The following is a 105,769-nucleotide window of genomic DNA, read 5'->3' on the forward strand; positions in this document are numbered from 1 at the left end:
CTTTCCTCAAAACTCGAGAAAAAGTCTCCTGCGCTGAAATGAATACAGAATGCCAGTTTTTGCAATGAATTCTGTTGATGCTTTTTTTTATGAGCCAGAAAAAGGCAGCCGCAAATTTGAATTTCACGTTCTTGGCAACAGGAATGTAGTAACATTGCCGATTTGAAAGCTCTCATTTATTTCACTTTTCCTAACTGATGATCACAGCTGAGACTTTTAAAGAAATGATGGAAACAAACTTTCCATCCTTTTGCATACCCCCCTTATAGGGACGGCAAAGAGGCAAAGCGGGGCCCCCTTTCCTGTCAATCACATACTTCCCTGTGTCTTTTCCAGCATGACTATAAATATAGATTCTGGTGGAAAGGAACATAGCAAGCTGCCTTATTCTGACTCAGGTCATTGGAGCATCTATGTGATGGCCTGGGAATTGGATTCAGAGGCTGAACCTGAGGAATCCCAGCCTGCACAGGAGTCCCCACCTCCAGGACTAGCTGAGCCGGGGCTGGGGCTTGAACCTGAAGGGCCCTCACCTGTGCCGGATCCTCAGGAGCAGACACCAGCTGAATCTGCTCTGGCTCTAGAGGTGATGGAGGACCCATTGCCTGTAGGTGCTCCACTCTCAGCCCCGTCAGGGGAAGGTGAGGTTGCCTCTGGGTCCAGTAACCCTCCAGCCTCTCCTGAGCTGCAGAGGCTCAGGGCAGAGAGGCGGAGGGAACTAACTTCTTTCAGGAGGAGTGCTTGCCTTAAGGCCAGGAGATGTGAGTCACCTGTGGACCGGGGCCGCCCTATGCCTCAGAGAAGATAAAGGCCATCCAGCCCAGTCCCAGGTTGCGGGAGCAACATCGTTGGTAACCTGTTCCTGCCGGCACCCTGACCTGCTCTCTTGCCAGAGTTCCTGACCACACCCAACTCCCGCTTGGGACCTCGCTTCGCCCCTGTCGGGCAGCCTCCATACCTTCGACCTAGGACCGGACTCAGACCACGCCACACGGTAAACACCCCCCCCCCCCGGGACCAGCACAATCTAGCTGAATACTGCCCACACTGACTTGCAGAGGCTCTCCAGGTTTTCAGACAGGAGACCTGACCTGGAAATGCCAGGGACTGAACTTGGAACCTTTGGCAAGCAAGGCAGATGCTCTCCCACTTAGCTACAGCCTTTCTGCCACAAGGCTGGATGCCTGGATCTGATCTCCATGACATGAAAGCTGCTCGCATTTTCAAGATGCAGAGCAAAAGCAGATACAGTGGTACCTTGGTTCTCAAACTTAATCCGTTGCAGAAGTCCGTTCCGAAACCAAAGTGTTCCAAAACCAAGGCGCGCTTTCCCATAGAAAGCAATGCAAAACGAATTAATCCGTTCCAGACTTTTAAAAACAACCCCTAAAACAGCAATTTAACATGTATTTTACTATTTCACAAGACCATTGATCCATAAAATGAAAGCAATAATCAATGTACTGGACTATAAAATGAAGAAGACAGTATTGTAGATGATAAAAATTAAAATTATTATTATTTTCTTACCTGCGCTGATGATAGTCATTGTTTGGACGGGGGGGGGGGGGGCTTTTATTCATTTCCACAGTCACACAATCAATCAATCAGTCAATCAGTAGCTGAACTGGGTTCCACACAGTCACAAAAACAAATTAACCCCAAAAGCCTCAGAAACAAAAACACAAGATAAATAGCAAAAACATAAGCGCCAAACTTAATCCGTTCTGGAAGTCCATTTGACGTCTGAAATGTTCGAGAACCGAGGCGCAGCTTCTGATTGGTGCAGGCGCCCCGGACATAGCTGTCAACATTTCCCTTTTTTACAGGGAAATTCCCTTATTTCGAATAGGCTTCCTCGCAAGAAAAGGGAAAAGTTGACAGCTATGGCCCTGGAAACAATAGCCAACAGCTGCATCGGACGTTCAGCTTCTGAAAAACGTTCGAAAACACTTACTTCTGGGTTTTCGGTGTTTGGGAACCAAGGCGTTTGAGAACCAAGGTGCCACTGTACCGGCACTTCGACGGCTGTGGGACAGCTGCCAGGTTCAAGACCTGCAAACATTTTCATGCGACAACAAAGGGACAGTGTCCCAGTGTCCCCCTGTAAGCAATGCATCTTAGCACACGATCCCTTGCTAATAGGAATACATTGTTAGGAGTAGGAGCCAAGTTCAAGCCTGCAGATGTATCCTTCTTCTTCATTCCTTTACCATTTAGAGGAAATTATGAAACATTAGCGCTGGGATTCTATTCTAAAGTCAAAGATGAACCCTTTACTGCTATTGGGGGGGAGAGAGAGGGATTTTATCAGCAGGGTCTGCTTTAATCAAGGCATCAGCTGCAGTCTGTGTGGAGTGTGGAGTCCAGACCTCCGGGGCATCCTCATTATAAGCTAAAACGAGTTGTTTTGGCTCCATCTTGCCACCTTCCTTGAAAAATGAAATCTCAGAATAACAAAGCCTGGTTCTTTTTGATTGAACGAAGAAACACAGGTTGCTGGAAGAGGAGGAGAAGCAGGGACGGGGGCAGAGGGATTTATTTTCAGCTCTTGAAATGTGGATTCGAATACGGTTAACCTCTATCGTTTTGATGTACATTCGCCTAGGAACAAGGCGGGAACAAACTCGGCGTGTTTATTTATTTATTAAATCTCTACCCCACTCTTCTTCCCCAAAGGAGCCCCGGCTGGGAAACACGTCAGTGAGGAAGCAGCGCAATTAAAACAAAAATAAAAAGCAAATTGGAAAATACTAAAACTTCTAAAAACATTTTTTTTAAGACACACAAAGCAATCCGTTTCACCTTCTTTCGCTGCCTGCAATGCTGAAATGAGAGGAAACAAGAAGCTGCTCTCCAGCGGCAGCAGCAACAACAACAAAGTTCTTTTAATGCAATAGTCGTGAGGAAACCATCTAGGCATTCGGATGCCAATGGACTCAAAGGTCTGCTAAAGGAGGGTGCAGAGATTATTGAGAAACTGAGTGAGTTATTTGCAACACAATGGAAGGTGGAAGGCAAATTTCTGGGCCTGAACTAACATTTGGAGGAAGGGATACATCACCAAAGACTGCTCAGTTCCTTTTCTTGCAGTGGCTCAGCAAGCCGTCTTGCACATTGTGGAGTTTTGAGGAGATACAGAGATCTTTCATGGGTGCTGTAATGGGTATGAGTTACTCGTGCGTAAACTGCCGCCTCTCTAGGCTTAATTGCCTTGGTTAAACCATTCTGACTGTGCAGCCCATCTCCGCGTGGCTGTCTCAGTCACTGGCAGAATCTGTCTGTGGGCGTTTCTTAAACCTTTTCCAGCATAGAAGCTGTCTGACTCCCAGTCGTCTCCTCCTCTCACTGCGTGGGAGTCTTCTGCGCAGGGAGGGTGTGGGTAGTGGAGGGCCTGTGCTCTCCTCACTGATCTCCAGAGAAGAATCCTGGAGCTCTCCCTCCGCTTCCCCCATTTGCCCCCCTTTATCCCTGGTGTTGCAAGGATGTCTGAATGATTCAGCAAGCCTTTCAAAGTGTTGGCTCTATCATTTGAGGGATGGGGGGCAGTGGGTGCTGAAATTTGGTGCTCCACTTAAGGCAGCGAAATTATTTGGTTCAGCACCACATAAAACAAGATGCTGTGCAAAACTCGATGCTCTGACCTGGTGGGGCTCCCTTGACGTTCTCTTGTCCTTTTGTACATTTTATTCTTACAACCACACCTTCCTTCCCCCGCTTTCAAGGAGGCTACACCTGAGCAGCGAGGGTACAAAATGACACATCTGTATGAACATCTGTAAATTTAGCCTCTCCTTCTCCTCTTCATCATCTTAATCTCTTCCTCCTCTCTGCTTTGGCTCTGACCATCTCAATTCAACCTGAGATGCTTTAGCCTTCTTCCTTTCTCATACGAAAGAGCTCCCTGCAGAAGCAGAAGGCTAATTGCACTGAACTACATCCCCACAAACCAAAATATTGCAGTAAAATGTGCCCTCTGCCATTCTGATTCTTGCACTGAGCACTGAAGCAGCTCCGCACGGGTGACATCGGAGAGGCGCAATTATACTTACTGAAATTAATTTTCTGTCAGGGATAGGGAAATCCTGACTCAGTAATCCTCACCTGCTGTGATTCAAAGGTGCATTCTGAATATTGACAACATTTCCACTTATTGTGGATGGTTTATTTATTTACACACACACACACACACACACACACACACACACACAAAGATCCATCCTCACATTGTAAATAAGAATGAACAACAGAGCTAACATCATAAAAATAACAACCCGAAGGAGCTAACATCAAAGCATTATTTTTTAAAAATATGTAGATCTGTGTTTAATGTTTTAATTTGCTGCAAGCCACCCAGTCAGTCAGATAGGCAGCATATCATCGTCATCATTAGCTGGATCAACCAGAACTCTATGGTAAGGCCAGTCATATCCTATGTCCAAAGGGCATGAAAGCTAGAACCACCACTGATATTGACTGTAGCCTTAGGAATGTGTGTTTGAGCTTCCATTTCCCTCTTCCCTGCTCTTCCTTTTTCCTCAGATGCCATGTCTTTTCAGTTGATGAGCCTAAGAGCAGGGACCATCTTATTGGAGCGCCTTCTTTGGCCAATGGGTGGAGCATAAAAGCTGTAAATCGACAAATCCTTGTGACGTTGTGGCATCAGGTCCAATTAGGCTTGCGAAAAATGATGAAGGAGCATGCCCTAAGACTTCGTACATGCTTGGTACATGCAGTTTACTCCTCTGTTTGTGCATCACCCGCTTTAACTCAGCCAGAAGAGAAACGGCAAGATGATGAACTGCCAGGCCATTTCTCCTAGCGCCATTCAAGATGGCAACACTTTGCAAAGTGTAGCTCGGAAACGGATCTGAATTATTAAGGAGAACACTGCTAAATCTACCTTTGAAAGGGGGGGGAGAGCAAAATATAAGGAATATTTCAGTACGTATATTAGTGGGATAAATCACAGCTAACAATACAGCAAGAGCTGCAGGCTACCAGTAAACTGAAATCCATATGATATTTGAAGCAAATGACCTGGAACCCAGCTCAGTATGAGGAATTATATTATTTACCACGTTGCACTGAAGCAGGGAGGTCTGCATTCTGCTGTGGGGCCTGCGCTGCTCACCCCAAAACATGCCTTTGAGGAATCTCCGGTTCAGATAATTTGGGTCATGATATGCAATAAGAGTCTCACATACGGTTCCCGTTGAGCCTTTGGTGAAATGACAATTACGAGTGTTCAGAATGCAGGGAACGGCATTGTACCAAGTTAGTCTATTTTGTCTCCCCAGACCAAGGCTTTTTCAATCTGAGGGCCGCATTCCGTACTACGCAACCACCTGGGGGCCTCATGGCAGTGGTGGGCGTGGCCAGAGGCAAAAGTGGGTGGGGCGATTAATGCAAATGTTACCTTTATACAGTAGGCTGGTTTCTATTCACTTTCACACCCCTGTCTAAGCTCCAGCCAGGGAAACAAGAGTCATTATGAGCATTCAAGAACATGCTCCAGCCAGGCTCCTTTGCTTCAATTATTGTGTACAAAAATGTGTATGCAAGGGTAAAGGGACCCCTGACCATTAAGTCCAGTCGCTGACGACTTTGGGGTTGCAGTGCTCATCTCGCTTTATTGGCCAAGGGAGCTGGCATACAGCTTCCAGGTCATGTGGCCAGCATGACTAATCCGCTTCTGGCAAACCAGAGCAGCGCACGGAAACGCCGTTTACCTTCCCGTTGGAGCGGTACCTATTTATCTACTTGCACTTTGATGTGCTTTCAAACTGCTAGAAGAAGAAGAAGAGTTTGGATTTGATATCCCGCCTTTCTCTCCCTTTAAGGAGTCTCAAAGCGGCTAACATTCTCCTTTCCCTTCCTCCCCCACAACAAACACTCTGTGAGGTGAGTGGGGCTGAGAGACTTCAGAGAAGTGTGACTGGCCCAAGGTCACCCAGCAGCTGCATGTGGAGGAGCGGAGACGCGAACCCGGTTCCCCAGATTACGAGACTACTGCTCTTAACCACTACACCACACTGGCTGCTAGGTTGGCAGGAGCAGGGACCGAGCAATGGGAGCTCACCCCGTCGCAGGGATTCGAACTGCCGACCTTCTCATCGGCAAGCCCTAGGCTCTGTGGTTTAACCCACAGTGCCACCCATATCCCTTGTATGCAAGGGTAAAGTATGTCTAAAAATGCCTACCCCATTATGCTCACTTACCTGGGAGCAAGCCTCAAAGATTTCAGTGGGACTTACTTCTTAGTAGATATTTGTATTTGCAATTTTTAATGCAAAAAATAGAGCTTGTTTTTGCTTCATGTTGATTTCCGTACACATGCTCCGGAGGTCTTTGAGCCCAGAGATCAAAAGGCTGCTCCTTGCACTGAGAAGAAAACGTTCAGTCGATAGATTTGAAAGAAACAGAAACAGGGGTGTGTGCATCGAGCTGTCAGGTGGCGCGCACACAAACACATATGGAATCCCAGATCCATTTCCCGAGATCCCTCAGATCTGAGAGGAACGGGAAAATGTAGGTCATCCCCATCAACCAGTTATTAGGTTATTGTCTTTGATCATGAGGAAAAAGCTGATAAGAATAGCTGTCAGATATCGTTTTATCGCCCTGGCGAAGCCTGCAGATCCGCCACGGCAATCTGCAAGCATTAGAACTCAGGCGCTGCCTTCCATTGATTCCATATTAGACCCACTTCCCTGGGAGTAAGCCCCACTGAACCTTACTTCGGAGCAGGTGCATGTAGGATTGCATCATTGCATTTCTACTTAGCTTAATCAGGCCAAAGGCCTATCTAAGGCAACACGGTGACCAAGTACAGTGGTACCTCACGTTACATACACTTCAGGTTACATACGCTTCAGGTTACAGATTCTGCTAACCCATAAATAGTGCTTCAGGTTAAGAACTTTGTTTCAGGATGAGAACAGAAATCGTGCTCCGGGGGCACAGCAGCAGCAGCCCCATTAGCTAAAGTGGTGCTTCAGTTGAAGAACAGTTTCAGGTTAAGTACGGACCTCCGGAACGAATTAAGTACTTAACCCGAGGTACCACTGTACAACAATGCAATATCAATATAAACTCTTTATATAATCGATACGGAACATTGAGCAATATGAAAAACCAAATAAACAGAATCTCATAAATCTCTGAAAGTCACAACATGTGCACTCTTGATGGATTCTCTTGAAAACATAGAACCAAATCAACATAAGTCCTATAAGTCTCTGAAAGTCTTTGTAGACTGTGCAAATCTCTGAAAGAAGCAATGGGTCAGATTCTTATCTGATGAAAACAAGCCGTAAAGCTTTGTTTTATGACGTCCAATGCTGCCGAAGTGGTCCGCAAACAGACGTAGTGAACAGTGATTCCGGATATACCCACTGTTTCATAGAATTCTTCTTCAGCACAACAGAAGGATACAGAAACTTTATGACCACTACTCCAAAGTTATTGTTGTTATACAATTCCATTCACCATATAGATGGGTTTATGAAGCATTTCTGTATTCTTTTCATCAGAGTTTATATTGACATTGCATTGTTGTACTTGGTCATCGTGTTGCCTTGGATATTACTGATAATTGTTTGCAACACAGGGGTTTAATTGTTTGGTTACAAAGTCCCATCTAGTCTAGCATCCTGTTCTCACTATGCCCAATGTGATGCCTGGGGGAAACCCGTAACCAGGACTCAAGAACCCTCTCCCCTCCTCTGGTTTCAGCAGTGGGAAGGAAATAGATCTGACCCACATGTGGGTAATTAACAAAAAGAATCAGCTGAGCGCCTGGATTAAAAACACAGGGCTTTGCACACACTCCTGCAGGAGAGAGCCCCCAGCAGCTTAAAAACACTCGAGTTAATCAGCAGCATAGTGTGGTATATAGGCTGTTAAATCCTTTTGATTTAGTCTGCCTTCAATGCTTGCCCCCTCTCTCCATCCTTCTAGCAATGAGCGGACCGCACACTCTTAAGTAAGCTTAAAAGCTTTACTCACTAAATCCAAAGGTCAGATTCATGCATTGCTCCATGCATCAGCATGGAGAACACAGGTAGATTACTCTTGGGTGCAAAATACACAATATACTTTCCAACATGTGGCCTGAACTTGCAGCAAGTTCAGACACATCCATCCTCATGGATTACATAGCAAGAAGAGAGTGAGAGAAAGGAAGAGAAGCTGCTTCACTTCTTCCGTTACCAAGGTAAAGGGGCGTGGCTTACCTGAGTCTAGGAACAGACCTCTCTGGTCTTAACCCCTTCATGCACTAACTAGCACTTCTACATGGTTATGTTTGGCTGCAATTTCCCACACCAGCAACTGGTATTCAGAAGCATCACTGCTTCCAACCTTGGAGGTAGGACATAGCCATTCTCTGTTCATCTCATCTGACCTTTCAGCAAGTAGGAAACCTGGAGGATCTCCTCATCTGGGTGATCTTAGAGAAAGGGGCAGCTTCATATGGGCAGAGTTGGTCCCTGTGGTATTCCCAAACTGTCTAGGACTTTACAGAACCTTGAATTGTGCTTTGAGATACATAGAAAACCATTTGAAAGTGTTTCAAGGCTGGCATGATTTGAGCTATATAATCCAGAGGGTGACAGTGCAATGCCTGTGAAATGTTTAAACAAATAACCTTTCAAAAAAAATCCACAATAAATTAGAGGTGCTTTGCTCTTCCTGTTCAGTTCCTTTTTGCACAGGCTCGGCCTCTCCTACATTGATGCCATAAATCCACGCCTCCCCCCTCAAGCCATTTTGCGATGTCACTTCCTGCAGCCGCCATTTTGTGATGGCACCCGCGGCACTTTCTCAACGAAAGGTTGGCAATCCGTGATGTGGTCCATGTGTGTCAGCAGCTGAGCTCCTGTGTTCTGGACACCCATCATCCCTAACCACTGGTCATACTGACCATAGCTGATGGAAGATCCCACAATATGTGGAGGGCCACATACTACCTACCCCGTGCTACATGGACAAAACAAGGTGGACCACCACAGGTTCCCCACAAGTTGGCAGCTTCTCTTATAATATTGAAAATACCAGAGGAAAGTAGTTATGTGTCGATCCTATTGTACGCTTACATGGGCCGAGACAGATGGACCTCGTATATCACTCTGAAGAAAGGGTTTATTTCCAGCAGTAAATATGATGTTTGCAAAATGGGAAGAGGCTATTTCAGAGCTGTTACAAGACCACTGAATAATTGAATTATTACTCACGGGTGGCCAATGGAATTTGTTACCTGTAAGCTCCCACTGCCCTGAATCAAAGTAATTACACTCACAGTTTCACAAAGGTGAAATAATGGCACGGAGCTGTTCATGATGAAAAAGGCAATTGCAACAAAAAGGGGGTTTGGTAGAATAATGGCACCGATGCAGAGGCTTTCTTGCCTCCTTCCTGGTTACTTTATTATATGGCTTAAATAGCTCATTCCATTTTGCTTCACTGGAGTGACAAATAAGAGCCCTGGGAAGTCCGTCTCTGGAGAAATGAGCGTGCCACGCTTAATGGAAAATAATGCACAGGTCGTTGTTTATATGCTCAAGCAAAGCCGCATAACAAAGGGCTGGCGGATATGACTATGGCTTTCTCCAAAAGGGGAAGTCTTAATTGTTCTTTAATAATCCTAAAGAGGATCTCTCCTTGGGTGTGCCTTGTCTGTATATTGTAATGGCTTCTTCTGAGAAAGATGGATGCAGAAATGAGAGGATTTGCAGTAGGCTTGTGGCTCAGTTATAGAGCATGTGCTCTGTCTGCAGAAGGCCCTGGGTTCAATCCCTGTCATTCTGGCGTTCTGCCTTAAACCACAGAGAGCTGCTGCCAGTCAGTGCTGCCAGTACTAAGATAAATGGAGCAGTGTTCTGCCTTAGCGTAAGGCAGCTCCCTATATTACGACAACTCTTACGATATGGTGAGCAAATTTGGCGTGTTGCTTCCTGAGATCAAGGAGCAAGTTTGGGTCTCTATTTGGATTGATGCCTTTAAATAATATAATAATAATAGTAATAGTAATAGTAATATTATTATTATTATTATTATTATATTTATATACCCCTCTGCATAAAAATATTGGGGCAGTTTACAACAGTTATATATAAAGCCATCAAATAAAATTTAAAAAAGCATTTATGTGCTTTCATTTTGTATTTCTAAGTTGTAAAACAACCTGTGATTGTCGGATGAAGGACGTGGTAAACATTAAAAAGTTTTCAAAATTGATTAAAGATGGCAGACAACCTTTCAAAACCATACTGATTTTAGCCATCGATTTAAAAACTCAACTGATTCGTTTTTTCCTGTTTTGGGGGGGAGTTCCCGAGCAATACTGCCTAGCATATTACACAGGAAGCAGTATTAAACATTCTGCCCCTAAAGAACCTTGTATTTGAAGATGCTAATTGAAAGATGTCATACCCTCCAAGTTTCCCGATTTTCCAGGGACAGTCCCGGAATTACAGAAGCCGTCCCGGTTTCTGATTTGATCCCAGAATGTCCCACTTGTCCTTTTAGGATGTCCCTGTTTTCATTGGAGAAATGTTGCTGGGGATGCAATAGGATGTCCCTATTTTCACCCGTGAAGTATTGGAGAGGATGGAATAGGATGTCCCTATTTTTATTGGGAAAATGTTGGAGGATATGAGACACATGCAGGAAATTCTGATGATGTTTCTGATGTCTAGCCGGACAGGACCTTAGATGAAGACTTGCAGAAGGGCTGTATGAAATCAACAGTGCAGTTCGGAAAGTTTAAGCTCAAGATTTAAAGGTCTTGTGCTCCACCTCTTTGGGTAGCCCTGTGAATAAAGCCTTGGTCACACTTGTTCCATGCCCAGAAAGCACGGATCCAAGTGGTTTTTCCCTTGCCTCACTCCTTTCCCAGGGAAAAACCTATTCTTTAGCTCGAAATCAGAGCAAACATCAATCCAGAGAAAACCCAAATTGCTGTTTCCTCCGATTGAGTGCTAAAGAATAGTTTTCCCTGGGAGGAAACAGCAGGACAAGAGAAATTATGGCTAAGCCCTTATTGCACTTCTTTCAAAATATAGTAGGCCAACCATTTGGGGCCACTTCAGCTCATTCTGCTGAATTGGGGCCCTAGACGTCTGCCCCCAAAGTCCTTCCCCGAAGGCACCACTGCCCAAAGCAATCGCTCTTCACGCTTTGCATAAAACCATTGTCTCTTATCAGCATTCACATCCCTCTCTAAAAAACGAATTCACGAACGATGAACTGCTCTTCGTCATCCAGACGTGTACGAAATCAGAAATTTCATCGGGGCTTAAATTGCGCCCAAATATATTAAATAAATGAGAACCGCATAGGAAGGGAGCTGTAATGAAGAACACATTCTTAAGGGGGGAAATGTTAAAAAAAACCTTCTATTGTTATGATGATAACTCTGTTTCCCAGACAGCCGGGATACACATTATTATTATTATTTTGCAAATTGCTATCCTGGATCTAATTTATGATGAGATAGGTTTTGCCAGGAAGGATGTAAGAAGCAAACTTTCTTTTGTGCTAACATTAATCCCTTCATTATATTGCACTGTTTTCTTGCTTGTTCCCTGGGGAACTGCTATATATATATATATATATATATTTGTTTTCGTAGATTTTCACGGGTACAGGAATGCAGGTTTTGGTGTCCTCGGGTGTCTTCCCGTGTAAAAGTTGGGGTGTCTAGGCGACGTTTCGACGAGGTCCAGTAACAAGAAGCCGAAAGCACCAGCCTGAAGATGACGAGTGAGACCTCGTCGAAACGTCGCCTAGACACCCCAACTTTTACACGGGAAGACACCCGAGGACACCAAAACCTGCATATATATATATATATATATGCGCAAACAAGAAAAGAATAAATCTCTTTGATTTGGAATCCTCTGGTAATTGCAAAGGGCAAGTGCTGTCTGTTACACTTGCAGCCTGGCACTGTTACCTGTACATTTTAATGAGGCTGTGGATGACCTAGAGGGGGAAAACTGCCCTTCAGAATTTTTGGAGGCTCGGTTTTAAAAAAGTAAGTCAGGCAGAGATGCGTTAAGGATGGCACTGCGTGGCTTGCAGGCAAAAGAGTCGCCCTGTGTTCTAAATCTGGTTCTGTTCTCCGAGCGCCAGTCCTTATGCGGTCAAATGGGCAACAACTGTGCAGAAGAGGAAACTGCGGGCGCCCAACAACCCTGATATTTGCAGAAGTGCCTAAATAAATCATTAGTGGGAAAAATAATTAAGTGGGGGGGCAAATTAATGAGGACCCAAGTGTGCTGAGTGTCCACAGGATACTGACTGACTGTTCAGGGAAATGGAGCAATAGGAGGGGGGGGAGTGGAGAGGCTGCAATCGTAAACGGCAGCTCTTCACACTGCTACACTTTGCTTGCAGAGCTCACTTGTATCTCCTCCACATGCACACGTCCATCTAAAGCAGGCACCCGCAAACTCGGCCCTCCAGATGTTTGGGACTACAATTCCCATCATCCCTGACCACTGGTCCTGTTAGCTAGGGATCATGGGAGTTGTAGTCCCAAAACATCTGGAGGGCCGAGTTTGGGGGTGCAAAAGCACAGCTGGGTGCATAGCACAGAGAGACAGTGTCAGATTTACGTATAAGCTAAATAAGCTATAGCTTAGGGCCCCACTCTCTTGGGGGGCCCCAAAAAATTTAAAGGGGAAAAAACCCTGGATGTACATTTCCAAAATATAAGATAAAAAGCAAATTAAATAAAACCTACATACAGCAACAGGGTTTTGTGTTGTGTAGGCTCCTATGATGTAAGTAATGGGTCCCACCTGCTAGCCTGCTCCCTAAAATATCACTGGTTTGCTCATTTCTATATATAGGGTGCCTACATTCTGCGTGGACTGGTTGCATGGCAACATGTGCAAATGGCTGTAGATACCTAGGTAAAGGTAAAGGGACCCCTGACCATTAGGTCCAGTCGTGGCTGACTCTGAGGTTGCGGTGCTCATCTTGCTTTATTGGCCGAGGGAGCCGGCGTACAGCTTCCGGGTCATGTGGCCAGCATGACTAAGCCGCTTCTGGCGAACCAGAGCAGCGCACAGAAACGCCGCTTTGCTTCCCACTGAAGCAGTACCTATTTATCTACTTGCACTGTGCTTTCGAACTGCTAGGTTGGCAGGAGCAGGGACCAAGCAACAGGAGCTCACCCCGTCGCGGGGATTCAAACCGCCGACCTTCTGATCGGCAAATCCTAGGCTCTGTGGTTTAACCCACAGCGCCACCCAAGTCCCTTTTAGATACCTATTAGATCCACAAATATATAGCATATACTCAACACAAAAAACAGCAGCGATTTGTTGTTGACAAAGGACAGCTGGACATCTAAAGGGCCCCATTACCTTCAGTAGCTTAGGACCTCATCAAACCTAAATCCGGCCCTGCATTGAGAGACAGAGCAGTGTAGTGGTTGAAGTGGTAGACTAAGGGCCTAGGAGATCAGGGTTCGAATCCCCAGCTAGTCATTTGCCTCGAGGTCTGGAGGTCCCCCCAACCCCACCCTAAGGTAGTATCTAGAAACCTATTAAAAATGGAGGTTTTATAATTTTAACATGGCAGCTTCATCTTTCCTCATGAGTTGAACGGTTTCTTTGTGGTTGGTGTCAGCTTTGTCTGGTTTGGGATTTTAGTGTGAAACTTTACCATGTAGCTGACATGTTTGGAATCTGCTTCATGCTCATTTTTTGTGTACCACCTGAGAATTTGCACCAGGAGCAGACGAAGCAGCTATAAGTAATAACTAAGTGGCAAAAACAAATCGTAGAGTACACTTCCTTCCTTTCAGATGGAGGGGAACCTGGAACACAGTTCTCTCTCTCCGTCTCTCTCTCTCTCTCTCTCTCTCTCTATATATATATATATATATTCTCCATGATTTCAATTAACTGGAGCTGTCTCTCCAAAATCCCTTAGCAAATTCGACACACTCAGAACCGAAAAAGACCCCCAGAGTGAATTCATAATTCACGTGTCAGAGAGACGTGGCTCATCCAGGAGGATAGTGAGAATTCCTCAGCTAATGAAATTTTATATGAGGTCTTCTTTCAGTTTAACTAATATGCCAGTTTATGCTGCTGGAAATGGCCACAGGGATTCAGGGATATAGGTGGCAACTCAGTCTAATGACAGTAAGGAAATTGATTTTCTTTTTAATGCCACATGGAAATAAAGAATTTCAAGGATGTCGTTCACTATGGGAAGAACTCCCACATTCATGACTCAAACAGGTGACAACATACATTCCCTTTAATCACTGGACAAGTCTAAATTTTTTGAAAAAAGTCTCTTTTGGTCATTTGTTGGGTGCAGTGGGTGGACCACAATAAAACATTCTCGGAAGATTTGGCTGGGGTGGGGGAAAACGTCTCTGGAATTTTTGAGACGGGGTTGCGACTTCCTCTCTCAAGTAGGAATTTACTATTTCCTTGGTGAGATGGGGCAGTTCTTCCTTGCAGGCATTAACCAGCGAGGCAAGGCAAAAGTTTAAGCCGGGCATAGGCAAACTCAGCCCTCCAGATGTTTTGGGACTACAACTCCCATCATCCCTGACCATTGGTCCTGTTAGCTAGGGATGATGGGAGTTGTAGTCCCCAAACATCTGGAGGGCTGAGTTTGCCTATGCCTGGTTTAAGCAGTGTCTAAGATGAGGGACGTGGGTGGTGCTGTGGGTTAAAACACAGAGCCTAGGACTTGCTGATCAGAAGGTCGGCGGTTCAAATCCCCACGACGGGGTGAGCTCCCGTTGCTTTGTCCCTGCTCCTGCCAACCTAGCAGTTCGAAAGCACGTCCAAGTGCAAGTAGATAAATAGGTACCGCTCCAGCGGGAAGGTAAACGGTGTTTCCGTGCACTGCTCTGGTTCGCCAGAGGCGGCTTAGTCATGCTGGCCACATGACCCAGAAGCTGTACACCGGCTCCCTCGGCCAATAAAGTGAGATGAGCACCGCAACTCCAGAGTCAGTCACAACTGGACCTAATGGTCAGTGGTCCCTTTACCTTTACCTTTAAGATGGCAGAGACAACAGAAAACACATCACTTTAACTAATCTCAATTTATAGGGTGCTAGGGAGGAGAAGGCACAGGCTAAGGTAGAGGGCAGCGAACATGATGCCCTCAGTTGGTGCAATTTGGTGATACGGGTGAAATTGCACTAACTTCTTGGTCAGCGTCTGGAGTTGCCCATCTCTCATGTCTGAATTCTGTTCAGGGTCAGCACGCCAGCTGGGTTGTTAGAAACAGCTCAAGGTTAAAGGCTTCTGGTATTACTCATCCACCCTCCCTTCCTCTAAGGAATATGTGTATGTATATTAGCAGTTATAAAGCCAAGGCTGCAGTTCAGCTGTGAATTCAGGAAGCCCGAACTTAGCATCACTCTTGCATTACTGAGCTGTGCTGTAGGCACAACTGTGGATAGGATTGAGCTGGATCTCTCTGTGTTATTGAATCTCTGCCCCTAAGACCAGAGAGCTGTACTTAGTAGAATAGTTTGTGATGCATCAGCATCTTTTAAGTTCAGACAGTGTGTTGGACTTGTCAGGTGCTTTGAGGCAATAAACACTTTACGTTGAACTGTGGGGGCAAGGAGTTTTCTTAATCGTCAACCCTGGAAAAGCTACCAACTGCAGGGGAAGAAGCCCCTGATGTTCAGCTGGACTACTTTGCCAGAGCTGTGCATACTTTGCTGCTCACACTGGTCCAGGTGTGACAACATATTGCTAAAGGTAAAGGGACCCTTGACCATTAGGTCCAGTCGTGGCCGACTCTGGGGTTGCGGCACTCATCTCGCTTTATTGGCGGAGGGAGCCGGCGTACAGCTTCCGGGCCATGTGGCCAGCATGACTAAGCCGCTTCTGGAGAACCAGAGCAGCACACGGAAATGCCGTTTACCTTCCCGACGGAGCGGTACCTATTTATCTACTTGCACTTTGAGGTGCTTTCGAACTGCTAGGTTGGCAGGAGCAGGAACCAAGCAACAGGAGCTCACCCCGTCGCGGGGATTCGAACTGTCAATCTTCTGATCAGCAAGTCTTAGGCTCTGTGGTTTAACCCACAGCGCCACTCACATCCCTTAACATATTGCTACCACCCTCCAAATTAGCCCCAGGCAGGGTAGCCAATGATCGATGGAAATTGTAGTCCAGTGACATCTGAGAGCATCACATTCACTTCCCTTACCTTAAGGCCACTTAAGACTTAGTTATTGGTTTTATTTTATTTTATTTTATTTTATTATTTTATTTTATTTTATTTTATTTTATTTTATTTTATTTTATTTTATTTTATTTTATTGCATTGCATTGCATTGCATTGCATTGCATTGCATTGCATTGCATTGCATTGCATTGCATTGCATTGCATTTCTATCCAGTGGCATAGCGTGGGTTGCCAGTGCCCAGGGCCATGTGAAGCGGTGGGTGGGAGGAAGGGAAACAGCCAGAGTATGCATGTGCATTCAACAGCCTAACAGCATCCGCATCACCCAGGAGTTGGCAGCCACAGACATTTAAAAAAAGAAGAGGTGTTCCATTGTCTGGAGACGTCACTTCCTGGTTCACATGCAGAAGCCCTTTTCAATGAAACCCAGCGACAGAAGCACACAGCCGTATTGAGGCAGCACCAGGTGTTGAAATTTTGCACCCCTAACAATTTTGCACCTGGGACAACTGCCCCTGTGCCCCCCACATTACACCACTGTTTCTATCCTTCCTTTTTCTCCAAGTTAGCAAACATGGTTCTCCCCATCCTCATTTGATCCCCCAAACAACCCTGTTAGGTAGGTTAGGCTGAGAGGTAGTAACTGGCCTAAAGTCACCCAAAGAGCTTTATGGCTAAGTAGGGATTTGAACCCCGATCTCCCAGGTCCTAGTTCGACACTCAACACTAGCTTTCTCTTTATTTCATTCATATTTCACCTTTATTCTAATATACTCGAGCTGGTCTACATGGTTCCCCTACCCCAATCTTATCCTCACCACAACATAGATCATAGCTGTCAACTTTTCCCTTTTCTTGCAAAGAATCCTATTCGGAATAAGTGGATTTCCCTTTAAAAAAGGGGAAACGTTGACAGCTATGACATAGATACACAGTGGCTGGCTCAAAGTCACTCACTGAGCTTCATGGCAAGCCGGGAATTGAACTCTGGTCTCCCAGGTCCTAGCCTGACACTCTAACCATTGCGCTAGACTGCCTTACACTACTGCTAGCTCACTCTGCAGGCATTAATGCAGGGCTGAGAAGTTGCAGCCCTCGAGAGGTTGTTAGACTCCAACTCCCATCAGCACCAGCCAACGTGGTCTGGGATGATGGGAGTCCAACAACACACAGGAGGGTCACAGGTCACCTATCCCTGCTTTAAAGAGAGACGCAGACGGGCTTGAAAATAAGGGGGGTGGGATCAGAGTCAATACAGTGGTACCCCGGGTTACATGCGCTTCAGGTTACAGACTCCGCTAACCCAGAAATAGTACCTTGGGTTAAGAACTTTGCTTCAGGATGAGAACAGAAATCACACAGTGGCAGCGCAGCAGCAGTGGGAGGCCCCCATTAGCTAAAGTGGTGCTTCAGGTTAAGAACAGTTTCAGGTTAAGAACGGACCTCCAGAACGAATTAAGTACGTAACCAGAGGTACCAAGCAAATTGAAACCAGAAAACCTGAAGGATAGACACCCAGGACTATGTCCCCTTTAAGCTCACTGATAAGGAACCAAAGATTTGCAGAGTGGTAGCATCCAAGAAAAGGAAAGAAAAGGAGAGATTGCTTCAGGTGCAAAAAGCAATTTGCAGCTTGACATCTGCATTCTGTTTCTTTTCTGTTTTCCTTTTAAAGGGCCTGACAGCAGAGAAAAACCGAGGAGAAGACAAGCATTGTGCTTTATTTAGATATGTACCGCACAGGCTGTTTCGAATGCATAAGCCAATTATATGGGAACACCTGGAGTGGGTTGTATGAAGAGATGCTTAGGTAAATATCCAGCCAGGATATATATTGCACAAGGCAATGGAGATTCTATAAAGCGAGGATCATGGGAGGTTGGCCCTGAGCCATCGCTTGCCATTTCGGCGTGCCGACATTCCCTATCCCTAACAATGCCACTGAAGCACAAAGGCGGTGTCCCCCCTCTCCTTTCGCTGACAATTTAATAAATGCCAGTGTGAGAAGCAAAGGCAGCGCTGATCCAGACAGGACGGTCTCTGTGCTGCAGCGATAAACACAAGAATGGTGGAGTTTGTCAGGGCCTCAGACAGTCGGGCAACTTGAAAAAGATAAAGGAATGATTTTTGCAAACAAAAGGAGAGTTTTTAACATGGCAAATACGTAGGAGAACAATTTCCTGATCCACACCCTCCAACATCTCTCCGATGAAAATAGGGACATCATCATCATCATCATATTTTTTATTGTTTATACCCCACCCATCTGACTGGGTTGCCCCAGCCACTCTGGGCAGCTTCCAACATATACAAAAACATAATAAAACATCAAACATTAACAAACTTCCCAATACAGGGCTGCCTTCAGATGTCTTCTAAAGGTTGTATAGTTACTCATCTCCTTGACATCTGATGGAAGGGCGTTCCACAGGGCGGGTGCCACCACTGAGAAGGCCCTCTATTGAGGCATCAGGCATAAGCCTGCATTTTATTAATGTTTGATCAGGACTTGTATATTAGAGAGAGCCTAAAAGATTTTCAAATGTTTCAATGCCAGGCAGAGAAAACCTTGGCCATTCTCCTAAGACAAGGGGCCCCCTTTTTGATTGATAGCAGAAAACAATTCTCAAAGTCATAAAAGCTGAAATTACAGACTAAAAGCAGGACATTGACCCTACATGTTACAGAAGATAACAAAGGCAGAGATAAATATAATTAGGAATGGGCAAATAGTAAAATGATACCATGGGCCTCTCTTAAAACCTTGAGCTGTATTTTCTAAGGCCAGAGGTAAATGGGAGAAAAAACATCTAGCTGGGAAGTCTTTTTAAAGCTGTTTCTTCCTTAAACAGATAATGGGAAAAGCAGCTTGCTGAAGGGGGGGGATGTGAACTGAAGAGCCTTCTTTTGAAACTGTTTTAAACTGAGTCCTTTTCTTTCTTTCTCTCTCTACTTTAAAAAGGCCTTATTCCTTTTAAGAGGCTATCTGTGTTGTGTATTAAATATGTTGGCTTAAATGTAATTATGCAAAGGATTTAACAAATGCTAGAAGAGTTGTATTTATCTTGAAATTAAGTCAGCCACCAGTCCAGCCTCTTGCCAGACAAGAAGACGCCATCAAATGCTGTCCTGATATATTAGCTGCCAGACATTTGTTTAGAAACCTTCAAATGAAGGATATCTTTCAATGTTGATGTGAAACTCAAGATCCTTGACATATGTTTAAGATAAAAATTTAAGATTAACCATTTGTTTTAGAAGGCAATAGGGCAGGGAGGGCAAGAGGTGAGCTGGTAATTAAGATTCCTTGTTGAGACACATGTAAGATATATTACTACTTATTTGTCATTTATAGATGTAACAATATATAGCTGTTTGTGTTCCTTATAAGGACAGAAGGATATGGGTGTATCTTTTTGTGATTGGTTATAGCACTCAGCCAATAGGAAATCCAACCAGGCTGATTGGACAGAGGCAGCCCAAGGAGGAGCAAAGGGGGCTGGATTAAGGGAATATAAGTGCTGGCCATAATGGCAGGAGGCCAGGCCAGAGCTTGGTAACCATATACCACTGTGCCTCTCATTTATTTGTCTGACAAATAAATAATTATTTTAAATTCTCTATTGCTGCGTTGAATATTTCATTCCAGCTAAGCGTTAACCACAAGCAGGGTGCTACATTTTATGGTGCCCTGTGACTCGGATAAGTGGTCTGCTGGAACGCAGCCCCTTCGCTCTACTGAGCAGGGTACAAGAGAGAGGATCTCTAAACTGCTTACCCAAGCGCGCACTGGTAAATTTTTCCAGGGGGAACGCAGAAGTCTCGTCTGTCTGATACCCTGCTCACTGGCGGCGACGGACCGGGGGGAAACGGAACCAACCAGGGGTAAGTGCACAAAGGGATTTTTGGCCCTCCAATTAATTGGGAGGAAGAGAAGTCTTGATCAAACTTCTGCGTCTCAGTAAGTGGGAACTGAGTACGCTAGGTGGTTGGGTATATCAGATGGTGGTCTGGTGGGGGAAAAGGGGAAGTTGGGAGGTAGTGTGTGGTGAAGTATCCAGCGCATTGTATGTGTGAGAAAGTACAGAGCAATCTGTAGCTGACCTGAGTGTGGAGTGGGTAGTACTTCGGTTCCCAGTGAGGCGACTCCATCTGGGCAAGAAACCCCACGAAGCGTGTGTGTGAGTGACTGAGTGGATACTTCACAGGGCCATACAATGGGAGTTGGGGGTTCAAAAGGGGAAAATACACCTCTTGAATGTATGTTAAATAATTTTAAGAAAGCCTTCTCAGGGGCGTATGGAGTCAAAATGACGCCAGAGCGCCTGAGAACGTTATGTGAATTAGAGTGGCCAAAGCAAAATACTGGATGGCCATCTCAGGGAACTTTTGATATAAATTTAGTAAGCAAACTTTGGTCTAACATCGCCAAAGAAATTGGAGGGTGCCCAGAACAATTTTCATATATAGATTCCTGGCTGAGCACATTAAATAAAAATCCTCCATGGATAAGGGAATGCAAAGTCCAACGATGCAAATTATTGGCTGTAAAAGCCGAAGCCAGGAAAGGAATCTTGCCAAATAAACTCAAACCCATTTTTGAGGGACCAGAGGAAGAGCTGCTTCCACCTCCACCCTATGCTCCACATCGAAGGGAGCCTAATCCAAACACTCCACCAGTTGTAACCCCAAGGCAAGAAAGTGGAATGAATAATGGGGCTGGAGTCACAGAACTTGATTCCTTGATAGATTATGATAAATATCTTCAGGAGGCATTGGAGGCCTATAATAAAGCCCAAGCAGAAGTGGTTATTCCATCTGTGAGTCCCAGTAGAACTCCATCTACAGTCTCTTTTAGTGAAACAACTGATTGCCTACCCCAAACTCCTGTACATCCAAGTCCTAGAGAATTATTACAGAAGTTACAGGGAGACCTTAATCGGTCAGCAAGCAATACAGCCAGGCGTATAAAGCTGCTAAAAGAACGCCTTGGGACAAATACCATCCCCTATGATTTGAGGCCCCTAGAGCAAAGCGAAGAGAAAGATCACGTAGTAGCCCCTCTCAGAAGAGTATTTGATGCACTTGAGGAGCCTGTGCTGGTTAACGGGCTACCTGGACCAAGGCCACCTCGAACTTCGACCCTGCAATATATTCCATTCACGACTACAGATCTGATGAATTGGAAAACACACACCCCATCTTTCGCAGAAAAACCTCAGGCTATGATGGACTTGGTGACTTCAATAATAAATACTCATAGTCCTACTTGGACAGATTGCCGCCAGCTCCTGAATACTCTGTTCACCACTGAGGAAAGGAGAGACATAATTGAAAAGGCACAGATATATTTGCGTGAGCAGGCCAGAGTGGGAAATATTTTTAATATTGACCGTCATCTCCAAGACAACTTTCCCTTGGAAGATCCTAATTGGGATCCAAACAATGTAATTCACCTGGCCAGACTTACCACCTACCGCCAGACGCTTGTGCAAGGTATCCGCAGGGCATGCCAGAAGCCCACTAATATGTCTAAAGTCTCAGAAGTAGAACAGAAACCAAATGAGAGTCCAGGAGACTTTTTAGAGAGGCTGCAAGAAGCCTATCGTATATGGACTCCTTTTGACCCTGAAGCCCCTGAAAACAGCAGAATGATTACTGCTACATTTGTGGCCCAGTGCGCTTCTGACATTCGTAAGAAAATTCAGAAATCAGAAGGATGGGAAGGGATGCTGATGAGCCAAATTATGGCCATTGCACGCCGAGTTTATCGGAATAGGGATGAGGCTGAGAAACAAGAGAAGAAGAAGTGGCAGAAGGAAAAGATGGTAATGCTAGCCACAGCAGTAAAGCAAGACTACCGCCCCTTAAATGGAGGAAGAGGGCGGGGAAGGAATCCACCACTGGGAAGGAATCAATGTGCAAATTGCAAGAAGGAGGGTCATTGGAAGCGGGAGTGTCCTGAACCCCTGAGGTTGGAAGAAGTACGCCCAGGCCCAGGCCCAGGCCCAGGCCCAGGCTCCGGCCCAAGAAACCAGGGACGGGGACGGGGAATGATCCGAAATGGAAGATATCAGAGACCTGGACAAGGACGGAGTAGGGACAATGTCATTGGACTGGCAGAGGAGGATTTTACCCAAGACTAGGAAAGACCGGACTCCATAAAGTTAGGCTTCCAGGAGCCCACGGTCACGATCCAATTAGGAAGCCATTTAATAGACTTTATGATTGATACTGGGGCTGAATACTCAGTACTCCCAGAACTATTGCAGAAAAAGGCATCCAAAAGTGTAGTCATTAAAAGTGCCACTGGTCAGTCAGCTAAGAGGTCTTTCCTCCAACCTTTGGAATGCCAGATTGGGGGACATCGTTTAACCCATCAGTTTTTGTATATACCTGAGTGTCCAATACCTCTCTTAGGTAGAGATATGCTGTCCAAATTGCAGGCCCAAATCACCTTCACTCCTCGAGGTCCAGAAATGAAACTGCCATCAAAGGCAGCAGGAATAATTTCCCTCTCAGTACCTAAGGAACAATCATGGCGCCTAATGTCAGCCCTGCAAGTCCAACCTACATTGGATACAGAGTTAAACAAGCTCCTCCGAACTCTACAGGTGCCACCAGGAGTATGGGCCGAAAATAGCCCACCAGGAATGGCCAAGAATATAGCTCCAATTGTAGTAACCTTAAAACCTATGGCTACCCCTGTATCTGTAAAGCAATATCCTTTACCCCGGCGAGCAGCAGAGGGCATCCAGAAACATTTGGACCGCCTATTAAAATATGGTCTGCTTAAGCCCTGCCAATCAGAATGGAACACACCCCTTTTGCCTGTTCGAAAACCTGGGACAGATGAATACAGGCCAGTGCAGGACTTGAGGCTCGTAAACCAGGCTATCGAGACCTTGCACCCAAATGTACCAAACCCATACACCCTGCTGAGTTTGATCCCACCAGAAGCAACATTTTTTACTGTATTGGACTTGAAAGATGCATTCTTCTGTTGCCGGCTGGCACCACAGAGCCAACCTATATTTGCCTTCCAGTGGGAAGACCCTTTAACAGGAACAAAAGGCCAGCTAACTTGGACGAGATTGCCCCAGGGATTCAAAAATTCCCCAACTTTATTTGGCACTGCCTTGGCGAAGGATCTAACAAGTTACCCCTCAATACCTGGAAGAAAGGTGGTTCTGCAATATGTAGATGACCTTATACTAGCAGCAAAGGATTTTGATACCTGTAAAGAAGGTACAGAGGAACTGCTCCACTTGCTCTGGCAAGCTGGCTACCGAGTTTCCCAGAAAAAGGCACAGTTATGTTTAGAAAAGGTCAAATATTTGGGCTTTGACATCTCACACCAACAACGAGCATTGAGGCCAGAGAGGAAAGAAGCTATTTGCCTTATCAAGGAACCTACCACAAGGAAACAACTCAGAGGATTCCTGGGAACAGCAGGGTTTTGTAGACTATGGATACCTGATTTCAGCAGTCTGGCCAAACCCTTACATGAAAGCACTCGAGGTGCAGAAAAGGACCCATTTGTATGGGGACCTGAGCAGCAACAAGCCTTTTTAGTTATCAAACAACGACTTATGGAGGCCCCAGCCCTTGGACTGCCTAATTCGGAAAAACCCTTTCAGCTGTATGTACATGAACAGAATGGGATTGCAGCGGCAGTCCTGACCCAGAGATTAGGAAGTTGGAACCGTCCAGTAGCTTATTTGTCAAAACAATTGGACTCAGTAGCAAAAGGATGGCCTCCATGCCTAAGGGCAGTAGCGGCCACTGCAAGCCTTGTCAAAGAAGCTGATAAATTTACCTTCGGCCAGACGATGTATGTGAATGTACCTCATGCTGTTCTGACACTCATGGAATATAAGGGTAGTTATTGGCTAACGAACCCAAGGATGGCTAGGTACCAAGGCCTATTGTGTGAAAATCCCAGGATTCATCTACGAGTAGTGAATATGCTCAATCCAGCGACTTTGCTGCCCCTACCAGAGGTAGATGATGAAGAATCACATGATTGTCTCCAAATAATGGATGAAGTTTATTCCAGTAGACCCGATCTGAAAGATGAACCATTGAAAAATCCAGATGTTGTATATTATACTGATGGTAGCAGTTACCTGCATGAAGGTGCCAGACGAGCAGGATATGCTGTGGTCACCAATGAGGAAGTTGTGGAAGCTGAAGCTTTGCCTGCTGGCACCTCAGCACAAAAAGCTGAACTTATAGGTTTAACTAGAGCTCTGCAATTGGCAGCCGGATGTAAGGCAAACATCTATACTGATTCTAAATATGCCTTCTTAACCCTGCATGCACATGGTGCTCTATGGAAAGAAAGAGGTCTAATAGGAGCCCACGGGAAGGCCTTGAAATATGGACCTGAAGTAGAAATCCTGTTAGAAGCAGTATGGGCTCCAGAACAGATTGCTGTAATGCACTGCAAAGGTCATGGACGAGGAAGGGATCCAATAACCAGAGGAAATCATGCTGCTGACAAAGCAGCTCGAGAGGCAGCCCAAAAGCCTGTGGGAGGATTTATAGCAGCCCTCATACCAGAGGTAGCTCCAGAAGAAGTTAAACCTCACTATACCCCAGAAGAGAGGAAGTGGGCTGAACAGGAAGGAGCAGTTGTGAAGGACGGTTGGATGATCCTGCCAGACAATAGGATTTATGTACCTCATCATCTAGCAGGCACAATTGTAAGAAATTATCATGAATCTACTCACCTTGGCGGTACTGCAACCAGAGAAAGTCTCAGTCGGAAGTTGTATATTATTAACCTATCACAATTAGCAACTTGCATTTCACAGAAATGTGTTCTTTGTGCTAAAAACAATCCCAGGCAGGGACCGGTACAACCTCCTGGAATCCAACATGTGGGATATGTCCCCATGGAAAGCCTAATTGTGGACTTCACAGAGCTGGTCCCTTCTAAGGGATTCAAGTATCTCCTTGTGTTTGTAGATACTCTTACCGGATGGGTTGAAGCTTTTCCCACCCGAACTGAAAAGGCACGAGAGGTAACTAAGAGACTCCTCACTGAATTGATCCCGAGGTTTGGATTACCTAGATGCATTGGAAGTGACAATGGGCCAGCGTTCATTGATCAAGTAGTACAAGAAGTATGTCGAGTCCTACAAGTGAAATGGAGACTGCATGCAGCCTATAGGCCTCAGAGTTCAGGGAAAACTGAAAGAATGAATCGGACTCTGAAAACCCAATTGGCAAAATTAACCCAGGAAACGGGATTGGGATGGGTAGATGTGTTACCCATAACACTGTTTCGTGTTCGGTGTGCACCCACAAAAAGACTTAAGTTGTCACCTTTTGAGCTCCTGTATGGGAGACCGCCCTCCTTTGTTCAGGATATTCCAGCTGATCTTAAACAAATAGGAGACCATGTGACACAGGGACAAGTGCAATCTCTCTCCCGTGTTTTTGTTTCTCTTAACAGGTGGGTCCTCGAGCGCACGCCGTGCAGCATTGCCGAGCCGATTCATCAGTTCCAGGCTGGCGATAGCGTATGGGTGAAAGAGTGGAAACGTGATCCACTTGCACCTAAGTGGCGTGGACCTTACACCGTCTTGCTCTCTACTCCAACAGCGGTGAAGGTAGCTGAGGTGACCCCCTGGATTCATCACTCCCGTTTGAAGAAGTCCGAAGGCAGTTGGACGTGCAAAGGTGACCCCTCTAATCCTCTTAAACTGACTCTCTCCAAAAACCCCTGTATCTAGCCCTACCGGGAACGGGCTAGGTCACGGGCAACATTAGACGACCGGCCTGCTGCAGCCACAATCTGGAAGCTGGCTGACCTGCGCACGCCTGAAGCTTGAGGAGCATCTGAACCAGCGATTGTGAAAGGAAAGATTCTCTTATACAATTAATTGACTGCCCACCCCCTTGTGGAACAATTATCAGAGATATTACTCATTGGGGATCCTCGGGATATATGTTTTGGTCTTGGTGGTTCCCCATTTCTGTCACTGGGGGAATTATATTGGGACTAATATTTATTTGCTATCACTATAAGGTAATCTTTTGTGGAAGGAATGCATATGCTAGACATCAACATGATTCTATTATTAATCCTGATCCCTTGGGAAGGGGAAGGGTCCTTGAATCTGGCCAAATTGACTAAATATGGATTCCACCATGACCACAATATGTGGGTAGGTTTAGCTGAAATGGTAGCCAATGTTGCAAATAGGACCAATTGCCTTGTTTGCTCTCTTGGGCCAGATGATTCAGAGGGAGGTATGCCCTTATTACCGATACCATTAGATGCCATTGGTATGGTAAGCGAAATACCACACCAAACAGAAGTACAGAATTTCCCCGGATGGAACTCAACTAAACCATTACGAGTTATACCTGTACAAGGGGAATTCTGTGTACATAAATCATCAGATGCAGCTGATTCTACCATGATAGGCTCTTCTCATTGTCACTATACTTGGGATAATATTAAGAATACCTGGGCACACGATACTACCTATCGAACTCGGGATGCCTTGCCCTGTGCACCTCCTTTTATTCATGCATGGAAAGTGGTATGGAACATAACTGTGACAGAAAAAGGCAATCTAACATACTGCACTGTGAACTCTCTACCTCTTTTGCTATTTCGCCTTCTGTACTCCACGTACCAAAGACCTCAGACCCGATGGTTGTGGTGGATATGTGGAGAATGGGCATACAAGAAACTCCCCTCCAAATGGAGTGGGACTTGTTTCCTGGGATGGGTATTACCACCAATGTGGATTATGCCTACTAATTTGCCCAAGCGTACACGAAGAAACGCTGATATTTCTCATATAGCAGGAGGAAGTACCCAAAGTTGGAGCGGTACTGATGATTGGCCACCAGAGCGCATTATAGCCTATTATGATCCTGCCTCCTGGAATCCTGGTGAGCTCATACAAGGGGCACGGGATCCTATTTATAATCTAAACAGAATAATTCGATTGCAAGCAGTAGTGGAACTTGTAACCAATGCAACGGCCCGGAGTTTGAGACTTATTGCACAACAATTGGATGAAAGTAGAGCCGCCATTTTGCAGCTGAAAATGGGAATGGATTATGTACTTGCCAAGCAGGGAGGCCTATGTGGAGTCTTGAACTTGACAGGGAATGCCTGTTGCTTTAACATTTCAGATAATGGTGAGGCAATCCGTGTGTTGGCCACAAAAATGGAGAATATAGCACATGTCCCAGTACAAACATGGGAAGGATGGGATATGGGATGGCTCACCAATTGGTTACCTAATGTCACAGGACTCAAAGGGATACTATTGTCTTGCTTGTTTTTCTTGACAGTAGTGGTAATGGTTTTATGTATGATGCCATGTATCATTTCATGTTTTAGAAGTACAATTAGCAAGATGGTTTCAAATGAAACTCTACCTCATATCATGGCCCTATACAGAGCTTTACCTCAGGAATATGATGAAGGTCAAGCTATCAAGGACACTTGGGACGAAGGTCCTTGAGCTTGAAAGGGGGGAAATGAGGCATCAGGCATAAGCCTGCATTTTATTAATGTTTGATCAGGACTTGTATATTAGAGAGAGCCTAAAAGATTTTCAAATGTTTCAATGCCAGGCAGAGAAAACCTTGGCCATTCTCCTAAGACAAGGGGCCCCCTTTTTGATTGATAGCAGAAAACAATTCTCAAAGTCATAAAAGCTGAAATTACAGACTAAAAGCAGGACATTGACCCTACATGTTACAGAAGATAACAAAGGCAGAGATAAATATAATTAGGAATGGGCAAATAGTAAAATGATACCATGGGCCTCTCTTAAAACCTTGAGCTGTATTTTCTAAGGCCAGAGGTAAATGGGAGAAAAAACATCTAGCTGGGAAGTCTTTTTAAAGCTGTTTCTTCCTTAAACAGATAATGGGAAAAGCAGCTTGCTGAAGGGGGGGGATGTGAACTGAAGAGCCTTCTTTTGAAACTGTTTTAAACTGAGTCCTTTTCTTTCTTTCTCTCTCTACTTTAAAAAGGCCTTATTCCTTTTAAGAGGCTATCTGTGTTGTGTATTAAATATGTTGGCTTAAATGTAATTATGCAAAGGATTTAACAAATGCTAGAAGAGTTGTATTTATCTTGAAATTAAGTCAGCCACCAGTCCAGCCTCTTGCCAGACAAGAAGACGCCATCAAATGCTGTCCTGATATATTAGCTGCCAGACATTTGTTTAGAAACCTTCAAATGAAGGATATCTTTCAATGTTGATGTGAAACTCAAGATCCTTGACATATGTTTAAGATAAAAATTTAAGATTAACCATTTGTTTTAGAAGGCAATAGGGCAGGGAGGGCAAGAGGTGAGCTGGTAATTAAGATTCCTTGTTGAGACACATGTAAGATATATTACTACTTATTTGTCATTTATAGATGTAACAATATATAGCTGTTTGTGTTCCTTATAAGGACAGAAGGATATGGGTGTATCTTTTTGTGATTGGTTATAGCACTCAGCCAATAGGAAATCCAACCAGGCTGATTGGACAGAGGCAGCCCAAGGAGGAGCAAAGGGGGCTGGATTAAGGGAATATAAGTGCTGGCCATAATGGCAGGAGGCCAGGCCAGAGCTTGGTAACCATATACCACTGTGCCTCTCATTTATTTGTCTGACAAATAAATAATTATTTTAAATTCTCTATTGCTGCGTTGAATATTTCATTCCAGCTAAGCGTTAACCACAAGCAGGGTGCTACACTATCAGGGTCCCTGCAACCTCATTTCTTGCAGTGAGGGAACTGCCAGAAGGCCCTCGGAGCTGGACATCAGTGTCTGGGCAGAGCGGTGGGGGTGAAGACACTCCTTCAGGTATACTGGTCCGAGGGCATTTAGGGCTTTCAAGGTCACACCAACACTTTGAATTGTGCTTGGAAACGTACTGGGAGCCAATGAAGGAACCGCCAGAAGGCCCTCAAAGGTGGATCTCAGTGTCCGGGCTGAAGAACAGGAGTGGAGATGGTCCTATGGACTGAAGAGAGGAATATTAAATAACCAAGCTATTTGTACATTGCCTGGATTTTTTAAATGAGGCAACCAATAAATATAAATGATATGTTTAGTCGTTTAGTCGTGTCTGACTCTTCGTGACCCCATGGACCAGAGCACGCCAGGTACTCCTGTCTTCCACTGCCTCCCTCAGTTTGGTCAAACTCATGCTGGTAGCTTCGAGAACACTGTCCAACCAACTCATTCTCTGTCGTCCCCTTCTCCTTGTGCCCTCCATCTTTCCCAGCATCAGGTTATTTTCCAGGGAGTCTTCTCTTCTCATGAGGTGGCCAAAGTATTGGAGCCTCAGCTTCAGGATCTGTCCTTCCAGTGAGCACTCAGGGCTGATTTCCTTCAGAATGAATAGATATCTAGATGCAACATTTTTTCACTGTCGTTAGCCCCAATGGGGGTATTTTCACAGCATCTGTCCCTGCATCTGGAGCAGAAACATTGCTTGTCAAACCATCCCAGATCAACTCATTTGTCAGAAGAACAAATCCAAACAGGTCCCCCACAAATAACCAAGAGTAATTGTTCACCCACCATTAAGTTCATTATAGGAATGGGTGGAAATTTTAGCCGATTATCATGAACTCAACTGCGTAGCATGCCCTGGTTGTTTTGTGGAGCGCTGGTACATTTAGCACCGAAAACATTAAGTGTAATGTGTTCATTAAGGAAAATAAAATTAAAAACCCACTGATGATGATTAACATGAAATAAATCTCCAAGTGTTATTCACAACCGGGTATCTTCAAAGGCTACCAAGAACAGTATGAGGAAGCAAAGTCAAGGAGGTGTATCGATCCCCTTCGCTCCTCCTTCTGCACAGTCCTATATTCTGCGTATTGTTTCGGGAGCCAAAACTATAGGAGGCTTCCCAGAAGCAGCTGACTGGCCACTGTGAGAACAGTATGGGCCTTGGGCCCAATCCAACAGGCGTTCCTTATGTTCTTATGACTGCGGAACCATGCATTGGCCATTTGACAAAACTCCTGCATCTCTAATGGTGGTTTCAGTGTGGGCTTCAGCACATCTTGGCCACCATGGGAAGCTACGCCTTGCATAGCTACAAATTCTCACACAACTCTTCCAAATTTGGGAGTGCTGTCCTCTTTTGCATCTGAAGCAGCTGGTTGGCCACCATGAGAACAGTATGTGGGACCTTGCTGGACCTTCTTTGGCCTGATCCAGCAGGCATCTTCTGGTGTGATCCTGTCCTCCAAGCACAACTCAAAGTTCTTTGAAAAGGTTCAGGAAAGGGCAGCTTAACGGTCATGGGATGGGAGCAACTCCCCTTTGAGGAAATGCTAGAACACATGGGGAATTTTATCTTAGCAAACTGGTCAATATGGGGAACATAGGAGCCTGTCTTATTCTAAGTTAGACCCTTGGCCCAGCCATCTCAGGATTATTTTCAGGAGTCCCGGTTCTCAGCTTGTTAACACAGTAAGCGTAGGTAATTAAAAAGGAGGATTTATTGCAAAAACAAACAGATAGCTCCGAACGGCTCTGACAAAGCCTCTGGCATCATCACTCAAGATGACCCTTCTGAAGACTGCTTCCGGTGTCTAGAGAAGATATTCAACTTACGACCTTTACGTCTCTTGTTTTGCTTCCTATCTAACAGCCCTCCCATTCGCCAACTCCTTGGACTTAGTGGATCAGCTCCACATTCTTCCTGGTCTGAGAGTCTGCCTCTGAGACTGTTCGTGCCTTTTTGTGAGTCCTGCGAGCTTTGGCTGTGTTCTAGCCTGCTCTCAGCTACTCCCTTATCAGCCTGTCTGTTAAGGTCAGGAAAAGCTGGAGTCTGCAGCTGCTGGCTCTCCCTGTCTGACTAAGCCTCTCTGTTCCTGGCTGCTTTCTGCTGTTGGCTGCAAACCTTCGCTTGGAGCTGGCTCACTCCTGACAATTATCTACACAGCTCTCCACAATTTCAGACATCTCTACTAGGAGGTGTCAGGAGAATGAATCTGGGGCTTTCTGCATGCAAAGCAGATGCTCCACCACTGAGCCATTGCCCTGTGCCAGGGGGGATTCGAGGTGACAGAGATTTGCAAAATTGCTTAGTACCAGAACCCAGGGTTGACCGATGTAACCGAATGGGAGGAGATCCCAGGAAGTGCATCTTCAAAGTTCACACCATGCATAAATGATGGGATTTCCTTCTGCAAGTTACGGTGATGGCCGCCAACTTAGATCACTTTAAAAATAGACATGTTGACTGTGGACAATGTTCTCAATGGCCAGGATGACTGTAGAGGAGCATGATGCCTCTGAATACCCTGTTCCTGGGTGTCATTGTATGATTTAGACACTAGAACAGGAGGAGAGGGCTATGACCCTCATGTCCTCCTTGGGGACTTTCAGTAGGCATCTAATGGGAAACAGGATAATGGACCAAACTGGCCTGATGCAATCGAGCTGATATTTTGTTCTTGTGTTATTAATTGTGCCTTGAATCATTCCTCCTGAATTGGGCGCAAGAGCCACAGCTCAATGGCAGAGCCTATGCAGAAGGTCCCAGGTTTAATCCCCAAAATCTCCAAGTAGACAATACTGAGCTGGATGTACCATTAGCCCGACTCATAACAACAACCTCCCTCTGCTCCAGTCATGAAATTAAAAGACGCCTGCTTCTTGGGAGAAAAGCAATGACAAACCTAGACAGCATCTTAAAAAGCAGAGACATCACCTTGCCAACAAAGGTCCATATAGTTAAAGCTATGGTTTTCCCAGTAGTGATGTATGGTAGTGAGAGCTGGACCATAAAGAAGGCTGATCGCCGAAGACTTGATGCTCTTGAATTATGGTGCTGGAGGAGACTCTTGAGAGTCCCATGGACTGCAAGAAGATCAAACCTCTCCATTCTGAAGGAAATCAGCCCTGAGTGCTCACTGGAAGGACAGATCCTGAAGCTGAGGCTCCAATACTTTGGCCACCTTATGAGAAGAGAAGACTCCCTGGAAACGACCCTGATGTTGGGAAAGATGGAGGGCACAAGGAGAAGGGGACGACAGAGGACGAGTTGGTTGGACAGTGTTCTCGAAGCTACCAGCATGAGTTTGACCAAACTGCGGGAGGCAGCGGAAGACAGGAGCGCCTGGCGTGCTCTGGTCCATGGGGTCACGAGGAGTCGAACACGACTAAACAACTAAACAACAACAACAACTCCAGTGTGAAAGAGTTTAGGAAAACTATAACTGGGTTCCACAAATCTTGGCTGGATGTTGTAGCCAATCCTTGTTTCCAATAGCCAGCAAGGCTTGGCTGTCTCACTTCCTGCACCCCAGAGAGAACACGTTTTATGTTATTAAGGTAATACTTCCCTTATGAAGACAGGAGTGCCTGGCGTGCTCTGGTCCATGGGGTCACGAAGAGTCGGACACGACTAAACGACTAAACAACAATAACTTCCCTTATCTTCTTGCACGCACCCCTCAGCATGTAGTGCAAGATAACTTTCTTTTCTTTTTTTAAATTTTTATTTATAATTTTCAGTTATATACATTTCAATAGTTTTACACTCATTTTAACATTTTGAAACTCCCTTCCCCCTCATTCTGCGGTTCCTTAAATTTATTCTTTGAACTTCCTGCATGTTCCAAATTTATTCATCTACTTTAAATATATACTCTTATAAAACTGCAGGTTATTACAATAATCCTGCCAGTGTTCTTGTCTGTATACAACTTGTTTGTAAATATTCTATAAACCATTTCCATTCTTTTATAAAAAAAGTTTGTTATCTTGATTTCTTATTTTTTCAGTAAGTTTTTCCATTTCTGCATATTCTACCAGTTTTTGTATCCATTCTTCTTTCGCCGTACTTTCTCCTTCTTTCCATTTTTGGGCAAATAACATTCTTGCCGCTTTGGTCAGGTACATGAATAAATTTCTATACAGTTTGGGTAGTTCTGCCCCTGTAATCTTCCCAAAAGGAAGATAACTTTCACAAGCAAATAACCCACAACTTGCATGTGTGATTAAACCGGGGACTTTAAAAAATAATAATTTAAAATTGCCCGCTTCCCATGATAAGCTCTTGGAGAAAAAGGGAACAATTTAGTGCTGCCGTTTAGTGCGGCAAAGATGCTCAGCAAATTTATTAATGCTTTGGAAACAGATAATCAATCCTCCAGGTCAGAGATGAAAGGGACTGGTAGCAGGGCTTAAGATGAAAACCTTGAGGAGGTCACTTAGTATTGGCTGAGAATTATGTGGCCTCACTTCCTCCAGATGAAAGTTCTGTCATTCCGACGAATGCTTTTTAATCTTTACCCTCAACCTCATTTAACTAAAAAGTCTTGTAAACTGAGTAAAGGGAATTAACACACACACACCCCGCCGCCGCCGCCTTGGCTGTCATAACTGATGCGCTTTCCTGCGAAATATCGGCTTGCTTTGCATTCAAAAATAGCAACCTGCCTGGTGCAGGGACTCACTATTCAATCCCATGGAGCATGAGTGAGGGAGCCTGTGGACTTGCAGATGTTTTGCTGGACTGCAGCACCCCACCGTTCCTGGCCGTTGGCTGTACTGGATTGGGCAGCTGGAAGCTGGCATTTAGCAACATCTGGAAGGCCACAGGTTCCCCATTCCAGCTGCAGGATCAATGAGGGCTGGTAAAAGAAAGGACTTCTTCATGTAGTGCATGTTTAAACTATGGAACTCACTGCCACAGGAAAAAAGTGATGGCCACTAACTGGGATAATAAGAATAATTTATTATTTTTACCCCACCCATCTTGCTGGGTTTCCCCAGCCCCTCTGGGCGGCACCCAGTCGAATATTAAAAACACAATACAGCATTAAACATTAAAAACTTGCCTTCAGGTGTCTTTTAAAAGTAGGATAGCTTTTAATGTTTGATGCATTACTGTATTTTAATATTTTGTTGGAAGCCACCCAGAGTGGCTGGGGAAGCCCAGCCAGATGGGTGGGGTATAAATAATAAATAATAAATTATTATTATTATTATTATTATTATTATTATTATTATTATTATTATTAGCTGGACTGGATGGGCAACTGGCCTGATCCTGCAGGCTCTTCTTGTGTCCTTAAGGAGGAATGACTTGATCCTCATTCCTGCATGCTGCTGCACATCTTTCTCTGAGGGCGCATGGTGTGTCTAAACCCAGAAGACTGAAAGACACCAGGTCATACTGAGTCTCTGGCTTTACGCTTTCTCTCCATAAGTCCTATCAGCTCAATCATCTCCCCCTCTCTGTTTTATTCATCATATGCCTAACAAGAGACACAAGGGCGGAGGCTCAGGCTGGGGGGGGGGGAGAAGGGAAGGAGAAAATGCAAAACTGATTGCGACTGAAAACAGATAACCGTGCCATATATATTATGCATTATTTTTAGAAGGGGAGAAAGATTGCACGAGAAATCTTCACTTTCATGGCATTCCAAGCAGACAGTGGCAATTTGCTTTTGAGGCTACCTGCATTCTTTAGTTAACAATGGCTGTAGATTAAAGACTATTTACAGGCTCGGTATATATTGCCGTGGTTGGTGGAAAGGAGGACAGAATAATTTATGGGCTACAGCGAATCGTGTGGAAAACTGGCTCTCTTGTGTTTAAGGCCGTCATTTCTTTCAGAATAGCCTTTGGGAGCAGCGACGGACTAAACTAAAAAGACCTCTGTGAGATTTATAAGGCTGATAGAGAAAAGGATTGCCAGCTTCCTTGGTCCACCTGTGTGACTGTGCCACCAGTGTGGTGTAGTGGTTAAGAGCAGTAGTCTCATAATCTGGGGGACCGGGTTCGCGTCTCCGCTCCTCCACATGCAGCTGCTGGGTGACCTTGGGCCAGTCACACTTCTGTGAAGTCTCTCAGCCCCACTCACCTCACAGAGTGTTTGTTGTGGGAGAGGAAGGGAAAGGAGAATGTTAGCCGCTTTGAGACTCCTTAAAGGGAGTGAAAGGCGGGATATCAAATCCAAACTCTTCTTCTTCTAAGCATCCTTGTGACAGGCACAGGTTCAGGGGGAAAGGATTTCTCCAGGACTGAGGTACAGTCATGGGAAAAAGCTTCCCCTACGAAGGAACCGCTAGCGGGGCATGCATTTTCACACATAAAGCTTGTTTTCATTTTATTTACAGTGGTACCTCGGGTTAAGTACTTAATTCGTTCCGGAGGTCCGTTCTTAACCTGAAACTGTTCTTAACCTGAAGCACCACTTTAGCTAATGGGGCCTCCTGCTGCCGCCGTAGCACGATTTCTGTTCTCATCCTGAAGCAAAGTTCTTAACCTGAAGCACTATTTCTGGGTTAGCGGAGTCTGTAACCTGAAGCGTATGTAACCTGAGGTACCACTGTATTTACTGCGTTCATATCCCACCTTTTTCTCCAAGGAGCTCAAGATGGTGTACTCATCTCCTTATTTAATCCACAAAAACAACCCTATGAGGTAGGTCGCCCACTCCACTTCATGGCTGAGTGGGGATTCGAACCCTCGTCTCACAGACCCTAGTCCAACTCTCAAACCGCTACACCACACTGGCTATCGGTTGTCCGTATCATCTTACCAAGTAGCAAGGAGAATTGAGGTTTCCTGGGAAAATAAGGTAAGGGTAAGCATTCTGGATCACATCTCATGGTGACCGGTCCATTAGCAGGACCAGCCCACCCATGAGGCAATCTAAGGCAGTCGCCTCAGGCGGCAGAATTTCACGAGACAGTGCCCTTGCCTGCCACTGCCATAGAAGCAAGGAGAAGTGGCGGTGGCCGCTGCCGAGATCTCACGAGAGTTCTATGAGATCTCACAAGATCTTCTGAGATCTTGGCAGCTCCAGTAACTGAGCCATCCGAGGGGAGAGGGGGGCGCCTTCCCATACCCCGCCCCTGAGCAACCTCTCTCCCCATCACCAGATCTGCTCCAGAGGGTTGGGGGAAAACCTTGAACAGAATTAAGGGGAGACACAGAGGGTGGGAAATGTTCAGTTGTCCAAGGAGACTTCCTTATGCTGACAGAACATTTGCCATTGTGCTACATTCAATACAACCCCCAGTGTCAGGGAACTGCCATCAGAGGGAAGAGGAGAGGAAAGTCGCTCCAGTGATGCAGGGGAGGGAACTAGCAAGGAGAGAGAGAGGGTTCCCACGGGGGAAAGAAATCCAGGGGACACCAGGGAGAAAGGGGAAGCTGAGAGCAAGGCGGAGGGGAGGCTCAGAGACTCTTCCAGTGAAATCAGCGGAGAGAGCACAGGACCTCCGCTTGGCACGCCCACGCTGCGCAGAAGGCTTCCACGCAGGGAATCTAGGCGGAGACTTGGAGTCAAACAACTCCTATGTTGGCGCAAATTTAGGTCCCGCCCACTGACGGATTCTGCCAGTGACTAAGACAGTCGCGTTTCAAGGGCTGTCAACAGGGGAAAGTTTTAGCTACACGGCTAGCTTGGAGCAGTTTGCAGTTTACGCACAAGCAACCCCAATTCCCATTACACCCAGTATCTCCAAATTTCACTATTAGATTTTTTGGAAAAAAGAAAAAAAGAACAACAAGCCTCAATTTATTTCTCCTAAGGAACCTGCCATTTTCCAAACAGCGGTCACTAATCTCATCCAGCGCTTTGAAACCGCAGTATCCAGCTATCGTTTGGCTAATCTCAATTTCCAAGCTAGCATGTCCTCTATCATCTCCGACAAAGATGTTCAGGCCGGATTAAATCTGACAGGTCAGCATCAGGCAATTTGTGCTGGCCTCACATGTGGCTTTCTCATTTATTTATTTTTATTATTATTTTAAGATACAGCCTCACTCCTGGGGCCTTCGCATCATTTAGCGTTCAAACGCAGATACATAAGAGCAAGGGAAATGTGTTTGAAGAAGGAGGGAAATCTGTCGTCTGATGTATGTTACTCTTTCTTCTTGTTAAACTCCCCACCTCCTGAAAAGCAAAAGTGAAACATATCTGCAGTGCCACCTCTTGGTTACTGGAGAGCATTTCCAGGGACAAGTGCAATTTTGTAGGAGCTTTATGGACACACACGCAAACACACGCACACAAATATAACAATCTTATTTTAATACACAAACGGCACAGAATGTCTGTGAGAGATGGACTTATTTAATAGACAGAAACCAATTCCCAAGGCTGTGGGGTTGTTGTGTTTCCCTTTGCTCAAAGACAGTATCAAAGTATCAAGCAATCCCGTAGACTGGGAAGTTATTTTCACAGCTTGGTTCCCCAGGTGTTATGCACCTGATCCCACGGCCTGTAGATTCTCTGCAGACCCCAAAACCGGCCCTATCATTTGGCAGCATGATGAAGAAATGAGCTTTAAAGAACCCGCAAATTGGTTGATCAATGGTGCCCACAAAGCCCCTTTCAAAGTACAGGGCAACACACTGCTCTGAAATTGGCTTCTGAAGGTGCCTGGAATCACTATTTTCTAATCCAGTTGTTGGATCGTCAGACACTCAGTTCAAAATGCTGAGGAAAAGAGCAGGAAAGGTCACCCAATCCCATTACAACACCAGGTGATTGACAGGTGGGGAGCTTCACTTGCCTGCCAGGCTTGGCCTGCGAGGGGCGGGCCTCTCACCCCTGGTGTAGAGCAACACTGGGCTAGCTGGACCAATGGTCAGACTTCCTATACAAAGTTCTCCAGGGAGGAACCAGTGGTGATCACCAGGTTTAGCTCTAGGTTTTGGAGGGTCCTTGGGCGAGACGCTCTCCACAGCATCCCCTTCTTCAGTGAGTCTACCTCCTCACTCCAGCAAGTGAAGATAACTCATCAGTGGGTCTGTGTTGGGGTTACAGACCCTTGACTGGCCTAGTGGTGTGGTGTGGCAGTTAGAGGGAGGCCAGGGTGACCCTGGCCCAGTCACTGCCTCTCAGCCTAAAATACCTCACAGCGTAGCTGTCTACCGACTCCATCTGGTATGACAGCTGATACCCTACCTGCCCATGTTCTGTCTTGCCAGAGTGGTGCATGCTCTAGTTATCTCCCGCTTGGACTACTGCAATGTGCTCTTTGTGGGGCTACTTTTGAAGATGACTTGGAAACTATAACAAATCCAGAATGCGGCTGCCAGATTGGTGACTCGGAACGGCTACCAGGACCACATAACACTAGTCCTAAAATATCTACATGGGCTCAATGTACATTCCGAGCACAATTCCAAGTCCTGGTGCTGACCTTTAAAGCCCTAAAAGGCCTTGGGCCTGTATACCGGAAGGAATATTTCCACCTCCATCGTCCAACCTGGACACTGAGGTCCAGCTCCAAGGGCCTTCTGGCGGTTCCCTCACTGCAAGAAGTGAGGTTACAGGGAACCAGGCAGAGGGTCTTCTCGGTAGTGGTGCCCGTCCTGTGGAATGCCCTCCAGTCAGGTATCAAGGAAATAAACAACTACAGTGGTACCTGGGTTCTCAGACTTAATCCATTCCGGAAGTTGGTTCCAAAACCAAAGCGTTCCAAAACCAAGGCATGCCTTCCCATAGAAAGTAATGTAAAATTGATTAATCTATTCCAGACTTTTAAAAACAACCCCTAAAACAGCAATTTGACATGAATTTTACTATCTAATGAGACCACTGATCCATAAAATGAAAGCAAAAAACAATGTACTGCAGTCAGACAGTCAATCAGTCAGTAGCTGAACTTTGTTCCACACAGTCACAAAAACAAAGCAAAAAGAGCCGCAAAAACGAAAACGCAAAATAAATAGCAAAAACAGACAGATCTCAGCTTCTCACAATGAAAGTGTGGCACTCAAAACAGAAGTGTAACACTCAAATCGGAAGCATAACACTCAAAATGGAGCACGTTCAGCTTCTGAACAAAGTTCGCAAACCAGAACACTTATTTCTGGGTTTGCAGTGTTTGGGTTCCAAGGCGTTTAAGAACCAAGGTGCCACTGTATCTGACTTTTAGAAGACATCTGGAGGCAGCCCTGTATTGGGAAGTTTTTAGTGCTCAATGTTTTACTTTGTTTGAGGTTTAATTTGCTGGAAGCCACCCAGAGCGGCTGGAGCAACCCAGTCATGTGGGTGGCATATAAAGAATAAATTGTTGTTGATGTTGTTGTTGTTATATGAGCAGCGAGAAAGAACCATGTATTTTCTCCTTAAAATTGTGGGATAGAAATGCAATAAGGAAATGAAGTAGATGCTGAACTTTGGACCTTCAGCACACAGATGCTCTCTCTCTGACCTATGGCCCTTCCCCAAGAAATGCAACTTGTGACACATACAACCTTGAACATACTTCAGAATCCTCTGTAGCGTATCAGGGTTTCTGTATCCGTTGTGCAGGGGTCCTTCCACAGACAAGCTGATACGGAAAGGGGATTTTGAAGGTAGAACATTTGACAGCCGCAGTCCTAGGCATTGCAGAGTTGCAGATTTCGAACAACTGATTGTTTCCGGCCAGTTAGTTACTGAAGTTTTTCTCCCACTAACTGCATTGATTGAAAAGACAAACAGGAGGGGGGGCTGCAGATAATACAACCTACAGCACATGTAATGATCTAGCTCCAGAGCTACAATTAGTTATTTCAAAAGATGTATGCATCTTAATTTTAGCAGAACAATTTTTATTCCCTGTTCAGAGTTATGGAAATGTTATTCATGAAGCGTTCGGAGCCCTCGCCTTCTGTTGTTCCTGCTTTTATTTACATATCATTATAATCCCCTCGTTTTTAAACAACAACCCCCCCCAAAAAAATTGAAGCTTATTTCAACTCTGAATTCCACCCTTAAATGAAATAAATTGCTGGTGTTTATTTTCCCTTTGATGTGCCTTTAGTTTATGGTTCAATCCCTTTCTTCTCGCAGCAGAAACGAGGGAGAATCTTGCAGCCCTGAAGACTAAATTTATTTATTGTGGTGAAAGCTTTCGCGGGCCAAAATCCACATTGCCCGACACATAAAGCAGTCACTTAGGTGGGCCAATGTGAGCCCTATGCCCAGAGGGAAGAAAGGAAATACATGTTCACGAAAGGAGGGCAAAAAAACAACAGACAGCCATAGGCATTGTCAAGTTCCTGTAGACACTACAAAGGAATACAAGATGCAGTCAAATGAATTCTAGTAGGAGGGTGCCAAAGAATTCAGCCAAAACACGAAAGGTTGACTCTTACCAACGCAGATGCTGCAGTCTGTGTTCATCCTATATCATATGCAAGCAGGTCGGAATTCACTTTGCTTCTAAAAAAGTATTTAGGGTCCAAGAAGAGTATCTATCTGAATACTTCATAGCTCAGTCTCTTGACCACTAGAGGGTACGTTCCCTTGAGGCATTGCCGGCAGCAACATTCTTTTTTTATATGCTTTATTGGTTTTAAAAACAAAACTGTTAAGTTGTGGGTGAACATATCAGACGACACAGCGATTCTTCAAACAGCTCTTGTTTATTCACAGGCCAGAACTTAACTGAACTGAAGGGTTCAGTCAGCCTGCTTATATAGAGCTCCAGTACAACGTTACTGTAACAACTTTCTAAAACTATCCAATCACTGAACGTCACTTTCGATCCTTCATTTGCATAAGTATCTACGGTATTGCCCTGCTGGCCCAGGGTGAGAACTTCAGTACAGTGGTGCCTCGCAAGACGAAAAGAATCCGTTCTGTGATTCTCTTGGTCTAGCGTTTTTTTCGTCTTGCGAAGCAAGCCCATTGACGGATTAGCGGATTAGCGCTATTAGCGGCTTTTAGTGGCTTTTAGTGGCTTATCTGCTGATCGGATCAGCTGATAAGCGGCTTAGAAAAGGGGGGGGGAGGAAAAAAAACCAGCAGGAACTCGCAAGACATTGTCGTCTTGCGAAGCAAGCCCATAGGAGATTTGTTTTGCGAAGCACCTCCAAAACGGAAAACTCTTTCGTCTAGCGAGTTTTCCGTCTTGCGAGGCATTCGTCTTGCGGGCCACCACTGTACATAATAAAAACAATACAAATACAAAACAATACAAAACAATCAACAAAAGACAATCCAAAATCAACACTCATTTTAAAAGAAAAGGATTTAAGTTCACACATAACTTATTCCAACATGACTTCCAATCCCCCACATTGTGATTCCTGAATTACATTTTTTGACTGAACACTTAACTTTATCTCTCCTAGGTTATTCGGTTGTGTTAGTTTTGTAAAGTTCTCTTATTTCATGCAGAGGTCAATCCAGGCCTGTCAAAGAATTTAGATTTCTACAATGTTCTTTTAGGTATTCTCTGTAAATATTCCACTCTCTATTGAATATTTGGTCTGTATGGTCTCAGAATCTTGCTGTCAATCTGGCTAACTCTGCATATTCTAACATTTTGTTCTGCCAATCTAATTTAGAGGCAATAGAATCTCCTTTCCATACCTTGGCAATTAGAATTCTTGCTGCTGCTACCACATACATAAAAATTCTCCTTGCACTTTTTGGAATTTCATTACTCATCATGCCCAGCAGGAAGGTTTCAGGCTTCTTAGGGAAAGAACATTTAAACATTTTTTTAAGTTCGTTATATATTGTTCCCCAAAATTCCCCTTTTTTGCAATTCCACCACATGTGGATCATAGTGCCTTCCATCTCCCTGCATCTCCAACAGATGCGCGACCTGGATTTGTAAATTTTGGCCAATTTTACAGGTATTAAGTACCATCCGTAGAGCATTTTCATGAAATTCTCTTTCAAATCATAGCATGCAGTGGAGTTCAGGTCCCCCCCCCCTCCATAATTTTTCCCATGACATCTATTTGGATGTTGTAACCAAAATCTCTGGCCCATTGTATCATAACAGATTTTACTTCTTCCTCCTTGACCTCCCAGTCAAGGAGAAGTCTGTACATTTTAGAGAGCGGTTTTGTGTGTGTTTGAATTAGATCTTTCTCAAGTCTTGAAATTTCTGTGGAAAAGCCTTTCTGTTTGTCCTCCTGAAATGTTTCATGTAGTTGGAAATATTGCAACCAATCAGTAAAATGGGTCAGAATTTATTTCTTTATTTTTTATTTTAGCCTATTTTCTTTTTCTTCCAATAGATCTTTATAAGTTGCCCAATTACTTCGCATGTTGTTTTTTTAACCAAGAATGCTTCTGTCGGGGAAAGCCACCAAGGAATTTTTGGTTCTAGTAAGTCCTTATACTTCGCCTACACCATATAAAAAGATTTCCTAACCACATGGTTCAAGAAGCCTTTGTGGACTTTGACCTTCTCATATCCTAGGTAGGCATGCCAGCCATATCTATTATCGAATCCTTCTAGATCCAGCAAATCAGTATTTTTTAACGTCGGCCATTCCCAGATCCAGGAAAGACAAGCTGCCTCATGATACAGTTTCAGCGGGACAGGGTGCCAGCAGCATTCAGTGGAACACGGTGGCAGCACTTACCTGACCTCCCATCATTGGCATTGCTGCGGCTTACAGGGAGGGTCAAGGGGAAAGTGAGTTTGTTGTTGTTGTTTAGTCGTTTAGTCGTGTCTGACTCTTTGAGACCCCATGGACCAGAGCACGCCAGGCACTCCTGTCTTCCACTGCCTCCCGCAGTTTGGTCAAACTCATGCTGGTAGCTTCGAGAACACTGTCCAGCCATCTCGTCCTCTGTCGTCCCCTTCTCCTTGTGCCCTCCATCTTTCCCAACATCAGGGTCTTTTCCAGGGAGTCTTTTCTTCTCATGAGGTGGCCAAAGTACTGGAGCCTCAGCTTCACGATCTATCATTCCAGTGAGCACTCAGGGCTGATTTCCTTCAGAATGGATAGGTTTGATCTTCTTGCAGTCCATGGGACTCTCAAGAGTCTCCTCCAGCACCATAATTCAAAAGCATCAATTGTTTGGCGATCAGCCTTCTTTATGGTCCAGCTCTCACTTCCATACATAACTACTGGGAAAATCATATCTTTCACTATACGGACCTTTGTTGGCAAGGTGATGGCGTGGTGCAAACACTCTGGCAGAGCCAATACAGTGCTCCCATGGCTATGTTTGCACCATGCTGACCTCGTCGATACCTCCTCCTGTTAAGCTACAGCGATGGAGGTGATGGGAGGTCCAGGAAGCAATATTGTCCCGCAGGAGAAAATGGCCACTAGTCCATTTTGTCTGCTACTAATAACAATGATTGGTTATAGGTGCAGAACTACCAAAATAAAATAAAAGAATGCTTATGTATGCAACAACAGCAGCAAGGATGCTTCTTGCCCAGAGATGGAAAGAAGAAGTTCCGACCAGAGAAGAGTGGCAGATCAAGCTGATGGAATATGCAGAAATGGCAAGACTGACGGGAAAAATCAGAAAGACCAGGTATTTTTAAAAAGACAGGAATAACTTTCTAACATATTTAAGAGATCACTGTAAACAGTTAAAATCATTGGCAGGAATACAATGACACTTGTAATGCAACATGGATTTAGGATACTATGATTATATAACAGGTAGATTACAGTAGAAGGTGCAGGAATAAAATTTAGAATTGGAACCCATGGAGGTCTCAAGGTTTGAAAGAACCATTTTCTTTAATGTGTGAAAATGATATGTTTGTGGTGTATAACTTTTATGTAAAACTAATTCAAAATTATTAATAAAATAAAATAAAAATAAAATAAAATGCTGATTGGCTTGCATGGGATTGTTTGACTTGAGGTGACAGGACCTGAATGCAAGGACTGAGGCATCCCAGGCCTTTGCTATTTTAAGTACTGTGACTGGGATACGAGGGGAGAATGCCGAACCATATATTTGATCATTGGCAGTTTTTACATCACCTCAGTAAAGGCCTTGCCATAATATGTCATAATCGCTTGGGTTTTTAATTTACAAGAGTTTTCGGAGTTTAGCCCAGGAGTGCCATCTACTGGTACATGCAGAAGCTGTGCTCATTACTTTGGCAAAATGAAATGTTCGAGCACATTGAAAATGGGGGTCAATGCACTTATTTGAGGTTGTCACCTCTTTGTATGAGAGAGGGCTTGGGATCAATTACTGGGATCTCTAGAAAAAATATTTCGGGAAGCAGGATGAGATGGGCCTCAGCTCAAGAGTCTGGAAAGCCACTGTCAACCAGAGAAGACAATGCTAGCTGAGTGAAAAGCACCTTCCTTCATAAGCTAGCTCACCACCATTGTGGTGGCCTCCAGCTGGACTAATCCCTCACCCGGGGTGGCCCACCCATGAGGTAAACCAAGGTGAGAGGAGCCAGAGAGACAGCAGATTCCGACAAAGATCTTTATTACCCCCTTGTTCCTAATGTAGATCTCCTCTCACCCCTTATTCCCTAGTGGGGAGTGGGGCGCCATTTTGTGATTCGCCTCAGGTGCCAAAATGTCACGACCAGCCTTGTCCCTCACCATCAACCATGCTGACTGGTAGGGCTGGACAATCTATCAATACATCACCAAAAATTGGTTTCAAGTCCACATCGTGGTAACGGTTTCATAATATTCAGTATGGTGATATATCACAAATCGCAACGTGTGTGTGTGTGCCACATGAAAAAATCATGATGTGGGCAAAACCGTGACGCCAGTCACTGCTTCTCTCAGGATTTCTGTTGCCCCTGTTGATCTGTACTAAAAAATAACAGTTGTAACACTATGTTAAAGGTAAATAAAAATAAATTAGTTTTAGACCCCTAAGCAGTAGCCGTTTCCAGGACATTGCCCTGTTTGCCTCTCCATTGTTACATCCTTTTTTCAGACATTGTGATATATTGGTGTATCACGATGTTTACTTGGTGATATATCATTATATTGAAAGCCAGACATTGCTCAGACCTACTGAATTGCAGAGCCAGCCCAAGACATTTTGAGACATTTGTCAGGACTGGCAGGAAGCTGACGAGATGACAGTGATATTGCCCTTCATCGACAGATTTGAACCCTGGTGTCCCAGGTTCTAGTCTCAGACTCTAACCACTACACCACACTGCCTCCTTGATTTAGTGTCACTGTCTCATTGACTTATTGCCAATGGGCTACAGCCAACGTGAATGGAGCTGCAAATTACAGCCCGCATCATGTCCTTTGAAGTCATGTATACACGCTCTTGAATGTCACACTGACATCGTAAATGGTCGTTGTCCAATTTATCAGGCTGCCGCAGTCATTAAGCGTGTCATCAGTGTAGTCGGAAAGAGCAGTAAAAGTGGGGTTAATGAGCAATCATCCCTTCTAAGTAGGGTGACTTTAACATCCCGGTGGGAACAGGAACATCTAATGGGCTCCGACCGATTGGAACGTTTTTCTGATGCGGACTAATAACTCATATTACAAGGAACGTGCAAGATTATTGCATAAAATGACAAGGAAAACTGAAGAGGTCTTGGCACCCCAAGACTGTGCACAAGTCTAGAATACTCCTCTCCCAGAGTTGAATAGTCACGGGATGTTGTGCACGTTTCAAGATTTGCCAAACGTTATTTGCATTTGGCGTCTGATAACATCTGATTTCAAGGTTCGAATACTCACTGGATGCTCTGCCTATTTCAATATTTGCCAAATATTGCCCGTATTTGGCAGCCGGTTCCGTTTCATTCCATGGCTTGATATTTGACAGTCGGTGTTTGACAAGGCTTGGCATGTAACGCTGAGCTTGATAGTTGGCGGCACGCGGTGGCACTTAGTATCTGACAGCCGACCTCGTAAGACTTCATATTGGATAAAAATTGCAAAGCAATACGACATATGGGGAATGTGAGCATCCATTAATCTGGAACACAGGGGGGTGCTTTTGTTCACAAGTCCTTTTTCATATATGCCAGGAAAAAACGCTGGACAAGAACAATACTCTACAGTGCTTTGGGGTTCAAAGGGCTTCATGCACATTATTACCATGCTGGAATCCAAGACTGATTCTGCTTCTTTCAAGGCTGATTTAAGCAAGGAGAGGGGACCTGTGGCTGCCAGAATAGGGCTCTGAGAGCACGTGTGAATCCATGATTGCCATGTTGGCAACCCCTGTGCAATTTTTACAGCAGCCTCGTAAGGTATTCAGAACTATTCTCTTCATATCGCGATGTGGAGGGTGCATGTTTCTGTGTCACAGACGGGCTGGATGCAGAGGAATGGTGCTACGACAAGCTCCCTTCCCTTGCTGCTCTCCCATAACCAGAAGAGGCATGGAAAGGGCGGAGCAGAGGTTGTCTGCATGCAGGCACAGTCTCCGATTGCTTGGGGAAAGCCCTGGTGACGAGGCGGAGACTTTCAGTGTTGGCAACTGATTCTCATGGAGGAAGACCTCCGTGAATGAGCTGCTCTCTTCATTAGGCCCATAGCTGTCAACTTACAGATTTGAAAATAAGGGACCAGCAGCCTCAAAAATAAGGGATCAGCACAGGTATGTTCAACTTCGGAGCCCCTCCAAGCCAAAGGCAGAAAGCCCAGCCAGCAGCCAAACGAAACCTCAAGCGGTGGTTCCCACAGCACAGCAACCCGGCAAAGGGGATGCAGCAAGTGAAACCACCGTCATCTCTCTGCTGGGAAGCACTGAGCAAAGGTGAGTCCCCAGGCAACGTGGACGATTTGATCAGCACAAGGCATGCAAGCTCTACCCCCCAGTCATTCTTAGACTCCTTATTGGGTGAGCAACGCAGCCAAGCAACACAGTTGGAGCCTCCCTGGACAGCAGGAAGGGAGGGAGAGGAGCTGCTTCCTTTGAAACCCGGGAAATTTACGGGACATCATCAATAAGGGACAGCAGTGGGACACAGCGCTGGGATAAGGGACTTTCCCGCCAAATAAGGGACGGTTGACAGCTATGATTAGGCCTGACACTCAAACTAAGTCTGTAGCGATCGTGTTTTTTGAACTGTGAGATTACTGACCAACACACTCCCGTGAGACTTGCCTACGGTCTCACAGTGAGCTCATCTTTATTTGCAGGTGCTATAAAATGCTAAGGAAGCTCTCCACATTCTCACCTTCTAGAGCAGAGATATGGAACCTCAGTTCAGGAGGATGAATGGGCTACTCCAGGTCTCTCTCTCTCTCTTTTTTTAAATGATATTTATTAGAGATTTAATAGTTACAAAAAAGAAGAAGAAAGAAACAATAAAAGATTAAACAGAACAAAACAATGCCTTACAGTACATCAGAAATAAAAACAAAAACAAAAAAACAATACAGCAAAACAACAAGAAAAAGAAAAACATTTTAAAACACATCCAATATTTCCGTATCTTTACCTTTCATTTACTTGTTTCATCGACCTCCTCACACCTCCCTTTTTTGTATTCTTGTTCAATTAGCTATTTCAGCAAATCCTTTCCATCTTTCTCAATTTTTGTTCTATAATTTATCTTAACACAATCTAACCTTAAATTTTCCACTTTGGCCCATTAACAATCTGTTTTTGCTTAATTCTTTATAACATTTCTACTAAAGCCATATAACTTCATTCCAGCATCCTTCTAACATTCATTAATTTTGCAATATTTCTGTAAATATACTTTGCATTTTTTCCAATCTTCTTCCACCGACTCTTCTCCCTGGTCTCGGATTCTGCCAGTCATTTCCACCAATTCCATATAGTCCATCAGCTTCATCTGCCATTCTTCCTGGGTGGGTAGATCTTGTGTCTTCCAATGCTTTGCGATAAGTATTCTTGCTGCTGTTGTGGCATACATAAAGAAAGTTCTATCCTTCTTTGGCACCAATTGGCCGACCATGCCCAGGAGAAAGGCCACTGGCTTCTTCAGGAAGGTATATTTAAATACCTTTTTCATTTCATTATAAATCATCTCCCAGAAATTCTTAATCCTTGGGCATGTCCACCAAAGGTGAAAGAATGTACCTTCAGTCTCATTACATTTCCAGCATTTATTATCGGGCAAATGGTAGATTTTTACAAGCTTGACTGGTGTTGTGTACCACCTGTAAATCATTTTCATTAAATTCTCTTTTAAGGCATTACATGCCGTAAACTTCATACCTGTGGTCCATAACTGTTCCCAGTCAGCCATCATAATGTTATGTCCAACATCTTGTGCCCATTTAATCATAGCAGATTTCACCGTTTCATCCTGAGTATTCCATTTCAACAGCAAGTTATACATTCTTGACAAATTCTTAACTTTGGGGTCTAACAATTCTGTTTCCAATTTTGATTTTTCCACCTGGAAGACTAGTTTTTTGTCCAAATTATATGCCTCCATTATTTGATAATAATGGAGCCAGTCTCGCACTCTGTTTTTTAATTTTTCAAAGCTCTGCAGTTTTAATCTGTCTCCCTCTTGTTCCAGATTTTCCCAATACTTCGGCCATTTGGCCTCCATACTGAGTTTTTTCTGAGCCTTTGCTTCCATTGGTGACAGCCATCCTGGGGTTTTATTTTCTAACAAGTCCTTATATCTTATCCACACATTAAACAGTGCTTTTCTAACAATATGGATTTTAAACGCTTTATGTGCTTTGACCTTATCATACCACAGATATGCATGCCAACCAAATACATTGTTGAAACCTTCCAAATCCAACACATCAGTGTTTTCAAGAAGCATCCATTCTCTCAGCCAACAAAAAGTGGCTGATTCATAATAAAGTTTAAGGTCTGGCAGGGCAAATCCACCTCTTTCTTTGGCATCTGTTAATATCTTAAATTTTATTTGAGGGCTACTCCAGGTCTCTCTCCCTAAGCAAAACCCCACACCCAACTTGCTTAGTACCCACCTCAGTGGTTTTTGCCTGACTGGAATGTGCCCTTGAGCTAATACTGCTAATCTACTGTATAAAGGTAACAATCTCAATTGTCGCTCTGACCACTTTTGCCTCTCGCCCTGTCCACAAACTTTGAGGGTGTCAGGAATTTTACTTCTTGAAACATGGCAACCCCAGGCCAGTCGCCATCTCTCAGCCTAAACGACCTTGCAAAGTTGTTCTGGGATGAAATGAGGGAGAACGACATACACCTTGAGTTCCTTAGAGGAAAAGGTGGGATATAAATTCAATGAATAAAATTGTACCCCATCCTTTTTCCTAGAGCGCAGAAGCAGTCCAGTGATCCACATGAACTGGGATCACAACCTAGAACATACTAGCACTCTCCTGAGGCTGCAAAGAGCAAGGGAAAATGGATCTTGGAGGCCATGCTTTCTCTCAAGAAAACTTACTGTCTATTGTCATTGTCCTCTGATGCATCCAAAGAAACCCAGGCTTCCTTGAAAACTTTGATGAATGTCACTCATCAAAACAGATCATTCTGCTTCTAGCTCCACCAAGGAGCTAGAAAATTTTCAACAGGGCGACATCTGGCTTCACCAGAGAGCTCTTGGCCCAGACACTTGAATCCGCAAAGGCTTCGCTGAGCTAATTATCCCAAACCTGCCGCTTTGCTGGGAACACATCATGTCACGAGCAAAATAAAATATGCCTTTTTAAGAAAAGAAAAGCCAAGGCCTTTTTGCGTGCGCATACTTGTGCGGTATCAAAGAAGCAATTTTTTTTTTTTTGCTTAGAAAAGGGGGGGGGGAGGGGGTTGGAAGCTTAAGGCAGTTTAACATCACAGATGGTTCTCTCTACAGGAGACTCCAACACAGATATTGTGTGTGTTAAGTAAGAATTCATGAAAATATAAGCCTTTATGGATTTCTGTGATCACTTCACAGCTGTGGATTTAAAGCGTCCTGTTTATGGGCAGATCTAAGGGTATTTTCTTTGTCCATCGAGTTTTGAAAGCTTAAGATGCAGGATAGTCCAATGGGGTTTTTGAAGATTTGAGGTGGAGAGAATTGACTTTGATTTTCTGTATTGTTGGTCTTTGACGCCTTGACTCAAAGATAGACTGCAGAAGGTACTGTCAACCCCATTTTCCTTCTTTGCTTAGAGCTCTCTCCCCTCCACACCCCCTTTTTTTAAAGAGACAGACAGAGAATGAAGGAAAAACAAAGGAGGACAAAGGTCTCTTTTGAGAGAAAGAATTTAAGCAAAGGCAGTTATTGTCACTCCTGCATGACTGACAGCTGGAACACGCCCAAATTCCTATTGACTGTACAATTTTTAAAGGTAGAGAAGCCTTAGTGTTATCCCTTGTAACAGCCTTCCCTAACCTGGCATGTTAGAACTACAGTTAGAACTGGATATGGAACAACTGATTGGTTCAAAACTGGGAAAGGAGTATGGCAAGGCTGTATATTGTCTCTCTGCTTATTTAACTTATATGCAGAACTCATCATGCGAAAGGCTGGGCTGGATGAATCCCAAGCCGGAATTAAGATCGCCTGAAGAAATATCAACAACCTCAGATATGTAGATGACACAACCTTGATGGCAGAAAGTGAGGAGGAATTAAAGAACCTTTCAATGACGGTGAAAGAGGAGAGTGCAAAATATGGTCTGAAGCTCAACATCAAAAAAACAAAGATCATGGCCACGGGTCCCATCACTTCCTGGCAAATAGAAGGGGAAGAAATGGAGGCAGTGAGAGATTTTACTTTCTTGGGCTCCATGATTACTGCAGATGGTGACAGCAGCCATGGAATTAAAAGACGCCTGCTCCTTGGGAGAAAGGCGATGACAAACCTAGACAGCATCTTAAAAAGCAGAGACATCACCTTGCCGACAAAGGTCCGTATAGTTAAAGCTATGGTTTTCCCAGTAGTGATGTATGGAAGTGAAAGCTGGACCATAAAGAAGGCTGATCGCCGAAGAATTGATGCTTTTGAATTATGGTGCTGGAGGAGACTCTTGAGAGTCCCATGGACTGCAAGAAGATCAAACCTCTCCATTCTGAAGGAAATCAGCCCCGAGTGCTCACTGGAAGGACAGATCCTGAAGCTGAGGCTCCAATACTTTGGCCACCTCATGAGAAGAGAAGACTTCCTGGAAAAGACCCTGATGTTGGGAAAGATGGAGGGCACAAGGAGAAGGGGACGACAGAGGACGAGATGGTTGGACGGTGTTCTCAAAGCTACCAGCATGAGTTTGACCAAACTGCGGGAGGCAGTGGAAGACTAGAGTGCCTGGCGTGCTCTGGTCCATGGGGTCACGAAGAGTCGGACACGACTAAACGACTAAACAACAATATAAGCAGGCTGGCTGAACCCTTCAGTTCAGTTCTGTTCTGGCCTGTGAATAAACAACAGCTGTTTGAAGAATCGCTGTGTCGTCTGATATGTTTAACCACAACTTAACATGCACCATTCCAAATAAACTGATCCGGACAGAACAAATGCATATAAATATCTGCAGCGCCAGTTCCCGTATTTCCATCGAACCTGCGCCTCTTTTTTTTTAAAAAAAGTCCCGCCATCCAATCATTGCCGTTCCAACGACTCTGGCCTCCGACGCTCACGCAATACTTAAGCCCCGCCCCCATACCGCCCCCGCTCTCTGACACACCACCTACCTCACCCCGCACTGCGCATGTGCGTTTCCCGCGCCGCCGTTCCGCCTCCCCCTCCCCACCCACAGCCTACCTTTCCTCGCGCCGGCCGAAGCGCCCTGCGCGTGCGCCCTGAGCATTCCCTCCTCCGAAGTTTCGCGAAGGGTCCCCCCCCTCCCGCGCCGAAGCTTCCGCCCGGCTTTTTCCGGAAAGAGCGCGCGAGAGCCTCTTCCTTTCCCGTCAGCTCAGCGGCGGCTTCTCCTCGGCTCCCTCTCCGCTCGCAACCGCCGGCTCCTTCCTCGTCGCTTCTCGGCCATGGCTCTGCTGTGCTACAACCGGGGCTGCGGGCAGCGCTTCGACCCCGAGGCCAACGTGGGCGGTGAGAAATAATAGGATATTATTCTATTACAATGGTATTTTAAGCTTTTCTGCTCTCCACTCCGCCCTCACAACCACCCCGTGAGGTAGGCCAGGCTGAGAGAGTGGCTGGCCCAAGGAGGCCATGCGAGGGAGTGTGGCATAGTGGTTAGAGCAGTCTCAATCTCTCTCCCTACACACGTCCTTATCCCGTTGCATATACTCTGTGTGTGTGTTTATATTGTATTATATATTATTCTCTAAGGAGCTGGGGGGCTATGCAGAGCTCCCCCCTCTTGACTGGCCTAAGGTCATTCAGGGGAGTGTGGCGTAGTGGTTAGAGCACTCTTGCTCTCTCTCCCTACACAGAACGTGTGTCTTCATCCCGTTGTGTGTATATATATGTGTGTGTGTGTGTGTGTTTGTATTCTGTTATATATTATCTTTTCTCTAAAGAGCTCAAGGTTGGGGGGTACACAGATCTCCCCCCCCTCTTGATTTCATACTCACAACAACCCCATGAGGTGGGCCAGCCTGAGAGAGAGAGAGGAGTGACTGGCCTGAGGCCATGCGAGGGAGTGTGGCCTAGTGGTTAGAGCAGTCTCGCGCTCTCTCCCTACACACATCCTTATCCCGTTGCATATACTCTGTGTGAGTGTGTTTATATTGTATTATATATTATTCTCTAACGAGCTGGGGGGGCTATGCAGAGCTCCCCCCTCTTGACTGGCCTAAGGTCATTCAGGGGAGTGTGGTGTGGTGGTTAGAGCAGTCTTGCTCTCTCTCCCTACACACAAAGTGTGTCTTCATCCTGTTGTGTGTATATGTGTGTGTGTGTATTGTATTCTGTTATATATTATCTTTTCTCTAAAGAGCTCAAGGTTGGGGGGTACACAGATCTCCCCCCCCCTTGATTTCATACTCACAACAACCCCATGAGGTGGGCCAGCCTGAGAGAGAGAGAGGAGTGACTGGCTTGAGGCCATGCGAGGGAGTGTGGCCTAGTGGTTAGAGCAGTCTCGCTCTATCTCCCTACACACGTCCTCATCCCGTTGCATATGTGTGAGTGTGTTTATATTGTATTATATATTATTCTCTAAGGAGCTGGGGGGGCTATGCAGAGCTCCCCCCCTCTTGACTGGCCTAAGGTCATTCAGGGGAGTGTGGTGTGGTGGTTAGAGCAGTCTCGCTCTCTCTCCCTACACACGTGTGTCTTCATCCCGTATACTGTATATATGTGTGTGTGTTGTATTCTGTTATATATTATCTTTTCTCTAAGGAGCTCAAGGTCGGGAGCTGCACAGATCTCCCCCCCTCCTCTTGATTTCATACTCACAACAACCCCGTGAGGTGGGCCAGGCTAAGAGAGAGGGAGAGAGGAGTGACAGGCCTAAGGTCATGCAAGGGAGTGTTGTAGCCTCATGCACCTATGCATGTCCTCACCCCCTATTCTATACTTTATAGATATGTGTTTTGTTCATATCCTATCTTTTCTCCAAGGAGCTCAAGGTGGCCTACATGCATTCCTTCCCTTCCCTTGATTCTACCATCAAAACAAGTGGTTAGAGGAGTCTTTGTCTCTCTCTCTCCCCCCCCCCCCAACCTGATGAGTCCTCACCCTCCATGGCTGGGCTGGAATCCCAGCTCCTGTTAGTCCTGGCCAGCATGAGTGGCAGCCCAGGAATGAGGGGAAATTGAGTGTCCTGTTAGGACCAGGCAGATCCAGGGTCAGCTTCTCCCCTCGTCATCACCTCCCAGAGTGGCTGGGGCAACCCAGTCAGATGGGCGGCATATAAATAATAAATTATTGTTATTATTATTACTATTATTATTATGAAGCTCATTGGGTGACCATGGAGCATAGGAAGCTGCCTTCAATTGGAACAGACGATTGGGCCATTTAGCTCAGTATCATCTGCACTGACTGCTTACAAACACTTCGGGTTACAGACTCCGCTAACCCAGAAGTAGTACCTCGGGTTAAGAACTTTACCCCAGGATGAGAACAGAAATCGTGCAGCAGTGGTGCGGCAGCAGCGGGAGGCCCCATTAGCTAAAGTGGTACCTCAGGTTAAGAACGGACCTCTGAAACGAATTAAATTTGTAACCAGAGGTACCACTGTATTGTATCTCTTTTGGATTTTTTCCTAATACTGTGTAGTGATAGGGCTACTTGGAAAGTGTGTTTGTTTATGTACGACTTGCACACTCTTCTTTCCCCATAGCATCGTGGTTATAAATGTAACAAATGTATGTGTAAAAGACCTATAGAAGAAATACTTGTTAGACACACAATTGACACTAAATTGTATTAGAATAATGCGTTCCTCCTCTCCCATATCCCGTAGGTTGAACTAAGATACAGCAGGTGCTCTGTGCTGCTTATCAGCAACATTGTTCAAATACTTCTGTGGGAACAGGATGGTTCCTGAGGGCTTTAAGTCAACAATAGAGAAGACCCTGCATCAGTTGTTTTGTCCTCTCCTGGCATGGATAATGTTTTGTGCTTGTTTTGGGAACATCATGTTTTGTTGCCATGCACTGATACTGGTCTTGAGTTACAAAGCAACATTAAGTTATCTTGGGAGATGAGCCTTAGTAGCACATGTGATACAAATGCCCATGCAGAATGCAGAGTCCTGGGGTGCAAGCGGGGGAGTGCCGTTCAAGTGGTGTTTTAAAAATAACAGATCTATGACTTCACCCTGGAAACTTACAGCATACAACCCTGAGAGGTGGTATCACAATATGGCATTATACTAACATAGCGAAACACATACAGTACTCCATACTTCCTGAATTGAGCAGGGAGGTGGGTGGGCCAAAGGGCTTACAACCCACCTAGCCTCCAAATCTGATTCTATGATCTTACCATGACAAGCTTAAACTGTAAATTTGGTCTAGCGGGTGGGAACAATGAAGTAAGAGGGGGCAACCATAATAAACTAGTGGAGAGGGAGGAATGGACGAATGACAGGGTGACTGCAAGTAAATGCAGTTACACATATGGGTTCCTTTAGTGGGGAATGAGGACTGAGAAGTTGAAACTAGTGACTTCATGTAAGGAGTGGTTTTGAAGCAGGGTGGAGCTGTGTAAATCAGATGTAGGGAATCTTTGGCCCTCTGGATCATGGGTAGGCAAACTAAGGCCCGGGGGCCGCATCCGGCCCAATTGCCTTCTAAATCCAGCCCACGGACGATCCAGAAATCAGCGTGTTTTTACATGAGTAGAATGTGTCCTTTTATTGAAAATGCATCTCTGGGTTATTTGTGGGGCCTGCCTGGTGTTTTTACATGAGTACAATGTGTGCTTTTATTGAAAATGCATCTCTGGGTTATTTGTGGGGCCTGCCTGGTGTTTTTACATGAGTACAATGTGTGCTTTTATTGAAAATGCATCTCTGCGTTATTTGTGGGGCATAGGAATTCGTTCACCCCCCCCCCCAAGAAAAAGTACAGTCTGGCCCCCCCACAAGGTCTGAGGGACAGTGGACCGGCCCCCGGCTGAAAAAGTTTGTTGATCCCTGCTCTAGATGTTGCTGCACTACAACTCCCATTATCCCTGGCCATTGGCCATGCTTGCTGGGGCCAATGGGAGTTATTGCAACTACTGGTGGGTGAAAGGTAACCACGCCTGACATAAGTGATCTGGCATTACTGAAAAGAGCAGAAGAAGGAAGAGTTGAGTGTGGATATGAATGTGGTCCCACTGTGAAGAAATCCAAACATTTCATCTTTGCAATTCTCAGCACCTTTGAGACTCCTGTTAGTCATTAGAATAATTACATGTGTGGCACCTGCAATTTGCTTATTTTTTCCATCTAGACTAGTACACCCATAGTAATTCAGATGTTCTACTGTAGATACTGATCAGTAACAACTTTTTCACTTCAAAGAGCTCAGTGTTAGGACTAAGAATGTCAGTAGCATGTTCAGTATTGTAAAAAAAAATGCTGCTTAATTTATTTTATATTATAGTTAATGTTTTGAGGTTTCATTGCACTGGGCATACTGTTTATCATAACAGGATAAGACGTCTTGAACTTGGAAGCAACTGGGTCTGTGCTACGTATGATAGTACTTTAAGCAAGTTAATGATTCTTATTTGGAACAAGTATATAATAGAACTGGCATTTCGACTTCTTCTGAATTTACCGGTGTATATTCTACTAAGCATGGAGATTCTGTTGTCAGAATGGCTTCACAATTTATATGAGTTCCAGAAAGCAAATAATGCCCGTTTTTCACTTGTATTCTGGCATTTAGTAACTCATCTGGTCCTGCTGCTAAGACAGCAGATCTGTATCCACTAAGCTGGTATTACATTCTGGTCTGGATGGTGAGAAAGGCATCATATGAATATATTGTCATTAGTAAAAGATTCTGTTAGTACTTTTGTTTGACTGGCAAGCTTAGGAAGAAAGATATGTTGAAGTTAGACTGTGGAAGATTTTTAATTGTATCAGCAGACTGCTTCTGAAGTGGTCTACTTCTTGGGTGGGGAAAGGTCTGGATATGTCAGGTGTTTTGCTGGAATAGAAACTTAATGTTTAAGGTGCCTTACTTTCATGTGAAGTTGAGATGCTGTATTGTGTTTCCTGTTGAGGAATAAGTGCTGGCCATGCATCACCTGAACTGTACCTGAACTACTACTGCCTGGATAGTGGGCACAAGTTCTTATTTATAATTACTTACATCCCACTTTTCAGGATGCAAATCCTGCAAGGGGGTGGGGTAAGAAATGACTAACAGGTAAGAAAGAGAGACAGTCCATTTCCTCTTTCTCCTCACTCCACAAAGTATGCTTTGCCTAGACATTTCAGGCAAGTATTTTGGTGTTGGATGGTGGAACTTTATATATAAATTGTGGGTTTCAAAACTGCCCTATGTTTATTTGGTTACTTGTTCTGGAAAAGTGTTATGCAGCTCCTTGAAACTTGTTTGCACGCTTAAGAAGTGGTACATGAGTCCATTGCAAACACTTAAGCTGGAATCCAAAGACCTACTTTAGGCATGTCAAATGATTTGGGCACACCTGGTAGGATCTCATCTTTTAAATGCCCTTCTCCTTTGAAATCCCCATCAGTTACAAGTAGAGTGCTTAAAGAAATACAAGTCCAAAACACTCTACTTGAATCCTAGCCGTGACCTCTTTCTTGTATGGTATTCATGTTTCAATTGTATGTGATATAGGCAGTGCCAGTGGAACTGGGTCATAGAATCATATAATTATAGAGTTGGAAGGGATCCTGGGGGTCTCATCTAGTCCAACCCCCTTCAATGCAGGGATCTCAACTGAAGCATCCATGGCAGATGGTAATTTAACCTCTCCTTAAAACCTCTAGTGATGGAGTGTCCACCACATCCTGGAAGAGTCCTTCCACTATCTAACAGCTCTTACCTTCAGAAAGTTCTTCCTGATGTTTAGCTGGAATCTCCATTCTTATAACTTGAAGCCATTTGTTCAGGCCCTACCTTCCAGAGTAGGAGAAGTTGCTCCATCTTCCATGTGACAGCCCTTTAGATATTTGAAGCTATCCTATCTCCTTCTTAATAGGGTAATCATACCTAATTCCCTCAACCATTCCTCATAAAGCTTGGTTTCCAGACCCTTGATCATCTTGGTTGCCCTCTTCTATACACATTCCAGATTGTCAGTATCCTCCTTAAATTGTGGAGTCCAGAACTGGACACGGTATTCCAGGTGTGGTCTGACCAAGGCAGAATAGAGTGGTGCAATTACTTCCCTTGACACTTCTGTTGTTGCAGCCTAGAGTAGCGTTAGCATTCCCCCCTGTAGCTTCACATTGTTGATTCATGTTCATATTGTGGTCTGCTATTTGTGCTGCTGGTTCTTTCGGCCTAAGTTTAAAACCTTGTATTTGTCCCATGAAATTCATTTTGTTAGTTTGGGCCCAGTTCTCCAATCTGTTAAGGTCATATTGAAACCAGTTCAGTATTCAGCGGTATTGGCTACCTGTCCACCCATCCCCTACCCCCTGTTTGGTGTCATTGGCAGAATTGAGCATCTCCTCAATTCCTTCATCCAATTAATTCATAAAGATGCTGAACAACAGCAGGCCCAGGGCAGAATCCTGTGGCACTCCACTTGTCCCTTTTTTCAAGGATGGTGAGGAACCATTAATGAGCACTCTTTGGATTTGGTCATTCAACCCAAATACAAATCCACCTAATAGTTTAGGCAGGGTATTTCTACTTATTAAAATGTATATTTAATTTTATGCCTCAATTCATTTCTGGATTTTATAGATAACATGTCATCCAGGAAAGCACACAAACGTCCAAAGGGAGTATTTTGTAACAACCGCTTGTGTTTCCTGAATTCTGTGTTCTGTTTCCAACTGAAAAAGTGTTCAGTGTGCTGCTACATGATATTGAGCCTTGATGAATATGAAAATATTGACAGCAATCACAAGACTGATTAACTTACTTTGCCAAATATAACCTGTAGCTTTAGGGATGGTATCTCTGCTGTCCTCTGCTAATCCTTCTTTTTTCTCCTTTTAGAGTCCTGTACCTATCACCCAGGAGTACCAGTCTTTCACGATGCTCTTAAAGTAGGTGTACAAACATAATTGTTTAAAAGCTTTCCAAAACTTCAACTAAATCATGCTCATGGCAATATTTCAATTCCCTTCGTGACCTTTGATGTATCAATCTGCTTGAGTTTGGTGGAATGCCCACTTTTTTCTTGAAATAAAAGATTTACCCTGTTTAGTTATTATAGAAACATAAGCTGTTCCAGACAGCAGTGATCACTTGAATGCATTGTGTTAAACACGTTCCAGGTCTCTATTGAACCTTATGCTACAGTACATCTCTCCCAAAGTATGTTGGTGACACTTGTTATTGTGTATTGCTGGATACCAGGGTTGGAATGTTTAGTAAGTTTTTATTGCTTTTTAACAAAGTGATGATTATCACTTTATCTAAAAATAACATGTCTTGGGAATTTGAAAGATTGGGCCCTACATTGCTGTACCAGCTGTTGAATAATTTATGGTCTTTTCGTGTAGCTTTGTTATCTCACATTGGGGAAACATTCACTTTTTTCTCCTTAGTTGTTTTTGATGTTAAGATGGTAAATTCATGGCTTGTATATTACAGGGCTGGTCATGCTGTAAAAGAAGGACAACAGACTTTTCTGACTTCTTAAGCATTGCGGTATGTATTAATAATTTGTAATGGTTGTATTTTACTACAAATGAAAAATTGAAAGTTGCTCATTTGAGGGGGTGGGAATCCCTTAGAACAGGAATGGGCAGCATGTGGCCTTCCAGTTGTTGCTAGACTCTGGCTTGCATTTTATCTTAGACCAGGCATAGGCCATCTCAGCCCTCCAGCTGTTTTGGGACTACAACTCCCATTATCCCTGACCACTGGTCCTGTTAGCTAGGGATGATGGGAGTTGTAGTCCCAAAACCTCTGGAGGCCCGAGTTTGCCTATGCCTGGCATAGGCAACATTAGGGCCACAGGTTGCTCTAGGCACACTTAGAAAAATCGGGTTCTAAAAACCTGCATTTGCTTGTAGCTTCACCTGTAGATGTTATACAACTGTTTGCCACTGACATGGAGTAGTCAAATCAGCTGCCTTCAAGTGAAGAAAGTGTGTGTCTTCTCTGCAGGTGTTTCAATTATTTCTTGACATTTTGATTATAAAAGAGAGGCCTGAATCAAAAGTTGTAGTGTGTGTGCTAGCCATGCCATTTTCCAGGTTACTCCATTTCATTTCTTTCCCTAACATTCTGTTCCAAGGTCACCGCACATGCTTAGTCCTCACTAGGCTCTTTGGTTTTTCCCCTAAATATTTTGTTGTGCTTCCCTGAACCTGCTGCTTCCCTCTTACACATGAATGCTACTGTTTGGGCTAGATAATGATTGACAGTGGAATAACTGAATCTGCTATTAGTTTGTATGATTCTAATAGGTATGGAAGACCTTTAAAACCATGTGTGTGTGCAGGGCTGTGCTGAGCTTGTCTGAGGCATGGGGCAGGAGTCTTGTTCCTGTCATGGTCCGACAGGTCCCCCGGCCAGCTTAGCCCTCTGAGGCTTGGGGCGAGTGTACCTGTCTGCACAGGCCTGCATGTAATAACTTAAAAGACCATAGGTTGCTGCATTTGAGAAACTGATGGGAGGAAGTTGATCTGAATGTTTGTACTTAACCCTAGTATTTACTTCTAAATATTAAGCGCTGAAGTGGCAGAATTAGCTTAAGAAAATTGCATTGTTAGAGCTGAATATGCAGTCAACATTAGGTATACATACATGTTTTTATGCGCTATAAGCTGCCCAGAGTGGCTTGGGAAACCCAGCCAGATGGGCGGGGTATAAATAATAACATTATTATTGTTGTTGTTGTTGTTATCAGGGCTGTACAAAGGGCTTCCATAATAGTGAGAAGCCCCCTGAACCTGTCAAACCTGAAGTTAAAACTACCTCTGAGCGAAAGGAGTTAGCTGACCTGAAGCCTAAATTTCAAGAACACATAATTCAGGCACCAAAGCCTGTGGAAGCAATACAGAGGCCAAGGTATTGTCCTGAGAGCTGGCATTTGTGCCAAATTACTATCTATCTATCTTGCATATATATGCCCCATCTTCCAGCGTTTTGAGAGTGGATATATAATGTTAAAACCTGCTTTATGTGTATATTTTGCAGTTGAGCAGCTTCAGGATGCAGTCAGAAGGTGCCTTGTTTCTGTGACCAAATATCAGGCAAAGGAAAGAAGTGCTTCTTGTCTCTGGGGGGAATAATATGCATCCAGTAGTGATGAAACTCTTGAGTCAGATGGCAAAGCTTCTTTAAACCATGTATAGGACAGCAGAGCCATTTCTCTTTCTCCAGAGCCTGAGCATCCTTTGCTGGGTCTTGGGGCTTATTCCTCTTCTCTGGGACTGGAATTGGTTTGCTGTTTTTAGAGTTTGCACGGATGAAAGTCATGGGAAATGGAAAGAGAACAACTATAGCTTACGGAATAAACATAAGCTTCTCATAATGGAAGTTGCCATTCTATCCCAGGCACCTCCAGTTAAAGGACCTGGAGGCAAGAGTGCGAAAGGTATTGGAGAGCCACTCCTTGTCAGGCTAGACAGTATTGGGCTTGAGGGGCCAGTCATACAAACTGCTATAAGGTAGCTTACTGTGTTCATATGAAAGTTCTCGATGAAAATTCCAGAAAAGTACTTCTCAACCTTTTCAGACCCTGGGTGCACCTTTAGTCAGATCCAAATTATAATCCCCATTTTTCCATTTATGGTGCTACCTTGATTTAAGACTGTAATCCGTTCCAGAAGTCCGGTCTTAAAACAAAGCGGACTTAAAACAAGGTGTGCTTTCCCATAGAAAGTAATTGAAAATGGATTGATCTGTTCTAGACAATGAAAAACACCCCCTAAAACAGCAATTTAACATGAATTTTACTGTCTAAGGAGACCATTGATCCATAAAAGGCAATAATCAATGTGCTGTACTATAAAATAAATATGACAGTATTGTAGATGAAAAAAAAATACCATTAATTGTTTTTCTTATGTGCACTGATGATTGTCATTGTTTGAATGGGGGGCTTTTATCCATTTCTGCAGTCACACAATCAGCCAGTAGCTGAACTGGGTTCCACACAGTCACAAAAACAAAGTCACAAGCCACAGTCACAGGTCGGTCCCATAAAACGACGTCACGGTCAAAAAACCGAAAAAGCCACACAAACCAAAATGCAAAAAAAAGCAAAAACAAAACCTCCAAATATCACCTCTGTGTTGCAACAGCTGGCAGACTCAACAGGAAGCCTCTGATTAGCAGCAAGGGACTCAATTAACAAATGAAACACACTCAACAGGAACCAGACGATGAAAAGCGACCCCTAAAACAACTGGGCCCTACTTATATCAAAAAAATGACTGAACCCAGAGTACTCATTTCCGGGTTGCAATTGGACTTAGTCCAAAACGGACTTATAATAGACTGGACTTTAGTCAAGGTACCACTGTATTTATACAGCACTTATGTGTGCATGCTGGTGCCGCTGGTGCAAACTACCTTGGGTCAGGCTGCAGCCTATTTATCTGTCCTAATGCACCTGTAAAACACCAGTGTTCTAGAAGACTTCATAAGTATTTTGAAACGAATTGTTTTTGTCACGTTAAAAAGTAACACAACTTATTCCCTCTGCTTTCTTTAGCCCAGATGAGCCGATGAGTTGCTTGGAGCTGAAAGTATCTGCTTCCTTGAAGCAAGCATTAGAGAAGCTAAAGCTGTCGTCGGGTAACGAAATAAAAAAAGGTATATAGCTTGATAGGGTTCATGTTTTTACCTAATTGAGTGTGTTGTAGCTCAGTGCTAGATAGGTTCAGTGAATCTATTGCTATTATTATTGAACCCCTCCTTGGAGTTCAGAGCACTGAACATGGAAGTATCCTGTCTGTATAGCAGACGGTTCCTGAAAGATAAACATCTTGGGTAGAAAATGTCATTTGTATACTCCTATATGCTTGAGTTCTGCTCATTTCTTTAGAAAAGAAAGTGAATTCTTAAGTCTTATAAAGCAAACTATTCCTGTTTTACAGAGGATGATAGTGATGAGATAAAGATTGGGACTCCATGTAAAAATGCAGGCTGTAAAAAGGTAAATTTCTCAATGTTATGGAAATGTGCCACACTTCAAACCCCCTTAGTTCCCCATCCTTTTCTAAGTTGCCGAGAACTTTTCTTTGCTGCCAAGCTTGTGCAGGGAATTAGGTGGTCTTGGATTTTAGATTTATTGTATATATGTATGTATGTTGTTAGTTCCTTTGATTTATTTTATGTATAGCGGTATAAAAATATCTTTATAAATAAAACCAATCAGTAAGCTGTCACTTCTGTACAGATCACATCACCCAATATTGCATGATGTCTCTCGGCACACACCAGTAATTATTGTAGCATATAGTTCTTGAATACAGGTGAGGGATATTTGTATGGGCACGTGTTTTTGCACTGCCAAGAATGTGAGCTGTTACTCATTTCTTTTACAGTTATAAAGTATTGTGTAAGCTTCTGCGTTACACTTCCATCAGAATTTTGTGATGTGTTTGGTCAGCACTGGCACATGTAAACATTTATGGCTTTCAGAGACTGTTCAGAAAATCATTTATTATTAATTTAGTTTAGTCATGTAACATCAGTTAGTCTCCAGGCAACTTTCAACAAAATTAACAGCATGCAAAAAAAAATTAATCTATTTAAAAACAATCATAACACAGTACAACCTCTTAGGATAGGAAAGGAAACCCCAGGCATATTAATATTAGAGATTTTCCTAGGTCCAATTAAAAAGTTACGAAATAGTCAGCAAGCGTTGTAAGACTATATTCTTCAGGCTTAGATGTTAAAACAAAAATAGAGGGAGTTGAGAGCATGGCAGAAGAGTCCCATTGTGGGCTATGGTGCCATGGTGTAGTTTCAGAAATGTTAAAAATCGTAATTTTAGAATTAAAGGAGAAATCTCTTTTATGACTCAAAATGTTGCATGGATGGGATGAGTCATGTTATGGGTAATGTGGGAGGTGGGGGGCATTGTTACAAGTTTCTGCTTAGCCCCCCCCCCCCCAAACGAATGCTTTGGCACTGAATGGACCAGTCAGCTGGAGGAAACTGAACTTCTGCTTGATGCAACAGCAGACCTAAATTTACCTACCTGGGAGTAAGCTCCATTGAATTCTATAGATTTTTTGAGAAGATGTGGTTGGGATTGCACTGTAAGCGGCTACCTCAGCTGTTGGGTGGAAGCTGTAAAGCGATAATCTAATGCAATGACTAGTAAAACGTTATTTGTCTGTTATTATTATTTCCCTTAGACATTTGAAGGACCACACAGCATGGAAGAAACATGTACATACCACGCAGGTGTCCCTATATTCCATGAAGGGTTAGTAGTATGTGTCTTCCTCGAATTCTCTGTTAACCATCCGCTAGCTAGGCACAATGAAACTTGAGATTAGTTTTGTTGCAGTTGTTTATATGAGTCTTTAAATCTTAATACACAGGATGAAATACTGGAGTTGCTGCAAGAGGAAAACATCAGACTTCAATACTTTCTTGTCTCAAGAGGGTTGTGCGACAGGAATACATGCATGGATTAAGAAAGATGCTGTAAGTAGCAAGGGCTGTGTTATTAATAGCTTACTATTCTTACCTGTGTTGCTAAACATTAATACACCTGCTTGAGTAGACTGACTTGTGTATGAAACTTTGAATATTTCTTTTTCCATCATTGGTCAATCAACTTGCACTTTACAACAACGACTTGAATGCAGTGAGATGACAATATTTGGACTTTGCAGAATAAAACAGAGGGCACAAAGTTTAGTGGAGCAACTAACCAGATAGAACCATAACATAGAAGTTGTGCCTCAATTAATTAAAGATCTCTTCAGAAACGTGGTTCTGTCGGTTTCTGTTTTTGTTTTCTTTTACCTAGGCTATATACTGTACAATGATGACAAATGCTGAAACATTGACTCGCTTTCCATCCTGTTAATGTGAGCTTCTGGCTTCAGCCATAGAACATTGGGGGGGGGGGTGCAATAACAATGACATTGAAGGAATTGTTAAGAATCGGTATGGAAAGAGTCTTAGGCTATGCCTCCATAGAGCCCAGTGTACTTTGGAAAAAGATAAGTAGCAAGGAAAGTATTTGCAAATGGGTTGAAACCATGATTTGTGTCTTTAACTCTAATCGCCTACAGGAGAAAAAAGTGGTTCCATGCAGGCACGATTGGCATCAAACTGGAGGTGAAGTGACAATTTCTATTTATGCCAAGAATTCCGTTCCTGAACTTAGTCATGTAGAAGCAAATAGCACGGTGGTGAGTTACCCTAATTAGCCTGTATTGTTCCCATTTTAACTCCAAGTTCAAATTGATTGTTTACTCTGGTGGCACCTGCATTTTGAAACTTCACTGTACTCTTCTCGGCGCCTGCTAAAAACATTCTTGTTTAGACGAGCTTATTCAGCTGCCTAGAAAGTTTAGGTAATTTTAACCTGTTTTAGCATTTTACCATTTGTATGTTTTAAAGCAGGGTTGTAAATATTTCTTGATTTTATAATAATAATAATAATAATTTATTATTTATACCCCGCCCATCTGGATGGGTTTCCCCAGCCACTCTGGGCGGCTTCCAAAAGAATATTAAAATACTATAATACATCAAACATTAAAAGCTTCCCGAAACTTTTATCTTGTTTTATCTTGTTTTATCTGTTCTATCTTTTTCACAATCAAGCAATGTATAAATTTTATGGGGTGAGTGAGTGAGTGAGTGAGTGAATGAATGAATGGAACTCCCACCTGGGCAAAAACCCCTCTGCATTCTAGCATTGCAAGCTGAAATACTGCATGTTTAGCTACTACTGCTACTGCATAATCTTTTCCTTCTCTTCCAGTTAAATATCCATATTGTCTTCGAAGGTGATAAGGAATTTAATCAGAATCTGAATCTATGGGGTGTAAGTACATACATATTTGCATTCAAGTAAACTTCAGGCAGGTTCAAAATCACGACCAGGCGCTTGTAGCAAGATTAAGTGACAAGATTAAGTACTACAAGATATGTATATCTTGCATTTGTCCTGCTCAGAGTACATCCATTGAAATTAATGGACATGACTAACTTCTGAGTATAACTTAGTTGAATAAGTAGATGCTAACTACAGAATACCTCTCATTCAATAGTCTACTAATCTCAATGCAGTTGAAGATACAAATCATAAAATCTACACTTTCCTTGTTCCTTTTGTATTCTGACTTATTGCAAACCTGAGGCATTTAAAATAGTCTACTTTTGTGTAAAAATAAAAATCCTGGCATTGTGATGAGTAATATTAAAGCTGTTCCTGCTCCTCAGTCTTGCTGTAGTTCTATGCTTAGTTTCCTGAACATAACTTTCTGCTTTTCAGTTTTGACTGAATTAGTAAGTATCTGGTTTAGAGCAAAATGCTCTTAAGTAAATGCCTGCTCTTAAACAATTCACTCTTTCCTTGATAGCAGCATAATCTGTGCGCAAAACAGTCAGGGGTGTGTGTTCAACATAGGAGGCAACTTGTATCTTGGAACATGTGTCAACGGGGAAGCACTTATTTGTTTATCTGTATTCATTAGACCTTACACTTAGGCTAGTTTTTCTAGTCCTACGTTACACAGGGCAATGTTTAAATTTTCTCTTACGAATAGTTACAATATTTTTTCTGGGTTTTGCTTCTTTGTTTTTAAAAGCAGTTACTTTATAGCAGCAAGCTGGAAAAAACTCAATTCTGTAGTGTTAATCAGGCATGCAGTTAAGTAGTAAACTGAAATGTACATGTCTTCTTCCAGGTGATTGATGTGAAAAGGAGTTACGTAAATATGACGGCTACAAAGATTGAGCTCACAATGAGGAAAGCTGAGCCCATGCTATGGGCAGGCTTGGAACTCCCAGTATCCAAAGTAAAACCAAAAGAGCAGCAAGAAATTGCGGCGCAAGCTTGAAATCTGAGAAGAGGCCAGTTTTTGCCCCTGGTGAAGTGGTGACTTTGCTGTTTTAATGTAACTTAATTTTCTGCATAATCACAAAAAAGTTGCATTCCAGATTGGGTGTAGTTCTAGGCTTTTCAGTAGCACAATGTTTGTTTTGTTTGTTGTACTGGATCTTCCCCAGACAGTTAAGGCTGGTGCTTATGGAAGTGTTGTGGGTGTGAGCAGCAGCAGTTGGAACCAATAGCCACAGGCACCCGAGGAAGATGCCCTTTGCCACCTTCTCAGCACTGCCGTTGCTCGCTGGTTCTCTCCCCCTGGCAAGTCCCTGTTTTTAACACCAGAAAAGGGCTGAGGAAGTTGTTTGTTTATTCCTCCCTATTGTAGGGCAGTGTTATGCAACCTTTTATTTGCTTATGGCTGTGTTCTATTGTGAGTACTCTGTCAGGGGTGCTTACTGGCAGTGCGTAGGGCCAGGCTCAATGTTCACAACCTAATATAGCTGTCAGTTTTGGCAGCTGCTGCAGCAATCAACCCTGGACCACGACTTTTAGTTTTAGAATTCCAAAGCTGTACGTGCATCCTGGTTCAGCATCGACATACATTCATATTGTGGTCCACACTGTGTTAAGATTTCCTCAGTGCTTGAAATGTTACTCAGCCAAGTCACCACTTCAGCAGCCTGTGCTTTTTAATTGTTTTGCCTTGAAAAGAATTGATTCTGTGTAATAATGCAACTACTCGCTTTAAATTATAGCATGAGGATTAAAAAGATATATATACAACAGTGGTTAAGTTAAATGAGTTTTTCCATATTGCGGCCGTGAATTTCATTTGTATAGGGAAACTGGAAAAAGTAGGTGTCTGGAACACCTAAAAAAAAAAAAATTAAGGTTCTTTTTTTAAAAAACAAAAACCAACTTCTTTTCCTAGTGTTTTTTTCCCTGCATGGATGTGTGTTTAATTTTTGTTGATGAAGAACATTTGTTAAAGGTCTCATCCCTTCAGACCTTTTTATAAATTTATGAAATAAATAGTTAAGCTGGAGCTGGTTTCATTCAGTTTCTGATTTCTACAGTGTGAGCAGACTGAGTGTTTGAACAAGTTTTGGTTATGTATTAGCAGTTCAGTTAAACAAATTCAGTAAATATTAGTTTTGGTCTAACATCCTGCCTTCTGTTCTGCCTACCCCAGTCAGAAAACATTCCTTGCACACCTGGATGGCTTTCTTTATGGTGGTAAAACAATGTAGAAGGTACACTGATATTTTTTATTTTAAGAGTGGTTACACATAGTGCTTCTTTAAATGGGTAGCTGTAGTCACAACCATGCTGAACATTTAATAGAATTTTAAAGTCATTTCACTCTTCATTTTTGTTCTACATCCAGGTGCTTCTTCTCCTCAGCTTTGAAGGGAAACCCTCTTTCCAGTAGCATCTGAGTTATGATTTTTGAGGATTTATTCTACGGTAGCTCAGCTGCAGTGTTGTGTGTTTCATGCAAGCCATATATCACTGTTGGTAGAATAGAGGTGGAAACTGCAAACTGTCAGGGAAGGAGGAGTGGAATTAGATGAACTAGTGAGTAGCGTCAAATGAATGCAAGGTGAAATGGATTCAGCTGGGCTTCTGAGTGAAATACTGTTCCAGGCAAGGTTAAATGGTGGCTGGTGCTGAAAACATATAATTCTTCCACTGTGGCTATCAAAATCACTGGCAGCTGCACACTTTGCTGGAAATGTTCTCAGTCTTGGCCCATGCTATAAACGAGAGCTTTAGAGCTGGCTTAGGACAGCTTAGAAATGGCATGTGAGTGAATGCTTAAAACTGCCAGAAGTAGCACTGTCTGATTAAAAAGTATTATTGTCATCAGTCTGGGTTGAAAGTGTAGATGAGCAGCAAAGAAGATCTCTTGCGAAGTCCATTTTTTAACGGTGTTTATCCCACCCCTTCTTCAAAGGTCTTTGTAGGGGGGCAGTCTAACTTTCCATCCCTTCCAGTCAAACTTTCTGATAGGTCTTTCTGATCATGAGCACTGAACATGACAAGGGAAGTAGCCTCACGGTGCTGCTGTTTGAATATTATGTCCGTGTTGAGAAGAATCAGCTTTCTGGGCATGCATTGCAAGTAGATTGTTTCTGTTCTCGTTCCTGCTGCTCCCAACTATCCTACAACGCAGTTTTCAGTGTTCCTGCAGCAGCCTGAACTGCGAACGTTGCAATAGAGATTTGCATCTTGACTTCCTCCCAAGCTTTCCGTTGATCTGTCCTGCTGTCAATATCGAACATGGCATCATAGATTCCAGGGAAGGACACACCTGCATACTTGTTGCGGCTGCTTGGAGCAAAGATGATGTGCCTGTGGGGCAAGGGAACACATTTTTTTAAAAAATAAAGCAAGCAAACTCTTGCAGGAAGTTAGCCAAGTTTTAGTCACTGTAGACCTATTAAAATTAATGGACCTAATTTGTTTCATTAATTTCAGTGGGTCTACTCGAGTAAAACAGCTGACTACAACCCCCCAAAGTCTTTATTTCTGTTGCAGGACCTTTATAGGGTTCCTAGGGCCATTTTCCAAAGCAATAAAACATCAGAAGCTACAGTTCAGGGAGAGCATTACACTAAAGCAGCACAAGTGTGAGCATTTTAGAAGCCTGAAATAATTAAAATACATCTTTCCTGACACAAATGATAATGGCGCAGCTGCTATCTGAACCTTCTTGGGGATCAGCTGTGCAAACAAGGACACTACAATTGAGAATACTCCCTCTCCTCTTACAGCACTGCCTCCCCTCCCTGGAAAAGGACCACTGCTGATGACCTTAATGTATAGCCCAGTAAATGAAAACCTGTCAGGCATTTGGGTTTTATGAGTTGAGCACCTGGCTTAGAAATTGTGCAAGACATTACTGGCAACATAGGTTGGCAAAGACCTGTCCCAATGCTAGGTTTTAGTCGCCTGGGTTGTTTTAGTGCAGTATGTGGTCAGTAAAGGTGCCCATTGCTCACATGAGGGGTCAACATCACTCGGACTATGCAAAAGCATTTAATTTTTGGTTTGGAAATCTGCAGGTGCAGAAATGCATATTCCCAACTCCCTACTTTCCACCCTGGGATCCTTTGATAAAGAGTGGTATAATAATAATAACAACAACAACAATAATAATAAAATTAATAATTAATAAATGCTGTCTCTGGAATGGGCACTCCCTCTTTTTCCTTGCTGGCATTAACTATGGTTCCACATCCATCTGCTCAACTGTTATCACAGAAAACATTGCTTTTAGAAGCTACCCAACTTGTCCTCCTATTGGGGTAACTATGGGCATTGAGTGTGTGGGGAAATGGGTACCTTCATTCAAGGTTTCCCAGACCACCAATGGTCCGTGAGCTTCATTCAGGTGGTCTGCTGCATGACATATTAAATATATATGCTGGATTTTTATAGCACTTTTATTGCTTCTTTTCTTACATTGCTTTTTATTGTACTGCAATTTTGAGTTCCGTGGAATTCAGGTTGCAATACAAGGAAATACAGCATCGTTGAAATAAAAGAAGCAACAAAAAAATAAAATTTAAAAATCATGAAGTGTCTTTCCCAGAACATTACAATTGCTACAAAAGGCAGAAAAAACTATTAAGTCCCCACCCCCTCCCTCCAAGGCCATTAGCAAATTTTGAGTGGTCTGTTGGGTGTCAGAGGTGGGGAACCACAGCTCTAATCCATTTGTCTGAGAGAGCGGGGAAACAGGTCTACTGCCCTGTGCCCTGCAAACAACCCCTCTCTGTGTTATGATGGCTTACCTGTAAAACCGCCTGCCTGGCAACCCAAGGGGATCGATAAATGCTCTCTCCAGAAGCATCAGCTGATCATTCGCCATCCGCACAGCAATGGGGCTGTAAAGTGAGAGAGACATCATAAGAACATAGGAAAGCCCTGTTGGACCACACCAATGACCATTTCTTCCAATGGTCAAGCATGCCTCTGGGAAGGCCCACAAGCGCATCAAAAGGACAATAACCCAGCAATGGGTCTTCAGAAATACACAGCCTGGAGGTAGAAGACAAACATTATGCCCATTACTGTCTCCAGGCTATATGCTACCTCCAATGCTAGCCTTATCCTTGATGAGTTTGTCCAGTCCTTTCTTAGATCTGTGAGTTTGTATGACATCAGATGATTATGGGCACATGGAAGGCGCTTTAGCCTAATGTTCTGCTTTCCATAGGCTCTCTCCTAAAGTGTGTGATACTACATTCCAACCAGCTTTGAAGTTAATGTATTTTTAGCAATCAGGTTGCTTAGAAGATCCAGGCTGTTTTGCCTTTCCTTGCTTTCTCATTCACCCACTCAGCTGCTCACCTGCCTTCCATCTCCTGTCAACAGAGCCTGTGACATACAGAAGCGGTCTCTGTGGCTTTGTTTCCATATATAAATTTATCGAGCCGCACTACTGTTGAAGCAATGATTCTTCAATATCAACTTGATTGGACTGGTCATGTTGTTCAGATGCCTGATTATCGTCTTCCAAAGCAACTACTCTATTCCGAACTTAAAAATGGAAAGCGTAATGCTGGTGGTCAACAAAAGAGGTTTAAAGACTGTCTCAAGGCAAATCTAAAAAAAAAAAGTAGTGTAAACACTGACGACTGGGAAACACTGGCCTGCGAGTGCTCCAATTGGAGAACAGCCTTTACCAAAGGTGTCATGGGCTTTGAAGACACTCAAACTCAGGACACAAGGGAGAAACGTGCTAAGAGGAAGGCACGCTTGGCAAATCCATATCATGATCAACTCCCGCCCGGAAAGCAATGTCCCCACTGTGGAAGGACGTGTGGGTCCAGAATTGGCCTCCACAGTCACTTAAGGACTCATTGTTAAAACCGTGTTTATGGAAGACAATCTTACTCAGCTATGAGTGATCACCAAAGAAGAGGAGGAGAAGAAGAATACAAGTGATGGTAGCTGCACCTGCATCTTTACTTAAAATAAAAAAATTCCTTCCAGTAGCACCTTAAAGACCAACTAAGTTAGTTCTTGGTATGAGCTTTCGTGTGCATGCATACTTCTTCAGATACTGTTCTGAAGGGATTTTTTTATTTTGACTATGGCAGACCAACACGGCTACCTATCTGTAATCTTTACTTAAGTTGCATAAAGGCATTCTCATTTCAGCAACAGTGTAGGAATCTTGGGTCCGATGGAAATGCAATGCTGGTTCCAAGTAAACTGTGGTTTGCAAATCAGGGATATGGACTTAAGTTTGCCAGGCTCTTTATTAACCCCAAACCATTTATTTTTATTTTTTAGTTGCTTACTGCTTTTAAATGTGCTTTGCGTTTGTCTTGCGACTCAACATTGATCTCCATCTCCGTTACATAAATTTCTTAAAAATAGAGTATTTGAAAAATGCTGAACAGTAGCGCATTCCGTCTGTTTATTTTTTAAAAAAAGAAAAACCAGTTTTGCAAACACATACTCACTCGTTCTGATCAAGCTGTGATAATCTATGGTGAAAATCAGCAGCTGCCTCTGTGAAATTAGCCACAGCAGAAAAGAGAGGATCTGCAAATACAGAGTTGATAAGTCAATTTCCTAATTTAGAAAAGAGTAAAGCTCACAGTTTAGTTTCAGGGAGTCCCAGGCTTAAATCCTGGTCACCTCCAGTTCCAAACAAACAGGAAGCTGCCTTAAGGTGGCCAATCAGATCTAATTCAGTATTGACTATGCTGTCATAGAGGATGGCGCTGTGGTCTAAACCACAGAGCCTCTTGGGCTTGCTGGTCAGCGGTTCGAAACCCCACAATGTAGTGAGCTCCCATTGCTCTGTCCCAGCTCTTGCCAACCTAGCAGTTCAAAAGCACACTGGTGCAAGTAGATAAATAGGTACCACTGCAGCGGGAAGGTAAACTGCATTTTCATGCGCTCTGGCTTCCATCACGGTGTCCCATTGCACCGGAGCCAGTTTAGTCCTGCTGGCCACATGACCTGGAAAGCTGTCTGGACAAAATGAGCGCCGCAACCCCATAGTTGCCTTTGACTGGACATAACCATCCAGGTGTCCTTTACCTTTTTACCATAGAGAATTGGGCTATGAGTGAGTACTATGTTCTATGTTCCATCTCCACTGAAAGAACCATTACACTTCTAAATGCTAGTTGCAGGGAAATCACAGATGGACAGAGTGCTCTTGCGCTCATGCCCAACTTTCAGGCTTCCCACAGGAATCTGTTCAGCCACTGTGAGAATAGGATTCTGGACTAGATGGGTCGTTGGCCTGATCCAGCAGGCTTGTCTTATGTTCTTGTATTAAATCACGGGAGGGTAGGTAGTTTGTTGGCTGAGCCTTAGGGGGAAATCTTGGAAAGTAAGAGCAGTTCTAAGGGACGTGGGTGGTGCTGTGGGTTAAACCACAGAGCCTAGGCTTGCTGATCAGAAGGTCGGTGGTTCGAATCCCTGTGACGGGGTGAGCTCCTGCTGCTTGGTCCCTGCTCCTGCCAACCTAGCAGTTCGAAAGCACACCAGTGCAAGTAGGTAAATAGGTACTGCTCTGGCGGGAAGGTAAACAGTGTTTCCGTGCGCTGCTCTGATTCGCCAGAAGCAGCTTAGTCATGCTGGCCACATGACCCAGAAGCTGTACGCCGGCTCCCTTAGCCAATAAAGCGAGATGAGCGCCACAACCCCAGAGTCGGTCATGACTGGACCTCATGGTCAGGGGTCCCTTTACCTTTTTTAAGAGCAGTTCTAAAGCCGAACCAACTTCCAAATGGGGTAGTGGACTCTCCCAGACTTGGAGGTCTTCAAGCAGATGTTGGGCAACCATTTCTTGGAGATACTTTAGCTCCGGCTTCCCTGCCAGATTCATGATTCCACACTATTCATTTAAAGCAGATGACTTCCTCCCCCCCCCCAAAAAAAAATATTAATCCTGAGGACTGTAGCTTCCTTCTCACAGAGCTACAATTCCCATAAGTATTATGATTATTATTATATTTTTTTATCGCCTTGCCCCTTCCCCTGACAGGGAGGCATGATGGCTTACAGTTAAAATAGGAACAACTAAAAACGTTGGGGGAAATGCCATTAAAAAAAGAATGAAACATTAATAGAATTAAAGTGATGATTATAGATACATATATATAAACGTACAAATAACTACCATAAAAATTGCACAGCACCAGCCCTTTCATTAAAAGCAGTCAGTTTCCCAAAGTTTGTTGGAACAAGAAGGTCTTTGCCTGCTGGTGGGAGGACCACAAGGAGGGAGCCAGTCTGGCTCCTCCAGGGAAGGAGTTTCAGAGTTTTTTGGGAGCAACCACCGAGAAGGCCCTCTCCTGCACCCAGTGAGGGTGGTAGGACCGAGAGATCTTCTGAAGATCTCAGAACCCAGGCAGGTTCACAGGAGGAAATACGGTCTTCCAAATAACAAATTTCAGTTTCCAGGATGCTCTGGGGGGAACCTATGTGCTTTAAACGTGTGGGTGTGACCAACATCTGTCGCTAACAGAGGCCCGTAGCAACAGGAAGCACATCTGTACGGACTTTGTACCCCTTTTGCGTCAGGCTCACCAAACGATACTTGGTAGGTTCTCAGCTGCGCTTTGTGCCCCTTGGCTACATCGTAGATTCCGTCGGCGTAGGTCCTCAACGCTTCTGCATAATCTTGGCAACGGAGAGGAAGGACCTGGGAATCGGCCAGTTCGTAGACCAAGCCCGCCCGGAGGTGAGCAACGGCAAGCTGCTTCCTGAATTCGGGGTCATAAAACCGCTCAACTAATTCAAAGGTCTCGTACGTGGTGTGGTAGAGAGGGTAGTTACTGAATTTGTCTACTTTCTGGAAAAGGAGAGCAAAGATATGGGTCAAATGTGCCTGTCCTGGATGCTTCAGTTGAGATTCCTGCATTGAAGGGGGTGACCGTGGGGGTTCCTTCAAACTACAGTTCTATGATTCTAATAAAGGTGGAAACTCAATTTCAGTTGTACCTTGGCTCTCGAATGGCTTAGTTGCCGAACAAATCGGCTCCTGAACACCGTAAACCCGGAAGTAAGTGTTCTGGTTTGCAAACGTTTTTCGGAGCTGAACTTCTGACGTGGCTTCTGCCTGAGTGCAGGAAGCTCCTGCAGCCAATCGGAAGCTGCGCCTTGGTTTTCGAACGGTTTTGGGATTGGAACGGACTCCCAGAATGGATTAAGTTTGAGAACCAAGGTACCACTGTATTAAAGTTTCCCCACATCACAGGCCCAGTCCAAGTCGGCTCACTGTCAGTTTGGTAAAGGCAAGATCAAGCACTAAGGGGCAAATTGGGCACAGGGATATAGGGAGCTGTCTTATACAGAGTCAGACCATTGGTCCATCTACCTCCATAATGTCTACACTGACTGTCAGCAGCACCCCAGTATTTCAAGCAGGGAGATGGAAACTGAGACCTTTTTCAAAAGCTCTGCCACTCAGCGGGGCTTATGATTTATCCCAGGTAAGCGTGCAGTGGACTGCTGCTTTATTCTTTTACAATTCTTTGCAGAAGACTGGATTGGTGCTTCCCTGTCCATTCCCCCCCCCCCCCATTGGGAGCTTTCCCAAAAATAAAAAAGGAGACCCACTTGCTGTGGTGTGTTCACAGCTGTCCAGAAATAAACAGAGGGGTGTCATCTTTCGGACAGGCTGTTCGGCTTACCCTATTCTTAGTGTACCGGGCTCTGCCAGACACAATCCCCAATCGCTGGAAGAAAGCTTCGAAATCGCTGCCTGATCCGAGCTTGCTGATCCTGTCCAGAAAGAGGGGAAGACGTTGCTATAGTTAGATCCAGTGCTTTTTTTCTGGGGGTACGCAGGGGTACACATACCCCTAAACATTTTGTGAATCTAAGTTTGGCCTCATTTCAATATGAGAAGGAAAATGAGAGTACCCCTAAACATGTTTTTTTAAGAGAAGAAAAGTACTAGTTATATCAGGCATAGGCAAACTCAGCCCTCCAGCTGTTTTGAGACTACAACTCCCATCATCCCTAGCTTACAGGACCAGTGGCCAGGGATGATGGGTTTGCCTGTGCCTGGGTTAGATTTCTTGCAATGGCACAGCAGGAAAAAAAGGGGGGGGGTAAAAGAAGCTTTGGAGCACTCTGAAAATAATGAAGATGACTCAACGTAGGGACCCAAATGGGATGCTTACCTACATGCCCACAATTTGCCAGATCACCATGGGTGACATCCAAAAGGAAAGGAAACTCTGAAGCTAAACCCGAAAATTGGGAGTATACGTGGATCGGGGAGGGTTGTTAGATAGGGCCATAAGGATCTGTATCAGACTTCTCCACCATAATGCCTCCCAGATGTTTTGGACTACAATTTAGTTACTTATTAATTTAAGTATTTCTATTCTGCCATGCCATAAAATCTTGAAACATAAAACGTACCGTAACTACACTTTGGGATGCCCTGCTTCATGACATCAGGCAAGTGCTTTCCCAATACACTTGCCGGTAAACCTTTTTGTTTAGGAACGCCTATCCAGACATGCAGAAGTTATGTGTGCTTTATTTCTTCTTCTTTTAAGCTAGTGTTGATTTTTAATCCTCTTTGGGTTAAAATAATAAAAAAACCTGGCTTTGACTGTTTTAAATCAATGATTTTAATGTTTTATATTTCTTTAAAGCACTCACTCAGAGGGGTTTCTTTTGTTTTGCAATAAAGAGCGATATAAACGTTGTTAATGATAAATAGATAAAGCCACATTTAAAAATGTGAATAAAAATACACATTTATTATTATTATTTATTAAAATTTGTATACCACCCTTCATCCAAAGATCTTGGGGCGGCTGACAAGTGAAACATACAAAGTAAGACACATAATAAAACTTAAGCAAACCAATGACCCACTTCCCACAGACACATTTTAAAAGCCATAGGCGGGTTGAAGAGAAATGTTTTTTTTGCCTGGTGTAATGAGGGCGCCAGGCAAGCCTCCCTGGGGAGGGCATTCCACAAATAATATTAAGGTGACTGGCTAATTAAGATGAAAATTAAAGTGCAAAAATGTCTGCTGGCATGAATAGTTGTTCAAGGAACTTCTGAAAATAAAAAGCGAGGGTGCCTGCCAAATCCCCGTTGGAAGAGTGTTCTGCAGCACAGGGCTGGTGACGCTAAATGAATGAAAGCAAGGAGAAGAAAGCTCTAGCTGCCCCTTGTGTGGGAATTTTGATGGCACACTCATACGTGCAATTATTTAAGTAACGGATATTCGTGCTAGGGCTGCCATACATCCGGAATTTCCTGGACATAACCTGGATTTGGCCCTCACAAACAGTGTCAGGGCGGCAATCATCCAGGAAAATCCAGGTGCATGGAAGTGTAGATTTTGGTGAATTTCCTTAAAAATAGCTCAAAACTTCTTTTTTTTGTCAGCCTATGCAAAAGAAAGCTCAACAACACCCCCCCCCAAATTGGCAATCCTAGTTTATGCCAACAAACTTCTAATTAAAAATGAAAAGTTATGAACTTGCATGTGTGGATTAAGCAAGGGATTCTCTTACCTGGGCAGAGTCTTACTTTCTGGGGATGGGTCTTTCTCAAGCCAGCTTTCATAGAGGGTTTTGCTTCCATATCCATCATCAGGGCTTGCTATCTAGGGAAGGGAAACAATGAATATGACGATTTCAGTACTATAAGAGAAGTGCCATCTGTCCTATACGTTTAAAGCAGTACCCTTTTACTTTAAACAGCCAGTTCCCCCAAAGAACCCTGGGAACTGCAGTTTTGTTAAGGGCGCTGAGAGTTCTTAGAAAACCCCTATTCTCCCTGGAAAGCCAAAATTCTGAGTGGTTTAACAGTCGATTCCACTTCCCAGGGAACTGTGGGAACCCTGCCTCCTTTGGAATATTGATTCAGCACAAACACAAGACCTGCATTTGCAACTTTCCCCAGAACCATGAGGTCTAGAAACTTGAATTTTTTTATTTTAAAAAACTGATTCCTTAAGAAGTATTCCCTGCACTGAGGATCCCTGCCACTGTTTACCTCAAGTGCTTCTTCCCGCCACACAAGGACAGATGAAACTAGGAGAAGGAAGAAGGGGGGTGGGGGCGGAGCCAGGAAAATGAGATGATTTGTACCTCTTTTGCCAGATTATACACCAATCGATTGAGAAGAGGAGTGCAGTCTACTCTTAATGTGTAGTTGCCTGGAAACCAAAGTATATATAGACATTTGTATTAATACTAATGGGACACTTTAAAAAAATAAAATGTGACTTTAAAAAAATTATAATAGGCTACGTCATACCAGACACTGCCCGATTTACGTAAAGTCATACCTCATGCTACCTTTGCTTCATGTTACGTTTTTTCAGGTTGCGTCCCGTGGCGACCCGGAAGTACCAGAAAGGGTTACTTCTGGGTTTCGCCGCTTGCGCATGCGCACAGGCACCAAATTGCACCGCACACCTGCGCAGATACAGCGCTTCAGGTTGCGAACTTTTCATGTTGTGAACAGGCCTCCGGAATGGATCCCATTCGCAACCAGAGGTACCACTGTATAAGCTAAACAAGCTATAGCTTAGGGCCCCACTCTCTTGGGCCCCCCAAAAAAATGTAAAGGAAAAAAAACACCTGGATGTACATTTCCAAAATATAAGATAAAAAAACAAATAAAATGGCTTTAGATACTTATTAGGTCCATAAATTACCATATAGCATATATTCAACACGAAAAACAGTGACAATTTGTTGTTGACAAAGGACAACTGGACATATAAAGGGCCCCATTACCTTCAGTAGCTTAGGGCCTCATCAAACCTAAATCTACCTCTCTCGACATTGGCTATTCGAGTGCCGTCTCTCAGTATTGGCTATTTAAGCACTGGTATCTCTCTGAATGGGGACGCGGGTGGCGCTGTGGGTTAAACTACAGAGCCTAGGACTTGCCGATCAGAAGGTCAGTGGTTTGAATCCCCATGATCGGGTGAGCTCTCATTGCTCGGTCCCTGCTTCTGCCCACCAAGCAGTTTGAAAGCACATCAAAGTGCAAGTAGATAAATAGGTACCGCTCTGGCAGGAAGGTAAACGACGTTTCCATGCACTGCTCCGGTTCGCCAGAAGCGGCTTAGTCATGCTGGCCACATGACCCGGAAGCTGTACGCCGGCTCCCTCGGCCCATAGAGCGAGATGAGCGCCGCAACCCCAGAGTCGGTCACGACTGGACCTAACGGTCAGGGGTCCCTTTACTTTTACCTTTATCTCTCTGAATGTAAAAGTGGCACAGAACTGAAGATGGTCAAACGATGCTCACCTTCTATAGAAGAGTCCGAGTTGATGTAAGCCACAGCCCGTGCTTGAAGAATTTTGGTATTCTCCTGCAGTTACAAAAGGATACAAGCACCGCCAGGTGTATGACAAAGTTAACTGGGTTGTTTTTCACAACAGCAACAGCAGCAGTTGCATATAAAATGGACATCCTAGTGCAATCACATGTATGAACTGTGATAGCTATGCACATTTCTCCAGTTGCCACAGGGATAGAACAATAGAACTTTAGAGTAAAAACACCAGAATCATTTTTACTTGGTATTGTAAGTGAGGATATTAACAGACAGGACAACAAACTGTTTTTATATGCAATAACAGCAGCCAAGAGTATTGTTGGCCCAGAAATGGAAACAAGAAGAACTACCAACGAAAGAAGAATGGCAGATGAAATTAATGGACTATGCAGAATTAGATAAGATGACAGGAAGGATTCGAAACCTGTGGGACCAGAGATTCACAATGGACTGGAGCAAATGTTCGAACTATTTGAAAAGCAACTGTAATAAACAGATCACGCTAGTAGGACTACAAGAAGTTTTGTAAGGAGGATACTGCGAAAGAGAAGATTATGAAGAGAGTTATTAGTTAAGATAATTAAAAGTAATAGTGAAATTAAGAAATGTAAATTAAGAGAAAAAGATGGGAAATTTCTCAGATGTGATTGATAGAAGTAAAAAAAAATGGTATAAGCTATGAAATTATGTGAAATGATTGATGAAAATGATGTCTTATATATATAAACTTTAGAGTTCGAAGGCACCCCAAGGGTCATCTAGTCCAGCCCCCTGCAATGCAGGAATCACAGCTAAAGCAGATGGACAGATGGCCACCCAACCTCCAAGGAAGGAGATATAGAAATTTAATAATAATAATAATAATAATGATGATGATGATGATGATAATAATAATAATAATAAATTTGTTTATACCCCGCCCATCTGGCTGAGTTTCCCCAGCCACTCTGGGCAGCTCCCAATCGAGTGTTAAAAACAATACAGCATTAAATATTAAAAACTTCCCTAAACAGGGCTGCCTTCAGATGTCTTTTAAAGATAGGACAGCTGCTTATTTCCTTCACATCTGGTGGGAGGGCGTTCCACAGGGCGGGCGCCACTATCGAGAAGGCCCTCTGTCTGGTTCCCTGTAACCTCACTTCTCACAATGAGGGAACCGCCAGAAGGCCCTCGGAGCTGGACCTCAGTGTCTGGGTTGAACGATGGGGGTGGAGACGCTCCTTTAATTAATGATAATGATAATCACCATGTAGAGCAGGATTGGGGGCAGAGTGAAATGAAGACAATAGAAGGGTGGCTCCCCCATGAGGTCATCACATCACTGCTAATGGGATTTACTGGGGCAGACCCCCAAATCTGCTCATAACCCATGGTTTAAAAGATGTTTGCACTGTTTGTGGGAAAATTCAGGCCCCCTCCGGACCAGTGTATTCTTGCTGTCTGGAGGGGCACATTGCAATAAATGAACAAGACTAGGTTAGATCCTTAACTTCCATGGGTCTGTTCTGAGTAAAAAAATAGATAGTTCCTTTGAGTCTCAGCAAAATATTCTGGAACCGGTTTCACCACTTACCTCTGCCCATTCGGTGGAACCCAACAGCCCAAATTCTTCTGCATCCCAGCTGGCAAAAATTATTGTTCTCCTAGGTTTCCAACCTGTTGGCATTGAAAAGGTCATCATCTCTCTGGATGGTTCAACTTATAACAAGGCTGAGGAATTTGTGGGCTTCCAGCTGGATTGGACTACAACTCCCATCAGCCTCAGCTAGCATGGCCAATGGCCAGGGAGGATAGGAGTTGTAGTCTAGCAACAGCTGGAGGACCAAAGATTTCCCATGCCTGCTTTTTAATCACAGCCCCAGGGCAGTTAAAAACCATGCTTCAGTAACCTCTATAAAATAAGGCTCTGTTTCTGATTGCCTTAGTTTGGGATCAGGGTTTTGTTTTATTCGTTGCTTTTCATTCCATCCGCCGGCAATTATATTCCTTAAGCAAAGGACCAAGCAGCCTTACAACCTCTTAAAAAGAAAAATCATTTAAAATTTCAACTCTGATCAACAAGAGCAATCAAAATTGAAAAGGCAATGCCATTACAAAAATGGAATCGGGTTTTAGAAATGCCTTTGAAACATGATGATGATGATGATAAGACTAATAAGCATATTTGGGGAAATTGTTCCACCAAAGAAATTCTCATGCCCCATGGAAGTGTACATGAAACCTAAGTGTTGGGACCCAAATCATCTCCAGATCTTAGGGCTTAGATACTTTGTGGGCTCAGAATGGACTTGAGGGTCTAAACCAGCTTCCCCAACCTGGTGACCTCCATACACTAGTGGCCAAAATTATGGAAATCTTTTGGGGAAAGTGTATTTCCAAGGTTTGATGGCTCATAACACCTGACTGACTCTTGCTCATTGGCTACATTCAAATGAAGGAAACTTACTGCAATATCAACCTAAGCAAGTTGTGCTTCCTTTTTGGGTTATTTGGCTATAACTTTTAATAGAATACAGATAACTGAACAAAATTTGTTGCATTACATTCCTCATTAAATTATCTTTCCATTGATATGCAATTTTATGGTATTACTATCAAAATAAAATGGTATTATGAGCTATCAAACCTCAGAAATGTACTTTTTCCAAAAGGTTTCCACAATTTTGGCCACTAGTGTCTATTGTTGGACTACAACTCCCATAATTCATGTCCCCTGGCCATTCTGGGAGGGACTGATGGTAGCTAAAGTCCAACAACTTTAAAAAGCTGCCTTATATAAGTCTGCAATCCTGTACCCATTTAACTTTATGAAAGTTGCGCTAGACTTGCCAAGACTTATTTCTAACAACAGGATATAGCTGTGAATCGCTATTACAATGAATTGGGTCTAGAAACATATAGCCTGGGCAGCATGCTTCATGTTTTATTTTCTATTTGTGCAGTTCATTACCTTTCTTCACCAACTTGCCAAAACTCTGAGCCACCTCTTGAAGGACGGCTGCCCCAGTGGTTGGATCGATGCCGCCAAAGACCCAAGAATCTCTGTGGCCTCCCAAAATTACATACCTATCTAGGGAGAGGGAGCAAAAACAAAACAAAAATATAAGAGAGAAACATTACAAAGAACTGGATCTAACTCAAAATATACTTGGCAGATTTTTCTTTCCTTATTCTGATCAGACTTTCCCCCTGCAAAGGGGCTAGTGGGGTGGGAGAAGAATAGAATTTTTCAGAGGAAGAATAAGAGGAAACCCAATTCATTCCATTCAGCGATGCTGCAAAAAGTGCTCTTTCAGATTCTCAAATTCCGGTTACCTCTGAAGCTTCTGCAAAAGAAATGACTGCAGAGCACTAACAGGCTCAAAACCAGGGTTGAGCCGAAGTGATCTATGAAGGATTGGCTTTGCTAGCTGTGTTTCCAGCTCCCCACAGTGGCTTTGTCAGGAGTAAGGCTCGGGGGCAGAATCCTAGAGCCCCATTCAGCAGAATAAAGCAGAAGGAGCTGGGGTCTGACAGAAGCTCCTGCTGCAGTTCAGGAAGGAGCGGCATTTATTTACTGATCTCCCCCCTTTCTAACAGCAGCCCCTTGTACCATCTCTCCTGCTGCTCTGCAGGGTCCCAACAAACTCTTCCAAGCCGGGTTTCCAAGGGGCTGTATAAATCAGCAGGACAGAAGGAACCCCAATATCTGCAAATCGCTTTATGGGGCCTGAGCTTGCGCTACCATGTAAAAAAACAACAATTCCATCTCAAGGAGGGACAAGATGGCAAAATGGGCCTCTGGGTGGACCTTTCACTCTGTTGTTGTTGTTTAGTCGTGTCCGACTCTTCGTGACCCCATGGACCAGAGCACGCCAGGCACTCCTGTCTTCCACTGCCACCAGCAGCTTGGTCAAACTCATGTTTGTAGCTTCGAGAACACTATCCAACCATCTCGTCCTCTGTCGTCCCCTTTTCCTTGTGCCCTCCATCTTTCCCAACATCAGGGTCTTTTCCAGAGAGTCTTCTCTTCTCATGAGGTGGCCAAAGTATTGGAGCCTCAGCTTCAGGATCTGTCCTTCCAGTGAGCACTCAGGGCTGATTTCCTTAAGAATGGATACGTTTGATCTTCTTGCAGTCCATGGGACTCTCAAGAGTCTCCTCTAGCACCATAATTCAAAAGCATCAATTCTTCGGCGATCAGCCTTCTTCATGGTCCAGCTCTCACTTCCATACATCACTACTGGGAAAACCATGGCTTTAACTCTAATGGACCTTTGTTGGCAAGGTGGTGTCTCTGCTTTTTAAGATGCTGTCTAGGTTTGCCCTCGCCTTTCTCCCAAGGAGCAGACGCCTTTTAATTTCCTTTAGGAACACTAAAACCAACAGCCGTTAGGCCAGAAAAAGCTCACCAGGTTCCACTGCTCCTTTGATGGTCCCAATAACGTTGTATATTCGCGTGATTTTATTGATTGTGTGAACGTGCATTCTGACTTTCCTGTAGAATAAAAACACAGTATTCTGTGAGAGCATAGTAGTGTCAACCAAACTAAGACTTGCCAGATCAACAGTGAGGGGATGAATTAGCATTGGGGGTCTGCTCCTGGTGCCAAAGAGTGAAGCTCATCTCTTGATTGTACAGTCATACCTTGGTTCTCAAACAGGATGCGTTTCGGGAGTCCGTTCGACTCCCGGAACCATTCAAAAACCAAAGCTTGGCTTCCGATTGGCTGCAGGAACGTCCTGCAGCCAATCGGAAGCCACGCCGGACGTTCGGTTTCCAAAAATCATTCAGAAACCAGAACAAGCACTTCTGGGTTTCGATTGTTCAAGAGCCAAGGCGTTCGACTTCCAAGGTACGACTATACATGAAATCAAGGCTTTGGTACTACGAGAAGCTGCCCTGGATCAAGCCTTCAGGTACTCCTGCTCTGGCTTATGCAACCTCTTTCTGGGAGCAAAGGGTGAATTCATGAACTGGGTCAGCGCAAGAGATTTTGCCAACTGATGCAAAAGGCAACATGGAACCTGCCGCCACCACTCAAAGTTGACTCAACTGGCATTAGAAACATTGACACTGGTGACAGAACGGCATCTTCCACTGCAGGGTAGCTGAGGGAGGTGCAAAACAGGTCATGTGTCCCACAACACCTCACCACCACTCCCAGCACTCCAGCATCCACCACCTGAGATGGTCACATCCTTCTGCCTAATGATAGGGCTGGTCCTGATTGGGGGAAAGGGCCATAGCTTAGTAGCAAAGCTAGAGAGACCCAATGGTTTGCCTTGATATAAGTCCACTTCCTATGTTCTTCTATTTCTCCTTAGTCTCAAGTTTTCCCCTTGTTGAACTCTGCAGGGAGAACAAGGACAAAAACAGAATGAGTTGGCTCTGCCCGTCCTTGGCTTTGGCGCCACCTACTGTTGGCCTCCATACCTTCTGCCTTGCCAGTTCTGATGGGCACCAGGTACCACTGGGATATGCCATTTGTGTAGGCAATATGCTACGTGAAAGACACAGAAGACCTTCCAGGAAATGGCAGCAACTCTCATATTTCATAGGCTGTTTCATAGGGTTCGGAATGGCAGCTGGATGGTAGAAGTGTTCAAACTGACCTTCTGGAGTAGGTGCCAGAAAATCCGGGCCCAATGTTATAGGACACATTGAGATTTCCCTTCCAACTCTCATCTGGAGGTGGAGGGCCTCCCATGGACCTGCAGCAGGGAAACCAAGACAGACAAGGTCATTAAATTAGCAGCCATCATCTCCTTAATTCCCAAATGTCAAGGATAAAGGGGGCCCAAAATTTAGTGGCTTTAGGGCTTGTCATCAAATTAATATGTGATATGCTTTCTGTTTTAGGGTCAAGGCTTCTGGATATGCATGCAGAATTGTGAATTACTGTATTCCAGGTAGCAGTCCTACTATGTCAAAATGATTGTGTTTCACTGTCCCTTTCAGAGGAAACATCCAGTTTAACTTATTTTCTTTACTTATAATGTTTTCAATCCAATCCTTCCTCCACGGAGCTCAGGAGAGCATATAAAGCATGCCCACCTCACAATGTTGTCCTCACAGATACATTGAAATTTAGTTAGGCTAAAAATAAACTAGGCTGACCCATCCAATGACCTTCATGGCTAAATGGAGATTTGAGCCTAAACATTAGTTTAAGCAGTGTGAGATTAGGAGCCAAGCTCATATTTCCAAGATAAATACGGTGTCATGCCAGTTCTTTTTGCATATCAATAAAAACAGGGGGTAAAACAACGATATTTTAATATTGCTAGAATAACTGTATGAGCTCACCCTGCTTTCTGCAAACACCAAAGATGACTGAAATCTACATACCGTAATAAAATTTCAGCATCGTGGTAGCCAATGGGATGAACTGGGATTCTGGGAATCCCTACTCCATCGTCAACTCCGTATCTGAAGGTATATTCTGAGGAACCAAGAAGAGTTTTGAGATAACCACTGTGTAAGCTTTGTGCAAGGGATGCAGGTGGCGCTGTGGGTAAAACCACAGAGCCTAGGACTTCCCGATCAGAAGGTTGGCGGTTCAAATCTCCGCAACGGGGTGAGCTCCCGTTGCTCGGTCCCTGCTCCTGCCCACCTAGCAGTTCGAAAGCATGTCAAAGTGCAAGTAGATAAATAGGTGCCGCTCCGGCGGGAAGGACAACGGCGTTTCCGTGCGCTGCTCTGGTTTGCCAGAAGCGGCTTAGTCATACTGGCCACATGACCCGGAAGCTGTACACCAGCTCCCTTGGCCAATAAAGCGAGATGAGCGCCGCAACCCTTTAGGGGTCCCTTTACCTTTACCTTTAAGCTTTGTGCAAGCAAATCTGGGTGAATCCTGAACAGGCAGGAAACCTTGAAACTCACCCCGTGAAGCAAATAGTTAAACTTACTTCCCAAGTGTAAGACTGTGCTGGGTACATCACTAACCTTTGGCTGGATACCCCGGGGTAAGGGGATCTCCTGCACCGTTGAGGTTTAAGACATTCCCGCGCTGCACTCCTCCTCCAGGGAGATTCCACCCATGCGGATAGGGCTCGATTCCAGGGGCACAGTAATCCGCAGAGTCTGAGTAAAGGATAATCCCTTTAGCTCCAGCTAACATGGCATTTTTAACCTACAGAGCAGCCAAACATTAAGAAGTGGTTTTCAAAAGGTGCGTCGCCGTAGCCCAAGAAATCAGTGGCATTTGTTCCTTGTCTTGTTGCCACTGGAATAAGGCTGGCCTTTGGCTTGGAATCAACTTGATCCCCTTCCCCTCTATCCTTTTTCCTTTCTCCTTCTGTGATGGAACTCCTATTTGGGGACTTCCTTGGCTTTTTTTCTGGCCCACGTAAGACCAGTCTGGATAATTGGCCTTGGTGAAGATTTGACGTTTTCACCCCCAAAAAGTTTTTGATTTGAGTTTCTGTGCGGGTGGCGCTGTGGGTTAAACCACAGAGCCTAGGACTTGCCGATCAGAAGGTCGGCGGTTCGAATCCCCATGACGGGGTGAGCTCCCATTGCTTGGTCCTACTGCTGCCAACCTAGCAGTTCAAAAGCACGCCAAAGTGCAAGTAGATAAATAGGTACCGCTCCGGCAGTTTTGTGCGCTGCTCTGGTTCGCCAGAAGCGGCTTAGTCATGCTGGCCACATGACCCAGAAGCTGTACGTCGGCTCCCTCAGCCAATAAAGTGAGATGAGCACCGCAACCCCAGAGTCGGCCATGACTGGACCTAATGGTCGGGGGTCCCTTTACCTTTACTGAAATGAGGCTGCATTTTAATGTTGTATTTTAATCTTGTTTTTGAGTTGTATTTTATCAATTGTTTTATACCTGGTGTTGACTTCCCTGAGCCAGGTCTCAGCTGGGGAGGGCAGGGTATAAATAACAATAACAATAACAATAACAATAACAATAACAATAACAATAACAATAACAATAACAATAACAATAACAATAACAATAACAATAACAATAACAATTATTATTATTATTATTATTATTATTATTATTATTATTATTATTATTATTATACTGGAGAACCTGTGGCCATTTTAGATGTGCTTGAACCCCCAGCTACCCGGGGCGGACTTTGGTAATATGGTGCTTGGAGCAAGGCCAAAATTTGTGCCTCCTGCTGCAGTGGGACGTGCAGGAGGAGAAGTTCAAAGTGGTCTACTCTGAGGTGGCGTTGGAGCAGCAGGGAGGAGGAGGAGGCAGAGAAGAGCTGCCCACCCTGTGGGAATTGGGGGAGCCCCTCTGGCTGCACCCCGCGGCTCCTCTCCAGTGGGGGCCAAGTTTTTGCCTCCCCTGACACCCCCTCGCCTCTGGAGAAGAAGAAGAGGAGTTTGGATTTGATATCCCGCTTTATCACTACCCCAAGGAGTCTCAAAGCGGCTAACATTCTCCTTTCCCTTCCTCCCACACAGCAAACACCCTGTGAGGTGAGTGGGGCTGAGAGACTTCAAAGAAGTGTGACTAGCCCAAGGTCACCCAGCAGCTGCATGTGGAAGAGCGGGGAAGCAAACCCGGTTCACCAGATTACGAGTCCACCGCTCTTAACCACTACACCACACTGGCTCTCTGGGGAACAGAAGGATCTGCCCGGCTAGGGATCTGGGGTTAGCTAGGCAGCACAACTCAATTTCATTCCAAGTCCAATTCCTAGAAGGGACAGTGAGAGTGTTGCTGGTATGGTAATATTAATAGGTGGAAATAGTCTATCCTGAAACTAGGGACTCAGCTACATTAGCCAAGAAATAACGTTCGGGATGCGTTACAAACATGCAACATCAGGTGGAACCAGAGAGCAAAATAATAATAAACATTAAGCAATTTCCATATCGTTTTTTTTCTTTTGTTGTAACAATTTAATTTCTGAGTTATTTATAACGTTTTCCCCCTGTGTGTAGATCCACCCTATGTTTAAATAAGCTGAATAAGCTTTTGAAGTTCTCTGTAAAGAGTATTTGCCTGAAGCTAAGGATTGCGCCTCACATGAATAAACCATAAAGCTTGAAACCCTCATTGAGTGTAAATAAATTAAAAATATATAGTTTTGTTTCAGAAGTGCCTCCTCTTTAATGTTACCCTCTGGCACAGCTGTCAACTTTTTCCTTTTTTTAAGTGAAATTTCCTTATTCCGAATAGGATTCCTCACAAGAAAAGGGAAAAGTTGACAGCTATGCCCTCTGGGTGGGATATAAGTGGACACAAGGCATTCTTCACATGAACAAAATACCCGGCTGCTCTTTAATAAGGGAACCTTACAACAAACAGTTAAAACAGACATCTCCATTACAGCTAAGAGGGAGAGTTGACTCTTTTAAAACACCCAGAACACTGGTTACCCATCTGCCACCTTTAATGGGAGCGCCTGTCATACAACTATATGATGAAATGGAACACACCACTGCAGACTATAGGGGAACATAACATATTCAAACACTCCCTGGCATTAGCAACGAAACAAAGCTTTTCAGGTAAAAACAAACCGCAGTAATATTAGGAATATTGCTTCTGGCATAATTTGCTTTATGCTATGCAGGTTTCTACTTGTGGGGAGGTGTTTTTATAGCAGGCAGAACTAAAAAATGGGATCTCTACCTGCAAACTGAAGTGGTATGATCCACCCTAACCCTCCCCTCACCTGGGGAGTTTGCTCCCTCATTCCCACCTGATGTATTTCTACACAGAAACCTGAAAAGCAGCCTCTGAAAAGATTTATTATTAGGGAAGGAAATGGGAGGAAGAAGGAAAGAGAATGCAGCAGCGGCAGCAGAGATATCATCAACTTACTTTGTTTCCTCGGAATATTTTCCCATATCGGGCAATGACAATCTTTCCTGTACAGTTGATTCCCATCTCACGCTCTAGTTTGAAAAAGTCTTCGGTGCGGCCGTAATTCACATACACCAGATCTGCCTTTTTGTGGGGTGGGGGAAAAAAATATTACATTTGATGTCACTGTCCATGGTTACATTGGGAATCTCTTATACAGAGGAACATCGGTTCTCGAACGTCTCTGTTGACAAACGTTTCGGAACCCGAACGCCCAAAACCCGGAAGGAAATGCTTCCGTTTTTGAACGTGCCTCAGAAGTCGAATGGCTCCCGCTGCATGTTTTTCAATTTTCTCAGCCCTTTGTGCTTCAGTTTTTGAACGTTTCGAAAGTCAAACGGTCTTCTGGAATGGATTACGTTTGAAAACTGAGGTTCCACTGTACAGTGGTACCTCGGGTTAAGTACTTAATTCGTTCTGGAGGTCCGTTCTTAACCTGAAATTGTTCTTAACCTGAAGCACCATTTTAGCTAATGGGGCCTCCTGCTGCCGCCGTGCCGCCGGAGCACAATTTCTGTTCTTATTCTGAAGCAAAGTTCTTAACCAGAGGTACTACTTCTGGGTTAGCGGAGTCTGTAACCTGAAGCGTATGTAACCTGAAGCATATGTAACCCGAGGTACCACTGTACTTGTGGTACACTTTAAAACACCTATATCAAAACGCATGAACTTGGGGAGCCTTGCAATGGTCAACTCGCATCTAGACTACTGTGATACATTATATAGGGGGCTGCCCTTGGGGATGGGCCAGAAAATGAATAAGTAAGACCCGCTACAAAATGTTGTATTGTGCTCTTAGCGCCTGGTAAAATATTCCTTGTTCAGGATTCCAGCCATGCCTTCTTCCAGGACACTCCGTTGTGTCCCACAACCAATTTTCCTTTTTTCTTTACCATTTGAAACTCAAGAAACAATGGTTTTTTTGCCTGCTTTGGTGGGGGGAGGGGTTCCCTTCTTCCACAGTAAGTTTGAACATATTGATATCTCCCTCTTGTTTCTCAATTTTGACTCCACAGCTGTTGACACTGACTACTTGAGTTCAATATTATAGAGCATGGGTAGGCAAACTAAGGCCCAGGGGCCGGATTCGGCCCAATCGCCTTCTAAATCTGGCTGCGGATGGTCCGGGAATCAGCGTGTTTTCACATGAGTAGAACGTGTGCTTTTATTTAAAATGCACCTCTGGGTTATTTGTGGGGCATAGGAATTTGTTCATCCCCCCCCCCGAAAAAAATTAGTCTGGCCCCCCGCAAGGCCTGAGGGACAGTGGACCGGCCCCCTGCTGAAAAAGCTTGCTGACCCCTGTTATAGAGGAAGAGATACCAATGTTGCTAACAGGGTACTGACTAGAGATTTTGGGATATCCCAGGAAAAACAGAAGCAGAAATTACTGTCTTTCATTTGTTCGTCTCATGTTCAAAATGGAAATCATATCAGCGAATAAGTTTGGTATTTACTGCTGTTGCTTTCGTTCCACAAACAATACGTAACTGATTGATGTTTTGTTTTATCGGCTATTGTATAAATGTGGAATATATGTAACAGAAATCTTTTAAGAAAAAATTACCCTACAAAAATAAATAAATCAAATTGCAGCCTGCAGTTAAACCCTTAAAACCTTGAAGTTAGGTTACAGTTGAAGTTTAACACCTGCTTTCTGCCACACTATTAGCTGTAGCAATTTGAACCTTATCACAATGAAGTCACAGAATGCCTGGATGGGTTTGTTTTAGGAAGCTGAAGCAAGGAGGCTGAGATAAGTGTTATTTTCAAGGTCCCGTCGATATGGAGGAAAGGAGAAAGAAGATAGAAGAACAGCACATTTGGGGTGCTCAATGACTCTTAAACCAGTGATGCGCAAGCTGGAAAGACTGTAAGTCCACACATGTCAGGAAGACGTATGGGAGATGTAGAGAGATGCGCAAGGGGCAACAATACCCTAACTCACTGTCTTGTCAGCTCTGCACCCCATAATAAGAGTGTCCAGACCCAGGCACCAAGACTAAATGTTTATGAAACTTGTGGTTTATGATCTGCAGGATTGAGGTAAGAAAAGTACCATCATTGGTGAGGGCCCCTGAGGTTTTGTAGTCCAAAGAACTCTATGGACTTACTAGGGCTTGGCGTGCCTGCTCATATCGCTCGCCAACCCCAAACCCTCCCTTTACACTTTGCCCATGCTCAGAGGCACAATGTGGAGATACTCAATATCAATACCATTATTGTCTTCTTGCCTGGATTTGTGTTTTCCCACTCCTTACCGTTGGCGTGCCTTGCGCCGAAAAAGCGTTATATGGCGGCAGCACCTCTGAGACGTTTTCATATCCTGGAGGAGGAAGCTCAAAGAGTGACGTGTTGAAAATCTGTTCGCAAGAAGAGACACTATTAGAGAGCTGGAGTAGCATGTCACATACATTCAGAAAAAGTTTGTACTCATTAAGAATTGGAATTTGATATTTTGAATGCCAAATAGTCTCTATTGTTGTTGTTGTTTCTGGAAAGAGCTGGGCTACCAGCTAGGTGCCCATGGTTTGAGGACCTCGCTGGTGTCCACAAACTCTCCAAGTCCTCCAACGACCTTGCTCACTGGTCGAGGTGGAGAGCATGACCACCCCTCTTGAAAAACACACAGAATGAAAGGAGGGAATTGGGAGAGTACTGCCTTTCCCAACTCCTCTCCTAACTCTGTGTTTTTCTCATGGCTCAGGGCGGTACCTGAGCAGCTAAAACAGGGGTCGCCAAACATTTTGGCCCATGATGTGTGGCATAATTTGTTGGTCACACTGTTTAAAAAAAAAATTGAAGACTTGACGACCTGTGCCTTGGGTTAATAGGCAACATCCAGCAATGGGCTTCGGCTAATGCAGGGAATTTTGGCTGTCCAACAGAATTTCCCTTCCCTTTCCTGTTACCCCCCCCCCAAAAAAAAATCTGTTCAGGGAGAGGAGAGGGAAGAAAGTTTGTTGGTTTATACACCGCCTTTTTCACTCGCTAGTTCAATTTGGTGGGTATGGTTCTCCCTCTCCTCATTGAATCCACCCAACAACCCTCTGAGGTAGTATAAATGGCCCCGGTCCAGTATATCTGAAGGAGCGTCTCCATCCCCATCGTTCTGCCTGGATGCTGAGGTCCAGCACCGAAGGCCTTCTGGCGGTTCCCTCACTGCGAGAAGCCAAGTTACAGGGAACCAGGCAGAGGGCCTTCTTGGAAGTGGCACCCACCCTGTGGAACGCCCTCCCATCAGATGTCAAAGAGAACAACAACTACCAGACTTTTAGAAGATATCTGAAGGCAGCCCTGTTTAGGGAAGCTTTTAATGTTTGATGCATTAATGTATTTTAATATTTTGTTGGAAGCCACCCAGAGTGGCTGGGGAAGCCCAGCCAGATGGGCGGGGTATAAATAATAAATGATGATGATGATGATTATTATTATTAGGGTAGGTTATAGTAAGAGGCTGTCCCGGACCTAAGGTCACTCAGGGAGCTCCCTGACCAAGCGGGGACTTGATCCCTGATCTCCCAGGTCCTAGTCTGACACTAACTATTACACTGGTCCAGTTCTTCACAGCACTGGTTCCAGTGTTGTGCCTTGACCTTGCAGAAGCATTCCAATGTTTTTCTGGCTCTGGCAAACACACTAGATCTGTGATTTTTCACAGGTTCTGTTTATGGACTTCCCATAAGACTGGCCACTGTGAGAACAGAGTGCTGGACAAGATGGGCCTTGGGCCTGACCCTACACTGCTCTTCTTACTTTGCAGTGCCCTACAAAGGTTTGATTTGATAGTGGGGTGTTTGTTTGTTTTGTGGAGAGGACATCATATGAAATCATGCAAACTAATGCGAATCCATCTTCATTCTACCGGATCCATTTTTTACCCAGTAAAGACACTCTCTGTGTTTGCACACACATGTGTGTGGTTCCTCTCTTTCTGTGTGTCTGCCAGGGCAGAGGAGAGAAGCAACCTGAAGAGGCGGTACTCTTGGCACCCTCTCAAAAATCCAAATGTACCCGTGTAAACCCCTCCCCCAAGAAAGATTGGCAGCGCCTGGAATACAAAAGCCCCCCGCTTTCAAATTTGATTCCGAGATCTGACACAGTTTAGCCCTCCTGAATGCGATTCTTTCTTTTCTTTCAGCTCGCATGCAGCAGAGGGAACATTCTGCCCTCTTTACCTCGTTTCCATGATCATCGGTAATGGCAACATAGTTGGGGGCGCTTTGATTTGGGTAGGAAAGTAGGACATCGTAATGAACCAGCTCGGCTGTATCCAAGCCAAATTCCTTCCACTGGGCTTGTATCCGTCTTGCCAGGTGAAGATTTTGCTCTGTTCCTGCCACATGAGGGAGCTTCGTGAAAGAGCTGAAATGAACCACAGAGGTTGGTTTTTTAAAAAAAGAGAGAGGATAAGCGCTGGGATTTCCTGTTCCCCAAAGGGCAAAGCAGGCAAACCTTTTCCAAAATGGTTTAGAATAGCCAAGGTAGGTGATTCCAAAATAATTCTATTCCATATCATCTCTGCCCCTCCCACAAAGGATGCATCTTTGTGTTAAAAAATGGGTGTGGGGGTTTAAGACAGTCCAGGGCAGTTTTATTCTCCCCAGCTCTTGTGAGACTACAACTCCCATCATTCCTGACCACTGGTCCTGCTAGCTAGGGATGATGGGAACTGTGGTCCAACAACAGCTGGGGAGGGACTGGTCCAGGGGCTTGAATGTGGCCCTCTGAATGTGGCCCTCGAAACTCTTCTCAGGGGCCACTGCTTTCACTGGTCCTTACTTTGGGCCTCGGGTTTATTTGCCTGGCTGAGCTCTGGCCTGAACTCTGCTGGGATAGCTCAGTCAGTAGAGTACAAGACTCTAGATCTCAGGGTTGTGGGATCAAGCCCCACACTGGGCAAAAGATTCCTGCCTTGCAGGGGGTTGGACTAGATGACCCTAATGGCCCCTTCCAAACTCTACAATTCTATGATGTCTCTTGTTTCCTGGATGAAAGATGTTTGAGCGTGACTAGCCTGCTGTGTAAAGGCACTATTTGCATGCATTGCTCTGCCCAGTTTGCCTCTGACCCTTTCTGCCCTGTGTATCTGCCCCTCAGAAGGTTTCCCAGATAGTAATACAGTCCTTGGTCTGAAAGCAGTTGCCTACTCCTTATTTAAGAAAATTCATCAGTCCATCTAGCGAACTATTGTACTACTCTGAACCTAAGATCCTGCTGCATCAGACCAGAAGCCTATCTAGTCTGTGAAGTATCTCCCTCCCTGTATGATTCTTCATTCTACAGCTTGCCTGGGCCGCCTGCTTCTGGCCATGAAAACTGCAGCATGACGACAGCCTTACTTTTCTTTATATATAGTAAGATAATGCTTACAGTTCCACAAGTCTGTACTGCCGTGTCCAAAAGCAAACAAATTAAGTAGTCATCATTTGGCAAGGGGCAAGAATGATTAACTGCTGCCTTAAGCAGAGCAGATATGTGGCAAACTGGAAAAATTCCAACTGAGATGCATCCTTTTCAGGGTATTTTCCAAGAGTGGATTCTCAAGTGGGTTAAAGTTTAAATGAGTGCTATGTCTATATGTGAAATTGCAGGGTTGTGGTCAGTAGGGTATGCGGAATATGTGTGGGGGTGGTGAGGGATAAAAGAAAACCAGGTTAGATAGGATGGAGGCACATGACGGCCTCCTCTCCAAAGGCAGACATTGTGGTTCAATGATTAATCAACGTCTGCAGCAAATTACAGTCCAAGCAACTCTGATGGTTAGTCAGCTGAGTCTGTTCTTCACGTGATGCTCTGCATCTGAGAAGGTTTCCAATCTGTACCTCCTTTATCTCTCCCCAGATGCTCAACGTTTGAGCAGCAAGAGCAGGGGGGAAGAATGCTAAGCACCACCCCTGTCACCCTCTAGGACAGAGGTGGGGGAAGCCTCAGGCCTAGGGGTCAAATGTGGCCCTCCAAGCTTCTCTCTCTGAGCCTTGGAAATCCCCCTTGCCCACCCACCCCCTTCCTTGTACCAGGAGCATTTCTGCCTGACCTCTGATAGCACCTTTTGCTCATCTGAATGCAACATAAATAATAATAATAATAACAGCAACAATAACAACAACAACAACAATAATAATATATTTATACCCCGCCCTCCCCAGCCAGAGCCAGGCTCAGGGCGTCTAACACCAATAAAATCACAGTAATAATAGGGGGGAAAGAGGGGGGGGGCAAATTAAAATACAGGTTAAAATGCAGTTTAAAATGCAGCCTCATTTTAAAGTAGCTGATCAATCAAGACCATAAGGGTCAGACTGAGTCCAAACCAAAGGCCAGGCAGAACAGCTGTCTTGCAGGCCCTGCGGAAAGATGTCAAGTCCCGCAGGGCCCTAGTCTCTTGTGACAGAGCGTTCCACCACATAGAGAAGGGTGTGTGAGCATGTGCAGAAGCTAGCCTCCTGCACAAAAGTAAAATTCACATTTATTGCTCTCCCCACTTTTGCTTGGGACCCCACCCACCACTGACATGTGGATCCTTGGAAGGAAGGAAATATGGCCCTCAGCCACACACTCTAATTTCTGTTGTAGACTGCCTCTTTCTGTGATGTTATGCATGATGCTTTTGGGGTGTTTTTTGGCTAAGGGGCCGGGCGATTTCTAAAGTCTTTAAAAGTTCTTGCACACCTTTGTTCTGGGTCCTCACCTCCTTGCAATGGGGGTGGGGTGGGGAGGGAACTCTGTTGCAACAGAAAAATAAAGATCTGACTTGCTTTCACTGGATTTTGCCTCCATCCATTCTTCTCTGACTGATAATGGATTTAGAGGGCACAGGGTCCCTCGATGGGGAGTTGGGCTGCATATGCCAACCCCATTTTTTCCTATAACAGACTGAAGCAGGGGCCTGATCCTGTTTTGGCTTCCACTGCCTTTCATTTGGCAGTCTGATCATGTCATTCTGGAGCTTGCTCTGCATTTTTACAACTTTAAAAACAGTCACCAAAGAAAGCACCAAAACTCACCGCAGAAATTCCCGGATGTTTTCCGCCTTCAGTTCTGCAAAAAGTTGCCTTCTTGCATTTCGAAAGACGTGTGTTGTGCCAGCTGGCTTGTTTGACGATTTCACGCACCATCCTGCAATGCCGTCGCAATGACAACTGTCAGTTCTGCCCCCCCTGTCCTTCCAAGCACTACTATTATGGGATTGCACCAGCCAAGATATCAAGGTTCCTTTCACTTGCCCATCATCCAATGTGATGGGATTATTTCCAGGGAAAACCTGTGCTTTAAATGTGCCATGTGGATGTGACCAGAGAAATCAGTAGGCTTCTCATACTGTGGAACAAAACACTATCCTTGGCAAGTTCTGCATCTGTTAAAGGAGGGGTGATGAATCTCTGCTCCATGGACCATATGTAACCGCAGTGGCCTCCTCTTCTGGCTTCAGGCTGAGAGAGAGAGGGAGAGACAGTGACTGGCCCAAGGTCATGCAAGGGAGTGGGGCACAGTGGTTAGAGCAGTCTCTCTCTCTCTCTCCTTCCTCTCCTTGTGTCCTCATCCCCCAGTTTCGTGTGTGTGTGTGTGTTCTCTTTTTTCCAAGGAGCTCAAGGGGGCCTACCCAGATGTGGTTCCCCCCTTGATTTCACCCTCAAAACAACCCCATGAGGTCAGCTAGGCTGAGAGGGGGTTACTGGCCCAAGGTCATGCAACAATAATAATAATAATAATAATAATAATAATAATAATAATAATAATAATTTATTTATACTCCGCCCATCTGGCTGAGTTTCCCCAGCCACTCTGGGCAACTCCCAATCGAGTGTTAAAAACAATACAGCATTAAATATTAAAAACTCCCCTAAACAGGGGGGGTCTTTTAAAAATAAGATAGCTGCTTATTTCCTTCACATCTGATGGGGGGCAGTGTAATGTAATGGTTGGAGCAGCCTCCCTCTCTCCCTCCCCCCCCCCATGTGTCCTCACACCTCAGGTATATACTGCGTAGGTATATTTAGGTCTTATTACGGGGTGATTCATAATGAAGGATACAGCTTCCATTATGAATCACCCTGTGTTTTCTCAAAGGAGCTCAAGGTGGCCAACATGGATCTCCCCCCACCCTCCTCTCAATTTCATCCTCACAACAACCCCGTGAGGAGTGGTGCAGCAGTAAATCTGCTAGCACATTTGCAAAGCTAAGCAGGGTCCAGGATGGTTTCAAACTGGATGGCGAACCATGTGTTGCGATTCCTGCACTGCAGGACATTGGGCTAGGTGGCCCTTGGGTTCTTTTCTAACTCTACATTTCCACAATTTCCCTGGTGTGGCAGTTAGGCTTGGAATTGGCCTCCTATTAGAGCCAATGGAAGACTGTATTCAGTCCAGCAGCTATAGGGGACATCTTTGGGGAAGGCTCGCAGCTGGGGATGGAAGGGTTAACTCCTCCCCATGTACTCTAGGGGCAAATAGACAGCTATAGGAGCTGCTTCAAAAGTTGGCAACACCAGGCTAAACGAAACAAGCTGCCAAGGCACAGGAAAGAATCTTGTATATATACTCAGGCAAGTTTGGAGCTAAACCAGTAAGCAGCCCGCATTTCTGTTTTGTTCTGTTTATTAAAAATAAAATTAGAAGCCCTTGAGCTGAGCAAGAGCTATCTGAGTCACTGCTCCCTTGGGCTGCCTAATAAAGAGATGAGCAGAGCTTCGGCTGGTTCGGTGGCATTGCTCAGATGCCTTCCCTCGCTCAGGGATCACAAAGGAGAGTTGTCAGCAAGAGGAGCTGCAGGAGGGAAATGAATCCACTCTAGAGTGAGGGGTGGGAAAGATGTTTCAGTCTGAGGGCCACATTCTCTTTGGGGCAACTTTCTGGGGGCCACATGCCAGGGGTGGGCAGGGCCAGTGACTGGGAATGGCTGCCAAGACCATATAACACCAGTCCTGAAAGACCTACATTGGCTCCCAGTATGTTTCCGAGCACAATTCAAAGTGTTGGTGCTGACCTTTAAAGCCCTAAACGGCCTTGGTCCTGTATACCTGAAGGAGCGTCTCCACCCCCATAGTTCACTGAGGTCCAGCTCCAAGGGCATTCTGGTAGTTCCCTCCCTGCAAGAAGTGAGGTTACAGGGAACCAGGCAAAGGCCTTCTTGCCTTCTTGGTAGTGGTGCCCGCCTTGTGGAACATCCTCCCATCAGATGTCAAGGAAATAAACAACTATCTGACTTTTCAAAGACATCTGAAGGCAGCCCTGTTTAGGGAAGTTTTTAGTGTTTTATTGTGTTTTTAATATTCTGTTGGAAGCCACCCAGAGTGGTTGGGGAGTAAGTAATAAGTTGTTGTTATTGTTGTTGTTGTTGGTGTTGTTCCACTGTGCAGTAGGCTAGTTTGAACCCCACCAGCTACCCTTACCTGGTTTAGCTGGCCAGGGAAGCTGTTCCCCAGGTTGTGACTACCTCGGGTTACAGATTGCTTCCCCAGGTTGTGACTACCTCGGGTTACAGATGCTTCAGGTTACAGACTCAGCTAACCCAGAAATAGTACCTCGGGTTAAGAACTTTGCTTCAGGCTGAGAACAGAAATCATGCAGTGATGGCACGGCGGCAGCTGGAGGCCCCATTAGCTGAAGTGGTACCTTAGGTTAAGAACAGTTTCAGGTTAAGAACAGACCTCCGGAATAAATTAAGTTCTTAACCCGAGGTACCACTGTACTGTCACCACAGGTGAGAGGTGAATGCAGGGTGGGACCCAAAGGTAGACAAACTACCCCAGAAGGAGCATGATGTGTCCCCACCAGAAATACGACCCCTCCCCTAACACCCCATACATTACTTGCACATTACTTCACTGGTCTCAGAACGTGATAAGCCAATGCTGGGGCTGCTTCTTCTGCTGAGTGGACCCTGGGGTATCTGCCACAAAGTCCTGTTCAGAGAGCACCACTGCTAGGAAGCTACAAGCCTGCCTTCTTTAGAAAAACCCTCAGCAGCTTAAAGCAAAAACAGAAGTTTTGGGTGATCGGGGTGGATTGGGGGGTGAGGAACCAGCATGACACGATGTCTTTGCTAAGGAAATAAAAGCCCCCACTGTCAGCTTATCAAACATAACACAGAGCTTTCCAAATTACTCCTTTTGTGTATTTGTGAGCAGACGGAAGGGGAAAAAACAACAATTACAACAATCGTGCCTTGACAGACTTGCTTCCTTTACCGGGGTTATGTAAGTGTTCAGTCTCAGCAAAAGGCCTGCCTGTCTTAAGAGTTGTACTGTTTCAAAGCTTCACCTCTATCCTCCCCCATAAAGAGGACCGTAAAAAAAAAAAAAGCATATAGATGCATTGAGCCGAAACAGTCTCACTGCAACAGAACACAGGGAGTCATTATCATTTTGGCCAATTCATCTAGGCCAATATTGTCTGCTCTGGCTGGTAGCAGTTCCCCAAGGTCTCAGGTCTTTCTCATTAGTCCTTCTAACAGTGAACTCAGGTGCCGACAGGACTGGAGCCAAAACAGAGTTATCCAGCGTATTCAAGGCATCTCCTGAAGCTTGCGGAAGTACAAAACCTCAAAGGTCACACACAAAATAGGAGTCTACTCTGCATGCTCAATATCCACAGAATATTGACTATGAGTTGGAAAACAAACAAACAGAAAACCAGGATTTGGGAGGATTGGGATAATCTGTTTGGAATGAATGGCTGATCTGAACCCTCAACAGGAGCACTCCTCTTCAGAGGGAAGATGCGCTGCAACACTCGGTTGCAGGTCACACTCATCACCTGTCAACATTTTTTTTATATATAAAAAGCCATGAGGTTTTACAGGAGGCTTGTTTTCTGACGCCCTATAAATACGTTAGAAACGGGAAATTTGAGAATGTGGTGCCAGAAGCATATTGATTACTCTGCTATTATCTAGGTCCTAGATGATAAAATGGGTGTCCTTCCTTTGTAATTGGTTGTGCCGCTTTGGGGGAATAAAAGGCATCTGATTATCCAAGCATCACCTTAGCTTGGATGGGCGATGCGATGGGCATGGAAGATTTAAGGGATGGGCTTCCCCAATAACATCGCCCGCTGAAGGGTCCAGCAGGTTTGCCAAAAACCCTGTGCCTTGGTGAGAAGAGGTTCTGAATCCAAAGGGTGCCTGTGACAAGGTCAGTACATAACAGGAATACAAAAAGTCTCAATCCAGTATATCTGAAGGAGCATCTCCACCCCCATCATTCTGCCCGGACACTGAGGTCCAGCGCCAAGGGTCTTCTGGCGGTTCCCTCGCTGCGAGAAGCCAAGTTACAGGGAACCAGGCAGAGGGCCTTCTCGGTGGTGGCACCCGCCCTGTGGAACGCCCTCCCATCAGATGTCAAAGAGAAAAATAACTACCAAACTTTTAGAAGATATCTGAAGCCAGCCCTGTTTAGGGAAGCTTTTAATGTTTAATAGGTTACTGTATTTTAGTGTTTCATTGGAAGCCGCCCAGAGTGGCTGGGCAAACCCAGACAGACGGGCGGGTATAAATAAATTATTATTATTATTATTATTATTGGGGTTCGCTGGGACTTCCAGCAAACGCCAGAGTCCGTTTGAAATGCCTGCGCTCAGCCTTGGAGCATGTGCAAAGCGGGAGCAAAAAGAGTGCCTCGGAGCATGTGCAAAGCGCTTGTTCCATTAAGTGTGGGTGCACAGGAAGCTGCCTTTAACTAGGTCGGAACTATTTGTCCCACACCCACCGAAGTGTCAGACAGCAGAGATTTCCCTCTTCTGTTGCTACCTGACCACCCCACCGCCACCTCTCCTCTCACTGTGCGCTGCGCCCAGCTCAGTTCTGGCAGCAGCAAATCAGGATTTCAGACAGGTTTCTCTCCCGGCCCTCCCTGGAGATGCCGGGGATCGAACCCGCGATCTTCTTGCTTTAACCACTGAGCCGTAGCCCTTCCCCCGAAGAGATCCGTGCGCTCAGGGAAGCCCGTCTGGCTGCTTTGACGCGCGCGAAGCCCAGCTCTGATTTCCGCCTCGCCCACCCCAACTCGCGCGCCCTGTTCCAAGTAGGGGGCTGCCCCCTTTCCCGGAGCCCACAAGCCAGGATCCTCACTCGACTCACCCACCAAGAGCCCCAGCAGGAAGATCGCCAGGAGAGCCACGAAGCCCAGCCAGCTGCAGATAGCCACCTTCCTCCTGGCCATGGCGCGTCCCGGAGCGAAAGGAGGCTTGCTCAGGACGGGACGGGCTTTCGCAACCCTCTTGGGAGAGGATCCGAGCCGTCCCTCCTCCCACTGTGAGATCTTTCTCACGTCGAGAGAAAGGGGGCAGGGGAGAGTTGAGCCGAGGTTGCTGGAGGGGCGCTCCAGGCCAGGAGGGGGGCCTCTGTGTGGGCACTGGACGTCTCCTGCCGGCAAGACAGAAAGGTTCCCTCCCCCAGAAGTTTGCAAAACTGCCATTAAAAAAGAAAACAAGGAAAGATCAAGATGTTTTTCTCTTTTCCACCCCCCCCTCTCTGTACTTAATTATACTGCCCTGCGATCTTTGGATAAAGGGCTGTATAGGAATCAGATAAATAATAATTAGAGGGTTGTGGTTTTTCTTAATGATTACTCTCAGACTCGGCACCAGCAAAGCAGGGCTTGTTTTGAGGGAGTTTTGAGTTTGTTTTGTAGTGGGACATCTGTGGCGGATAATCAGGGAGAGAGGGCCCTCAAGCATGTGCAAAGTGCCTTTCCGTTGCACTGGTTGAGTGTTGCTTCCTGCAACTCTCTCTCTCCCTTTGGAAGGAAACTTTCAACAGGGACAAATGTCAGGTTCTGCACTCAGGCAGGAAGAACCAGCTGCAGAAATACAAGATGGAGGACAGCTGGCCTGCAAGGGGCAACCCACCACTAACTGGAAACAAAGCCTTATGAGGAACAGTTGAGGGAGTTGGGTATGTTTGGCCTGGAAAAGAGGAGACCAGAGGGGAGATAATGATGGCCATCTTCAAATATCTTAAGGCAGGTGTGATGGCCTGGGAATCATAGAATCATAGAATCATAGAGTTGGAAGAGACCACAAGGGCCATCGAGTCCAACCCCCTGCCAAGCAGGAAACACCATCAGAGCACTCCTGACATATGGTTGTCAAGCCTCTGCTTAAAGACCTCCAAAGTTGGAGACTCCACCACACTCCTTGGCAGCAAATTCCACTGTCAAACAGCTCTTACTGTCAGGAAGTTCTTCCTAATGTTTAGGTGGAATCTTCTTTCTTGTAGTTTGGATGCATTGCTCCGTGTCCGCTTCTCTGGAGCAGCAGAAAACAACCTTTCTCCCTCCTCTATGTGACATCCTTTTATATATTTGAACATGGCTATCATATCACCCCTTAACCTCGGACTCGGATGCTGAACCTGAGGGATCCCAGCCTGCACAGGAGTCCCTGCCTCCAGAACCAGCTGAGCCGGGGCTGGGGCATGACCCTGAAGGGTCCTCACCTGTGCTGGATCCTCAGGTGCAGGCACCAGCTGAGTCTGCTCTGGCTCTTGAGGTGATGGAGGACCCATTGCCTGCAGGTGCTCCACTCTCAGCCCCGTCAGAGGAAGCTGAGGTTGCCTCTGGGTCAGGTAACCCTCCAGCCTCTCCTGAGCTGCAGAGGCTCAGGGCAGAGCGGCGGAGGGAGCTAAGTTCCCGCAGGAGGAGTGCTCACCTCCAGGCCAGTCCCAAGTTGCGGGAGCAACATTGTTGGTTGCTAGTTCCTAACTGAACCCTGTCCTGCTTTCCTGCCTGAGCTCTTGACCCGCCCTGGTTCCCTGCTTGCATGCCTCTTCCTGACTTCACCCGACTCCCTGCCCTGCACCCAGCTTCAGCTACTATGGACTGCCTCCATGTTTCACCTTTGACCATGGACCGGACTTGGACTTCGCCTCTTAGGTAGCCCATGGGACCAGCACAGCAGGCTTCCTCAAACTCAGCCCTCCAGATGTTTTGAGACTACAATTCCCATCATCCTTGACCATTGGTCCTGCTAGCTAGGGATCATGGGAGTTGTAGGCCAAAAACATCTGGAGGGCCGAGTTTGAGGACGCCTGTCTTAAGGGCTGTCACGTGGAAGATGGAGAAAGCTTGTTTTCTCCTGCTCCAGAGGGTAGGACTTGAACCAATGGCTTTGAGTTACAAGAACTAGGTCTTCCTTTGTCCCTTCTTCCCTTCTTAGGTTCTGCCTCAGGTTCCAAGATGTTTTGGACCAGCCGTGGTCCCAGGTTCTATCCTTGTCAAGGCCAAGTATGTACAAGTTTTAGCTTATGAAGGAGGCCCTGTTCAGTGGTTTAACAGTCAAGTCCTCTTCTTGAGGAACTCTGGGAACTGTAACTTTATGAGGGAGCAGGGGTCTCCTAACTACTCTCAGCAGCTTTAGCAAACTGCACTTTCTCAGGATTCTTTGGGGTGGGGGGCAGCCATGGCTGTTTAAAGGGGGATGATACCACTTTAATTGTATAGTACAGATGGGCCTTGATCTCTGTGTTCTACCATTTCTCTCAGTTTGACCTGTGAGGTCTTTTTATCCAAGCTATGTCCACTCGCCCTACACCTGATGTTGGAAACGATATCAGGTATGAGGCAGGCAAAGACAGGCATTGGACAAGTCACATCTGATGTGGAAAATGAAATCTCTTGAGATATATTATTAGCCTTTAACAGTCGCTGTGACAGGACCAAGAAGCAAGGCCCACTTGTACCTGTTTCCCTGAAATATACTCCGAGTTGAGAGTGGATTTCATGCTCTTTATTCAGCTCATAGTGGTGAGGAGGAATGGAAGTTCCCCCAGAATGTCTGCTTTATATACATTATTTACACAATAGGCCCCATGTGATTGGCTAATTCCAGGATTCTCCTGTAGGCCAATCAGGTTGCGGATTCATTTCCACCTGGAGCTGGATTGGGTGGCTCCTGTGGACCAATCAGACTGCTGCATTCTGGATCCTATTGTTCTAGGACCAATCAGACTGCTGCATTTTGGATCCTATTCAACTCAGTACATAACATTTCCCCTCCTCTAGGAGCTTTGCAGTGGGGAGTACCAGTACGTGGGGAGAAACATTAAACCCTTCCCCTCCCAACACCACGACTGCAGATAAGAGTTAAAAAGAGAGATTGGGAGAGCCAATTGGATTTCCTGTGCGGTATGTAGTTTGCCTGGAGACAAAAGATTAATCTGTGCAAGAAAGAACAAAAAGAAAAAGTCTTATGAAGTGGCGTTTATTTCTCTCCTGACACCCAAATGCCAAGGAAATACTATCAAGAAAATATGAAGAATACTCTTCCAAAATGTCTAAAACATATGTTCCTCCCACCCCCAGGGGCAAATTGTGTAGGTGTCCCATTCGCTGCTCTTGTTTTAAAAGCTGTCCTCTTTGTAGCCACAGAAAATAAATATCTGCTGCTGCTTCCTTTAGTTACTTTTTGTACTAGCTGAATCAGGTATTTTGGATGCCCAGTTGCAGCTTTAAGTCATGTAGCAGATGCTGCACATGGACTTCTCCATATGTCCTTTCCATTAAGCATCCCCATTGAATAGGGGTGGCTATGTCCAAACTTGCTTTCAATCCCGCTACAGAGCCACTGCCAGTCAGCTAATGGCCCGACTCAAAATAAGGCAGCTGAGACTTTACTCGATGCTCCTTGGCTGTGATTCCACCACAGTTCTTGTTTCCTTCAAGATACGAGCTGTATCAGTTGCTTTTAGCTATCCTCTGGATCTCTCAAAACCTAGCTGTCCTCGAGGTTTGTCATTATGCCCTTTGAGGGCATCTTGTGACGCTCTCGTCAAAACACGGATAAATCTGAGGTGCCCATGCTTCAACAAATCTCGCCAAAGATATGTCTAACCAGATGGGATGCCACCTCCACAAACCATAGCTGTGAAAGCAACATGTATTATTAGCAGTGTTATGTAAGCGTTTAGGTGGTGATGTTAGGAAAGCTTCACTCCACGGAAAGCAGAAGATGCGTAGCCATAAATGTTATATCAGAGTTGGGGCTCAGGATCCATACTTCAAGGGTGAGGGATGAGAAGATGACATGATAGCGGAAATTCTGTCCTTGTTCATCCCTTTGACCATTTCTGCAGCTGGTGTGGTGTAATGGTTAGAGAATCAGAACAGGACTTGGGAGACCTGGGTTCAAAAATCCACTACTCTTACTGGGTGACCTTGAGTCAGTCACAGCTTGAACTGCCTCTATCTGAAGTCCTGTATGGTTGAAGTCCAATTTAAAGATAGAGGACTACAAAGGAGAGCTCCAGGGCCTTGCAGGTGCCCATCAGTAGCTAGCAGAGGTCAGCTGGTTGCTCTTCCCAAAGGTGGTTAGGTGTATTTCATATTAATAATAGTAATTATTTTCTCATCAATGGATAGGCAACCTTCTCATCCTGTAACAGGTCAGGTTTAAGTTTAAAGCATTTGCTCTGTAAACCAACATCCTGGGAGAACAATATGCCACACTCGGCAATCTTTTTAGAGGGAACTTTATTTTGATTTGTAAAGGCACAAAAGCAAAACCAATTTCTAAAGGGAGGTTCTATTGATGGGGAAACTGAGTACAGCAACTTCATCTGTCGTTTTTCAGTGTATGTTCCAGAAGGTATTGAGCTTGGGATCATTTGCTTTTCATTTGTTGGTCAGAGGGTGTTAAAGAAGGATCGAACTTTTTTTATGTACGCAACAACAGCAGCAAGAATACTTATCGCAAAATATTGGAAGACCCAAGATTTGCCCACCGTGGAAGAATGGCAGACGCAACTGATAGACTACATGGAATTGGCAGAAATGACTGGCAGAATCCGAGACCTGGGAGAAGAGGCAGTGGAAGAGGACTGGAAAAAGTTCAAGGACTATTTACAAAAACATTGTAAACTGTATGAGTGTTAAGAAAGATGCAGGACTGAAAACAACATGGCACCAGCAACTTAGTTGAAAGAAACATGAGAATAAGTGAGATCTGAGAAATAAGATAAACTTTGGAATAACATTATGTCTAAATTAAGTATTTAACTATTTGATAACAATGTCGGGGACATAATATTTGAAAACTACAAAATAAGTGTTGAAATAAGGTGATAAATTGCTGTTTATAATTCTATAACTGGGAACGCAGAAATGGGAGATGTGAGGAAGTCCAAAAGCTTAAGAAAAGATGGATGTTGGACATTTGATTTTGTGGTGTGTTTGTTATTATGTTATCCTTGTTGTTTCTTTTCTGTTGTTTTTTGTGTGTTGTATTTGGGTGAGGGCGTTATATGTGAACTTAATGTTTAAAATCTTTAATAAATATTTTTTTTAAAAAAACAAAGCC

At 44.5% G+C, this 105,769-nt stretch overlaps 2 protein-coding genes and 1 long non-coding RNA gene across 4 annotated transcripts; 1 reads left to right on the top strand and 2 right to left on the bottom strand.

The window, feature by feature from the left end:
- Positions 1-36,816: 36,816 nt before the first annotated feature.
- Positions 36,817-41,918, bottom strand: LOC310705946. 2 transcript variants are annotated; one of them, XR_014525545.1, is made up of 4 exons: positions 41,536-41,918; positions 40,314-40,502; positions 39,440-39,632; positions 36,817-37,113 (listed from the first exon to the last, which is right to left on the bottom strand). It is a non-coding gene; the product is annotated as an uncharacterized lncRNA (long non-coding RNA). The 2 variants fall into 2 exon arrangements; XR_014525546.1 differs by lacking the exon at positions 41,536-41,918 and having other exon boundaries at positions 40,314-40,520.
- Positions 41,919-51,604: 9,686 nt separating this feature from the next.
- Positions 51,605-67,385, top strand: CHORDC1 (cysteine and histidine rich domain containing 1). Its single transcript, XM_083499899.1, has 11 exons — positions 51,605-51,844; positions 58,351-58,400; positions 58,951-59,007; positions 60,215-60,375; positions 62,027-62,127; positions 62,412-62,470; positions 63,684-63,754; positions 63,873-63,978; positions 64,575-64,694; positions 65,273-65,335; positions 66,201-67,385. Exons 1-11 carry the CDS (start codon positions 51,781-51,783, stop codon positions 66,351-66,353), a joined length of 1,005 nt encoding a protein of 334 aa, XP_083356025.1. The 5' UTR covers positions 51,605-51,780; the 3' UTR covers positions 66,354-67,385.
- A 204-nt stretch (positions 67,386-67,589) lies between these two features.
- Positions 67,590-100,886, bottom strand: LOC310705087 (N-acetylated-alpha-linked acidic dipeptidase 2-like). The gene is made up of 19 exons (XM_083499498.1): positions 100,554-100,886; positions 95,482-95,593; positions 92,653-92,839; positions 90,736-90,837; positions 88,433-88,558; positions 85,582-85,768; positions 84,985-85,078; positions 84,249-84,347; positions 83,045-83,130; positions 81,604-81,723; positions 80,227-80,309; positions 78,623-78,686; positions 77,449-77,516; positions 76,870-76,961; positions 75,013-75,103; positions 73,907-74,171; positions 71,821-71,902; positions 70,141-70,233; positions 67,590-68,695 (listed from the first exon to the last, which is right to left on the bottom strand). Exons 1-19 carry the CDS (start codon positions 100,633-100,635, stop codon positions 68,506-68,508), a joined length of 2,223 nt encoding a protein of 740 aa, XP_083355624.1. The 5' UTR covers positions 100,636-100,886; the 3' UTR covers positions 67,590-68,505.
- Positions 100,887-105,769: the final 4,883 nt, after the last annotated feature.

Source organism: Podarcis liolepis (genome assembly GCF_965112155.1).
Source record: "Podarcis liolepis genome assembly, chromosome: 4".
Classification (NCBI taxonomy): Eukaryota; Metazoa; Chordata; class Lepidosauria; order Squamata; family Lacertidae; genus Podarcis; species Podarcis liolepis.

What these genes read in the sequence shown, in the direction of transcription:
- CHORDC1 (XM_083499899.1), top strand. Translation starts at nt 51,781, where the DNA reads ATGGCTCTGCTGTGCTACAACCGGGGCTGCGGGCAGCGCTTCGACCCC. An exon ending in GGGTAACGAAATAAAAAAAG is followed by an intron (nt 62,128 to 62,411) that starts GTATATAGCTTG and finishes CCTGTTTTACAG; the next exon opens with AGGATGATAGTGATGAGATA. An exon ending in TAGAAGCAAATAGCACGGTG is followed by an intron (nt 64,695 to 65,272) that starts GTGAGTTACCCT and finishes CTTCTCTTCCAG; the next exon opens with TTAAATATCCATATTGTCTT.
- LOC310705087 (XM_083499498.1), bottom strand. Translation starts at nt 100,635, where the DNA reads ATGGCCAGGAGGAAGGTGGCTATCTGCAGCTGGCTGGGCTTCGTGGCT. An exon ending in TCTGGCACCTACTCCAGAAG is followed by an intron (nt 83,131 to 84,248) that starts GTCAGTTTGAAC and finishes TTTATTCTACAG; the next exon opens with GAAAGTCAGAATGCACGTTC. An exon ending in CCCGGTACACTAAGAATAGG is followed by an intron (nt 74,172 to 75,012) that starts GTAAGCCGAACA and finishes CTCCTTTTCCAG; the next exon opens with AAAGTAGACAAATTCAGTAA.